Below are 144179 nucleotides of genomic sequence, written 5' to 3' on the forward strand. Positions count from 1 at the left end.
TGAAATTCATGGAAAGCTTATACTGACTTCTGTAATGGCGGACTGAAGTGTTTTGTGGATAACAAGTGACCTGTATGATTATCAGGTTCAAATGATCTCTGGAATAAAACTATCAGCAGTTGTGCTGCAGACTTATAATGCCAATAACAGTCCTTGGATGAGCTCAGCAGTAGTACCAGACTTTGGCAGACTTCTTTGGTAGTCTTATATATTTACAATCCCAGCTTCACAAACCAAACAAAGACACTCAAGAAAGTATCAGTACAAACAAAATAGTAATATAATTTGTGTGTGTGTGTGTGTGTGTGTGTGTGTGTGTGTGTGTGTAGATAAATTTCATTTTACTGACTGAATGTAATAGGTAGCTCGATACTATTCAGTAGTTTAGGACAAGCTAGGCAGGTATACAGAAATGCTCCAATTTCCTCTGAATCCTAAAAGATGACATTCTCAACATGTGTTGAATAAGGAAAGGCAATATATGCAATGGGGTTCCAAGGGAAGCGCCCCATTGCTGACGGTTGTTTTTTGGTGTTTGAATAAAGGGGTACATTCAACAGAAATCCCCATTAGGAAATTTCTGGAATGATATTTTGAACAGAGAATACATGTACAATAAAATTAAGTTACTCCTCCAGCGCCGCCTCCCCCGCCCCACAATTTTTCTGAATGTTTTTTATGAGCAAGGCTCAGTTAGGTTCTAATCATTATAGAACTTATTTGACAAATTCATATGTATGTTCAATTGAGATGTATTTTTCATTCCCACAAGATGGCTTTACTGCAGTCTGGGAGGGAGGCAGTTAATAGTACGTATCATTCTTTTTAATTTTATATTGCAACACACATGCATATATATATATATATATATATATATATATATATATATATATATATATATATATATATATATATATATATATATATATATATATATATATATATATATATATATATATATATATATATATATATATATATATATATATATATATATATATATATATATATATATATATATATATATATATATATATATATATACATTTCTTATAAAATGGTCCCAAGGAATTATAAAAAAAAATCAGAACAAAAGATGAAGTCAGATGAAATCCAAGATCTCACTGCAATGCTCTGTTGCTGTTTGATAGTTTTTAGTTTCTTACCTCTTTGTTGGTAAATTATAAAACTTGAAAGCTGAATGAATATTCAACATATTTTAGGGAAGGGGAGAGGTCTAGAAATAGATTACATAGCTAAATAAGAAATGGGATTTTGTTTTTAATCAAAGGATCCCAGGATATGTCTACTGTACCCCAAATTTCCAGACATTTATGGCAGAAGAATCTATGTGTATGTTCTGTGTTGATCTGGCAAGGAGCATACAGACCGTTCTGCAAGCATGACTATTAAATCGGAAAGAAAAAAAACACCTAACAGAAAGTGCAAGACATTATTTGCTTGATTTTCCCTTTAAACAAGATAATATTCTTTCCTTCCAATTGCTCTTCTCCGAGTGGCCTCAGGCTACAAGCGCTGATAGTTCCTGTTATGGCATCACACTCACTTATCAGGCAGTTCAGCTTGATTTATCATCATACCGCTTAACTGTGGATGAACCCTCAGCATTCTTGATTGGTGCAAAGTGGAACCCCAGGCTGAGGTTCTGCTGATGAGAGCATCGACATCTTTTCTACAGACTGTTTTTTTAAAGAGATGTAACTGACTGCAGTCAAATGGCAGAAAACCCACGGGTGAAGAGACCATTTTTACAAAGAAGAATCCAGTAATGCCCAGCATAGCAGCTGTTTTAGGAAATGAGGGGAAGATAGTTTCTCCCTCCTGTATTTGCTAAATTCAATAAAATGTCCACAGGTGATCAGCTGAAAAGGTGCTAGATATAAAATTGATGGAAAGCTAATTCGTCCATAAAAGGCTGCACCAAGTTATCTGTGGCAAAATAGAAAACTAGCCCAAAAGTGATAGAAATTGGAAGAGCTGGTAAGGCCTTTTTAAAAATGGCAAGTAGCAAGAGGGTAAGGCACAGGCCCTAGGGATAAAAAGAGAGAGAGAGAAAAAAAACCACATAAGTTAATTGGAAGAGCTCTTATCTCAAACTATTAGATAGTTGCCTGCTTCCAGGGGCAGCAATCAACTCTCGATGTCCTTCAGAGATAAACTAACTGCCAACAAGGATTGTTCATAAACTTGGTGGGAAAATCAAGATGGATAAATTGCCATTGAGGCACATTTTTTAACCACATTCCCATTCTGTCACCTCTGTCACTGTGCTGAATAGCAGAGCCTATTTTACAAGGGATATGGAGAGAGACAGGACTCTTTTGTGGGTAGAAATTTTTTTTTTTCAACCAACAAGACAGAGATGCCTAAATTGATAAGCGGAAAAAAAGACTCTGTGCTTTAAATATCAGGAGCAACCCACCAAACCTTTTATAAAAATGGATGGTTAGTTTCTATCATATATAAGCCAGGCATCAGCTACATGTATGTCAAGATGGCAGGCACAGTTATGGGTGTGATGTATACAACTCATACTGAAAAGACAGAGGGTTTAAATCATAGTTACCATTGTGACTTCTTTTACCACCCCTTATGTAGACATTTCTGTTGTAAGCAGGCAACTAATAACCACATTTTCCTTAAGAGTAGAATAGCCTATCACGGAAGCAACAGTTTTAGTAATTTTGGACAGTATTGTAATGAAAGCCTAGTCCATGCAGAATATTGGGCTCCTTCTATGAAATTCTATTTTTATTGACAATAATTTGGAATTCCAAGTGCATAGCATTTAGCTATGTATCCATCCTCTCAAGCGAATGGTGTCTGCAAACGGAACTCTTGTGCTTTTCCCTTGGAACCTACACATCCTATACCACTGATGTGTCTAGTTTTTTATGGCTTCCTTTATTAGGAAAATACCATTATCTCAAGCCAGAATATTAAGAAAGACACACATACAAAAAAAATCTGTTCAAACTTGTTATTCCCAAACGTCTTTCAAGAAACTCCTGACAGAAGCAACTGACAATATTTAAAAGCTTATGACCAACTCTGAGCATCAGGTACATTTGTTCCAGGTTCCACAATTCTTCCTCACTGGGAGGTCTTGCACGGTGAAAAGCCTGAAGGATTGCACTTACAGTAGGTGTGTTCCGGTGACTTTGCTTTTTAAAAGAGTGAGAAAGGAAAGCTTCCTTTCTCTCATCCCTCCTTCTCTGAGTTAAGAGTTCTGATTTTCACTTTCAAGTCTGGGCATCATTCCAATCCAGCTACTAGCAATCTCTCTAGTCTAGATGGATGCTTCTCTGAGAGGCTGAACTTTTTCTACAACCTCTTATTAGAGAATGGTATTTTTCTAGTCAGACCTGACAAAGATTTTACTTCCCTTTTTCTTGTGAAAGTGGAGATAAAATGCAAAAACTACGATCCATCTATGAAGTTTCGGAGGGAATGGGAGGAATTATTGGATATCCATGCTGGAAATACTGTATAATAATAAAAAAAACCAGAAAGAAAAACCTGTAAGAAAAAAAAAACCCTGAAGTTGTCCAGTTGACACGTTTAAAACAATTCCTAAGGAAGAGCATTATTACACAATTTAACTAGTCATGGCATCAACAAGAAAGGGAAGGGGAAATAGACTCACAATTAAAATGGCTACAAAACAGGCTAAAGTTGTGTTCCAGTCTCCACTGGCTGTTGCTGAAGCTTTGCCAACTAGAACACTGTAGAAAATGAAATCTCCTAAGCCGAGCTTAACTCCTCCTGCAAAAGACAAAAAACAAACAAACACCTCGGTCAGTTAGAAATTAAAACCATTCTATGTAGCAATTTAGGTTCTGTCACAGTGCATTGAGTAAGACCGTGAAGAAATGGAAAACATAAAAGTCTACTATTATTTTTTTTTGCTGTCAGCTCAATTAGAGGGTCCGGAGTACCTTGGGTCCAGAGTACCTTAGGGAGCACCTGCTGCCGGCGTCAACTTCCCTCCGCCCTGTGCGTTCCCACAGAGAGGGCCTCCTCAGGGTGCCACCGATCAGAGAATGTCGATTGGTGGCCCCCAGGGGGAGGTCCTTCTCTGTGGGCGCCCCGGAGCTATGGAATCGGTTGCCAGTTGAGAATGTCGATTGGTGGCCCCCAGGGGGAGGTCCTTCTCTGTGGGCGCCCCGGAGCTATGGAATCGGTTGCCGGTTGAGCTCCGGATGGCGCCCGACCTCCGCTCCTTCCGACGCGATCTGAAAACGCATTTGTTTGAACAAGCCGGCTTGGCCTGATGGGGGGTGGGTTGGGTTTTTTATTGTTCTTAATATTTGTATTTATTGTTTTTTACCTCGGGCATTATGTTTAATTCCTTTTAACTTTTGTATTTTTGTATTTTATACATCTGCCCTGTTCACCGCCCTGAGTCCTTCGGGAGAAGGGCGGTATATAAATAAAATTATTATTATTATTATTATTATTATTATTATTATTATTATTATTATTATTATTATTAATATTAATATTATTATTATTAATAGATATGTTCTGATATTTGGCAACGTGCCAAATATCTGCATGTTTGTATCTAACCAAGGAGCCTGAACAAACCTCAAAGAATATTTTTAGCTTCCAAATTTCAAACGGATTAATGAAGAAAAAATAAGCTGGAAAGTAAATTAAGATATAAATAAAGCTTTTGGCTATGAAACCCCTTTGCTGTCTCTCCATAGCACAAACGAAACAGAAAGCTTCTAGTTCAGCACGTAGTTTTGTTTTGTCCGGAAAACAAAGATAAATTGAATTCAAGCTATGGTTAAGTTTCAGTCTGAATTAGTTAAAGGTCCGTAGTTAAACAGAAGCTTTCTGATTTATTTGGTCATTCTGTGAAGGAAGAAGCAAATGAATGCACACTGTTGGCAAAAAGCTTATTTTCATATGTTACCGTAAGGAACTGAGATTCAACTGTCAGTCGAGGACAACTGACTGGGAATCATATTTTAAAATATGGTGCTAATCAGTTGTGTGCCAGTAAGTGTTTAAGAACTCTGCCAGCAAAAGTGCCACCTCCATATCGCTAGTCACAGAACGGCTGATCTGCACAACGGGCATCACAGCTCACCTTTGTTTCAACCAGCAACCAAAATTCCTGAAAATTTAACAATTGGTTCTCACCACCCACTATGAGCTGGCTCCGGCACACTGTTGGTGATTATTGAACCCAAATGAAAGACAGTCCAGGGACTGCAACCTATCCCCCTCCCTGATGTTGCTCAAAAGCAGAGAATGCAACTATATTGGACAAATCCTGCTATTATTGCTTTCCCTCCTTATTACACAAGATACCCAATACGCTTCTAAATACTGCCTACAAGATTAATCTTTTTGGCCTTTAGATGCTGTTATCATGGAGGTTAGTCTTTGTTAAAGCCAATGAAATGGCATACAAAACCATTTCAGTGTTTTTTTTATTTATTACAACTTTATAGTGAAAAACAACTTCTGTTTTTCTGGAGAGAGAGAGAGAGAGAGAGAGAGAGAGAGAGAGAGAGAGAGAGAGAGAGAGAGAGAAATGGGTAAATTGCACTTTGTGCTCAAAATGATAGCTTGTCATATTTAACACCATATACCTGCCTCAATGTCTCCTACTAAATTCTTATTATGTTTTAAGGTATATGCACTTACAGTGCATTTTTATAATGCACTTACAGTGCATTTTTATAATTAAACCTATGTTTACAGGTTACCAACTGATCTTATTGCCTTTATTTGTATGATAATGAACAGCTTGGCAGCACTTAGAAGTAAATACTCAATTAATTAACATAAAGCAGAAGGGATCTTGACTCTCATCCTAAATTCTTAAGCACTATTTTAATGTTTGGAATTCTAAGGCACATCCTTCTTTGATTATGAAAATTTACTGATGCATAATAATAATAACCTCCCAAAGATGGAAGGAAAAACTGTACATGGTGGCTGAAATAAAAAGCAATCAGCCTAAGTGTGTGATAATCAAAATAATGCCAAACATGGTCTCTGTCCCTCCTGTGAAAGCAAGAGGTCACTAGTATCCTTGGAATTGCACAGACAGAATCAGAAAAGACTGTCCAGAGCAAAAGTACTATAGCCATTGCCTCTGACAGAACTAAACTATACAAGAAAGATTGCAGAAAAGGAATGCCATAGTTCTAAAGATGAAATCTTGAGTAAACTAGGCAATATAGACCAAGACCTGTATTACACTATCAACTTTAGCTATCTTTACATGGAAAAAATAATCACCTTCTTAATTAATTTTGAAAAGTGAAGCCATGCACAACAACAAAAAGCTACCAGATCTACTGCAATCCTAGGATAGTTGTCTGATATTTACTAGAACTGAACTGAACCATCTCTTCTCAAAATTGATACTCTTGAATATATTCCATACTGAGAAGTTATTAGTTGTCTGATATTTACTAGAACTGAACTGAACCATCTCTTCTCAAAATTGATACTCTTGAATATATTCCATACTGAGAAGTTATTAGTGCCCTTAGACACCTGATACAAAACAGGTTTCCTGAGAGCTGGAGCACTGGGGAACTACCAGAGGACTGGAAGAGAGCTGATGTAGTTCCCATCTTCAAAAAAGGGGAAAAAAAGATCCAGGAAACTACAGACCTATCAGCCTGACCTCAATACCTGGGAAGATTCTGGAAAAGATAATCAAACAACAAATCAGCGAACACCTTGATGCGAATAAAGTTATCACTAAAAGCCAACATGGGATTGTCAAAAACAGATCATGCCAGACAAATCTTATTGCATTCTTTGACCAAGTGGCAAAACTAGTGGACCAGAGGAATGCTGTAGATATAATTTACTTGGACTTCAGTAAGGCATTTGATAAAGTAGATCACAACCTACTACTTGATAAGATAGAAAAATGTGGGTTAGATAGCATCACCAGATGGATTCGTAGCTGGCTGACAGGCCGTACTCAACGTGTGGTCCTCAATGGAACTGCATCTACATGTAAGGAAGTATGTAGTGGGGTACCACAGGGCTCTGTTCTGGGCCCAGTGCTCTTCAATATCTTCATCAATGATGAGAGGTCAGATGGGGAACTCATCAAGTTTGCAGATGACACCAAACTGGCAGGAATAGCCAATACTCCAGAAGTTAGGCTTAAGATACAGGAGGATCTGGACAGACTCAAACACTGGGCACTATCTAACAAAATGAAATTCAATTGTGAAAAAAGTAAGGTTCTACATTTAGGCAGGAAAAATCAAACGCACAGGTATAGTATAGGTGGTACCTTGCTCAATAGTAGTAACTGTGAGAGGGATCTCGGAGTCCTAGTGGACAATCACTTAAATATGAGCCAGCAGTGTGCTGCAGCTGCCAAAAAAGCCAACACAGTGCTAGGCTGCATTAACAGAGGGATAGAATCAAGATCACGTGAAGTACTAATACCACTTTACAATGCCTTGGTAAGGCCACACCTGGAATACTGCATCCAGTTTTGGTCACCACGATGTAAAAAAGATGTCGAGACTCTAGAAAGAGTACAGAGAAGAGCAACAAAGACGATTGGGGGACTGGAGGCTAAAACATATAGGGAACAGTTGCTGGAATTGGGTATGTGTAGTTTAATGAAGAGAAGGGTGAGGGGTGACATGATAGCAGTGTTCCAATATCTCAGGGGCTGCCACAAAAAAGAGGGAATCAAGCTATTCTCCAAAGCACCTGAAAGCAGGACAAGAAGCAACGGATGGAAACTAGTCAAGGAGAGAAGCAACCTAGAACTAAGGAGAAACTTCCTGACAGTTAGAACAATTAACCAGTGGAACAACCTGCCTCCAGAAGTGGTGAATGCTCCAACACTGGAAGTTTTTAAAGAGAGACTGGCCAGCCACTTGTCTGAAATGGTATAGGGTTTCCTGCCTGGGCAGGGGGTTGGACTAGATGACCTCCAAGGTCCCTTCCAATAACAACTTCTTCTTCTTCTTCTTCTTCTTCTTCTTCTTCTTCTTCTTCTTCTTCTTCTTCTTCTTCTTCTTCTTATTATTATTATTATTATTATTATTATTATTATTATTATTATTATTATTATCTTCCTGACCTCTAACCAGAAAGCTGAAATTAAGATTTACATATCTAATAAGAAAATATATATATACATAGGAATGCTATAGCTGTTTGAGAATCTCAGTCTAGACTTCACAGAGACAGTTTATTGCCACATTTTTTTGGGTAGCATATAGTAATGCAGTTAATCCCGGAATGAATACTGGAGCAAAAGTCTCTGATGGCAATTGCTTGGGAGACAAGATCACTGTCAGCCAAAATAGGATACCTGCCTTCTACATTGGTACCTAGCATCTGTTCTATGTAAAACCTATTTGCTATAGACCTTAATGTCTTCCAAAGATGAAACTCTCAATTTAAGACTGACAACAGATTTCATCTGACCAAGTAGTAAGGGACACATTCAATATTGAATCTCCCTTGATCTGTTACCATTTCCAAATGTACTGGTTTGTGTCCTTTGTTCCTCACCCCAAAGGTCTAATCAATAAGGACATGATTGCAGCATGGAGGATTTCATCCACCCACTTACTCAGGTGTTCCCAGCCCTCCTCCCACTGCTGGTATCCCAATGCAGCATATTTCACCAGCCTGTCTGTCACCTAATTTCCCTAAGGTTTTTCTTTCCATTGCTCCATTCCCTGCTACTGCCTATGTCTGCATATGTTGTGAAAAAGGGAAATGTTCAATCTTGGATCTTTATTATGGTTTGGGCATAGAATAATTTGCACATTTTTTGTACAAAGAGTATCCTTCTGAAAACGGAAGTTGAAGATTGCATGGAACACATTTCTCAACAACATTTTCAAGGTCATAAGCATCTTTGGCAGAACAAAGATGCGAACAAATGAACCAAAAATAGATATAATTATGACGCAGGAATTTATGAATTGGCAATCAGTTCTTTTTCAGAAGACCATGAATTTCATGAAATCAAAACCTAGCATAAGCCTTACGAAAAGGACAGGAAAAAAATATCTAAATAGCTGATCCTGATTTAACAGTGATTAAAAGGAACTGAGGTAAAGTAACAGCAGTCCTCTTGGGAACATGATGGCAGAGATCTGTTTGGGCTTGCCAAAATGCAACTTATGTTACTTCTAACAAAATACCTCATTATTAAGAGGAATTCTGGCTATAAAGTTGCAAGGGATCATTAAAATTAACATATTTTCTGTCAGTCTGGAAATAATTACACAGATCATTCTGCATTCACAACAATTTTTGATTAACAAATAAACTCTCACTTTCTATTAGACTATAGATTGTTAAAACAGCATTATAGAGGTCAGTTTTTATATCAATGGGAAGAAGGACAATATTTGTTCCAAGATTTGATATGGTTTCCAGGAACAACTAATGCAGGTGGATACTCACATGTGGTACTAAAGAGTACTCTCTTTTTGTGGCTGTATGAGTAAATGAAGCATTTTTGCTTTATTCTCATTCCTTGAGCAGGACATTTAAGTAGTTAGGTTTGCTTTTCTTGGTTTCTTTAAACCAGCAGAATAGAAAGCCCAAGACAAATAAAATTCTTATTTCCCTGAAATCTTCAGGCATCCAAACAAACCTGTTCAAACAAGTTCCCCAAAAAATCACTCATGTATAACGCTGGCTGAATTCCATAAAGCAAATTCCTCACAAGACATGTTGCTATCCTATCATTCATCAAGAGAAGTTTACGGTTCATTTTAAGAATGACAACGATAAGAAATTTCGGGAACATAACAAGAATGCTTATACCAAAAGTTAAAAATAACAGTTGCTGCTTCCATAATGATCAGAATTTGGCCAGAAAATTGCATTTTAAAGATGAGATAGGTAACCTGTGGCCCAAGTTTCCTTTCTAAATCCCTTGAGTTTCTCTCTGACTGTGATTACTGAAAATATAGCTCAGTCCCATTTAGAGATGAGAATCATGAAAATTATAGCTTAAATCCAAAGACGGGCGTTTTCAAAACAACAACAACAATCTCTTCAAAATTATCTAAAAAACATCCAACTTCTGCCTACATGTGGGACATGGCCTCATGCACTTTGCAACCCATGTAACCCTAGAAGTATTAAGTAATGCATTTTAGCAACTAAAAGGTTGTCATCCCCAGTTCTAAATCAACAGTAAGTTTCTGTGCTGATTTAGATTTATTTACCGGTATGTGTGTGTGTGTGTATGTATATATGTATGTGTGTGTGTGTGTGTGTGTGTATATATATATATATATATATATATATATATATATATATATATATATATATATATATATATATATATATATATATATATATATATATATATATATATATATATATATATATATATATATATATATATATATATATATATATATATATATATATATATATATATATATATATATATAACAGAGTGTTACTCGTCCCAGCTTCTGCCAACCTAGCAGTTGGAAAGCACGTAAAAATGCAAGTAGAAAAATAGGGACCACTACGGTGGGAAGGTAACAGCGTTCCGTGTGCCTTTGGCGTCCAGTCATGCCGGCCACATGACCACGGAGACGTCCTCGGACAAGTTCTTCGGCTTTGAAACAGAGATGAGCACCGGCCCCTAGAGTCGGAAACGACTAGCACGCATGTGCAGGGGAACCTTTACCTTTACTTATTCATGTTACTTACTCTCTTCTGGGTCCTCGCTTGCTGGGGAATTACTGGGAAGAGCCTGAACCACTGCTCGTGTTTCACGGGTTGAATGTATTGGGCCAATCCTGTTGTCTCGTTGCTGCTCCCATTCTGGGTTGAAACCTCCATCATCTACCTCAGGACCTGCATTCTGATTTTGATTCACTGTAACTGAAATACACAGGCATTTTTACTACACTCTGGGATCATTTGATCATCACCCAAATACATGATTAGATTATGAGTTGATAGATGAAAAAAAATTGTTGCCACTGAGCTAACAAAAACCAAGTACTACACAAATGTTAGGGTGCATTCAAATCCTAATTTTTGTATATACAGGCAATCCTTGACGTATAACCACAAATAAACCCAAAATTTTCTGCTGTTAAGTGAGACATTTGTTGAGTGAATTTTGCCCCATTTTACGATCTTTCTTGCTACATTTGTTAAGTGAATCACTGCAATTGTTAAGTTAGTAACAGGGTTGTTAAATGAATCTGGCTATTGATTTTGCTTGTCAGAAGGTTGCAAAAGGTGATCACATGACCCTAGGACACCGCAAACGTCATAAATATGAGTCAGTTGCCAGACATCTGAATTTTGATCATGTGACTACAGGGATGCCGCAACAGTCTTAAGTGTGAAAAATAGTCACAAGTCACATTTTCCAGTGCCCTTCTAACTTTGAACGGTCAACTGAACAAACTGTTACAAGTCAAGGACTACCTATACTTAATTTTTGACAGATATAGAGTGTAAGAGTGATCTTCAGTGAAAGTAGAATTGAAAAAAAATGGTTGCAAATCAGTTTTAGCAAACCAAGTAAAACTGGACAGTGACATACATTATAAGCATCTATCACCATCCGAAGGCATTCTGTTGCCTCAGCTGGAAAAGCAAATACTATTCCCCACATCCCTGCAAGTTAAGCTATGCAGCAGCAGATTGCTCATGGTGCTCCAGTTGTATTATTATAATTCCTTATAATTTCCATTGCCTCCAACCAACATGTATGCTAAGAATGCAATGACGGCATATTTATTGAAAATGTTACAAGTACATTGTTTTCTTGCCTGGCAGTGAAAATATCATAATCAATTAAATAAACAGCTATCAAACTGCTAGCCTTTTTAGAGTGGATGCCTGAGGATAGTCTACCCATTCGCCTGATATTTGATCCTATTCTGATACTGAAGAGCAATCTGATAGATCTCAAGTGAGCTATTTGCTTAACAAGGAAATAATGAGAACTAGATTATTGTTTTATGTGAATGGAGCAGTAAAACAGACTGATGGTATGTATTTAGGATCTCTTGTTTTGGAGGCAAATATAGAATATTATTATTCCCACCAGTCCCTATTATTTCTAGAGAAGTCCATATGGTTTTCTAAATTACAAATAGTTCTATATGCTGAGAAACTTGCAAGAGCAATAAAAGAGCTCTCAGGACAAAACAAGTATATCTAAGGAACTAATTATTTTGCTTTCTTAAAAAAAAGATGCTCTTTAAATTTGTACTTCAATTTCATGCACAATTCTGTGGAAATAAAAGTATCCTTTAATATAATAGAACAGTACTTTTCAATGTACATGCACAGATTAGAACAGGGCTTTTCAACCTTTTCACTCATTGTACCACTTTTAGGATATGGCAACATCCAAGTACCACCAGTCACCTAGCAAGGTGTCAAAAACTTGATGACCAAAAAAAAAAAAGGGAAAAAAGTGATGAAGTACAGGTAGTCCTCGACTTACAACAGCTTGCTTAGTGACTGTTCTAAATTACAATGGCACTGAAAAAAGTGCCCCCCCAAGCCACAGCCGAGCGAAACACCTGCCTGCCTGCCCGGCGGCGCTCTTCCTCCTGTCTGAGGTTTTCATTGTTGTGAGCATTTCTGTTGAGGATTGGCAGCGGGGGTGGGGTAGGGTGGTGTTTGGTTTTTATTCCCCTCCCTCTGCTGGGTGGTTGCAGCAAGTTTTGGTCACTTCACATGACCCTGGGACACTGTGACTGTCATAAATATGAATCAGTTGCCAAGCATCTGAATGTAAATCACAAGACCCTGGAGATGCTGCAACATTGGTCGTTCTTCTGGGTTCAGCAAAAGCGCCAGGATCACTGCTGCTTTCCAGCTGACTGGTGCTTCTTCAGGGCTCAGCAGAAGCCCCAAGATCAGCGCCGAGCTCCAGCTGGAGCCCTGACAGCCCTGAAGAACCACCGATCAGCTGGAAAGCGGCACTGATCCTGGCGCTTCCGCTGAGCCCTGACAGCCCTGCAGCTCCAGCCATCTCTCGCTCAGGCTTGTGCGGTGCTGCCACCAGTTCAGCTCATTCCCCTCCCCCGCTACCACTTTTCTAGGATAGTCGTGTACCACTTGCCAGGTGCCAATGTACCGCAGGTGGTACCCGTACCACTGGTTGAAAAGCCCTGGATTAGAAAATCTAGAAAAAATGATCGTAAAATATACCATTTTCAATTTACCACGGAATAAATTTAAAAACCTTATTTGAAAGCCAACTTGGTATATTGATTTAAGGCACCAGCCCAACACACTAGTTACAAGTGTTGTTTATTATACTCAGTTAAACATATTTCATAATGTATAGTAGAGAAGTATTTTTCTCCCTATTCTTCAGATCTGTAAAAGATTGATTTTTCTAAATTTTATTTATATGATTTATTTATTATTATTAAATGGAAGCCGCCTCTGCTGGTTTTTTTTAAAAGGAGTTGAGGTGTAAAAGTAGAAGCTGTGTTGTTAAAACAGCATTCTAAGGTTGGAAGAAACAAAAAGACCCAAGCCAATACTTGTAGAATTCCCTCCCTTCAGTTGTCACAAGGATTTCTGGAGGTGAAGTAAAATTTCTGAAGTAAAACTATCACGGGACAAATGGTAAGGAAACATTTTTCTGGCAGACGGCTTCAAATCAGTGTGCACTGTTATTGTTCATTGATGGACACGAATTCAGCATTTGAATAGCAAAGCCTTTCTGTAAATGTAAGACAGTTAACATGAAACTGCTTGACAATTCTCGTTCTGCATTTCTCACACGACTTCACAAAGATTAAAAAAAATCTCACCTTGCTGACTGTAAGTGGCATTTTTAGATGCTCCCTTCTGGGCTTCAGTATCTTGTTCAGCCATATTTACTAGCCATATCATTGTTGCTAATGGAAAAAAGAAGACATCTGATTTATTGCTGCTATATGCTATTTAACCTATACATTTTAAGTATTTTAGCAACACTGTGCTGTGTTGAACACACAGAAAACTGCAGTGACCCTTGTAATGAATTCATCTAAGACGTTGCTAAAATGGAAGGCAACAGCAAAACCTCTTTTTTCTATTTGTGTTTTGTGCCCATTTTAATTAAATTGAAAAGACAATCTTAATACAATGGTACCTTGGTACTCAACTGCTTTGAAGCTCATCAAATTTGGTACTCAACACATTTGGATGTGAAAATTTTGTCCTGGGACCTAATTGTTTCTTTGGTATTCAGTGCACAAGCTAGAAGTCAGAGTTGGCTGCCCTGTGACTCACTACATTATTGCTTATGGGAATTTTTTTTGGTACTCATTGATTTTGATACTCATCATGCCTCCTGGAACCAATTAATGATGAGCACCGAGGTACCATTAAAACAATTGAATACATATTGCCTGATAAATAAGCTTTGCATTATATCTTTGTAAAACAGGTTTTTTATTTTATAAATGCGTACGTAAATGACAGCAGACCCAACAGATATTCTAGAAAAGGATCGTCTTTAAAACGGGCAGCTGCCAAACAGGTACTCTTCTTTAAACTTGTAGTTCTATCATGGCCCAATTTCAGTACAAAACTGTACTAAAGGATCAGTTGTTACACTGTACCATAAAACCAATCAAAATCCCTGAAGTAGTCAAACTATTTTGAATCACATAGGATGATTTTTTTTTCTTTTTTAATAATAAATATTTAAAAGTACAGTATATATTGGGGAATTACTGCTCAATTGCAAAGTCACCACAATGGGAAAATGTGTCATTAGTTTGGTATACTTAAACATTAGATGTTTGCTGTATCTCATTTTTGCTTCTGTAGTCAAAGGAAATCTACTAACTGGAGCATCTTGTCCAGCCCAGGTTTATGAAAGGGAACTGTGACTCATGGAAAATTAGATAAATTATTTCCCCCTAATTCAAAGCAAGCATCAGATAATCTGTTCTTACATGAGTAAATGAGCGCTGGGAACAAAGTTTCATTTCTTTCTTGAGCTGTTTCTACTAGCATTCGAAGAGGCCCTTTGGGAGACAATACTGCAATCAGATCTGAAAGATAGATATTGAGATATTTTTTTAAAAAAAGTGCAAAAATGGCTCCTTTGTGGTCAGAAAGAAATAATTAGTAATATGAATGTAATAAATTAGACTGCGTAATGGAACTTTCATACAGTATTTTGTAACCTTATGAAAGACTGTAACAAAAAATGTTGTTTGGTTCATTCTGTTCAATGGCCCAGCCTATTTTTTTTTATTTTAATCCCATTTATATCCCGCCCTTCTCCGAAGACTCAGGGCGGCTTACAAGCTTAGCAGTAGCCTTCATTCTATGTATATGCCTGCTTATTAGGGCTTTTGGGGCCCCCCCCAAGCGGCATTATTACAAAGTCAGCTTATTGCCCCCAACAATCTGGGTCCTCATTTTACCTACCTCGGAAGGATGGAAGGCTGAGTCAACCTTGAGCCTGGTGGGATGCGAACCTGCACTAATTGCAGGCAGCTGGTGTTACTTAAGGAGGCATTAGCCCACTGCTCCACCAAGGCTCCACATTTTTAGAATAGTTAATAATTAAAAAAACATGAAGATACGTGCTACAATAAATCTCTTGATTCAGAAATGTGGTCATTATTACTTTTAATCCTGAATTCGTTTCTACTGTAGTACAGGATAAGGATCGAAACCAAATCAGTGAAACCACTAGCAATTAAATATCATAAGACATTTCAAAAATTGGAAGGAAACTTAGCACAATGACATTCAGAGAAGAAAATAAAGGATATAGAAGAAAAAACAGCCTGAATTCCATATTTCCTTTTATAATTAAAGCATGATATCTAATTGATACCCTTCTCATGGCATACGTTTTTTAGTCTACCAGAGGCTTCTATCAATGGAAGAAAGAGGGAAGCAGTTTCTGATTATACACCATCCCCTTAAATGACTTCTGGATCAAAATTCATACAGCCATGTAATATTTTGGGATGCCTTAAGTATGACTTTATGAAACAGGCCACCTACTCTAATCTGAATGAAATTATTCTCAATCTCTATATCTCATCTATGTACATATACACATACCAACTTACTTGTAACCTTATATGCTACTTGTTGTCATTCAAGGGCATACATAAACATCAGGCATACTTCCATAATCCTTTTTTGGGAAGGACAATTTTTCCTATACAAGAGCTTTTTTTTTTAACTTAAATATGTGCAGGGATCAGTCCTCTTCCAGATTTTAAGCCAAAATGTAGCAATCACATAGCTCCCATTATAACAAGGACAAGCTTTCCTTGTCAGAAAAAAATAGCAGAATTACTTATTCGTTAAAGCAATTTTCCAATTCCACCATTGTCGACCAAACTCTGTGGATAGAAGGTACTCAGATATCCCTGACATTTAATGGCAAGGATCCATAAGGAAGTTAGTAAGTCATGGCAATTCTCCATTTCAGTGGGGCCTCTGAGATTGAGTCCATTCCTGCCTTGCCTCACCCAATGCTGCAGCAGGGTTTTTTTTCAGACTTGAAACCTCACGCAAGCACTTGGGCAGGCCTTAGGTTTAGCTCAAATACTAGCAATTAAAACAGCATTTTTATGTTATCTCAAAGAAACAGCACTCACCCACAGAGCCACATCATGTTATGAGGCATAGACACCTATTAAATGTCATTACTTCATTTTCATACTCAGGAAAAATGCAACAGTTTGAAATTCCTGAGTTTCTCCAGTTTGGAAAAACACCTCTCTTGCCAAACACAATTTCTTTTCTTTAAGGTTTGGCAATTGTTCTAACAGTCAGTAAATTTACTAAACTTACACTACATTAAGAACTACACGTATAATGGTAAGGAATTTTAAGAAAGTATAGTATTTAAAATCACTTTAATTTGATAGCATGTATTTTTGCGGCTATTCTTTGTTTCTGAACTTATACGGAAGAAGAAGAATGTTGTACAAGTTCATTTGATTCCTTAGAACTTGGTAAGGATATGGTATTTCAAACTTGTTTGTCTGCATATCTTAAAATACTGCCAAACTGCCTGTTCCCACTTGAAAATCAAAGTGTGTGTGTTTGTGTGTGTGTGTGTGTGTGTGTGTGTAAGAAAATGAATACTTCAAAAACTAAAGCTGTTTTACACTGTGAAAAGTTTTTGGTAGGTACTTAAAAAAAACATAAAAGCGTATAAGCAATACTTTCCTTTATTTTTTAAAACTTTAACTATGATCATGCTGGTAGGAAAACAACAAACATACACATTAAAAGGATCTCTGAGGAGTTTAGACAGCTGAAGATGTTAGCTAGCCTGGTAACGAAAACTTTCAGAAACCAACCCTCAAGCTCGGAGAACGAACCTTCACCCTCATCCTACACCCAAGCTACAGATATTCGCCACTATTGCAAAACGATTTTTGTTTTATCTAACAAATTGGGATGCAAGATTTAATTCTAAATGCACACCTTATTTTGCTTATTTGACTATTTTGATGCTATAAATGTTTCCTTTTACAATTCAGTATTGCAGCAGTTGCCTCAATTCCCATCAAGATCAAAGATGAGCGGACTTTTTTCCCCAGAATAAGAGCAACTTAACACTTAGCTAACTAATTATCTACACTGTTCAGCCAAATGCATAAGGGAACCCCAAAAGCTTCCAAGTAACAGTATGTAGCATTCTAACTATATGCACTGAATCAGGGTATCAACTCTCAGCCCAGATCAACATTCATTCATCTCTAACATGGAATCTACAGTTGCTTAAGGGGGAATCGAATGCCCTGGATCAAATGCAAAGACCAATTAACCAAATCTGTCCCTGGAGTCAGCATTTTAACTTGAAAAGACTGTGTAGGGAATACTCTGGGAGAAAAGGAGCAAGAAACTGCGTGCCCAGGGGGGAGGCTGAAACTTGCAGGAGAGAAGGAGAGAGGAATTTTCAGATAATAATAACCAAATCTATGAAGGACAGACTAGATAATTCTCATCTTTTAATACTAGATACTTTTCATACTACATAGAACAGGGGTAGGCAACCTCGGCTCTTTTATGACTCATGGACTTCAAGTCCCAGAATTCCCGAGTCAGCTATGTTGACTCAGGAATTCTAGGAGTTGAAGTCCATGAGTCATAAAAGAGCCAAGGTTGCCTACCCCTGACATAGAACAAATGAGTGTTTATTAAAATAATAATAAGGAAACCAGGATTCTGCTGTAGTTAATAAATTCTTTCTATAAAGAATAACATTAGCACATATGTGGTAAAAGGGAGCAGGTGCTCAAAGACATGGTATATACCATAAAGCACAATTTGTTTACACACCTCTATAAAATTGCAAGAGACATAACAAGTCCCATCTCTAATGATAGTAATTCAGTCAGCAGAGTCTCTTTCCCAGATACATTTTGCATTTGTACTGAAAACTGATCAGAAACTTCTACAATTGAGGGAAGTTGGGCAGAAAGTACACTTTGACAAAAGATGTTCCTAGATGATACAACATTTGTGACAGATTTCTAAACTTGACAATGCATGGGTTCATTCTGCATAACTCAACTGACACAGCCTTTTGTTAGAAAAGATCTCAGTCCTATTCCTCAAAGAATAACTAAACCTGCTTCAGTATAAATACAGGTCAGGTTCTACTCTCACATATAGCCATCCCAAAGAGCAGTGGGGGAAATGCACACGATACTAGATCACTGATAGTTAAGTCGTAGCCAGTGGCAAAAGTGTATAAAAGTTGAAGTCAAAAAACTGAAAGGCAATCCTATCTTCAATGGTTAGGAATTATGTGTATCTCCTGGAGTAATTTCTGCTTTATTTCACATAGACTCCTTCTCCTACAGCAAAAGCTTTTATGTAAGATTGAGAGAAACCAAGCACCCATACTATGAAAGCCCCCCCCCACTGCAAAGCTTATTTAAAGTGTGACCCAGATTTATGACTCACCAATCATTAAAATAACCAGATATCCCAAATATAAAAAGAATAACAGCTAATTTTTTGAAATGGTTTTCAAGGGCTTTTACTCAAAACTGAAAATGGGGATAGAGGAATCTTACCATACACTGAAATTACTGCCAAGATGAGCCAAGCAGTCCATTCGGGAAGATACTTTATAAACACCAAAGCCATTAGGGCACTTATCATAATGAGGTAGGCTTGTTGAAGACGGAGGGGGCCTTTCCAATGAACGCAGATCATTCCGACCACACCAAAGTTCCAAATCATGAGCGCCACGGTAATGTAATCCATGGCAACGTTATAGGTCTTAAAAACTTCCCTAAAACACAAAATATTAAAAGAGATATTTGTGATTTTGACAATGATATATATAATATAAAATTGTGTTATTCAAATAAAGCGTCTTGCTCCTTTCCTTGCCAACTTTCTTAATTGTAAAGTCAATTTTAGTGTTAATATTTATTGCTTTAGTGTTCCAATGTTTTATCTTGTTGCTTTTATTGGTTGTAAGCTACCTAGAGCCGACTCTAGGTGAGATGGGTGGCACGGAAATTTAATAAATAAAAAAATAAAGAAGTGAACAACAATTTCGATGCCAAATAGAGGTCCAAAATCCAAATGATTCAACAGAAAATAAAATGACTGCATAGCATTGTAGAAAAAGAAATCAACATGGGACATAAAGTTTGTAAACATAAACACTGTTTTGGTAATATATAGCCTAACAGTTGCTGAAGATATTTTTCCCCAATTTATTAGAGAGCAATTTCAAAATAACCTTTTGTGTACAGAGTTTAAAGTGTATCCCAAAATGGCCAGCTTACAGCTTATTCAGCTATGCTGATAGTACCAGCAAATCATTTTAGCATTACAATTGTTGTGGTAACCTGTATTAGTTCTCTCAGCCAGCCAAGAAACTACAAATATAGATTTCTAAAAACTCCGAAGAGCTAATCAATAGATGTACTGCAGCAGAGTTAACGAAGCCCTTACAAAAGTTTTTTGGCAAATCCTGCATATGAAATGCATGTCTTTATTTAGAGTGAAATCAAGATTCAAACTTTTCTTGTTCCTGCCTGTAAAGGGTTAAAGGCTCAGAGGGTCCTTTGGGGAGGGAGAAATGTTTTACACATTTATCATTTGGGCAACAACTAATCTGTTTGTTTGTTTCACCTGCCCATTTGCACTGAAAGGTGGGGAGAAAATTCTGTTGCTAATCACTGTATTAGAGGAACGAGCTATGAACTAACTATGCAGACTTTAGCATGGCGTACAAGTATCCCATGTGGATAGGATCTCTCTCTCTTCTAAAGATAGCCATAAATTTTGATCTTTCTATGCAAGCACATATGTACTAATATTAGAGTATAGAAATTAAAACCAGCCGCATGAGAACCATCATTACAGCATTATTTTGCTTTCATTGTACAAATGAAACCTCAATTTAGTAGACCTTGATATAATGGACTTCATAAACATACCTCTGCTCATGTCATTATTTGATTGGACAAATGACAAATTATTTTGTTTGCATCAACCTGTATTATTTGCATAACAAAATTATTACACAAATGATGCAAATTATTATATTTAAATGACTTTCACAAATAATAGACATCTCTGTCCCCAAAGAAATGAGGTTTCATTGTATTGATAGAAGTATGTATGTATGTATGTATGTGTGAGTATATCTATATTTTTTAACAGAATGGGAGATCTTTACGTGGCTTTGTTTCTTTGAAATCCAATGGTATTTTTAAAAATGATACAAAACTTTGAATCATAAACATTTGTTATTGTTAAATGTAATCCCTATATGTAAATCTTAATATAGCAGCTAGGATTTAAGGATACTTAATCTGAACCCGTTTTCTCCATTTTGACAAATCTAAATAGCAAAATATTTCTATACTTACCCTAAGTAAATAAATGAGAAAAAGAAAAGCAAAAAGAGAGAAGAAACAATGAGCCAACCATGGATCACCTGAAACACAAATAAAAGATGGGTTTAATTTTCAGACTTGATGTTAGAATGCTCATTTCAAAAATGGTTATTTGAAAATTTAGAACATCTTCATATAACATTTTATGAAATACTGAGGGCTGTATGCAAAGCCTCATTTAGATACCAAGGATTTCTGACAATCTCTTTCTGTTGTAAACTCCTTTTTAAAGACTTTTAAAATCCTAAAGCCCCTTTTAAAGGACTGTGGGATGCAATTATATAGTGTGCATTTGGAATGTGTAGATAACGCTTGCTATTCATCTATTATCTGATCATACAGGAAAATCTAAGATCCTGGCAACTACTGCGTAACTGTTTAATTTCATGCTTTAAGAATTAAAGATGCGACTTCCGGTTAGGCATTGCGGCATTCCGGGCACAGGAAGATGGGGCTCTGTCTTCCATGTTCAATTTTGCCCCGTGGGGGACCCTAAAAAGGGTTGAAGGTCGCCCTGGAGAGGCAACAAAGGAGGGGACCCTTGTCGATCGCAGTGGGGTGGCGGCCCTTCTTCTGGATTTGAGGAAGCCCTCCAAATGGGCAAGGGAAAGACTGGCTACATTCATGTGGCTAGTCAGAAGCTGCTGACAACCGAAGATAAGCACTAACTAGCAATTTTTGAACAACATGGATGGAACTGGGTGAGATTTTATCCTCTTTTTATGATCTTAATTCTACTCTCTTGGAAAAAATAATGCCCAAATCAAAGAATCCTCCCCAATGAGAGAGGGAAGGGACGTTTTTGCTCCGCTCCCCAAGGAAAAGAAGAACGGTGAATTAATTGCTTTGGGGGGGGGGGAAAGAGAAAATTAAAAGATCAATTTGGAATTAATACAGATATATTGTTTTGAAATTTGGGGACTAAAAGTACCTTTGAGACTTTTTTTAGAAAAGATATTTGAACTTCTGTAAAATAGGCCTGGATTTGGAAAGCTGGAAGATGGTATCAATGACATCTAGTGGTGAATCACGGCACTACAATTATTATTATTATTATTATTGTTGTTATTGTTGTTGTTGTTGTTGTTGTTGTTGTTGTTGTTGTTGTTGTTATTATTATTATTATTATTATTATTATTATTATTATTATTATTATTATTATTATTATACACCTGGCTTGATGCCTGGATTTAGATAAGACTCTTTGTTGTTCCTAGAAACTTTCACTTTTGCAGACTGCAGCTGGGAAAAGGGAAAAAAAAGTCTTGGGCTGCTTATTTGTGTTGGGGACCCTATTGGACTATAAAGACTACATACAAAAACAAAATGGATGTTTCATACTTAGCCTCAAACGGTAAAAACCCATCTTTAACACTTGTCTCCGAAGCCCCCAGCTTGATATACCAACAAGAAAATGTTCTATGTTGAAATCAATCCAAGAGACAATTGTTTTATTTCATGAGAGTAAAAATAATGCAAATGAGATAAAAGAACAATTTTCTAACCTAAACTTACAAATCCAGACAATGACTACAAAGAAGGAACTAGTAACCCAGAAAACAGAAGGGAAATTAGAAGAAACAGATCTAAAGACGGGGGATCTAAAGGAAGGAATTAACAGATACAGACAAATGAAAAATTATAAGATGTAGTGATAACACCGGAAATGGAAAAGATACCTTACTTGTCAAGATCTCGGAACACATATGAAGATAAGGAAGAAGAGCTGATCGAATGGATGATAAAACTGTTAGGAGAAATGCTGAATATTGACGAACAAGAAATGAAAAGAAAAACTGAAGAAGGATGGAGGCTGTTTAATGAATGTAAAAGTATATAAACAATATAAAAATACTTCAATCAAATTTTCTTCCTCATTCCAAACAATATATGCAAAAACAGAGGAAGAATTACCTGATGATTCAAATGCACTGACCTGGAAAGGTATTTAGCAAAGGAAGAAAGCTAGAGTAAGACTGAAGAAAATAGAGGTTTTGACCTACTGTATTGGGTGAGATATTATACTATTAAACGTTTGAATATAGTTAAGCAAATAGATAACTCTTAGAAATAAAAGTATTATTATAATTAGGATAGGATTTGTAACTAGAATATTATACTTTTTTATGAGATGGGAAATATGAAAATTCTAAAAGGGTTTGAATAAGGGAAGCTTTTAGTTACCCAAATATAATTTATTATGAGAAAATTATAAGCGATAGATATTTTGAACATTGATGGGAAATTAATTTTTTTAAAAAGGTATCATTTAATAGTATATAAAGGCAGGTCTTCAGAATTTGGTTTACCATGCTTCATTTGACAATTCTGTCCACATTAACTGATTCCATTCATCCATTAAAATATAATTTAAAAACTTGCTTGCATCAATATGTAGATCATGTAACAGAATAAAGGGTTTTTTTGAACAAAACAAAAAAGGAACAAATCTCTGGTTAAATTAATATTTAGTTATTTGAACACATTTTAATATCAGGATAATTAAATCATTTGAATTTATTTCATGGTCTTTTCCTTTTCAAAATCATTTTTAAATAAGATTTAAAATATCTAACTGCCAATTTCTGATGGTCATTATTACAAATTTCTTTTGTAAAATACAAAAGTATATTATTATTATTTTTGTCCCACTGCTGTTTCATAGTTAATCCTCAGATGAAGTATAGATTTAACAATTGTTTCGGTCCTTTACAAACTGGAATAGAGTAAGTTCTAGAATAGCATTATAAATAAATGGAAATGGAAGTTTGAATGAAAATATAAATAATTTTGATCTCACCTTATAGCACCTATATTTATAAAGCACAACCAGGAGTACAGTCATGACAACAATGACACTAATCATGATGGCAGCATTGAGAACAGAATTCAGAGCTCTTTGTCCAACAGTTTCTGTATCTTCTGTAAATGGAGTATAGATTCTACAACGCAATGCAGAGCAAAATAAAATATGTCACATGCTTTTAAATCAGGATACATTTTCTGATTAAATTCATCTGAAAAGAATTCAACAAATATAGAACACTTTATAAAGTTTTTTCAATGCACCATCTAGTGGCTATGAGATGAATTACATGCACATCACTACTCCATTTTAAGCTTTCAACAAAGTCAAAAGCACAGCAGCAGAATATGAATCTGCTTAATATGTACAACAACCCTTGTCCCATAAAATACAAGACAGGTTATGCTGATCAAGACAAACCTGACCCAACACAATAAAATTCCCCAGGTAATGATATGTCATATTATTAAAGGAGTCGTACATCTGTCTACATTCCATATTACATGGAAGGCATGGGTGCCATGTCTTTCTCAATCTCAGGTCCTCTACTCCAGGTCCTCTACTGTGCAGGTTTCTGCACAGTATCTTGGCTGTTCCTAGAACTGCATTTTTCTGGATAGAGAGGTCTGATGTTTTTCCTGGGATCTGTTGGAGCCATTCTCCCATCTTAAGGGCGACAGCCCCAAATGCTCTTACTACTACTGGTACCACTTTGACCTTTACTTTCCATATTCCCTTTAGTTCCTCCTTCGAGTCCTGATACTTCTCCAGTTCCTCATACTCCTTCCTGATGTTGCTGTCACCTGGCACTGCTACATCAATCACCACTGCTGTCTTCTGGTCCTTATCTACTACAATGTCTGATTGACTGGCCAGTACCTGCTTATCCATCTGGATCTGAAAATCCTAGAGGATCTTAACTCTGTTATTCTTCATAACGTTTTGTGGAATCTCCCATCTTGATTTGGAAGGCCCATACACTGTGCATAGGTTCCTTTACATAACACCAACTACTCAGTTGTGCCTTTCAGGGTACACAGTTCCTGCCTGCATCACACATCTTGCCACTATGCGTTGGGACTGTTTCTGAGGCCTCGCTGCATGGTCTGAACCTTGGGTCCTGTCTACTGTAGTAGACTCCTGCTTCTAAGGATCTGGTGCTTAGTTCCTGTATCTGTGCTGCTATGATTAACGTTTTTTTTAATGCAGTCCTTTCCAGCCACTCTCAGGATTTCCCAACATCAGCCAACTCAGCTATCTATCAATGGTACATGCCATGCAGGGTCTTATCTTGCTCTGGCATTTCCTCTATTTGATCATCCTTTTTCAGGTCCCTTTTTAATGAATCCAAAACACGACTTCTATGGTTTCTGCAATATGTATGCAATGGGTTATCATGAGCTATAAATCCTGACTCCAAGAACCCTTTCCCAATCAGATATTTGAGTTAACATTCCATTAGTGTACACGGAAAAGAAATTTTGTGGTGCCATACACCAGGTAGCATTTGCCATTTTGAGGTCCATTAATCCACACCTAAACTCTAAAACAATGCAAGTTGGATGATGGGGTGTATTTTAATTTAGTTCAAGGACTTCCCATGATATTAAAACGTTAAAAAGATAAACAATAAAGGTAATAACCATTTAATTTTTAAAAGGCATTTAATTCTTAAAGAAGATGCAAACTGATTTTACGTGAAAACACAACAGACGAAATCAAAGAACTGTGCTTGCACTGATAGGAGGCTTCTGTCAGCAAAATGAGAGAAAGGGGCATTAACAAAACCCCATCTGTTAGCAAGGATTAAGGAAGCCCTCTAGAATAGATATGAAAAGTACAAGAGAAAGAGGATCTGCTATTTCTATGGGTTTCTTAGAAGGATTCACCCAATATCCTATTTATGAATGAAACTATCCAATGCTATTCCATAACTACATGTATTTGTTCAAAGAAACATAAAGAAGCAGAAGAGTTATTTAAAATTGGAGAAATGGGAAGGAAGGAAGGAAGGAAGGAAGGAAGGAAGGAAGGAAGGAAGGAGAATATTTCTTGTCTAAAACTGTATCTTTTGGGGAACTAGAGGAAAAGGGATTTAGCAAAACCAAATGAATGGCAAAGGCTATTTTTTAAAAAAATAGCAAATGTACTGACAAGAACTAGATTTTGAAACATTGGTTAAAGAATAAATACAGAGGAGAAAAAAATAAAAGAGTATCACAGCAGGAAAAAAAAAGCAATTATGGAAAAAGTTAGTTACGTACAGCTGCCCATCCTTGCGCGTATAGAAACTGACAGACTTGATGGTTGCAACCACAACTACCATGCATAATGTGACAGGCACGAAGAGCATGATCACATGCTTGGCCCCATATTTCAGTGTCAGCTCTTCCTCCTCCTCCTCCTCTTGCTCCACCACTTGTCGAGGCCTTTGCTGTGGCTGTCCATTAGATGCTGGAGTAGGATTGTTCGCTCTCCGGTCACCACTCTCCTGTTGTCGACTTTCATTGTTGACATTCTGAAATTAAGAATTCCACATCCACAAATATTTGCATGTTTTGTATGTATCTTGCGTTGTAAATTATAAAAGTCAACAATCTGGGAGCACCAAAGGCTGCTACACTGCTGCAGCTATGCAGATGATGGCCTAGAAGGGGAATGACAATCAAAACCAGGAGACGTGGGCTACTTATGTTCCTGTGAATCAGTGTCTTTGTTGTGGAGTTGTCAGCATAGCATTCAGTCTTTCAGTAACTACTTAAACCAGAGGTCCCCAACCTTTTGTGCACCAAGGAACACTGGAAGTTTTTAAGAACAGACTGGACAGCCATTTGTCTGAAATGGTATATGGTTTCCTGCCTGAGCAAGGTGTTGGAGTAGATGACCTCCAAGGTCCCTTCCAACTTTACTATTATGATTATGATTAAGGACCGGGTCCGTGGAGAAAGCTTTTTCCATGGACCAGAGTGTGCATGGTTTTGTGTGCTGCCTGCATCCCACAGATGGCGCTTTGCTTGTTTGTGCAGACCCATTGCTGGCATGCTGCAGCCCGGTACTGGTCCACGGACCGGGGGTTTGGGGACCCCTGACTTAAACAGCATACAGCATTTTAAAATGCAAAGCAGATAAATCAGAGATGAAACTCAATTTCTTTACTCCCATAAAAAACAGATTTAATTCTATCTTCTTACAGTTCCACAGGGCTTCTACGGCTCTTCTTCGGCCTGCTGCATGTACTTTACCCTTTGCATTCTCCTTACAAGGGTCAGGCATGCAGGTAGTTTAAACCAACATGTGTTCTTACAGGAAGTTAAGTAGAGAGGCAGTAATACGTTTATGATATTTTGAAGAGTCCCCAAAATATGATGCCTGGGTTTGTATATCAACATGTTTACAAACTTTCATATTATTATGCCCCAGTAAGTAAAACCATAGGTTAAGAACAAATATAGATCAGACAAACAAGAAAAGCTGTCAAAACGGTGACTCTTATGTTTCCATCTCTGACGAACAATATAAGTGTGTAATTTAAGAAAACTTTTATCAAACTTGTTTATCACAAGCAGAATAAATAGGAAACAAAGAACATTTATATCAAACATTGTAAGAACATTTATATCAAACCCTTAAAACTATGTTCTGGGCTATAGTTTGAAACTGCTCAAACAAGATTACTCACTGATGCCTAGAATATAAAGTCTGTGCAAAGGTGCATTTTAAATGGCAAGGAATCATGTTACACTTTTTGCACTTTGCCTTAGTATATAGAAAATACAGGACCCTACCTGATTAGCATTAAATAGAACTGAAAACCTACCTTTAGAAGAAGCAAAGGAATGGATTCCTCAATTTCATTAGCCATTAAGGAACTAAAGTTTTGAAAAAGGTTTGAACTAATCCCATTTATATTCTGTGTGTGCAAGAACACACTATATATCTTCAAGGTGAATGAGTAATACCAAAGATAAACAGCAGCCTTGGCAATTATCAAAGTTATAGTTAATATGAAATCCAAAGCAATCGCTTTAAAGGTGCAGAACATCGAAAGTACCGTAGTTTCCGGCATATAAGACTACTTTTTAACCCATGAAAATCTTCTCAAAAGTCAGGGGTCATCTGTCAGGTGCTGAAAATTTAGGGACAGGGCTGGCTGGAAAACCTGGAGCGGATCTCCCATTTAGTCTGCACAGGGAAAGCGGGACCAATTGGAGAAGAAGCTGCAGTCTGTGATTTTTTACAGGCTGGGGTCTGGGCGTCTTTCCTTCTAAAGTTGAAGAGCAGCTGTAGTATATCCCAACTTGAAAGGCAGGTGGGGAAGGCAGCAGCCAGAGCAGCGGCTTAGCTCTAAGGACACATTTGACTCAGGAACTGGGCGGGCTGGCTGGAAAACCTGGAGCGGATCTCCCATTTGGTCTTTTTTTAAAAAAAATCCCATTTATATCCTGCCCTTCTCCGAAGACTCAGGGTGGCTTACAATTTAAAGCACAAATCAAAGTGCTTAGCAATAGCCTTCATTCTGTGTATATGCCTGTTTATTAGGGCTTTCACACACCCCCAAGCAGCATTATTACAAAGTCAGCTTATTGCCCCCAACAATCTGGGTCCTCATTTTACCTACCTTGGAAGGATGGAAAGCTGAGTCAACCTTGAGCCTGGTGGGATGCGAACCTGCACTAATTGCAGGCAGCTGGTGTTATTTAACGCTCTGCGCAGGGAAAGCTTTAGAGTGAATTAGGAAAAGTGAAAAAGTGAATTAGGAAAATAGGGAACGGTTGCTGGAATTGGGTATGTGTAGCTTAACGAAGAGAAGGGTGAGGGGTGACATGATAGCAGTGTTCCAATATCTCAGGGGCTGCCACAAAAAAGAGGGAATCAAGCTATTCTCCAAAGCACCTGAAAGCAGGACAAGAAGCAATGGATGGAAACTAGTCAAGGAGAGAAGCAACCTAGAACTAAGGAGAAACTTCCTGACAGTTAGAACAATTAACCAGTGGAACAACCTGCCTCCAGAAGTGGTGAATGCTCCAACACTGGAAGTTTTTAAGAAGAGTCTGGACAGCCATTTGTCTGAAATGGTATAGGGTTTCCTGCCTTAGCAGGGGGTTGGACTAGATGACCTCCAAGGTCCCCTCCAACTACTACTACTACTTCTTCTTCTTCTTCTTCTTCTTATTATTATTATTATTATTATTATTATTATTATTATTATTATTATTATTATTATTATTAGTTTAATCCACTTGCACTGTTTTATGTTTACATGTTTGATGACAAACAGACTTATGTTTATAAGTGAGTTTTCCTACTAAGCACCTGCATGTCATAAGCATTTGAATTAAAATTACCATATTAAAATCAAATCTGATGTTTTTTAATTTTTATTTGGTGTGCGTTGGAAGAGGGGTAGTCTTATACGGCGAGTATAGCCCAAACCCTATAATTTAACAGGAAATGTAGGGGGTCGTCTTATACGCCGGAAAATACGGTAGTACTTCTTACATAATGTGTCTGTACCTTTTCAATCAACTGGAAGTAAAGGAGGCAGCACCAGCAGCACATTACAAGGCATTGCATATGGCTTCAAAATGGTAATATATTGACTTTAATATTACCACTGGTCTCTTGGTTCCTTATGACTCAAGAAATATGTTGGCTGAGGAATTCTGGGAGTTGAAGTCCACAAGTCATAAAAGGGCCATGTTTGAAGACCCCTGATCTAGGCAGATTTTTAAGAACTAAGCTTTGGGATGACACAAACTATCTGCTACGCAGAGTTACTCTGAGCCTCTCTCAAGCAAGACCGTGCCATAAAACAAAATACCGTGCAGAACGTATCAGAGCTACAATTTCCCCCCTGCTGCCCCCTGAAGTTTGAAACTCTAATGGCAGCACATCTAACAAGCAGCAGATTGTAGAGACTCATACTGTTTTGATATAGCATGACTTCATTTATTAAAGGAATCACAAATCCAGAATCTGTGTCATAATTGTATTACGTAGAAAACGAGACTTCCTAGGAAATAACTTTAAAAAGATCAAGTTAAAACCTGGTGTTCCAGGGGTGAGGGGGAGAAGTTGAGTCCTAAACTTTTCTGTGGCGTACCTAAAGCTCAGCAATCTCTACTCTCTTGCTTAACATCCACACGAGACTGTTGGGGGAGGTGATCCTTTATAGGGTCAGGTAACATCTATCGGTTTAGCCATCCAAACAAGGCTTTTGAGGTTTCTTTCCCGAAAGCTGTTGGGATATGGAGGAAGGGGCTCTGGATATGAAGGACAGGCTCAGACGAAACCCTAGTAAGGCCGAGTGGTTTTGTGTGCTTAGTCCTACTAGTTCTACATGAAAGTTGAACGGGTCTTTCTGAATTTAGAACTCCTCCTCAAAGAGCAAGTTAATGGTTGTGAAATGGAAAGTTTTTGTATAGGTTCAGCTAGTGGACCGGTTGGGCCCATTCCTGGCAGGACCTTCCTTATGGTCACTCGCGCCTTACCTTGCAGTTGGACTACTGCAACATGCTCTGCATGAAGCTGACCAGAAAGGCCATCCCCAAATTACAGCCGATCCAAAGTGCAGCTCAATGAGCGGTCATGGGCATGCTTCATTATTCCCATGTAGTACTCTTGCTACTGAGATGAACTGGAATCCAGGTGTATTTCAACATCCTGGATAGCACCTATAAAGCCCTATAAGGCAGGGGTCCCCAACCCCCGGTCTGTGGACTGGCACTGGGCTGCATGCCAGAAACTGGTCCTCTCAAACAAGCAAAGCCCCATCCGTAGGATGCAGGCAGTACATGAAGCCAAGCCCCCCTCCTCCCCCCCCCGCAGAAAAACCTCTCTCCACAGAACTGCTCCCTGGTGCTCAAAAGGTTGGGGACCTCTACTACAAGGCATGCAGCCTAGGTATTTCAGGAACTACCTATCTGCTGCCCTTGTTAGAATGCAGTATTGCAGGCTAACTTTGCTGACTGCCAGCAGTTTGGCAGTTCGAATCTCACTGCCTCAGCCTTCCAAGGTCAGTAAAATGAGGACCCAGATTGTTGGGGGTAATATGCTGACTCTGTAAACCGCTTAGAGAGGGCTGTAAAGCACAGTGAAGCGGTAGTCTAAGTGCTATTGCTGTAGTGACTGCCTATTCTATTTATTCTGACAGGGCTGGTGTTCTCTGTATCCTGTCAATTAAATCATGCCATCTAATGGGACCCTGGAGGTAGGCCTCCCCTGTTGCTGCACCTGCCCTATGGAACAGTCCCCTGCCCCTGAGCTCTGCATAGCTTCCAACCTTACACATTAGGCAATCTTTAAAAAAATATTTTGAATTTAGATTGTTTAGGAGGTCCATTTTAGTGGTTGGTGAAGGGAAGATCTGAAGCGTCTTTCATGATTTTTCTCCACATATTGTTTCACTTTGTCATATATTGTCTCTTTTTGTGTTGTATTATATTGTATTCCATTATTTTGGTTTTAGTTTGTGAAGCTGCCCACAGGCATTTGGGAGTTAAGTGGCCAAAAGAAATGTGAAAATCAAATTAAATAATCCTGTTTTCTCACATACATTTCCGTTATTACTATTATTGTTCTATTTCTACTGTCCAGCACATGCTCACAATAATCCTGTAAAAAGGGTTAGGCTAAAAGATGATGACTGGTCTAAGATCTCCCAGTGAACTTCATGGTTGAATGGATATTTATGCCTAGATCTCCTCAACAGTACTAGGCCTACAATCTAAGCTTACCATGTCACAAAGGGACCAGAGGAAAATCCACCTTCATTTAAAGTTTACACAGCAAAAAATACAAATAAATAAGGAGTAAATCCTGTTAAGGAACAAGGGACAGTCTGTACAGTGACATACTAAAACAGGTCATTTTTTTTAACATCCTCTTCCTCTTGCTGCTGTGGTGCTGACCACCAACAGCTGATTGGTGCACCAATAGCAATTACCTGGCTCCATACCTGCGGCCAACACTCTAGACCCATGATGGCGAACCTATGGCATGCGTGTGGGCACATGCACTGTCGCCTCAGTCCTAGGCCTTCAGCTGGGTTTTATAAAACCTTTTTGCTTTAGGCCTCTATCGCCATGTGCAAAAAAAAAAAAGGTTCAATCACTCAATCAATTTTAACTTCTCGCGGAAAAAAAAAGATCTCGCAAAGTTAGAATTGATTGATTAAACTTTTTAGTCCCACCCAGTCTGCCATTACCACTGCAGCCACGCCCACCCAATGGGCCACGCCCACCCAGCACCCAACAATACATAAATGGGTTTTGGGTTGCAGTTTGGGCACTCAGTCTCTAAAAGGTTCGCCATCACTGCTCTAGACAGCGTTCTCTTTGTCACCATACAATGCACCCATTATTACCTGCATCAGGGGCAGATTGCTCTCACACCTACCCTTGGTATCCCACTGATTCTGCAGGTCTACCATGTGTAATCTAGTTTCTATTTGGCATGTAATAAAATCATCTCTTACATATAGTTTCTATTTGGCATGTAATAAAATCATCTCTTACGTAGAGTTTCTATTTTGGCATGTAATAAAATCATCTCTTACGTACAGTATTGGTCAGCTGATTGTCAGAAGCGTTCTCTCTTAGTTGCCCACGTGGGACCTGGGAAAAGTGGGCTGATAGTTCTGCCATTGGGACTTTCTTCTTGAGTTACCGGAGCTGTAAAAAATTTTTTAAAAAGAAAGTTCTAAAAACCTACAATTTATTTGAACGAATTCAAGTGGAAAACTATCTTAGCAGCTCTTTCTAAATCAGTGTGAAGAAAAAGGAGTTTGGTACAGAGATTAAAGACACTTAAGTAAGTATGGTTGAGTGGTTTCACACTTAGCATGGATTTGTGATTGGCAAATCTGTTTCAGAACAAAGTTTGTCTAAACGTGAACTTTAACATCACTTACAAAATATCAGAACTAGCTGCAGAACTATAGAGCAGGGGTCTTCAACCATAAGACTTGTGGACTTCAACTCCCAGAATTCCTTTGCTGGCTGAGGAATTCTGGGACTTGAAAACCACAAGTCTTAAAGTTGCCAAGGTTGAGGACCCCTGCTATAGATGGATACTTATGTGAGATGAATTTAAAGTTAATAAAACACTCCTGACTATAAATCACAATTAGGCAGCAAAATGTTATGCATCAAATCAATATGATGCCAAAAACTGAATAGCATTGTAGCTCAGAATATGCATTCTTAAATAAACTTGTTGTCTACCCTTTGAAGGTTTCTCCTTTCACTCATTTCAACCAGAATAAAAAATTTATTTTCCACATTGGAAAGAAATTTCTCAGGCAGGCTAATCATAAATTCTGGCACCAGAAAGAAATTAAATATGATTGATACATATTAGAATATAAACATGTATATATACATGTATAATATTGTATCTACCTACTGCCACTGTATACTTTCTGCTGTATGGAAAGAAGACTGCAGTTTTACAAGTAATTTTGAAGAGGGATGGGATGACAATAAAGAGAACACAAATAAACAATTCCTGTAACGAATATTTGGAAGGCGATGAAAGAATAATCTAAAAGTAAAAGATGAAAATAATGTGAGTCAAGTTGGGTGAAGATGGACTGCTTAAGTTCTGGTTTTGAAGACTAAACTTAAAGGATATAATGAAGTGACACAATGATCTAGAGAGGAAAAAAGATTATCTGTAGCCAAGAGGTGTGGGCAATTGTTTTCAAGCCATGAGCAAAATATCTGCCCCTTATTCGGGGGTTATATACAGTAAGTCCAATAACACATTAAAGGAATAGGTAGTAAAATTGAAAATTCCATTTCCCCCCCTTGGGTTGGTACTAAGGAATATTAAAGACTAAATTGTTACCAGGAAATGCCCCACTACTTCCAGTTTATTATATATTTATTATGAACATATCACTATTGTTAAAAGTCAGGTATCCTGGTTTGTATCAATGGGGCTGTCTGGGGGCACACTGACGCTCTAGGCTGATATCCTCAATCGCAGCAGTTTACAAAGCAGAAACAGAAATCAAAACGATTTCAAAAATGCCATGACAAAGATGAGTGGAAAGTAGATCTGGAGGTCCTGCTAAATCTTAGTAATGTCTTCTGACTCACTATCTAACAACAGGAGCAACAATGTGATTTCTGAATCACGCTAAACAATTACTGAAATGATAAAGTGATAAGTAAAAATATACTGGTCAAAAAAATAAAGGGAACACTTAAACAACACAATGTACTGTATTTAATAGTAGGATGTCTTATCTTGTGTTCCCTTTATTTTTTTGAGCAGTATAAATTATTGCTGGGGAAAAAATCACCCCAGAGGGCACTGGCATAAATACTTTGTTATTCTTATAAGATGATGTTTTGACACTGTTTTAGCAACAGCAATAGCACTTACTTATATACCACTTCACAGTGCTTTGCAGCATATTGACCCCAACAAATTGGGTCATTTTACCGACCTCGGAAGGCTGAGTCAACCTTGAGCCAGTGAGATTTCGAACTGCCAAACTGCTGGCAGTCAGCAGAGTTAGCCTGCAATACTGCATTTTAATCCCTGCGCCACCACAGCTCAGTAATACAGTGATACAATCAGGAAAGTCAGTTGCTACAGTTTCTGATCTGATGACTACTTTGGTAAGTATAGCCAAAGTCTTTTATTCACAAAAATAAGCCAAGCTCCACCGAGAATACAATTCCAATAAAAAAATGTACAGGACTTATTGAATTGATTGCTATTTTGCATTTCAGTAAAAACAACTGAGACATTCAACAGTCTCTCTGTTTTCCTTCGACTCTGTATGGTCTGAACACAAGCGGAGCATATTTACTCAGATAGCGTTGCAAAACTCACAGAGGAATGAAAACATATAATTTCTATTTTAAGTTTTCCATATTTTGTCCATTAAGTTCCAAGAAAAAATTATCGAAAAACCAGAGGAATGCAACAGTGATAAATGGACAATGATTAAAAAAGTGTGTATTTGAGATGCCCCTATATGAGTTTTTTTGATGGTTTTTGGTATATTTATCAGATCTTCCTATCTAATCTACAGTTCTGATAAAGAAGTACAGGTAGTTCTCAACTTACGACTGCTCAAAGTTACAATGGCACTGAAAAAAGTGATTTGTGATTGTTTTTTCACATTTATGACCATTGCAGCAACCCTGTGGTCATATGATCAAAATTCAGGAGCTTGCCAACTGACTCATATTTATAATGGTTGTAATATCCTGGGGTCATGTGATCTTGTAACTTGACAAGTAAAATCAATGGGGAAGCTAAATTTACTTATTAACCGTGCCACTAATTTAATAACCGCAGTGATTCACTTAAGAACTTTGGCAAGAAAGGTCATAAAATGGGGAAAAATTCACTTAACAAATTTCTCACTTACCAACATAAATTTGGGGCTTAATTGTGGTTGTAAGTGGAGGACTATCTGTATGTCTGTCTCCATGTAGGTAGACAAGAACTAGAAACAGTAAAAAGACTGCATTACAAGGAAAAGACTGTTGAATCTTAAACAAAATAAGGATAGCTGCACTTTTTTTAAAAAAAACAAGAGGCTGGTGAATATTAGTAACTGATATCCCACCTAACTGCTTCCCTCTGTCCTTTTGCCATGCTTCTAGACCATATGAAGCCAGTTAATTGAGAAACTAGCATGCTATTCAAATTAAGATCTTGAGTAAAAATATGGTCGATTGCAGTAACTTCCTTTCCAAGCATCTTTCAGCCGTAATTTGGTTTTCCAGGGCTGATAAACACTTACCTTCCACAGAATGCTTTTGACCAGGGGTCTTCAAACTTGGCCCTTTTATGACTTGTGGACTTCAACTGCCAGAATTCCTCAGCCAGGCACACTGGCTGAGGAATTCTGGCAGTTGAAGTCCACAAGTCATAAAAGGGCCAAGTTTGAAGACCCCTGCTTTTGACCATGTAGTGCAATCACAGCATTTTTCTGTTTTATAAAGTAAGAAAAGGCACTCTGTGTTAAAGATATAAACAGCTGTTGCATTCGCACCCCTGGGGTTTCTGAAGCATCTTTACATGGAATCAAATCCAAAGCATCACACAGCTCCATTATTTCTTCCCCTTTTTCATATCTGTGCCAAGAGTTGAAATGAGAAAAAGGCTAAACCTTTCCACATCATCCACAGTGGCTCTAATCCTCATAATGTCATCAGCTTTTTCCTCCTAAAAAGCAGGACACGATAATCACAAGAAATCTGTTTTCAATATAAATGAAGCTAGCCGGTTTGGGGGGTTGTTTATCCATTAATTTATCTACCCATGGATATGGTATTGCTTAGCCACGCTATGTGAGTATGTCGTGTGCATTCTTATATTGCTTCCATCTCCACATTGTACTTGCCCATGTTTTATTAAATAAACTTCAATAAGCTGGTTATACAGAACACACTGAATCTAAACTAGTGGGACTGATATTATAGGAGATCTGATGCAATCTTTTTCAACAGGTGTACCTGTTTCAGAGTCGCGTTTAGAACCTTTGTTTTCATTGTTACAATAAATCCTCCTTTTATTTATTTATTTTATTTTATTACATTTATATACCGCCCTTTCCCGAAGGACTCAGGGCGGTTTACAGGGTAATTAAAAACCAAAATACAAAAGTTAAAAACAAGTTTAAAAAAAATTATTAATTTTCCAAATTTCGCGGTATTGTTTTCATTGTTCAATACTGTACACCTACTCTCTTCTTGTGTTCATCTTTAGGGGAGGTGTATATATTAAGATTACACCAACAGGAGACGTGAAGGCAAAAAAAGTTCAGGAACCCCTGCTTTAAATAAAGGATGAGAACTTACTCCGATCTAAGTAAGAGAAACAGAGCCAAGATCCTTATGAATGGGCCTCGGATCTTGGCTTGGAGCCAAAGGAACTGTATCCTTTTCACTTCCACGACGTGGGGACCACAGGCTTCTCACAAAACAAAGCAAACCCACCGGCTACAGCCCCCCCCACACCCCCCCACGAGATCGGCTCCAGCCAATGGGCTTCCGCTTTTAACGCAGGAAGATTTCGGTTAAGACCAGGGAGGCAATTTCAGTCCAAAGGCTCGCGCCTTTCTTCCCGCACGGCCCGATCTGGAGTCAAGCTCAGGCAACCCAGCCAGCCCCGCTCTCTCGCAGGCACTCCGATTCCTATCCAGAGTGGGGAAACGGAATCGCTACTCCAGGTTTACAAAGGTGTGCAAAAAGGGAGGCCACGGCTGCTTGTAAGGAAGTTTCGATAAGACCGAAGCTACTCTGCTTCTTGTAGTCAGGGGGCGGGTAGGGAAGAGACCTAAGGAAAGAGTCCCGAGGGACAAGACCTTCATCCCGCACAAGGTCCCTCGCCCTCTTCAAGATTTTCGCCCTCCCCGAAAGCCACCGTTTACCTTTCCGCCTCGGCGCCCAAATTGTCTTTCCTTCGGCCCGAACCACGGCAAATCCCCCCCCCTTCCCGTTTTCGCCCGCCGCTTCCGGCCCAGGCCTCGCCCCGCCTCCTCTGACTCCCGTAGGCGGGGCTTCTCGCACTCCCTTGTTTTCTTTGGCGAATCGAGCTTGTCCGTCAAAAGGACCGCCTCGCTCCTCGCGGCTGTGGACAACAGCAGCGGCAGCCGAGGAAGAAAGGGAGTTAGCGCGCATGCGTCGGAGGAGTTGCAGCTGCTGCTGCTTCTGTACAAGCGCGTCAACCCCCAGGCGTGCCGAGGAAGCCGGAAGGAGGCAGCTGGAGGTTAATTTTTATTTGACGCGAGTCCAGGTCGTTGAACCTAATTTGGTTGAGAACATGTGGATTTTTTTTTGCCAAGGAATTGCTTTTTCTTTGTTTTCCCAGGGAATGAAAGTATTGGATGGATGTGCCCACCAGGGTAAACTTTAACGTGATTTGTGTGCTGGTATGCCTTTGTAATTGAAGTTTGCAGACAGTAATTTGGTGCAGAAGTCTAATCATTCGGTTTTTTTAAAGGCTGCTTTATTTATAGACATTTCTCGAGGGTGATCATTGGTTGCTTCACGCTTTCATTGAGGTTCAAGCTATTTTAGGATTGCTTAGCTGAAAAAGGGGTAGTAGCCACCAAGAGTGCCCTCAACCGAGAAGAAATGAGCGCTCTTCATGCTCTTCAGTTTTGGACTACAGAATCCATCATTAAAGATCCTTTTCAATTGTAGGGTAAACTTCTGAGAGTATCAGGTGAATTATACTCTGTATCAACTTAAGATCTACTTACTTAACCGAGAGATGGGTTTAGATCTGAGCCTTCATTTGCTAGTTTGTATGGTTGTTTTGAAGTAGGGTGTAATATAAAACCATGCCGTGGATTCGGACTGTAGTAACGGCAGCTCCTCCCTCTCAGGAATTACACTAATAGAATTGATGACTGATGATTTTTTGTTTTGGAATAAACTCAGTCCTGAAACCATAACATCTCAGACAAATCTTGTTATAGTTAAAAAATTACACAGATATTTTCATTTAGACTAGGAAATGAAGAAAATAGGAACTAATCCCTTAAATCTAATTTTGGACATTACTTTGCCAAGTTCTCAGTGGCTGGGTTTGCACATTGCCCTACTAAGCCATCATAGTTTGGTTTAAATAAAAACCAAATTTTTGCTCAGCTTGTAATTATTTATACATCAGAATGGTTATTTTGATATATTGCATTAAATACAAGCATGTCATGTCTTAATGGAAAGTGTGAATCTACCGCTAGCCATTGAATTGGAATAAATCCCTATTTTCCTTGTGCTGTTAATCTGTACTTCAATATTTTGTCTAGATTTGTCACTCTTCCAAATAGCAATTGTCATGGGTTAAGTTACCATCCCTGTGAATTTTTGAGCCTAGGAAGATAGATTACTCCTTCAGCTTCGCCATCTATTTTCATTGGCAAGTAGGCACTGGTATTGTCCAGTAACTTTACCTTTTAAAATAAGTGTACCGTTATGTATATATGGGAGGGGGGAAGAAGCATGAGCTTATTTCCTAATTATCATCTATGGGGTTATGAAGAGTTACACACAATTTTATGAAAAAACAATTTTTAAAAAGGGGGGGGGAAGACTGCCATACTTTGTGATCAGACTTTAAGTTTCATTAATCAATGCAAGTATCAGTTACAACTAGTAACAACCAACCACTATAAGAAAATGCCTCCTCATAAGTTTGATTATAGCATTATATACTTAATTTTAATCATAAATTGAACCTTATCAGGAGTGATGTTGGTGAACCATTTAGAATCAACTTTAATCCTGTAGCATTACAACTTGCAATGTCTGAGCTTGATTTTTACCTACCGGTATTATTAAAAAAATGTATTGTGTCTTTATTGAATCAGTGAGTCAACATTCAATCCTTGTTGGGTTTTTTTTAAAGCTTTAGATGTAGTAATGGCACAATTTAGCAGCAGTGACTTCAAACTTTTTTTTACATCTGTAGATCAATCTTGCACATCAGGTTAGGGTTATTTTGATCTAGTTCTCTTTATAGAACTGCTTGAATTCAATGACACTTTTGTGCTGTCTTGTATAAACTGCTTAGTTCAGATTGTACATCATGTTCCATGCCATACATTTGTTTTGGGTTCCACTCATGAACTGGTACTCTGACTTCCTGTCGCAATTGCGCAAGACAGCAGTCCTTTTTCTCTCAGATTGCAAGTTGTCTGGGTCTTGAAGCTGCAAAGCAGTGTGCCATATTTCTCCCCATCATGCTTCATAGATGGGATGAGGTACTTTTCTTGGCAATATTTTGTTTTTGTATTTCAAATGAAAACATTTCTTGTCAATGCCAAATGATGTCCACTGTTGCTTTGTTGGTCCACAAGACATTGTTCTGATAGCTTGACATGGATGGAAATGTGTTTTTCAAAAATCATGTTTTCCTTCTTGTTATCCTCTGAAACATGAAGTTATCCTGTTATGCAGTATTTCCCTTCTGGTCGGATCATGAACACTGGTGTCAGGTAAAGCAATGTTAGAATTATTATGACTTTAAATACTGGAAAAAATAACAAGGGTATTCCATTTTCTCCATTTACTGTGGATTGCTGGAGGCCAAAACATTTAGCAACAGTTTTATAACTCTTTCCAGACCCCAACTTTTTCTGAGGTCCAGAAAGCTCTCTAGTTTGGGGCATAAGGTTACGTTGTGAATAGCAGACTCCGATGATGGCAAGATACGTAGTTTAAAACAAACTTTGGAGGACCCCTCAAACCTGTACTATAGTGCCATCTCATTGATTCCAACATTTAATTCAACACACTATCTTAAGAAAGCTCATATCCTAAGGCTTCATGAATTTTTTTTAGCCAACAAAGATAATGAATGTTGACTCAATAAAGACCTATTTATTCAAAGTTTGTTACAGATTTAGATGAAATTTTGATCAGATTGCATGTGATGGTACTGCGAAATTATGTTCTAAAAATTAATTCTAAAGAATTCACAAACCTTGTTTAATACCAGTATGTTGGGTACATGACTGAGTTTGAGTTTAGCAGCTAACTAGGGTCAAAGCCGATTAACTTAGATAAAAAAACCACAAAATAATAGGGGCATAAACTAGTGGGAAAAGGTAAAAAAACTTTCCAGATGGCATTACTTTTGGAGTGCTCCCATGACTGTGTCCAGTAGATATAGATCTTTTAAAAGATTAAAATTCATCTCAGTAGGATCAGTTTGCAGCTAACTTAGCTTGATCCAATACAGTGTTGGGGCTTGACAAATGGGCAAAATCTGAGATTATACTGCAACATGAGCATATCAACTAACCAGTTATATTATCTTCTTCCCATACTGAAATAGAAGCATTGGTATTATCTGAAAACCTGAGTAATCAAAATCCAGATCAAATATATACATTTTTAATATCTGAAATATTTACACGATGAAATCTTTATAGGATCCCATTAAGAACACATTTTCAGATGCAAGAGTTCAGTAACATGGGATCACAGTTATACTTTCTGAGTAAGTGATCTATATTTCTTCAGATAAAGAGATATCAGAAGAGTGATTTTTTTTTAAAAAAAAAAAAAGACAAGTTGTTGCTTCCTGGAAAGTGTTTGTCCTGCAATCAAGAAGCCTAGGGCATACAGTCTTTTTTACTTGTGAGATTTTTAAAAATGCAGTTTACAGTACATTATTTATACCACATCAGCATGTATAAAACCCATAGAATAAGACGGCAGGAAATGGTGCCCTCTACAAATCTGACAGACATTTTACAGTACAAAAAAGAATAAAGTCACAACTGACTTGATGGCTTACGTAACAGTTTTTCATCTTTGAATATGTTATGATCTAATATTGTAAATTGTTCTGCTCAAATTACACCCTTATACCATTGCTTTCCACAAATATTTCCACCTGGCCTATTTCCAGTTTCTTTTTAAATAATAAAAAATAAGATGTCAGGTTTCTATTAGAAGGGCTAAAAGTAAATATAACTGTGTGGTATTTGTCCTAATTAAAACAACGATGACAACAGCAAAACTAAATATGAGAGGTTCTGATATAGTTAAAATGAAAGTCCTGAGTTTATGCAAGTCCACCATTTGTTTTTTTACAGGACAGGCCATCTAAAAATATTACAAAGCCCAACAAGTGAACAAGTTCACATCCATGCAGGTGAAAACTGTCTTCCAGCAAAATGACTCCCATCCATTTTTGGAATTTTAAAGTTTATTCTATTTTAAAAATGGAGGGAAAGAGACTGGTGCATTTACATAAAGTTCAATTATTTCCATATGTAATAAGTGGAGATGTCTTCTAAAACATGGGTGTCTTTAATATTTACAAGAAGCAGTCTAGAAGATGAAGGTCAGAGACTGTATACAGCAGCTGTAGTTTATAAATCATACCTGTTACTTTATCTGGTGCGTTGAGAACCACCAATGTAGGATTTGGAGAATTACAATCAAGGAAGCAGAGAAATGGAACAAAGATAGCCTCAATGAAACAGAGGATGAAAAAAAATTCACATTTTCTACATTTAAAAAATACAGGTCTCACAAATGTCTCTGAGCACAGAGAAACTTCAAAGTTCTTCAGTGATGTGAAACAAAAATTGAAATGGAACCATAAAAAGAAGTCTTTATTTTACCAGACCAATCTTTTTGGCTTCTGTTTCATATATTAATAACCTCCACATTTTGACTATAAAAACTTCTGCTTCTTCATCTAGCACCTGTAGGAGAAATAGAAAATTTCCAATTTAGGGCATGATCATTGCTATTATTACTCTGGATTCATTTTGTAAAAACAGCAATTTTGTTTTCTGATAAAGTATTACAAGTTTACACTGGTAAATTCTTGCTTTTACTCACCATAGCAACATCATCCAGGATGCTTTGTGGTGAACTATGAGCCATAACCTGAAAGAGAGATACACAGAAATTGTCTTAGTATTTTAAACAGTTTGAAAAATGGAAGCACATGAGATTTGGAAATGATATCAATATAACAGAAAAACTCAAATCATCTTAAAACTATCAAGAGCAAGTCTCACTTCTGATTTCCAATAAAATGGTTTTCCAGGTGCACTCTAGTCTAGCAGATATGGCACTTATAAGTCTCCACACTTAATAGGACAGACAGACAAAATGCCAATTGTTAAATGTAATGTTAACTGGCATTTCAATGTTTATTAAGAAGGCATTATAGTATCTGGGACAGATGTTACAAGTGGACAGCATGTCACAAGCAATAAAGAGCCTTGGTGGAGCAGTGGGCTAATGCCTCCTTAAGTAACACCAGCTGCCTGCAATTAGTGCAGGTTCGCATCCCACCAGGCTCAAGGTTGACTCAGCCTTCCATCCTTCCGAGGTAGGTAAAATGAGGACCCAGATTGTTGGGGGCAATAAGCTGACTTTGTAATAATGCCGCTTGGGGGGGCGGGCGAAAGCCCTAATATAAGCAGGCATATACATAGAATGAAGGCTATTGCTAAGCACATTGATTTGTGCTTTAGATTGTAAGCCGCCCTGACTCTTCGGAGAAGGGCGGGATATAAATGGGAATAAAAAAAAATCTCAGTAGGAGCATACCATAGTTCTCAAAAAACATGATCAATACAAAAATGCTATACAGGTCCATCAACAGATTTCTGATCTAAAGCCACCAATTAAAACACCAAAAGATGACTGATTGATTTTCCCCAGCAAGTCTTCTATTAGTAAATTTTATAACAGTGAATAGTGGAGATGTGAAAAATGGAGCACCCAAACATTAAGTCAGCCATTACACAATGGTTCTTAAGTTTGTGAATCCATTTGAATTTTCAAAATTTCTGCATAAATATGACCTAAAATGTGATCAGTTATCTGAACAGGCCCTAAAATTAGAAAATCCAGTTAAATGAGTCAAGAACATTATCTGGTTTATTTATTGAAGAAATTGATTCAAAGCTATCAATCTGTGTGTGGCAAAACTATACAAATCTTTAGAATTATTAGGATGATCAATTCATTTAAAGTGGCACTTAAGAGTCAGATATTTCAATCAAAGGGATGATATCAGGTATAAATATAAAAGGCTCTGCCTTATTTGAAAAAGAGAATTCTGGATATTAGCTATAAAAGTCTGATTTTCACAACATAGGTATGTGGAAGTGGAAGTAAGCTGGAAAAGGTTGCAAAACTATTTCCAAAACATTTGGATTCCACCAGCCTACTCTCAGGCAGAAAATGGATGCAATTCTGAATCTTTGTTCACCAACCAGGAGCAAGGCATGTAATACTCAGAAAGATTTCAAAGAACCCCAACGTTACATCTAAAGAACTAAAGGCCTCTTTTGCATTGCTGAATGTCAGTGTTTATGAGACCACTATTGGGAAAACAGTGAACAACAATGGTGTGTATGGCAGGATTGCAAGAGAAAGCCACTAAAAGACCATGTGGATAAGCCAGAAAGGTATTAGAAGAATGTTCCATGGACAGGTGAGATAAAAATACAACCATTTGGCTTGAATGAAAAGTGTTCAGAACACAGTTAATGTTTTAGAATGACCAAGTCAAAGTCCTGACCATCATCCTATAGAAACTGTGTGTAAGGATCTGAAGTGGGCAGTTCATGCCAAAAAGCTGACCAATATCCCTGGATTGAAGAAGCTGTTCTGTTAAGTACAGGATAGATTAACAGTTATCAAAATATTTAGTTGCAGTTATTGCTGCCCAAAAGGGCACACCAATTACTGAAAGCAAAGATTCGTATAATTTTGCCACACATAAATATGTAGCTTTGGATCATTTTCCTCAATAAATAAATGAACATACTGCATTTTGACTCATTTATTTAACTAGCTTCTCTTTTAGGATTTATGTGAACAGGTCACAGTTTAGATTACATTATTTTAGAAATACTGAAAATTCAAATGGATCCACAAAGTTTTAAACACCATTATACATACTAGACGTATGCACAAAATAAAGATACTGCTTTGTTTCTAATCAGAACATGTTCTGCTGAACCATTTTGTATTGCTTCAGTTTTCAGGTAAAACAAAATCCAAACACGACGAATTGAATAAAAATTAGTGTACCTCTCTCTCTCACACTCACACACACACACACACACACACACACACACATTTCTCTTTTGAGAAGTTGCTACTGCAGCATAAAACACTAGATCACCAATCTCTGATCTTGCCAGAGCCTTTCTTTCCTCCTTTTACAAAGGTGCATGTTGGCCATATTCCAGAATATACTCTCCATTTACTTTAAAACAATAAAACGTAACAGACTTGGTGCATATGCCAAGCTGAAATCATACTCTAGAACAACCATTCAAAATCTGATGCCTTCCCAAATGTACTCTCGTCATCTCCAGTCTGTCTAGCCATATTTTCAGATTTGACCTCAAACATATCCAGAAGATTCCAAGTTGACAACTACTGCTACAAAGAAATATTTTTTTAGTGCACAGCTATTCTCAATAAAGATAAACCACCATGATGGAGCCAAAGATACTCCTGAATTTTACTTCCCAGATTGGAACAATCAGGTTCAGTGGATCTATAATTTAAATTCTTGCTATAATATTTATTATTTGTAAAAGGTAAAGGTTCCCCAGCACTTGCGTGCTAGTCGTTTCCGACTCTAGGGGCCGGTGCTCATCTCCGTTTCAAAGCTGAAGAGCCAGCGCTTGTCCAAGGACGTCTCCGTGGTCATGTGGCCGGCATGACTAGATGCCAAAGGGGCACGGAATGCTGTTACCTTCCCACCGTAGTGGTCCCTATTTTTCTACTTGCATTTTTATTACGTGCTTTCGAACTGCTAGGTTGGCAGAAGCTGGGACGAGTAACAGGCGCTCACTCTGTTATTATTAGTACTCTTGTGCATAACCTTAGTAGCATTTGATATCACTAGCAACTAATTTTACATATGCATTACAAACATACCTAAAACAACTAGGCTGAGCATTTACATGTTTGCATACTAATATTTTTCTATCTTTTTTTTATTTTGCACTGAACTTTTCAACTGCGGATGATATACTTACCTGTATTCACAGAACTCTGGTTTCCTTTTTCTTTTTTGCACTGAACTTTTCAACTGCTATCAAGATTCTACTTTTTGCAAACAATAAATGCAAACATGTAGGCTTTGAGTTGCAGAGTCCATTCCTTGCTCTCAATGCAGGAATCCAAATTAAAGTATCCTCAATAGAAAGACTATCCAGCATCTATTTGACCAACCTCTGTGGAGGGAAGCTCACAGTTCTTTTGGATAATTTGTTTTGTCAAGCTATTTTTACCATTCAATATGGTATTTGCATTATTTTAAGTATTATTACTGATAAATACTTGGAGATTTCATTCCAATATCAGCTTTCAGATGTACAGTGCAGCCAACATTGGAGAATACATTCTGAAACACACCCTGTGCTAGGCAAGCTGGCCACTGAAACGGGCTATCCTGGAAGCTGCGGAGGAGAGGCTGTAATCAGTACCAGTCTTGCCCTTCCCTCTGATTTATTTATTTATTTATTTGGTTTATATACCGCCCTATTCCCAAAGGACTCAGGGCGGTTTACAAGGCAAAATCTAAAAACAATCCAATATAAAACAATCCACTCCTGCCATCACCGTTGTTTTTGGTTTTGTCCCTTTCCTCTCTTCTGCCTGCAGAGCTCCATTTTGGACCATACCCAAAGTAGTTCAGGCAAAGACTGAGAACAGCCATTCTGCACAAAGAAGATTCATACACGGAAACACACAACTTTACGGTGTCTAGAAAAATAAGCTTACCTTTGAGCAAACAAAATCAACTAACGTAGCTTCTTCTTCACCAATATATTCTATTATTTTCTTATTAATCCATGGTCTAATTCGCCTTTCCATTAATGTCTACAATAAAGACAGGTGGTTTTTTTAAAATATATTTTTCTATACCCACTATGAGTTACTTTTATCCTTTGGAGAGTCACGCATACACTAACAGAACTTTTAAATGGAGTTAAGATCTTCAAATAGGAATGCAATCTTTAATTTAAACTTTAAATTAAAACGTTCTTTTTTTTCCCTGTCAAGGTGTCTGCCCTCTGGAATGGTCCCCCCCGAGATCTGAATGGCCCTCACTCTGAGAATGTTCAGGAAATCACTTAAAACCTGACTATTCTCCCAGGCTTTGGGAAAGGAGGAGGACGGAGTCCATGTTGGATGGATTTTTTTTTGTTTATATGTCTATCTTCAAGCCACTTCGTATTTTCCTTTTTTTTTACATTGTTCTACTTTTAAATGTCATTCAGTAAGCATATTATGTACCACTACAATAAAAAATGAGTCAGTGACTAACATAGAAACACCCCCCCACCCCAATATTTAACAGACTCACACAACTATATCAAGTCATCAGGAGTTATCCAAATGTTGACAGTGCTTCCCTGTTTGTATATGGTGAAACCCTGATTTACTTATCTTGGTGAAACAGATCAAGATCCTTAAGATTACATTGATTATAATTAATATCATTTCTAGATAACATCATGTGCACTAGGAAACATCACATAATGAAATGTCTGCAAAACAGCCAAGCCCAGAGAGCACCAAGGACCCCTCAATTTTATACCCTGCACCCTGGAAACGGAGGATGGCCCTCCCTTGGGGTGCTCAGGTATTTCCCTTGAGGTAGCCCCAATGAGACATGACAAACTGTCGCAATGAGCATTTTGAATATTATATTAATGGGGAGGGGGATGGTGGGCAAAATACTCACTGAATCCACAATAGACCAGTCAAGAGGATAAGCAAATAGCTCTGGTTTGGCTGTAGGAATTTTCTCAATTAAACTCTTAATGTGTTTGCGCTTCTCTTCAGTGTTTACGCTGCCTTTGGAGGAACTTTTGTCTTCATCGCCATAATCTAGAGGTACCAGTTTTCTTTTTCGGGGCATGTCATCGCTGTCTTCGTCTTCAAATTTATTGAAGACACTGTCAACAGTGAGTTTTTTTCTTTTCACAGCATTAGGCTGGTTGGGACTATTGCAGGCACCTGTAATAATATAAAAGAAAATATCTATCTTTCAGGTAATACAAATTCCTCTCAGGATTTTGTCAGAATCAAGGTAAAGATGGCGTAATTAACAGCGAAAAGGCATGAATATTTTTTTTTTACGAAGGAGAGGGGGAAGCAGGATTCACGAAGAAGCCAGTTATGGCAATACTTAAAGAGAAGCTTTATATTTTTCTGGTCCGTCCCCCCCCCATTTTTAGGAGGCTGCCAAGCTGCAAAAACAAAAATCTTACCCAATTTGAGGCTCAGTCCTATTTTAGGCCTGTATTCCTCTGGCTGCTGCTGATCAGGAGAGTTTTCGTGTGGGATGATGATGCCACAGGGAGATTCGTCCCCAGGAGTATTGGGAGTTGCGTTGCCACTTGCTGATGAAACAGACGGAGCTGAACTGATGGGTCGCAGTGTTGGTTTAAGGCAGGGCTTTTGCTCTGGCTCCTCCTCCTCCTCCTCGGGTTCTTCCCGCTTCTCCTCCTTTTCTTGCTTTTCTTCCTCCTCTTCCTCAGATTCTGGTTCCTGTTTGGTCTGTGGCTGCCGACGTCTTTCAGCTTCTTGTTCCATCTGTGGAAGGAATATCAATGGAAGAGAGTGATTAAAAAAGCAATAGGAAGACTGCCGAAAGGGCCTTTTCCTTTCCCAGTTATAGTGGAAAAGCTGATCTTTTAACATCAGAGCCATGTTTCTCTATTCTTTCTCGGTCTCCCTTATTGTGTTACACTTTAGTGCGGTTGAGTAGCCACTCTTGCTATTAACAAAAGGGTGAAAGCCAGTGTTCGTTGCCCCCCCCCAAGAAAATTATCTCAAACCAAGGCAGGTAATCAGTACAGTGGTGATTCAACTATGTGCTCCCACCACAGATGCAGAGAACACAGGCTATACTTGCAAGTCCTTTGCTAAGGCAACTTCTCCATCCAAAAGGACATCAAATTAATTCCTGCACTTTGAAAGACTAAAGCTAGAGATAATAACAAGGATTGGAATGATGTAAAGCCTCAATGTGTGAAATGAAACAGAAATCAAAGTTATGATAAGAAATCTCAATATTACACTATTACAATGTTGTTGTTTTTTGTTTTGTTTCTTATCTCTAAACCAGGGCTTTTCAACCGGTGGTACGCAAGCACCTGGCTGGTGGTACGCACAGGACAGGTTGAACAGCACTGTAAAAAAATGTAAAAAAAAAAAGTTAAAAAATTGTTTTTTACTAACCTGCTTTCAGCTGCATTCCGTTTCTCCATTCGCTTCTCAGCCTTCGCCGAGTGTTTGTGGGACAAAAAAAAAAGTTCCATTAGACTTTCTAATTTCTCGCAAGATCTCATGGGACTTTTTTTTCTTTTTTACCGATAGTCCCACAAACACGTGGCGAAGGCTGAGAAGGGAACGGAGAAACAGAATGCAGCTGAAAGGTTAGTAAAAAAATGCTTGGGGGAAGCGAGGGCATCTGGATGGGGGCTGCCACCTTACCCTGCATAGTGGCAGGAGGGTTAACGGCGGGTGCAGGGGGCCCAGGAGGAGCTGCATAAAGCAGGCGGAGGGGAGTCCACGTAGATTGTGGGCGCTGCTTAGGGCCGGAGGGCGATTGCACAGTAGTGGCGCTGCTTGGGGCCGGAGGGTGATCGCACGCGTGAACAGGACAGCCACACACGGCAGAGGCGCTGCTTGAGGCCGGAGGGGAGGACAGGCAGATTGCGGGCACTGGTGGCGGCACCGGTGCGGAGGGCGAACGCACAGATGAGCAGGTCAGATGCGCATGGCAGAGGCGCTGCTCGGGGCCGGAGGGTGAGCACCCTCTGCGCCGGCACCACCACCAGTGCCTGCAATCTGCCCGGCCTCCCCTCCGGCCCCAAGTAGTGCCTCTTCCGTGTGTGGCTGTCCTGTTTGCAAGGCCTTCTCTGGCCTACTGGATATCAGCAGCCCAGATTTGGTAGCTCCACTTAAGACCTGCTGAGGTGCTTTCTCTTTGCCAAGCAGGAAGTGTGACCCAGTGCCTGCCGCTGCGGCTTGCTGCTGTTACCTGTGTTTTTCAATTGACAACCCGTAGCTGCCCTCGAAAGTGGCTGGCTGAAACGGGCAATCTAAAAGCCTGATTGGCCGAGACATCTCCAAGCCGGGGACCTGGCTGTGGTGTCGCTCCTCCGTCCTCCTTCGCCCGCCCGGTCGCCTGACTGGGACCTAGCCCTTCCACCTGGTTGCAACGCGGAGGCTCCCGTGCAGTGGTGCTTCCAGCCGGCAGAGCCTGCTGTGGCGGCGGGCGGGCAGGTGAAGGAGGCGTGGCGTCCTCCTCTCCTCCCCGTGGTGTCCTTGTCTCGGCATAGATAAGGCTGAGTGAGCAGGCGGGAGGCAGCATCCTCCGGGCGCGCGCTGGGAGCCACGGGGAGGAGCAACTGGCCCTGGGCGGAGCTGCCCTGTTGCGGCGCACAAGGATCTGGAACAAGCTCAGCTTCCTTCTTCTCAGCTCCGGGAAACTGAAGCTCTCCATGCCTGATGTGGCTGTCACCTGGCCTGCCAGCTCCTCCTGGGGAAGGAAGCCATTCCACCCTGTCCCCGTGGTGTCTTCTCCCGCAGCCATGGGAAGTGGCCTGACTACGCTTGCCTTTGCTCGCCAGCTTTCCTCTTTCACTTGGGCTGTCTGATTGCAGCAGCCAGAGCAGCCCCTTAGCCCTAAGGACGCAACTCACTTGGGAACCGGGAGGGCGGGCAGGCTGGCAAGCGAAGGCGCCCCGCTCAAAAACCTTGAGTGGATCTCCCATTTGGTCTGCACAGGGAAAGCGGGACCAATTGGAGGAGAAGCTGCAGCCAGAGGCAGAGTCCGGTGGATTCTCTCCACTCTCTCCTCACTGCCCGCCCCCCAAGCCTTAGACTTAGCGAGGGAGGGAAGGAAGGAAGGAAGGAAAGAAGAAAGGTAGGGATATTTGCCCTTCAGAGTATAAACAGTAACATGCCTATTGAAAAGTTTGGTTTCCCTCCTGTCCACTCACAATAGTAATCCATGGATTCTTCCCCCCCCCCACACACACACAGGCACCCAGCAACCTGAGAGAAGGAGGAAGGGACAAAGGAGGAGGAAAGAAGGAAGGAAGGGACAATGGGAGAGAGGGAGGAAGGACACCCACCCCAGTCCCACCCCCCTCCACCAAAGACCCATGGATTCCCCCCACACAGGCACCCTGCAACCTGAGTGATGAGCTGACCCCCCTCCGGCCATTGACTTTGCTTGTCAAAAAGTTGCAAAAGGTGATCACGTGAACCTGGGACACTGTGACCGTCATAAGTCACTGTGACCGTCATAAGCATCCAAATGTAAATCACATGACCCTGGGGATGCTGCAACAGTCATAAGTGTGAAAAATGGTCATAAGTCACTTTTTTCAGTACCATCCTAACTTTGAACAGTCACTAAGCGAATTGTTGTAAGTCAAGGACTACCTGTACTTTATCATTCCACCACCCCTTTCCTTTTTTTTTGGGTCAAGTTTTTGACACCTTGCTGGGCGACTGGTGGAACTTGGACATTGCCTTATCCTAAAAGTGGTACAATGGGTGAAAAGGTTGAAAAGCCCTGCTCTAAACCACATATCTCCCCTGAGAGAAGGACACTGTAATATTACTATTACTGCATTACACAATATTCAATATGCACTGATGATATTACCTAGTTTGGGTAATGAAACATCCACAAGAAAACAACCAAGCTCAGAGAGGCCAAGGACCCCTCATCTCAACCCTGAGCTACAAATATTCTCTTCTATCGGGTTCAACATTAACAACAAATATCTTATTCAACATTGTAAAAGACAACTCTTAAGCACAGAGCTACACGTGAACTGCACAGACAACATCAAAGTCAGATTAACCACATAAATCACGACGACGATGGAAAAGTTCCATTCAGTCAGCAAAAGGAAAATCTGGTGCTGAGTAGAGGTGCTCATATCGTGAACTCCTCGAAAAATAGTAACTTACAACAATTAAATGAAAAGGCTAAGACTGCCCGCCTCCCCCCCCCCCCCGGGAAAGATACGCAGACTGGACAGAAATATATGGAGAATAGGTTCAGAAAGGTTTCAAAATTGCTGAGACAGGTAGTCCTCACTTAACAATCTTAACTGGCACTGGCAACTCTACTGCTAAGAAGTCGCTAAGTAGGAAAGGACATGGGTGGAAAGAGACTACTCGGTTTCACGCCTTCAGCTTGTTTGCCTCCTAACTGTCTGCAAAGATGCTCAGTCATCCAGGTCACAGTTGTCTCAAAGGTGCTTTTTCAAAAGGCAATTAGACTGTTTTTTTTCCCTTGAGGAAGAACAACAAAACATTTTGTTTCTCATCCGAAAGCTTCATCAGTTGTGACGGTGGGGGGGATGGCAGGATAGGTATCGACAGTTAAGACTGGATGGTGGGGGAACGGCAGGATAGGTTCTGACCGGATTGGGGGAAGGGGGATGCAAGTTTGCCTCCTAACGTTTCCCCTTTAGTGTTGTGATTCAGGGTCAGCCTGTGGGTTCGGCAGTTGGGTCGGACGACTCAGAGGAGGAGGAGTGGGGTGTTGAAGAGCTTGCTGATGATGGCCTTGAGGCTCCGCAGAGCCCTCAGCCAGGCCCCTCCCACCTGGTCACGACGGAGACCCAGCTGTGTGAGCCTGACAGCGTGGATGAAGATGACCCACAGCTGGCCCTGTTCAAGGACGCCCGACGCAGGAGGCAGTCAATCAGGACTAACAGGGGAAGGCAATGGGGCACCTCGGAAGGAGGCAGAGAGAGGCCACGCCCTGAACTGTATTTAAGGGGGAATGCGTGGGAGGGTTGGTTTGCTGAAGGCAACCGCTTGCATAGTTCCTGTTTCATAGCTCCTGTTTCATGGTTGGTGTCTTGTCTTACTCTGTTTTATGTTAATAAATTTGGCAGGCTTTATTCCAGCCTCTTGCCGTTTGTAAAGGGGTTGTCCCTGCTTTTGCTGCAGGGCCGGTAGCAGGCTGGTACAGAACATTTAGAACGCTCCAGAGCCTGCGTAGTCTCTTGTGCACATCAAAAGCAGGATGATCTTGCTGGCAGCCTGAGGGAGGGGGAGGGGAGAGAAAAATGAGCTATTTCTATAGACAGTCTCTCCTTTGTCTCACCCTTTCCTGTAGCCAGTGCAATCGCATTGCTATTGATGTGTACAAGAGCAAACAGCTTACTCTTTTGAAGTCCCTTCCCCTACAACCTCTCTGCTCTGCTGAGGGGGTGGGGAGGAGGGTGAACTTGAATGGTCTAATCTATAGACCACTTTGAAAACCAACATACCATTTTCTGCATCCTACCAAGCAGGAGGTATATATGTAGTGTAAAAAGGTAAAGGTTCCCCCGCACATGCGTGCTAGTCGTTTCCGACTCTAGGGGCCCGTGCTCATCTCCGTTTCCAAGCCAAAGAGCCTGAGGATGTCTGAGGATGTCTCCGTGGTCATGTGGCCGGCATGACTAGACGCCAAAGGCGCACGAAACGCTGTTACCTTCCCACCGTAGTGGTCCCTATTTTTCTACTTGCATTTTTTACGTGCTTTCCAACTGCTAGGTTGGCAGAAGCTGGGACGAGTAACAGGTGCTCACTCTGTTACGCGGCACTCGGGATTCGACCCGCCAAACTGCCGACCTTCTGATCGACAAGCTTAGCATCCTAACCCACTGAGCCACCGCGTCTTCTATATGTAGTGTACTGACATACTATTGTTTACAAATATATGGAATCCAATGTGTATTATTAATTCAAAAAAAATTTCTTACCCTTTGTAACTCTGCATCAGGATCTGGATGCCCTTCTGCAAGAAGACGTTGTCTAATTTCTTCTAATTCTTCCTTTTCTCTCTTTCGATCCCGTTCATCCGCTTCCATTTCCTTTTCCCTGTCTCGCAATCGCTTCTGCAGAGCACTTCCCCTGAAACATACAGCACATTCACTTTGATTTACAAATTCATGCAATCCCAAACACCTCCATTAATATTTGTCGAAAGATGAATGAATCGAACTCCTCTATTCAGAATCTGAATTAAGAGTGGTCTGTTTGATCAGCCCCAAAAGTCTACTTCTTCAAGCATTCTGTGCCCTGCTTTATATGGTTTATGGCAGTGTAGCAGTCAATTGTATTTTATTCCACATAATGTAGCCAAATGTTGGCTTAGTGCAAAATATGAATCTGATGACTGGCATACAGTGCTGAAGCTGAACATTTCCAAAGTTTGGGGGGGAGAGCAAATTTAACCATCTCTGATTTTGAAGGCAATATATAGCTGTGAAGACAACAATGCCAAATCTTTCATTATGAATTTTCATCTTTAATCTTTACAGGTAGTGCTCGAGTTATGAGGACAACTGGGATTGGAATTTGTGTTGCTGCCCAATGATCACTGGCCCTGCCATCCTCACCACCCTGTGCTCTTGCCTTTAGCTGACTTTCACTCTCTTCTTCCTGCTGAGGCTGAGGCAGAAGCCTTTCAAAAAGAGAAGGGACAAATGAATCCTCAGGAAGAAGACCTGGCATGGCCAGCTGCTGCCTAGCAGAGGGCTAGTCTGGGTGCGCCATAGCAGCAGTGACAGAAAGGTGACTGTGAAGGTTTACTGGGAGTGGCAAGGCCAGCTGGGTCAGTGATTGCAGGGCGGCAGGGTCAGCCAAAAAGACATAAATGCATTTCCATTTGTTCAATACTGCTGTAACTTCAAATGGTTGCTAAATGAATGGTCATTAACTTGAGGACTACAAGTAACAGTTGGGACTGGAATTTCCATCACAAAGCAAGGTGATTGGTTTTTGTTATTAACTGGACCCAATAGCCATTAGGCAACTTTCTGCCAGCTTCCCACATCAGCCAGCAGGAGGTTGCAAGTGTCCTGTGGCTTGTAAGCAGGCTGGCAGGCAGATACGTAGCTACTACTGGGTGACAGAAGACACGAGGAGGTGCATGAAGGATATCTGGCAAAGGTGCATTAGGGTGCACAAGGGTGGTGCAGTGAGGATTGGGGAGGGTACGGGAAACGTGTAAGGGTGGCAAGGCTCAGGTAGGATGCATAGGGGTGGTGCAGCAAAGCCCAGGGGAGGTGCACAAGGGAGGTGCAGTGAGACCCAGAGGTGTATGGGATGCCTGACGACAGTGTAGCAGGAGCTGGGGGAGCCTGTACAGTTGGGGAAAACTTACCTCAATAACTTGCAACCTTCCCTTTAGGCATCCCCTTGACTTTCTGGGAAGCCAGCAGGGAAGGTGGCAAATGGCAATCACATGACTGGGGTGTGCAACTGGTTTTATGTCTGAGCTAGTGGCCAAGTAACCATAACCCAATCACATGACCATAGGAGTGCTAGAATGTATAGAACTCCTAGGACTAATCAACCACGATTTATTCAGCTCCATCGTAACTTTGAAGAGTCTTTGAATGAATGATGATAAGTCAAGATCTACTTTTACCTGTAATTTTGAAGGAATTATTTCTTACAGGTAATCCTCGACTTATGGCCAGTTAAAATTACAATGAATTTAACAAACATCCTCAAAGTTACGATTGCCCCAGCCACTGTGGTCATATTAATATTAATGACCGCAGTGACTCACTTTATGATCATTGTAAAAACTCATAAAATCAAACTTTGTCACATGGTGCCTTAACTTACAACTGCAACAATTACAACTAAAATTCCAGCTTCAATTGATTACACTAAAATCGGTTAAGTTTATACTGACAGCAAATTAAATTATACTTTTTAAAAAGGTTGAACGGCAGCAAGAGAAACAAATACATTTAAAGTTTATGTTATAAATTTAAATATTAAATAATGTATCCATTTTCAGAAAGAACAGGAAAACCTACATTATTTCAGAAACAGTTCACTATTCGGTCCCTTGCTTTACCAATAAAAATTAATGAGGATAATAGTCCTCATTAACTTACCTATAATATTTGGGATCATCTCTGTCATCATCATAATCTTCTAGAAATTCTTTCAAACGTTTAGCTTCTTTTGCCTATGAGAAGTGAATACATTATTTCGTTAGTACCTGATTATTTCTAGTTATTGATGCATATACTATGAAATCACCTTTTGAGGGACAAATTCAAAGGCAGGAAAGGAGAGTTCATCATGGAGGAAAGGCTACTGAGTTGGAAAGTAGGGCATTGTGGAGATTTACACATTTGGATAATATCATTATGTATGTAATGATGTAAATTTAATGTATGGAAAAGTCCTTTGCATTAAATTCTGGTAGATCAAGGTTTCATCATACCATTGAGTTTTAGAACCCTGTTTTTAAAATCTGCCCATTTGGGGGGGAAAAGAATCTAAGAGATTATTGAATATAAAAGCAGGTACTTTACGCCATCTAAGTAATCTACATTTGCTGCTATACAAAATATCTAGGAGCACACCTATGTTTACTTCCATATTTCTTTAACCATCCAAATCTTAATCTTGAAAGATCAAGACAAAAATATTTCTATGGCTAGCTATATTTCCTGAAGAACTTTCACTTAAAAAAGAAGATAGGTAGATTTCTCCAAAATTATGGGAGAAACAAAACTGATTAATACAATAGCAATTGCAATCTGGGGACGCGGTGGCTCAGTGGGTTAGGACGCTGAGCCTGTCGATCAGAAGGTCGGCAGTCTGGCGGGTTGAATCCCGAGTGCCGCGTAACAGGGTGAGCGCCTGTTACTCGTCCCAGCTTCTGCCAATCTAGCAGTTCGAAAGCACGTAAAAATGCAAGTAGAAAAATAGGGACCACTACGGTGGGAAGGTAACAGCGTTCCGTGCGCCTTTGGCGTCTAGTCATGCCGGCCACATGACCACGGAGACGTCCTTGGACAAGCGCTGGCTCTTCGGCTTTGAAACGGAGATGAGCACCGGCCCCTAAAGTCGGAAACTACTAGCACGCATGTGCGGGGGAACCTTTAACCTTAACTTCTATTTCTCCATTTTGATTAAGTAAAGGCTTGTTCATTTTAATCCTTAATAATCATGTCTCCTTTCTGCCGTTTCCTTTTTTTCTCCTGTTTTGCCTAAAAATTAATCTACCTGTGCAGCTAAGAGGAGAGCTTTTAAATTTTAAAGTGCAATGCTAGGCATGCTTATTTAGAAAAAATCACAGAATTCAAATGTGACTTTCTTTCTATGAAGTATGCTTAGAATTCATTTGTATCCTGATACAAGAAATAATTTGTTACCAGATTTATAACATAAATTATTTTCATAGGTATAGGCCATCAGAAAAATTTAAGGCTTTCATCTTTAACACATTATTTAGAAATATAGATTATTTTAGATCCCTACCAAAAATAAAAAGAGGAGATATTATACATTTTTCTTAGAATAAAGTCAAAGATACAATACAGTAAGAAGAAGAACACCCTCTAAAGTTTTAAATTAACCATAAGGGACAGCAAGAACAAGAAAAATATGCAAGTGAAAGCTATCTAAGTCAGCACCCCACAAACTTTTGGGCACCATGAACCAGAGGGGGCGAGGTTTTGCGTGCTGCCTGCATGCTTGTTTGCGTAGCCCAGATGCTGGCATGCTGCAGACTGGTGCCGGTCCACGGACCGGGGATTGGAACCCCTGACCTAGGCAATATTTTCAATCTTAAACTGATCATATAAAAAAAACTTTTTTGGACTAATCAGATTACATGCAGTCACTGCAAAAGATGACAAAGGGATAAAGCTGCCTTCCTCAGCCTGGCATTCTTCATATGTGTAAGACAATAGCTGGATTATAACCAGCCACTGTAGGCAATGATTATCCTGGCTGCAGTTAATGGATATTCTTATACAGCATATCTAGAGAGCATTAAGTTAGGAAAGGATAGGTTAAAGCAATACTCAAGTGCAAACCAAAGTGATCCACATTCTTTTGTTCTCTAGAAAGTTGTTCCCTGGAAATTTAAGTGTACCAGGGAAGATTTGTTTGTTTCCTATGAAGCAATGGGAAATACTCTAGATCAGAGCTTTTCAACCAGTGGTACGGGTACCACCTGTGGTACATTGGCACCTGGCAGGTGGTACCTGACCATCCTAGAAAAGTGGTAACGGGGGAGGGGAATGAGCTGAATCAGTGGCAGCATTGCACAAGCCTGAGCGAGAGATGGCTGGAGCTGCAGGGCTCAGCGGAAGCGCCAGGATCAGTGCTTCTTCGGGGCTGTCAGGGCTCAGTGGAAGCGCCAGGATCAGCGCCAGGCTCCAGCTGGAGCTCGGCGCTGATCCTGGCACTTTTGCTGAGCCCAGAAGAAGCACCGATCAGCTGGAATTTTGCAGCATACCCAGGGTCTTGTGATTTACATTCGGATGCTTAGCAACTGATTCATATTTATGATGGTCACAGTGTCCCAGGGTCATGTGAAGAGACCAAAACCTGCTACAACCACCCAGCAGAGAGGGGGAAAATAAAAATCAAATCCCCACCCCCGCTGCCAATCCTCAACAGAAATGCTCACAACAATGAAAACCTCCGACAGGAGGAAGAACGCAGCCGGGCGGGCAGGTGTCTTGCTCGGCTGTGGCTTGGGGGGGGCACTTTTTTCAGTGCCATTGTAACTTCGAACAGTCACTAAGCGAACTGTTGTAAGTCAAGGACTACCTGTACTTCATCACTTTTTTTCCTTTTTTGGGGGGGGGGGGTCACCAAGTTTTTGACACCTTCCTAGGCAACTGGTGGTACTGGGATGTTGCCATATCCTAAAAGTGGTACAATAGGTGAAAAGGTTGAAAAGCCCTGCTCTAGATGTCCTAAAGCAGGGGTATCACACTCGCAACATCACGTGATGTCGCGACATATCACGACTTTTTTTTGCCATTGTCAGCAATGGGGTGGGCGTGGTTTCACTATGAGGCAGGCAGTTTGACAAGCCTGTCCTAAAGTATTAAGGGTCCTCAAATTACCCACAATTTTGAATAGACTGATGTTTGTGAGCCTTTTCCAAAGCTCATATCGTAAAGCCTAAATAAATATATGCACAAGCTTTCAATACCGTGTATACTTAAAAACTCCTAATTTATGATATTACTGCCTTAGACAAATAAAACATTCACTATAATATTTTCATACCCAGCAGAGAAATTTAATATCTAATAAGAACCATGGTAATGTAATAAATCCCTTACCATTTCCCGTCTTCTTTCTTCTTCCCTCTCAGCTTCTTTTTCATATTCTCTAGCTTTCTTCCGTTCTCTGATTTCCCAGTTTTTAAGACGCTGAAACACACAACTTTTCCATTATTTCTCCGTTCACCCAGGAATTGAATAGTTCCGTATTTCATTTTGGAAACAGCAAAATCAACCGTATTTAATTTAAATCAAATAATTGTATCAGCCTCAACTTTGTATTCCAGCAGAAAAAAAAGAACGTACAAATTATTAGAAGAACATTGATAGCATATGCAGGAAATACGCAAAAATTCATTCAAGGAAAATATTATTTAATGATATCTAATATATAGGTCTGAATGTAAATAATATCTAACATTTATGTTAGACCTCATTCATAAGTGGAGTTTCCCGTTGAAAAGGAACATTATCCTGGAAAACAGGTAACATGGGACACGGTATTATATTCTACCATCCCTCCTTCCATTTGAATTAGGAACTTTTCAGCAACTCCCGTAGATACCTCTTGATAAGCTGCTTCCTTTTCCCGTAGTTTCCTTTCTAGTTTCCGCCGTTCATAGGCATCTTCTTCATCTTCTTCTCTATCTCTTTTCTTGTCCTTTTCTCGTTCCCGTTCCCGTTCTCTTTCCCTCTCCCGCTCTCTCTCCCGTTCCCTCTCCCGTTCTCTTTCCCGTTCTCTCTCTCTGTCTCTGCTTTTCTCTCTGTAGAAACACAGCAACAAAGGAATGCTTGGGTCTGATTAAATCGTTTTACACAAAAAGCCCCCAAAGTAGCACTAAATGTCATATTTAACAATTTAGAGCGCCCTGTAACTAATAAGAAACTCAAACTTCTATTAAACCCATCTATACATACCACAGGATCACTCCGATTGTAGCAATTTCACCTTTTAGAGTTGGCATTTGCATGGAAATATTTAGGTCATTAGAGAGGTTCAAGTGTCAATTCACAGAAACAAAACTGTTGAGGGGAGACATACTAGCTGAACAGTTTTACATTCTCTCTTGATACAGGTTTGGAGGTTTCAGTCAATGAATATCCCAGTTAACGAGCACACTGAGCATTTGTCTCTGTGTGAGCTTAGGGATGACTGATATGGCCAAGCTAAAAGCCAATTAAGAGGAAGTTCCCAAATTGTATCCCCAATAAACTGTGAATTGGAAAGAAAACTGAATCAAAGGGGACACAGATGAGAGACATGTCAGACTATTAGGAACAGATCATCAGAAGAATTGGGCGAAAGAAGATTTAAGGAAGAAAAAGTTAAATTTAGGGGGAAATAGCTGTGAACTGTCAACATAAACAGATCATAGGAAGCAGTGCAGTTTGGAAAAGCTAAAGCTATAAGTCAATTTAGAATCTAAAGAAACTCTAGAGTGGAACTATGTGAACCCAACTCCCAGTGTGTAAACCATGCTTTATAACAAAGATCCAGAACCTAAAGCTGCAAGTGAAGCCTATAAGAGCTGCTACTGTAATTTTTAACATGACAGGAATAAATACATAACAGACAATAACTCAATTAGCTCTGTTTTAATTAAGTGTAAGATGTAACTTAACTAAATCAAATTAAGGTTTTGTACACCCGCACTATTTTTGGAATATAACTGCAGGATATCTTTGCAGGCCTAGTTCAGGTCTTGACCTGGGAAAAAGTTGTGCATACCTGATTGAGCTGGGAAGAACATCTAGTCCATATCTGAAACATAGATTTGTACATTTCTGGCTATTTTGATTCTGTCTTGCATATCCATTTTATGTTTAACTATATGTTATGGAAAGCTGGAAAACCTGGAAAGGGAGATACTAGCAGATCCTCAATTTCATGGGAAAGAAAAGTATAGAAGATGAGAAATTGCAACCCTATACCTCATGCAAAATCTCTCTTTTAAAGTGAATGTTTTCTACAGTAATTTCACCCCTTTAATTTGTATTCTTTTTGGTAACAAAATATAGATACTTATCTTTCTGAGTCTTAAATTCTGCCCCATTCCCGTGCTAGTACCCAGGGTAAAAAGAGTAAAATCATGATAAAGAATATTTATTTAAAAAGAGGGGATTTTTTTTCCCCTGTGTCAGGAACAGGGGAGGACATTTCCCTCCACAAAGTGGTAGGATTCCCCATCCACTCCCCTCTTTAAAGAAATCAGGGATTGACCAGCATCTCCATTATTTCTTTTCCATTTTTCCACAAAAAAGGTAGACGTTGGGCAAATAACCTCAGAACAATAGAAGTGAATAGAAATCTGCTGAAATTGCATTCCCACAGAAAAATCAACAGTTCTTCCTTGTATGGCTTTATCAATTAATTCTGTGATGATACCAAAGAGATAAGGTGTCAAAGTGGGGCTCAAGTTATAATACTTTAGACATCATCTGCTATTATTTATTTATTAAATTTGTTTTCCGCCCATTTCATCACGAGGTGACTCTGGGTAGCTTACAGTGTTAAAAACAATAAACGATGCCATTTACTGTATACATTTAGAATAGTTGCCTTTAAAAAAACATTACCAAGTTATTAAGTATTTATTGTATTGCAATATTTACCTAGACCTGCTCCGATCTTTATTCCGGTCTGAGCTTCTTTCACGGTCTCTGTCTCGATCTCTTTCCCTGTCTCGGTCTCTGTCTTTAGTGCGATCCCGATCTCTATCCCGTTCCCGCTCTTTCTCCTTCTCTCGTTCACGCTCCCTCTCCCTCTCTCTTTCACGTTCCCTTCTTTCTCTTTCGCGTTCCCGTTCCCTCTCTCTTTCGCGCCGTTCTTTTTCAATTTCTTGTCTTTCTTTCTCCTTTTTGCCTTTTTCCTCCTCCAATTTCTAGAAACCAAGAGGATTTTCCAAGTTAGTTTGTAACTAGATTCGGAAACCCCACCCCACAATACTAAAATCCGCTAACAAGAATATCAACATCACTGATAATTCAACATATAGTTTGCTTTCAATTCATAGCGATGAAAACAAAGTTTTGCATTCATAAGATAGATTTCGTGCAAGTTATTTACCTAGCAGGCCAGCAATCTCCAACCTTGAATAGAAAAGCAATGCTTGTCCCCTCCGTACTGATTACTACATGAATACATTGCCTATAATAGTTCAGAGAATGAAAAATACTTTGACCCTAAACAAGATTACATTTTTATGCAGCAAAATTCATCCAATTCACATAGACAATTTAGTGATATTAACAGAAGCTTAATAGCGGATTATGTCACATTTAGTCAAATTAAGTTTTATTCTCTCTAAACTTGGAGAATAAAGCAATTTCTAATTTTAGAGTGGAGAATATGACTGTATAGTTTCGAACATGTTTACAATCACAATACTTCTGTGTTGTTTTTTAAAAAAAATCACTGATTTGATTCTCATTCAAAGGGTCTGCAGGAAGGAAAAGGTTGGAAATCACAAAGAGATTATAAAAAGATTATATGTTACTGAATTTCTATAAAAGTACATTTCTTTATTGAAAAAGTCGCTACTACTACTACTAAAACTCCCATGAAGATAACAGAAAATTTTAATCTCATTAATAGACAAATCCATCCTTGGAAGCAATTGGTGTGTGTTAACTTACAGATGCTGTGCTAGGACATGGACCGCCAACACTGGATTAACCTTGCCTACAAGCTATATTTCTGGGAGGAAGAGCAAGTACATGGTTCACAAGTAAACCAAAAAACCCCCCCAACCCGTAAGCCAATAATCAGCCTGATGGATGCCAGAACTTTTAGGGGCATGATTCTTCCTTGTACAAGTGTTGTGCCTAGAGGGATGCCACAGAGAGCACCACAGTATCCCTTTTCACACTCATTCTCTCCTTGGTACACACATTTAATGTACAAGCTATTTTCAGAATGGAAGGCTTATATATGGCTCTCATATTTCCATCCAGTCTGCCCTCAACACTTGGTAAAGGAAATATTCAATTTGTACTCTCTGAACAACTGAAGAATATGGATGGGAAGATAAGAGGAATATATACATTTCCCATTTTGAGGAATGGCCTGCTCAATTCCTTGTGTGTGCCAAGGAAAGAGTAATTGAGCTTTTCTATTCTTTCCGGAGAGCCCTCTGTACAGGGACCCAGCACTGGTATAAGGAAGGATCAAACCCTATGTGTAACTGATGCACTTTAAATAACGGAAAGAGCAAATTCATTCCTTTTGGCATCAACTTTACCATCAGCAAAATACCATATAAATCAGGACAACAAAATGTGCATATATTTCTCTCTTTCAACAAATAATTTAAGACAATTTGAAAAACAATCTTACCTGTCAGATAGTGTTCTGGGGCACACCCATGGACCAGAGAACCCAAACAAGATCATAGTAATAAAACTAAGAAACAAGAGATCAATATATCTAACCATGATGCTAAATAGTACTAAACATAAAATGCTGGCAAAATGGTGTTAGATACATTGAACTCACAAATGAAAGGATATTTAAGAATGATAGAAAACAGCCATTATAAGGAGGGAAAAAGATGAAAGTGCACATGTGGGAACATTGCAAGTCTAATTTCTAAATGAAGTGCTCTCGTATAATTTCATCAATTAAGGCATATTTATATATGCTGTATCAAATTTCCAAAGTAGAACTTACCTCAAATTTTATATACTTTTTACAGAAAAGTTTAGATACTCGAATGGGCAATACTTACTTTATTTTTAGCTGTTCCAATATTTTAGATTATTTTAGTTGTTCCAATAAAATGCTATTGGTTATGCTGCTGGTTGCAATAAAAATCATCATCAAATTTTATCTGTACTTAAAAAGCTCTTAAGAAAAAGAGCAACTTTAAATGAAGGCCTTTAAGATGTCAGATAGTAAATCAACAGTTATTTCATACAAATTTGAATAGGCTGCTTCCATGTAAACAAAAAATAAGGGGGTAAAAATGAAATGGAGAAAGAATTAAGGATATGCTGAAGTAGTGAGCAAAGAGTATAGACAGAACAATAATAAAATCTTACCTGAAGTTCTCTTCAGACTCATCTGTGCTGTAAATGGACGCCCCCTGCAATGCTGACACCCTAACAGTCTGATTATTCTTTTGTAAACTCTAACCAAAAAACATGCAAAGGTTCACTGTGCTCGCTAGCCAGCCCCTTTTTAATCATCCCACCCAATATATAAAATGGCCACTTTATATTAGCATTAATTTCATGTATTTCAAAAAGTAAATTAAAATGTTTTCCAATAAGATAGATCACAGGCAATAAATATGCCCAATTGCTTCTGAAACAGGAAGCATATTTTGCTTTTGTTTTTTGAACCACATCATTTAATTGCATTTTAGTTACTTGTTGGGGCTTGGAAATCAGACCATATTTCACTATGACCAGTTTCACACATCTTCGGAATACTTATCCTCAGGTTCTCATTCCCAAATAATATTGGAATATTGTGCACTGCCAGCAACATATAACTATTTTTTACTTAAAAGTTAGAAATGCAAATAAGCGTGACCTGTAACCAGAATGTACATTACCATTTTGTACCTTAATACCATTCAAATGCTATTAGCAAACAGAATTCCCATGTCAGGAGTGAATGTATTTGCTGGCATGGAGTAATCCAGCTTTTATGCACAGTTATTATTCCAGGAAAGCTAAACATCAAGATATACACTGCATGCATAGCTTGCACTTCTCCACCCTTGCACCACCCTCCCCAACCAGAACACATTAATAAATTCACATTACAGAAACTTCTCTAGGTGGGAATCCTGAGGTAGAATTTGCTGTGCAAACACATTTCCAAGCCAGTTACCCCTTTGCATATTTTTCTGAGGGGGCATCCATACATAATAAAAAAAGCAGAAGCTCATACTTACATCCTATTCCATGTTACTTTCCAAGCTGTGTTTTTCATCTTGCATTAGTCACCATATGATCTCTATCATAATGGTGGGGGTCAATGAATAGATTAGCTTTATGGGAATTTACAGTTCTTCCATGCATCTATATTTTGGTAAAGTCTGATAAATAATACCTAGTTTATTTCACCCCCATTCTCAATTCAGCTAATAAATTTAATCTTAAATTTAAACTAAGCAATAGGGCTTAGTAATACAGTATGAATTATGTTTTACAATTACCTGAGTATTATGGGAATCAAAGTGTGTTTCAAAGGGCAGCCCAATTTAGTTATTTGGTCGTATGTGTTATTTTAGCCACTTTGGGTTAATTTTAAAACAAGCAGAGTAGAAGGGTATTTTTTTAAAAATGTATTTGTGTTAAAGAGAGAAGATTGCAATGCAATAATATGAAAATGTTAACTAAAATATCAGACCATTCAGTGAGAATTTTTAGATACATATTATTCCTGCTATAAAGATGAGCAAATTTTCTAAAGGGTGAAGGAATTGAAACTGGGTTTTATAATAACCTAATTTTGTGTAAGCTGCAAAAAGAAGTATATTACCTTGTGTGTATCTCTGAATTTACTAATCTCTCGGGATATCAGGTCCCTTTTATCTTCTTCCATTTCTATAGCATTTATATCCTCCTGTAAAGGAAAAAAGAGGTGGGGGACAGAACAAGAAATAAAATATTAAAATCCATGCACAAAGGAATGGGAGAACCAAAAGAAAAAACTGAAGGTTAGATGTTTTGTACCAGTCTTCTAAGAGATAAATAAAGGGCTTCTGCAGTACCAAACCTCACAGTCTGATGTTAAATGAATGAAAAAAAATTAGATGGACACGAGTCACAAATCTGGTAACTAGCAGTAAACATAGTCATTGTCAAAGCCTACAATGTAAACGAACCTTGGTGATGAGTGGATAAGGTATCAGTGGGGCCACTGGAAATCTGCGGAAAATCTGCGGAAAAATCCACGGAGATTTTTTTTTTAAAGAATAGATTGCACACTACTCTGGAAAAAAAACAATGTTCTGTATGTTGGTAGAACAAGCAATATTGTATTGCTGTGAATTTTGGTCTGACTCAGCAAAATTACGAAGAACCTCGCTAATTCTCCTTTTACTGATCTCCTTTTCAACAAAGGTTTATTGGGTGCCACCTCACCCAGTATGTCTCCATTTAAAATTGTAGGATACAATTTTAGTATTATCATACTAAAGAAATCTTGCAAGCTAACTATGCTTGTTTACAAGTGGCCAGTGCCTTTTGCAATATTTTAAGCTTGATTTTGTACTTTACTCGCTAATTCGCAAAATTTAATGATCTCAAGGGGGTTCCCAAGTTACTGCAAATTAGCGAGGTTCCCCACATCTGAAATCAAGAGTCAGATCTGATTTGCCATTTGTTTCCCCACACTCACATTATTCTCCCACATTATCCCTCATCTCATCTTTTCAACCACAGAATGGGCAAGGGAACCAAATGTGATCATAAGCATTCAATAAAGGAGACAAAAGTGCCTCCAACCCAGTGTTACATGGCACACACCTCAATTTATTTCCCACCACCACCATATACAGAGCTTTTCTTCCATTGGTTAGGGGGAGAAGGATGCACTCCCATCTTCTCAACAGTTGAAAAGAACAAGAGTACACTTATTTAAAGTTCAGCTATGTAAGCAATGTGTAGTTTGAAATAATCCTAATCTAAACATTAGGAAATTCAATATTCAATTAATGTAAAGTGGGCTAACAAGAAGTGATTTTTTTAACACTTATCTTTCTCAGTACCATTATAAGAGTTGCTGTATATTCAGAAGATAATCCATCATCTGGATAAATTTTAGGGGAATGAGCATCTTTAAGAAACTAAGATAAACAAAAACTTCAGCACAAGGCTTAGATTAACTGGAGGCTAAACATGAAAGCAAGAGGAAATGTGTAACAACTCTGATTGTTTTTTGGTACTGATTTTCAAACACAATAGTGGTAAAAGAAAATTAAACTTAGCAGGAGGGCTGCAAACTCAAGCCAAACCCCACCAGTTAACTCTAATTGTGACTGAGTTACAGTCAAGCATGCAACTATTTGCAAAGTACTTTCTCCCAGAGTGAATTTTATTTTTAGCCCAATTATGACTAGTTTTTTCCACAGAAGGTGGAAAATGGATATGGCATTCTTTGCCATAAGTTACACTTAAAAAATCTGGACGTCAGATGGCTTAATAGCCAAATAATAACAAACCATTTTATAACAGCATAGCTTTTCCCCCAAGAATAACAAACAGCTTCTCACTTATGTGAACAAACACAATCAAAACAGGACAGCAAAGAAGGTACGTTGTGGTTATGACATCAGTGTGAACCCCTATGGCCCAGAGCTTTTGGCCTTTTAAAATAACAAATATTAATAGGCAGGACTTTTACTTTTAAGATGTCAAAACACCTCTCCATCACAAAGAACAATCTTCAATGATTGCAATAAATGAATTTTGAAGGGATGAAAGGTTGAATCAAACCTGCAGCTCCAAGTCTGGGAATTCAACCCTTGTGTATACAGACCTACATCATCCACAGGGTTTGGCATTTAGAACTGATTTAATTTCAGTATGGAACATGTAAGTGCTGCTAACATCAAGGCTTGTTGGTTTGTGGTTTCATCAGATGCTTTGAGCTAATGTTTGGCACAAGATTTGGCCCTTATTATAAGGAGAGATGAAGTAAATCTGTTTGTGTCCAAAATCAAAACACATACGTCCTCCTTCTTTTCCTTTTTCTTCTTCCTGGGATGAGAATCAGACTCTTGAGAGGGGGCATTGAGCTCGCTGGAATATTCCCGAATTAACACTTCAATTGCCCCTTTAATTAGCTGGTCTCTTCTCTTTGCTTCTTCATCAAGGGCTTCATCGTCATCGGCTGCAGATTCTGGCCTGGAGTTCTAAGAAACAATATAAACAACAATGTCATAATGGAAAGGGCAAACAAACAAAACTTTTATATTTTCACCCTCTTACTTCCCCTACACAGCTAAGGCGACATAATCATTGCCATTATTGCATCAAAACCATCAAGCAATGAACATGAAATGAAACAGTATCTATACTACAAGTTTAGAATAGAAAACACTGATATATTATAAACGGGGGGGTGGGTGGGGTGGGTGGGTTTGTTGACAATATTTTGCTGGAATTTCTAAAAACATAGTTAAAAGGTAAAGGTAAAGGTTCCCCCGCACATGTGTGCTAGTCGTTTCCGACTCTAGGGGCCGGTGCTCATCTCCGTTTCAAAGCCGAAGAGCCAGCGCTTGTCCGAGGACGTCTCCGTGGTCATGTGGCCGGCATGACTAGACGCCAAAGGCACACGGAACACTGTTACCTTCCCACCGTAGTGGTCCCTATTTTTCTACTTGCATTTTTACGTGCTTTCGAACTGCTAGGTTGGCAGAAGCTGGGACGCATAACAGGCACTCACTCTGTTACGCGGCACTCGGGATTCGACCCGCCAAACTGCCGACCTTCCGATCGACAAGCTCAGCGTCCTAACCCACTGAGCCACCGCGTCCCTTCAAAAACATAGTTACCATACCCCTATCTATCAATCTCATGTGCTGGCTTTTCCTTTACGAAAAGTCAGATTTAGGCTTCTTTATGGGATGGATGTTTTCCTGTGGAAAGGTAAGTGTGTCATGTACCCTTAGATGCCACTGCCAAAAACTGCACCAGTGATCTTCGGTAAGTGAGGCAGCAAAGGCCAAAGGAGGAGCTGTTCACAACTGGGTATGAAAACCTAAGGTCCTTCAGTTGCTTTGCCACACAGCTGCAAAACAAGCCCTAGATTCCTCACAATATCAAATCTGAGAAATTAATAGCAGTGCTGCACAACTACTCAGATGATCTTTATTAACTTTGCAGCTTGAGTACTGTGAGGGAGATGCCGTTTTTTCATCCTCCTTCCTCACAGAAGACACACATACTGAAACTTTGCAAAAACTCTTTTAAAGAGAGAAACTCATTTCATATAAAGTATACACTCTGAAGACAAGATTAAGTGGTGCGCATTTGCTTAATTTTTCCATGTGGCAAATAATATAATAATTCTAAGCTTCTCTGTATATGGATAATCAAGTCAGTATAGGTAATCCTCGACTTACAACCAATGATTTAGTGAACGGTTACATTTGAAGTTACAACGGCACTGAAAAAAGTGACTTGTGGGTATTTTTCACATTTATAACCCCTGCAGTATCGCCATGCTCACATGATCAAAATTCAGACTCTTGGCAACTGGCTCATATTTATGAGGGTTACAGTGTCCTGGGGTCACATGATTACCTTTTGTGACTTTCTGACAAGCAAAGTCAATGAGGAAGCCAGATTCACTTAACAACCTTACTACTAACTTAACAAATACAGTGGTTCACTTAACAGCTGTGCAAGGTCATAAAATGGGGCAAAACTCACTTAACTGTCTCGATTAGCAACAGAAACTTTGGGCTCAACTGTGGTCTTAACTTGAGGACTACCTATATAGTCAAACATTATTTTCAATAAAGCAGAAATTAGAGACACGGTTTCATATGAACCTTGTCACGTGGCTTGCATGATAAAATTGTCTTAAAGCTTTAATTTTAAATTTATAAAACCTGATTTCTGAACATATAATAATGTGTAATCATATACATATTAATAAATTTGCTATTGTACATGCAGTTATTTGCATTCTACTGTATATTGTGCTCTAAACACTGCTAAAATATAATTTCCAGGTAAGTTATATAACACCTGGAACAAGCCTCCCCAGTTCTTCCTTCAACTTACATTTTAGTTTCTAATACATTTAAAACATTCTAACATTTTCAGTGAATGAGACTGCTTATAACAATTACAAATATAAAAACTGAATTAATCAATTTAACTTTTTCCCCATAATTCCTCATAAAACAACTAGCACATGTTCGTATTCCTAAAGACAACAATGCAACCCTAACTGCAATCTCAGTTACCCACAACCTAATAGCAAACAAAACCCGATTATGAAGATAAATGTATATATTAATTTTAAAGAAATATTTTGCCCCATTTGGTATTGTTTAAATGCTATCTCAAATTCTTTAAAATAAACGGCAACAAAGGATTGGTGAGCTTAAAAAAGCTTGCTACAACTTTTCTTTAGAGAGGAAATCAAAGGGACTCTCACCTTAAATTCCAAGACAGTTTATCCAGTCAAATGCCAGGTGAAGAAACAAAGAATAGAAAAAGGAAAGTCTCACTAAGCAGCAGTAGCTAAGAAGCAAGGAAAGGAGGAGGGAAGGGATTGTAGCTGACAGAGAAGCTGCCATACAGAGAAGCTGTCATATTAAGAACAGCTTGGGAAGAGCTAACAGAGTGTGTTGGATAAGTGACATTAAAATAACTTTGCAAAGTGAAAGTGCTATTCAGAACTAATTTGATTAAGGCTACTATATCTTTCAAAATAAATACATGCTATAAATCATAAAAACAAAAAGCTTAAAATCTTACCGAAATATCAATTATTTTCCTTTTATTCAGGATTACCTGAAATGCATGAGTTTTTAAAGGTGGTCCTCATTTAGCAACTGCAATTGGTTCTGGCAACATGATTGCTAAGCAACCCATTTGACAAAGAGAGGGAGAGATATGTTGCGAAGATCTTTGGTTGCTGCTACCCTTTTAGATACAAGTTCTCTCGTGGATCTCTGCCAGCATTACTCTTAATAGTTTATTATCAGGCACAAAACCTTGGGTGTAAATATATATATATATATATATATATATATATATATATATATATATATATATATATATATATATATATATATATATATATATATATATATATATATATATATATATATATATATATATATATATATATATATATATATATATATATATATATATATATATATATATATATATATATATATTGCTCAGAAAATGATTTTTAAACTATCATTTATTACATAATTTGTGGATGGTCACTTAGCAAGGCAGTTGCTAAACAAGGATTTGCTGTATGAGCTTTCTCTGTTCTACAGCTCGCAAGTTCCGAACAGAAAATTTATTAACTTCTTTGTCACAATGGCACAAGCTCAAAATTATGACTATTATTCAGATTATCATTTTGATTGTGACTGGCTGATTGTGCCAAAGTAGTAGTGTGGAGCTAATCTACAAAAGAACCATAAATTCAACACAGCAGACTGAATAGAAACAATGCAACAAAAGAGGTATGGGGAAAGTATGCCTATCAATTATTTTCTATTTTGTATATTTCTTAATTGTATACATACCCCATTGGATGCCCTCTTTTTTGCTTTCCATTCATCCAGCTGAGCCTTTGTTTTGGCATCAACTTTAACAAGTAGCTTCTTTTCTCCAATCTGGAGATCATGTAGCAATCTCAGTGCACGTAGTGTGGATTCAGGTTCTTTATATTCACAAAATCCAAAAGCTAGAAATAATTGAGAATTTAGAATATAAATTTAAAAAGTCATATAGGCAAATGATGTATCAACAATCACGAGACTGCTTTTCAATATAAATTGTGTCTTATCAAGACCTCTATAAACTACATTTTTAAATATTTAGAAAAAATGGTCAACGCTATACATTCAAGTGTTTTAAATTAGGAGCATATATTCTATGTTGCTGTTTCTTAAGTAAACCCCCAGAATAGCCAATCAACTGCAATAATAATTTCAAAAATGATGTGGTAATTTATGTTGTTACATAAGATAGGAAATGGACCAGCTGGAATATGGTCACCAATCTGATGGTACTAAGGCAAACCACTGAAGACCACCGCATTGTGCAACAACAGTTCAGTAAACCAACTACAATTATCAAGTAAGACCTCCTATTATCACGTTTCTCTTCTCACTACTATTGACAATGCGGACTGAAAGCCCTCCCCTCCCCCTTTTAATCAATTTTTAACATTCCCTGCTTCTTTCAAATTTTGCACACTGATTTCTATGCTTTTAATATTTTACTGTACACTGCCCAGGGGTCCCTCTGTGAGAGATGGGCACTTCCTAAATATGACAAATAAATTAAATAAATAAATATGGGATGATTTATTAACAAAGCTTGTATGTTCATACACACACACACACACACACACGTGTGTATGTATATGTATGTATATAGATATATATATCTGTGTGTGTATGTGTATACAAAGACAAGAAAATACACATACCTTGGAGTTTTCCAGAAGCTCCTTGAACTCTCTTCCAACTCAAAACCAACCCACATTTCTGAAAAACATTGATTAAAAAGGCATAAATGTTAGTGGACAATGGCAGAATATGCATCACAAAGAAATACCTTTCCTGAGTAGTTTTTATTAAAAGAATGCCTTTTAGATTAATTCCTGTTAATGAATAATACATTTAATTATTGTACAAAGAAGATAAGAGTGCCTTGAATTATCTCGGGTAGAAGATATAGTATAGCCAGCCGTACCAACAGGCTGAAGAACAGCTTTTATCCATGGGCTGTTAGGCTTTTGAACGGGAAATAATTTTATAAACTTTATGCATGATTGACTTGCGAGGCCGGTGCGTTTGCAATTAGCTCACATGGTGTAATAAGATGGAGGGTTTGTGTCACTGTAAGTTGGGGGTGGGGGCATGAAGGGAGGCTCAGCCAATCTCAATGTATACATGGTTGTACTTTGACAATAAAGGTTCATCCATTCATTCAATTATGGATTTGGACAGTTACTAAGAGTACCATGAACTGCAAGAATTAGTCAATCCTGGTCCAAGTAAAAACTAATGCTCTTTCCAAATGATCAGCATGCAAAAACTCACATATTTGAGGAATATAGTACACAGGCTGATGTAGGAAAAATGAGTATAATTGGCAAGATAGAAAGAAAAAAGACAACAAAAGATAAGGTGGATTGCAGGACTATCCTTGGAATAGCCAAATCTTATTGCTAAAACATTTATACATGCAGTCACCAGGAAACAATTCTGTCTTGACAGCATGTAACAATTATCCACTCTATTGCAAAATTATACAAGGTCTGATTTCATAGACTGTGGCTGAGCAATATTTCTAGCTCCACTGAAGGATGCTTTATTGGATTCAGGGCCAGGCATGATGGCAATAGTAGTGGAATGGAAATTCAATTGGCTAAATGCATCAAGAGATAATTTTGGGTATTCTATATACTTTGGACTGCAATTACTACTATCATTTTTCAATGGCTAAGTCAGTTGAGGTTCATTCTTTGTGTGAGTATAGAAAATGAGAGGTATTTTTCACTACCATATGAAAATACCGACAAACAGCCAAGATTAAATTTCCTCTGCGGCAAATTGCAAGTGCCATTAATTTGCAAGTTTAAAACTTGGCCAACAGAACATTTTAAATCAGTACACAAGTATAACAAAACAGATAATGTCAACATATCCAAATTAAGATCTGCTGGACTAAGTTCCAATACTGTTATGTTACTTACAGCAAGAAGCTGTCGTATAAGCATGTCAGACGCCTTTTCAGATATGTTGCCTACAAAGACAGTGGTGGTGGGTCCACTGTTTTCATCATTTTCTTTATTCTTTAGACCTGGATGTTCCTTTCTAACACCCATGTGTTTTCCAACCATTGACACTGTAGTTGGAACCAATACCTGAAAATAAAAAGATTCCTATTGTTAATTTTCAAAGAGGAAAAACCCTTATCGGATCTTCATTAGAAGAAAAAGTCCAGAAATACAGGACCACATTATTTATTATTAAAAATGGTAAAATTATTTTATGCAATTTTTTTTGAGGTGGTTTTGTAAGAATCAAACTGCACATAAAGTAATCCAAACAGGAAATTATACAGAAATTCAAAATATTTCTTTTTAATTTATATTTTTTAAAATAATCTACATATCGTATTTCTTCATATTTAAAATGCTACTCTGAGAGGAATAGCTTTCCTTAAACTTGGAAAGTATTAATTAAAATAGAGATGGACATTTTTTGAAATTTGGCAGCAACTTTATTAAAAACAATTATTTGGCTCCCTAGACTGCTCTGAAACATGTAATAGGTTCAGTATTTGCTTTTCCCCTCCATTTTGGGGATTTGAAATATTTAAAGTACCAAGTAGTGTATTTTAAAGTTAGTGCCTCTATTATGCACTTTTTGATACAAAGTTTTGCCACCGAATTTGGGTACAGGATTGGGGAGTGCTCCAACAGTCATAAAATTCCCCATCCCTGTATTATAACAACTGAATGATCTTTTGGAAATGGAGATCAGTGCAAGTACAATTTTGATTCTTTACAAGAGATTTTTCTTTTATATTTGGAGCATGCCAATTAAGAAACTCCATTTTTTTCTCTTTATTGTAAAACACTTTCCTTCTTGGCTTCAGCCATGGTTATTGGGGCAATGGTAATGATAGTTCTAATTTAGCAATGATTTCAAGACATTTTGCAAACAATAATTAAAGTTAGATTTAGGTTTAACCTAGTTTCAAATATAAGACAAAGGATAGAAGCTGTTTATCAAAGAAAGGGGAGTCCTATGTTCCTGAATATGACTCTAATTTTGCAAAATATAGGCGACTACTATTATACTGATCAATCTTTGATGATCACTTTAATTTTTTTGGGGGGGTGTATGTCCATACATAGCCATAGATCTCTACAATGCTTTTTACCATAGAATAGTTCTGGCAGCCTAAGTTTGCTAGTTCATTCTGTTTACACATCCAAGGTATACTGCAGTGGGTGAACTAGCTTTGCAACAGCTGGCTAGCAGTGTTCAATATTTTTGTAATTACTATTAATTGCTATTATTTCTGTCAGACACTAATGTCATTTTGGAAGATGACATAAAACTAATCAAATCTTGCAATTATTTCTATTAATAAATTTTACACAAGTTGTATTTTATATTATGCTTACCGTTGGTGCAGGAGCCATAATACCCATTGGCACAGGAATCATTGGTGTCCCTGTGAAAAGAGTTTATATTAAGTTTTTGTTCAAGAATCAACCACAATTTTAAAACATCAACTAAATAGAAATGCAAGAAAACTATATTTATAAAGAAGAATATTTTCCTTATTAACTTACCTTAAAAAAAGATTTATTGATTAGTGATGGGAAAATGAGGCTAATTTGAAGAGTTTCTGATGTAACTTACCAGGAGGTACAGGTGGAGGAAAACCTGGAAACTGTGGAGGTGGAATTCCAGGTGGAAGTGTTGGGATTCCCATTGGAGGACGGTTTAAGTGAGGTGGAAAAGACATTTTAACAATAACCTAAAAACAAAAAAAAAAAGCACAGAACAATCAGATTCAGAACTGAATCTTTTAAAACATCCATTACTAAGTACTTACAGAGAATCTCCTCTCAAAGTTGCCTCTATATTCCTCCCCTGAGGTTACTAATGTTTGAAGAAATATTAATTTAGATAAGATAAACAGAAATAACAGCTCTTCTAGACTTATTCACTAAAAATAAATCAAGAGAATCCTAAAAAATTAAACTCAGGGCTTTGCTATTTTACATGAATGATAACATTCATAATATATCTATATATATAAAAATAGTATATTGGATCAAAATATGTATTGCCTCAAATATTTATACTTTCATAAAGTTCATAATATGGTGCATAGATGGGCCATCTGGAGCACAAATTATACCTCCATATGCTCTCTATGAGGCCTGCTGAGTCTCCAGTTTCTAGAAAGTTTTTCTTCACTCAATCTAGTACTATAAAGCAGGGATGGAGTCACACAACTAACCCATCTCACTTGCAGAATACTGACAGAGGCCTGTCAAACTGACATCAAAGAAAAACATTTACGCTCTAATGTTCATTTCTGATTTCTGTCAAACAAGCCATGATGGTAGCAAAGGAATCTGATCTAATCTGAAACTCCACAATTTAGCTAGAGTTTAGTATGTTACAGAATAAAATAACAGAACTGAAATGTATCCTTAAAAACACCTTCCCAATGTGCCAAAGATTAAATATAAAAAGTTTATATTTATATTTTTATATAATAAAAGTAGGATCACTTGAACAGACAACCAAGTATTTTGGAAATATAAAACTTAAGGAATTTAAAGCAACATATAACTTATATAAAATTTACAAAGCTTCAGCCATCTAAAACTTCTTCTAATGTTCTTTATCGTTATAATAAAATATCCAGAGTAATTCCAACAGTTTAGTGGAAGATGCATTTGATATAAGTTCATAGAGATTGTTATTTTGAGCTCTCTCTTTAGAGTCTACTTCAGCAGTAGCTCACTGGACATAACCAGATACTTCTTCACACAATTGAAAAATAATCTCTCTTTAAGCATTCTTATCAACTAATGTAGCTTTTTGAGTTCTGTAAAAATGATTTATTCTAAACTATTTAGGGCCAGTAACCAATAATGTTATGTTTAATTCTATCAAACCTAATTGTATTTGGTCTCAAACAAAAAAGAACTTCATTAAGATCCTTAACATGCTTCCCCTTTTAGGATGACATTATTCTATTACTGGGTTAAAACAATAGTTCCAGGCAGTTACACAGATGGCATTACAATTGTTTAAATAGGAAGGCACTGTGCTGCCACAATTTCTATTAAATTCAAATCGGGTTACACCATTTTCATTAAAATTGTATTTCTGATTGAACAGCACCATTTTAGAAATGTATTTAATTCGGTACTCACAAAAGCTGATTATGTAAAAAAAAACTATATTAAGCAATATAGAACATTATTTAATGTATCATTATCTTTATTAGACTTATATACCGCCCTTCTCCCGTAGGACTCAGGGCGGTTCACAAGGTGGTCTTATTAAAGAGCAAAATACTTCTGAAATAATTCAACTGATTCAGCTATATTCATCAGTTGTTCCTCTCAGAATCTGTTCCCAATTAATTTTTGTAACTATCTGAGGAAATAACAGAAGTTAGTGTCAGGTGGCATTTTCTAGTACAGGTAGTACAATTGTTCTAGTTTGTTTACTTTGGTATATTGATAAAATCTATGGAACATTTCTGCAATTTCTAAAATTAACTTTCCTTAAAAGCCTGGTAACAAAGCCAGGTCTTGAGGGACCTCTTGAACATCAACAGGGATGGAGCCTCGCCTCACTTTTTGGAACAGGGAGAATACCTGCCTCCTGGTACCCATCAAGTGTAAATCCCTAGAGGATGGAACCCACAGCCTGCATTCTCTACCGTACTCAGAGGGACAGGCAGATGCAATAGGGGGGAGGCGGTCTCTCAGATAACTGGTCACACACCACAAAGGGCTTTAAAAGATAATACCAGCACCTTGAATTGGACCCAAAAGCAAAGCGGCAACATATGCAGCTTGCCGAACAGAGGTGCAGAATATTATGTTCTGGAAACATATTCTGCACCTGAACTTCCAGGTACTCTTCAAGGGTACCTTGTAGAGTGTGTTACTCTACAGCAGTCCGATAGGGAGGCATGAGTGATTGTGGACAGTCTCTCCTCATCTAGGAACTGGCGCACAAGACTGTGCAAAGGCCCTCCTAGCCACAACTGACATCCTCTCTTCTTTTAACTGATGGCATTTTGACTGAAGCAAGGAGAGAAAAGCTAGGGAAACTACATCCAGCACCTAAAACTTGAAGTACATTAAAGCGGCTAACAGGCTATGTATGGATAACCACATTTTTAAGCTAAACTCCCAAGGTGCCCTTAAAGTCAACTTACCACCTTGTCTTTCTGAGATTACCTTCTCACAGCTTCTCATTACCTTACCATCTGTTTTTTCTGAGATCAGCTTCTCTTTTCTGGATTACAAACTTATTTCATTTAGATTTCATTTCAGGTAAATATTTTGGGGCTTAAGAGTACCTTTTTAATATCATTTACAGGGCAATCCCCCTTTTTAAAAAAAAGACAGTTTGGCTTTAATTTCAGATAAGCGGATATAAGATTAAAGGTAAAGGTTCCCCCGCACATGCGTGCTAGTCGTTTCCAACTCTAGGGGCCGGTGCTCATCTCCGTTTCAAAGCCGAAGAGCCAGCGCTTGTCCGAGGACATCTCCGTGGTCATGTGGCCAGCATGACTAGACGCCAAAGGCGCACGGAACGCTGTTACCTTCCCACTGGAGCGGTCCCTATTTTTCTACTTGCATTTTTACATGCTTTCGAACTGCTAGGTTGGCAGAAGCTGGGACGAGTAACAGGCGCTCACTCTGCTACGCGGCACTCGGGATTCGACCCACCAAACTGCCGACCTTCCAATCGACAAGCTCAGCGTCCTAACCCACTGAGCCACCGCGTCCCTGGATATAAGATTACAAGCTCTATTTAAAAACGTCCACAGAAGATGGCAGATCCATAAAAAATAAATAAATGCACGGATGGCCCTGCGCGCTTTTCAGGAATGGATTAATTGCTATTTAAAACGGTCGTGACGAATCCTATACACCAGGGGTCTTCAAACTTGGCCCTTTTATGACTTGTGGACTTCAACTCCCAGAATTCCTCAGCCAGCAAAGCTGGCTGAGGAATTCTGGGAGTTGAAGTCCACAAGTCATAAAAGGGCCAAGTTTGAAGACCCCTGCTATACACCGTGAGACGATCCCGTACCACTTGTACAGTTCTACGAAACCTTCCATTTCAAGAAACGCTGAAGGTGATTAAAAAAAAACAACACACGAGCCCTCAGACCGCCTAAACGACCTGCTTTCAGAAAAAGAAAAAAGAAAAACTATTGCCAGGCGTAAAAAAGCCTCCTCCAAGGATTCTTCTGGATCTCTTGAGATTTCAACGATCTTTTTTTTTTTTTTGCCCGCCGAGGGTTGCTTCGCAATGGCCCTCCCCTCCCTCACACAGGCAATTCACCTCTCGATGGATGCTGCGCTCATCAAGCGCTGAGGTGAACTGCCTATGCAAAGCCAACGAGGATGGGCTCGGGCGAGGACGTCTAGTCTGAATGGGCCCGGCTCTCAGGCCCTCTTCGAGGGCTTTCGGTATCGCCCTCTATCCCTTTCGGAGCATGATGCTTTTGAAAGAAAGAGGGAAGCATCCACACCCTTGTCTTCTCGCGCCCGCCCGCGTCGTAACCCTCCCTTGAAAAGCTCCAAAAGGGCCACCTTCAGCCCGCCCCGTTCCTGAAGGGCCCCCGACACAGGTGCCCCAAGTCGTCAACCCCCCCCCCCCATCCCTCCTCGGTCCCTGCTCTTTATCCAGAGGATAAGCTTGCACGGGCATTGCCCCGCTCTCACCGAAAGCAGCGGCCCCAGACAACAGGCCCGACACCCTCCACTCTCCTCGACCCGGCAAAGGAAACTAGGCCGCAAACGCGCCACTCGGAGCCACAGGCGCCGTCGCGTTACGCGGCTGGTCACGTGCACAACCTCCCCTGCTCGGCTTCCCCCCCCCCGCCCAAAGACCGCCCAGCTCCGCGTTCGTTTTGATCACGGAGAGGAGGCAAATGAATAGTCCTAGAGATATTTCGAGAAACGGGCACCTCTAGGAATTGCCTTGGGGTCTGCGCATGTCTACGGTTCGCCGACTTCCATCCTCTCTCCCGGCCTTTAGTTGTTCCGCTGGAAGAAGCGGTCGTGGGCAAAACTCTTGATTCTTTTTGGCTTAGGAAATTTCTCGGGGGGGGTTCAGCTTTGAAAAGAATCTGTAATGTTAACAAATCTGAACTGGAAAAATCTGGACCAGCAATAAATACTGGCAAAGAGATACAGAAAATTCTTAAGTCTGTCTGGTGGTGGTGGTTTTTCCAGACTAGATCTTACACTCTAGACAAGAAGAGAAACAAAAATTATCGGGAATGGAGGCTAAAACATATAAAGAACGGTTGCTGGCATTGGGTGTGTCTCGTTTAATGAAAAGAAGGGGTGACATGATAGCAGTGTTCCAATATCTCAGGGATTGCCACAAAGAAGAGGGAGTCAAGCTATTCTCCAAAGCACTGGAGGGCAGAACAAGAAGCAATGGATGAATACTGATAAGGACAGAAGCAACCTAGAACTAAAGAAATTTCCTGACAGTTAGAACAATTAATCAGTGGAACAATTTGCCTCCAGAAGTTGTGAATGCTCCAACACTGGAAGTTTTTACTTTTTCACTGTCTCACAGTTGTTACTTTTCCTCCCTCTGTGTTCTACTCTTGAATCAGCAATTAGGACAAATGGTGGCAAAAGATTGAAGAACAGTAAAATGATAACTGCATTCCTGTGTTATTGTATAGATAGTCCTCAACTTACAACAGTTCATTTAGTGATCATTCAAAGTTAACAGCAATGCATGATCATTGATCAAAATTTGGATGCTTAGCAACTAGTTCACATGATGATTGCAGGTCATGCAATCCCCTTTTTGTGACTTTCTGTCAAGCAAAGTCAGTGGGAAAGTCAGATCCACTTAACTATTATTAACAATTGCAGTAGTTCACTTAATAACTAGCAAAAAGGTCATAAAATGAGGCAAAACTTATTTAACAAATCTCTCACTTAGCAACAGAAATTTTGGGCTCAATTGTGGTTGTAAGTACTACATAAAGTTTGGAGAGTGCAAAAGAATGGTGCAAGAATTTTGTCTCCTGCACATGTTGAAGCATCAATATTCCTTAAGAGTAATTAGTATGGAATCCTATCTTGAGATTGGCTTAATTGCTACCATAACAAGTGCTACGTTGCTGTATATTTCATGACTCTTCTGGCTCCTTTACTGTTGATACCTAATCACCATTTTAATATCTTCACTGTAGATTCTGATAGCTATCCCTATTATGATCAATTGGTATTCTTGATATTTAATTGCAATCCTTTTTCCCACTGTGATCTTTGATATTTATTCCTAGATACTGATATTTGCATTTCAGGTAGTGGAGGAGTGTCATCTGCAGGGTGTTGATATTTTTTTCTCCAATTTTAAAACCATGCTTATCTTCCAATCCAGCCTCCCTCAGTATATATTCAGTCTGTATGTTAAACAAATAAGAAGCCTTGCCTCACCATGCTGAACCTAATTTGTGTTACCATATTCTGTCCAGGCTTCATGTGACTTGATTTTCACAATAGGAAAATGAGATATGAGAGATTCCCTATTCCCTAAGGAGATTGCCTTGTTTGACATGGTTGACTTACTGTAATACGGTGCCTTTCTATAGTTAATAAAGCTCAAATTGACTTTTGGGAGATATTTATTGGCTTTCTCAGTTATGCCATGTGGATTAGCTATAATGTCTCTTATGCCTTAGCATTTTCTGAAAACAGTTTGAACATCTCTAGTAAACACTAAGGCTCATAATTCTTCGAATATAACGCACAGTGTATATTCTATTTGGGCGACGTACTTCCTTACTTCTACCACCGTTTTTCCATAATTATGAGCCTTAGTTGGACTTCGGAAACTACGTCTCTCTATAAGCTGTGCGATTCTGTTTTACTGCTTCTGAGGCGCTGTCTCCTTTCCAACGCAGCAAAGCTGCACACAAAAATACTGCAATTCCCACAATGCACCTGTCCGCCCTTTCTCCTTCCCATTTGACCACTTACTTTCCTGCCTAAAAAAAAATAACCCTGAAGTTCCCTGAGATCAGCTGATCAACATTGACAACAAGGGGGAAAACAGACGATCTTGGGACTGGCCCTTATACCTACCGGGGCGCCAGGTTCACACGCTGGGACCCAGATAGTTAAATCCTTCTATTGGGGAAGAAAGGGATCCCTCCCTGTCCACCGCCGGGTTTAGTAGTTAAAAAGAGGAGCTGGAGGAGGAGACAACCGTTTGATTACTTAGTCACTGAGACTTGCAAGGAGGAAAAGGAGGAGGAGGAAGAAGATGCCTATTGTTTAATAAACAATAGATCGGGCTGCGTTGTTCTGTACGGTTTGTTTTTGTCGTCTTATTTTACTTCGCTTCCTCTCGCTTGTTCTTGTTTACACGGGGAGATTTAGCGCCTCACGAGAAATTAATTCATTAATCCAGAGATTATCTGTCTGGATGTGGTGCTTTCAAGTAACTCAATCAAACCGTGAGTTATATATTATGTTTTTTAGATTATCGGACAGGGTTAACTCAAGATCTTCTCGTGGTAGCGAGTGAGTCACGACTCACAAGTGAACACTGAACCAATGTGTTTTTGTAACCATTCTTTTCCCCTCCCCCTCCCCGCTTTCTTGGCCTGTTTAAAAGCAGTTTAAAGTTAATTTTTTAATGCTTTACTTTAAGTAACTAATTCATCACTATATGACATATTGTCTGTTTGTGGGGCTTAACAATAGGGCTAACTGATGTGGTTTACTTGGTGTGTGTTTATGAAAGATGTTATCCTTGCTTGGAAGAGTACAGTCCAAAGCATTTTTACTTAAGATTAGGTGCCACACGGTTTGAATGGAAAGTGACTTGTTTAAAACAACCTACGTGGTCCTCTCAGTTGAATGGTGTTAAGTCCTATACTTTTTTTTTAAAATAAAATCGTCCTTGCCAATCTATTATGAGAATCCCCAGGTTGTTTTTAATCACATTTGAAGCTCGAATGGAGATTTTGTATATGAGTAATTTAATCAGATATATCTTTTGTTATGCAAAAGTTTTAAACTATATCCATGAGTGTTTTTCATTTTGAAGGAGAAATAAATCATGTAAAGAAAATAACAGGCTTTTTAATATTATCTGAAACATTTATTGCACTTATGTTTATGTGTATGTTTTTATATGTATACATTAAATCAATATTTTCCCTTATGTTTTAGACATTGCAAAGAAAAAACTTAGCTTACACTTTGGAGACAGATTGTTTTTCTTACATGTATCCAAGTTTATTGTGACTTTAAGTGTGGAATTTTACAGTCCCCTCAATCATTATGCAAACTTGTGTTTACAATTCTTAAGCCAAGTGGGACTTTTTTTATACATTTCATGAAAGCATCATAGAGGTGAAGAATCAAAACTGATACATATATCCCAACATTTATAGTTTCCTCTCTCTTAAAATAAGTACTAATTTTAGTTCTTTGGCAAACCAATGTATGTATCTGATAAAAAAAACCCAGTTTTATAAAGTAATAATTTGTGGAAGATGAGTGCCCAACCTCCATCTGTAGATAAAGGACTGAATACCACACTTTTGTGTCAGGAAAGCTATGCCTGCAGTGGCACAGATGAAGCAGTCTTTGAATGTGACGAATGTGGAAGTTTGCAGTGTCAGCGTTGCGAAGAAGAACTGCATAGACAAGAAAGACTTCGAAATCACGAACGGACTCGAATCAAACCTGGCCATGTCCCCTACTGTGACACCTGCAAAGTCACAAGTGGCAGCATCCTGCAGAACAATATCATAAGCTCTAGACAAAGGGCAACTGTAAGGTGCCAAGCGTGCAAAATAAACTTATGTTTAGAGTGTCAGAAGAGAACTCATGCTGGAGGAAATAAGAGGAAACATCCCATTACCGTATACCATAGTGGCAGACATCATGAGCAGCAAGAGGAGGAAGGAATGGATGAGGAGACCAAGAGGAAGAAGATGACAGAACATGTGGTAAGCTTCCTGCTGGTGGATGAAACGGAGGAAATTCAGGTAAGAATTGTTTTAAGCTTTGAAAATGAATAGAGATCAATAAGAATGTCTTATTTGGTTCAGGGTGGTGCTATTTTGGAAAAAAAATAAATTCAGTTATCACTCTGAGGGTTTCCCTTCATATTTGTATCAGTTCATATTCAAGTGATGCTCTCCTTATGATTTGACAAGATACATAAGTCAGACCTGGGCATTTGATGGCCGCTGGGTCACATCTGGCCCTTTGAAAGTCCCTGTCTGGCCTGCGTGGATTGCTTTATTTTGAAGGTGACTGCTATTTTTTTTTTCCAATTTACATGTGTGCATGCCTGCCTGCCTGCGTACGCACTTTCACATCCCTATTGGTTTGATCCTCCACAACAGTCTCAGTTTCTCATTTGGCCCCTTGGAAAAATTTGTTGCCCACCCCCGTGATAAGTAGTTTATACCATTATCCTACTGTCTGCAAGCATCACACTAAGTCATAATAGAGTTGATTTGGTTTTAGCATAGCTTGATGAAAATTCAAGTAGTATGGTTTATAATTTATGGCTTAGTACAGCATGTCTATCTAGACAATTGTGGCTTATTCAGTAAACTGTGGTTAGGCCAACCATTTCTTAATAATATAACATGAGTACCCTGTCAATGTGCTAAACCAAAATTAAAGAAGTCAAATTATAGTTTAGCACAATTTATCAATTATGTTAATGTTTGGACACTTACCAAAATGATCTTTTTTCATGGGTTCCTATCCCATTTGCCTTAACAGGGCTTTTCTGCAGTGTTTCCATATACATAAAAGATCAGGATAAATTGTATATAGGAACCAAGCAGTTGATTTATCTTGATGCTGTAGGAGGCAGAGACATCACTATTTATATTGCTGTTACTCTTTTGAGGTTATGGAGAAAAACCTTGGGCCTGACTTCTGGGAAACTAGCATTTTAATTCCAAAGTCCATAAGCAACTTTTGCAATACTGTACTGTGTAATCATTTGTACCCAATGAGTACAGATTGAATGAGTCATCGTGAAAGTTTTCAGTGGCATAAGCTATTTATTGGAAGCCCAGTTTAAACCTTTGACCAATATCTTTAATAAGAACAATAATTTTGTTTTTCTCCCTTTAATTTGTAGTCTTCCTTAAAAAAATGGTAACAAGCACCACAACCAATTAATTGTAATTTAATTGATCACCATGGCCAATTGACTATAATTTCAACACATCTATAGGGTACCAGATTGGGGAAAATGTAAATCTAATTAGACATTATTGTTTTCTGAACGTAAAGATCATGACAAATAATTATCCTTAATCATATTATTCATCTTCCACCTATAGTACCGTATTTTCCGGCGTATAAGACGACTGGGCGTATAAGACGACCCCCCAACTTTTGAGATGATTTTCAAGATTTTTCGTCTTATACGCCGGAAAATCAGCGAGCCCGGGAAGGCACGCCCTCCCCTCTCACTGTGGAGGAAGCAGGGCAGGCTGGCATCTGGCGGGAGCCGGCAGGGCAGTCCTGCACACGCGCGCGCTCCCCGGCTCCTAAGGAGTCCTCGGGGAGCCATGGCAGGCGCCTCACGCTCTTCCCTATTGAGGCAGCATCGGCGGAGCCATCCGGCATCGGGCGGGAGCCGGCAGGGCAGTCCTGCGCACGTGCGCGCTCCCCGGCTATTAAGGAGCACTCCTTAGCAGCCGGGGAGTGTGCGCGTGTGCAGGACTGCCCTGCCGGCTCCCGCCTGACGCCGGGCGGCTCCGCCGATGCTGCTTCAAGAGGGAAGAGCATGAGGCGCCTGCCATGGCTCCCCGAGGATTCCTTAGGAGCCGGGGAGCGCGCGCGTGCGCAGGACTGCCCTGCCGGCTCCCGCCAGACTCCAGCCTGCCCTGCTTCCTCCACAGTGAGAGGGGAGGGCGTGCCTTCCCGGGCTCGCTGACTTGCAGCCAAGCCGGAGCCGAAAGGGGCTTTTCCTTCCACCCACCCTTTGGAATAGACGCAAGAGCTCCCGGGGTCTGGCATTTGCAAGGGGGAGGGGAAGGGGCTGAGAGGCTCTTGGGGGTGGGAAGGGAGAGTCACGTTGGAGGGGGGACTGGACTAAGGAGGCTTGAAGTTGCTTTGCAAGAACGGGGGCGCTCGATTGATTTATGTACTATTTTCCGGCGTATAAGACGACTGGGCGTATAAGACGACCCCCCAACTTTTGAGATGATTTCCATAGGTTAAAAAGTTGTCTTATACGCCGGAAAATACGGTAGGAATTTTTTGAACTGAGATGATGAATAAAGTAAGACAATACTGTGTAAGCATTTAGCAAATATGCAATTTTAACTTTACTATTGTTAACGCCTTTTTAAACTATTTAAACAATGCATAAAAAAGATTAAGTTAGAAAAAGATCCTAAATTAAGAAACATGATTAATTTGTTTGCCTGTTTTTCTCTCTCTTCGTTTCTGATTGGGCTGTACAGTATTTCAGGTTCAAGGGAAAATAGTGCTTCAAATATAATGAGACTGTGCCTATCTGCAACTTCTTAAGCAGCTATAAATTGAAATGGTCCATTCTCTGTCCGACTTTTTTGACTAGCCACACTTTCCATGGCTGCCATTTGAGGAATAATTAAGCCCTGCCTGCAGCCATTTTGTGCTAGTATTCACAAAATTTGATGTATCTGTTTGCATGAAAGGTTGTTCTGGCACAACATTTTTTACTTTTAATAAGTGTTTCATATGAAGGAACACTAAAATTGGCTCTGTCACACACAGTATGAAGTCATAAATTTAATTCTATCTCTGTAGGACTTTACTTCATTTCATTCCACATGTAGACCTAGGATCCCTTTTCTATACATTGCAAATTTTGCTTAGAAATGAATATGATGAAAAATATAAATTTAAGGGTTTGAGGCAAGGACTAAAATTGATCCTTTATATGTCTATTCAATTTAATAAGAGTTGAACAAATACACACTTTTTGTTCTCCCAGAAATAAATTTCATAGTTAAATTTGGTAATCCAGGATCCTATTATTTAAGTGCTGGCTGACACTATTGGAAAATACCATAAGAGAAAATGATAGATCCTAAGAGCCAGTTTGGTCTAATGCAGGGGTAGGCAACCTCGGCTCTTTTATGACTCATGGACTTCAACTCCCAGAATTCCTGAGTCAGCTACCCTTGGTCTAGTGGTTAAGGCACTAAGCTAGAAACTGGGAGACTATGATCTGTAGTCCAGCCTTAGGCACAAGCCAGCCATTCACTCTCTCTCAGTCCTAGGAAGAAGGCAATGGCAAACCACTTCTGAAAAAACTTTGCCAAGAAATTTGCAGGGAAACTTCCAGGTACTCTCTAGGACAGAGGTCCCCAACCTTTTGGGCACCAGGGACTGGTTACGTGGAGAGAGGTTTTTCTGCAGACCGGAGGGGGCTGGTTTTGTATGCCGCCTGCATCCTGCGGATGGGGTTTTTGCTTCTTTGTGGGGACCGGTTGCTGTCATACTGCAGCCCGATACCAGTCCACGGACCGGGGGTTGGGCAGCCCTGTTTTAGGACTCAATACTGACCTGAAGGCATAAGAAAAAGAAATACCCATTTAAAAAACATTATTTGTTGAACAAAAATTTTCTCTTCAAGATGTATCAGTTTTTCGATTCATTTCTTTTCTAATTTTATCCTTATAACAACAACATAAATTTAATCCGGTTGAGTAGGTGACTGATTTAAGTTTGCACATTGGACCTAATTCTGTGTAGTCCTAGGCTGATATACTAAGTATTGCAGAATTATTATGAGATGTGAACCACTCTTTTATAGATTTTGTGTGTGTTTTGTTTTGAATGCCAAGGTTTTTGTATTTGTAATTTAATCATTGTTATGTTGCTTTGACTGTTTATAATCCTATTCTAAGAGACGCTATAAGGTTTTTAAAGTCCTTTTAAGATTAGAATGGCATACCAAATTCAGTTGGCTTAGCCTTTTGAAATTGATAGATATCCCCACCTATTTGGGGACTGGTAGTATAAAGATATATAAATAGTAACATTCTTGGAAGAGGTTATTAAAATATGGGGGTCCCTTTGAAGCAAGTCTGATCAACTCTGAGCATTGCAGATTTAACATGATAGTTGGCAGCTTGATTACATGTTAGGTTTAAGTAGTAGCATTGTTCAGAAGCTTTAATGATCTCATAAAATCTTAATTTTTTTTTTCTTGTGTTGGAAGGTGGAGAATGAAGAAGAATTTATCAGGAAACTGAACTGCAAGGCTGACCAACATGTAAAGGTGGTGTCTATTTTTGGGAATACAGGGGATGGGAAATCTCATACCCTTAACCACACCTTCTTTTATGGCCGTGAAGTCTTTAAAACATCTCCAGCACAGGAGTCTTGTACAGTAGGTGTTTGGGCTGCCTATGACCCTGTTCATAAAATGGTAGTGATTGACACAGAGGGTCTTCTTGGTGCCATGGAGAATCTAAGTCAGAGGACCCGGCTGCTTCTGAAGGTCTTGGCTATTTCAGATCTGATCATCTACCGCACACATGCTGACAGACTCCACAATGATCTCTTCAAATTTCTTGGAGATGCTTCGGAAGCATACCTAAAACACTTCACCAAAGAACTGAAAGCAACCACAGCCCGTTGTGGACTGGATGTTCCATTGTCCACTTTGGGTCCTGGAGTCATTATCTTTCATGAAACTGTGTACACACAGTTATTGGGTGCTGGTGAGTAGAATCCAGTGGAAATATATTGTGCATTAGGGCTGCATGAAACTTTGGTAGGATGCACTGATGTGGAATATCTTCAGGTGAAGCACTCTTTTTCAACGAAGTGCTGAATCAAAGTATTCAATCCCCCTTGGATTGCATTGATCATCAAAATGACTACTGTAAATATTACACACACACACACACACACACACACACACACACACACACACTTATATATCTGCCCATCTTTCAGGCAACCTTGGGTGGCTCCCTATAAAATTATTTTGAAAACTGTAAAAAACATTCGAAACATAAAATAATAAAAACGATAAAAGGAAAAAGCTGACGTCAATCCATGCAAATAGATCACCATCTAATCTCCCAATGTTTGGGAGAGGGGAAAAAAGCAGATCTTTAAAGCTTTACAGAAGGGTAAAAGGATGGAGGTCTGAACTTCAGCGGGCAAAATGTTCCATAGGGCAGGAACTGCCGTGGAAAAGGTGTGCTTCCTAACTCCCATTAGATGACAAAATCAGGAGGGTGCCCACCCTATCTGACATAGTAGGACAGGTAGATGTCTTTAGGGAAAGGCTGTCTCATAGATAGCCTCACATAGAGCTTTGAAGGTGATGAACATCACTTTGAATTGTACCCAGAAAAACAATGGAAGTAAGTGCATCTCACACAACAGAGATGTTAGCATGGGCAAACCTAGCTTCCCCCACCATTCCTGTGTTGTGGATCAGTTGAACTTTCTGGGAAGTCTTCAAGAGTAGCCTCATGTAGAACACACTGCAGTAATACAAATGGGAGGTGACCAAGGCATGGGTGACCATGAGCAAGGCCACCCGGTCCAGGAAATTGGCACACCAGATGAATCTCTGCAAAGCCCTCCCCACCAGCCACGGCTGCCACCTGTTCTCCAAGCAGGAGCAGTGAGTCCACGAAGACTCCCAATTTTTTCTGGGAGACTGTGGGCTTCCTTGTACAATAGGTTGGCTGCTGTGAAAACCGACTGCTGGACTACATGGGCCAGGGGTCCATTGTAGCTGGATACTGTTTATGCTCTTAGAGCTTATTTCCTAGTGAGAATAAGATGATTTTAACCCTTGGAAGCTTAAATAATTTTTATCCCGTTTTAATTTTTTATGATTTGATAATGGCCCATGTTTAGGTGTATGAGTCTGTATTGCTTCTGATTATTTGAAGATGTGGTTTAGACAGAAATGTGATTACACCAGATGTCCATCTGGACATGGCAAAGATGCATTGCACAGATATTTTCTTTCTTCAGTGTTTCCACAAATATAACAAGTGCAGAAATCCTTAAAGGTCTAGATAACCCATTTGTTGTGTAATTTTGGCTATCCAATCGCTGTTATTTTACCCTGCTCTCCAGAAATATATGACACTCAGGATATATTTAAGGATTGCCAGAAATATTCAGAATTATGTGGTTCACCAGCTTACTAACAATTACATGTTAAATCCATTCAGATAATCCTTCTGAGGTGCCTGAGAAACTAATTCAGGATCGATTCCGCAAACTTGGTCTCTTCCCCGAATCCTTCAGCTCAATCCATTACAAAGGAATAAGGACACAAAACCCACCAACAGATTTTTGTAGCCTCAGGCATGCTGTGGAGCAGCAGCTAGAAAATAATACCACCCGTTCTCCACGTCCTCCTGGAGTTATCTACAAAGCACTCAAAGTAAGTAAGGACGCTGAGCTTGTCGATCAGAAGGTTGGCAGTTTGGCGGGTCGAATCCCGAGTGCCACGTAACAGAGTGAGCGCCTGTTACTCGTCCCAGCTTCTGCCAACCTAGCAGTTCGAAAGCCCATAAAAATGCAAGTAGAAAAATAGGGACCACTACGGTGGGAAGGTAACAGCGTTCCGTGCGCCTTTGGCGTCTAGTCATGCCGGCCACATGACCACGGAGACGTCCTCGGACAAGCGCTGGCTCTTCGGCTTTGAAACGGAGATGAGCACCGGCCCCTAGAGTTGGAAACGACTAGCACGCAAGTGCGGGGGAACCTTTACCTTTACCTTTAATAAGTCCAGATTTCTAATTGGAACAGTAATTCTAATGTTTTCCAGTTTATATTCTGTAGCAGGAGCCTATCTTCCAAAACTTATAGTTGTCCTGTTTTAATTCATGGTATAATTTGGTACAATTCTTTTCAAATGATATGCCTAGCTTCTCATCCCGTTGATAAGGCCCTGAATTCAAAAAGTAATCTACAGCAATCGCTTCTCAAGAATGGGCAAGGCCAAAATGGTACAGCAAATGAGTCAAGCCTCAGGAGTAAAGAGAATCTCAACTTCCTCAACTGTCTAGGAAAAATGGGCCAGAACCTTTGCAAATCAACAACTAGTTCAGAACTCTTCTTCCTGACAGTTGAATTTGCCCTCTTTTGTTAGTTAAATAAATAAATGCTTGATTGTAACATTTTATGTGGTAACTTAGATCAGAAGTCCCCAACCTTTTGGGCACCAGGGACAGGTTACGTGGAGAGAGGTTTTTCCACAGACCAGAGGGAGTGTGGTTTGTATATGTATGTGTGTGTGTGTATGTATGTGTGTGTGTGTATGTATGTATGTAAAAAGGATGACATATTGATCTCTGGGACAGAAAGTATATTTTGCACTGAGCTTTCGTTAGCCGCTGCTAACATTATCAAAGAGTAAGCCAACATTAGTGAGACATTGTTTTTATAGCCCTTTAACTATCAATAATTTAGCCATTGAACGCGTGATAGGTCCGTCGGTTCGCTCTCCCTATTACAGTCTGGTGTGTTATTGCCACCTCGTGCAGTTGACCTGGTTGGTGGGAGAGCAATGGCGGGATAATGCCTGACAGTTTGACATCACGGGACAAGTGCACACAGCCTAGGAAGCAGGTGACAAGAAGCAGGGCGAGGAGGGCTATGCATATATCAACCAATACAGATGAGCTGGATGTGACGCATCCGATTACATGCGGGCGGCGAACGGACGGACCTATCACGTGTTCGATGGCTAAATTATTGATAGTTAAAGGGCTATAAAAACAATGTCTCTTGTTGTTGTTAGTTGCGAAGTCGTGTCCGACCCATCCCGACCCTATGGACAATGTTCCTCCAGCCCTTCCTGTCCTCTATCATCTTCTGTAGTCCATCTAAGCTCACGCCTATGTCTCTCTAGTGTTGGCTTACTCTTTGATAATGTTAGCAGTGGCTAACGAAAGCTCAGTGAGAAATATACTTTCCGTCCCAGAGATCAATATATCCTCTTTTTTTATAAATAAATACACCTGGGACTCGGATTTTTAAAACGGTTATTGATATATACTGTATATGTATACGTTTCACTAAATAGACTGGGCTAGAATAAACTTTGGTCTCTATGTGGAGAAAGTGAAGAGCCCATGCAGATTCAATTCTTTGGCAAATCTAGTTTTGATAAAGACTGTAATCTAAACATTCAGAGTCTCAGGCTGGGTGTCAGAGCACTATACATTCATAAGCTATCAGAACTGAGCTATTGTAGTGCAACGGAAAGGTCCATATTGTTACCAGGGTAACTGACAGGACATGGTCTCTAGGCAACAAATCATTCGTTGGTTTGCCTTGACTTTCCTGAATTTTCTTAAGCGAGAAACTAGATTTTCACTGATAGATACCAAAGATGTGGCACCTAGAACAAACAGAGGCTAGAACCCAGGCTCTTCAAGGAGCAATGTAAGATGCTGAGTAGCAGCAGGGAAATGTAGCGATACAAATCCTTCTGAACTTTACCATCTGGATGAGTTTTGGACTGCAGACTCACTGAAATATTCCTTCACTAAAACTTTCTGCTCACCTTTCCCATGGAGTGGGTTTTTCTTTTGTCCTTTCCTGCGGAAATGAAATGTAGGTGATATCGTGAGTGATTATTGTTACCTCCCCTACAACTATTTGATGAACATGCATTAAGACACATTAAGAAACGTTATCTATTTATTCCATGGAAAACATAATATTAAACGACTTAGTATTATTTTACCACCCAAATCTTTTCTAGTTTTGTAACATTAAACATGATTCAGGATAATGGCTACGTATGTTTACTCAGCCATTAGCTTTAAGATTTATTTATTTAGGGGTTTATTTCCAGATTAAAATGTATGAAAAAGAAGTGACATTGGATAGATAAATAAATAAAAATAACACTACCTCAGGGAAACTTTCTCCTGAAAAAAAAAGTCCATCCTGGCTAAAAATTTCCAAGAGGTTAAGAAATTAGTGGTTTCTTTATGCTTGCTTAGGGCTAGCATCTACAAATTTCACATACTTTCAAAACTTTTGATTTTGCTATTAATACATTTCTTTTGGGGAACTAGGTTTTATTTTTTTACCCTTTTTTATGCTAATATCTCAGTTGATGGTTAACTTCTTCATTCATAACTATTGATAGGGCTCGCAACTTAGGCGTCCTCCTGGACTCACGGCTCAATTTTGAAGATCATATACGAACCGTGACCAGGGGAGCTTTTGCCCAGGTTCGCCTGGTGCGCCAGTTGCGACCCTACCTGGACCGAGATGCCCTACGCACAGTCACTCATGCGCTCGTGACCTCCTGTTTAGACTATTGCAATGCTCTCTACATGGGGCTGCCCTTGAGGACCATTCGGAGACTACAACTGGTGCAAAATGCGGCCGCGCGAGTTGTGATGGGGGACTCCCGATACTCCCATGTAACACCTCTACTCCGTGAGCTGCATTGGCTTCCAGTTGCTCTCCGGGTGAGATTCAAAGTGCTGGTGATGACCTATAAAGCCCTAAATGGCTTGGGTCCGGGATATTTGAGGGAACACCTGCTGCCAACATCAAGTTCCCTTCGTCCTGTGCGCTCGCAGACGGAGGGTCTTCTCAGGGTGCCGCCGGTAAAAGATTGCCGGCAGATGACACCCAGGGAGAGGGTCTTTTCTGTGGGTGCGCCTGCCCTCTGGAACCAGCTACCCGTGGAGCTCAGGACTGCCCCTGATCTACGCTCATTCCGCCGGGACCTGAAGACTTGGCTCTTTGAGCTCTCTGACCCAGGCTGAGAATTTTAACTGGGGTTTTATTTTCAGGGATAATTTAATCTTTTAATTCTCTTTTAACTTTGTATTTTATATTGATGTGATTTTAAAATGCCCTGTAAACCACCCTGAGTCCTTCGGGAAAGGGCGGTATATAAATCTAATAAAATCTAAATCTAAAATCTATTGGGATGATCCCTAAACTGTTGTTTTTAATGCTCTGGGCTAAAAATTTATAATGGAAAATGGAGAAGGAATAACAGATTATTCTGCATGTGATGTTAAAAGACAACTAACAAAACAATAATGGAGAAACTAATAGGTTCTACACTAAGGCACAAAGTAGTTTGTTTGATTTTTGCATAATGTGTTGTTTGAATTGAACCAACGATGGTTCATTCATAAACCATTGTTAAACAAACAGGGATTTGTATGAGGGAGTGGATCCAATCCTAAATTCCCAAGTGCTATTTTTCCCCCACCTCTTTCACCAAGAGTACACCTGAAATTCAGTTGTGCATTCAGAGGCATTGATGAATAATAGAATAGAATAGAATAGAATAGAATAGAATAGAATAGAATAGAATAGAATAGAATAGAATAGAATAGAATAGAATAGAATAGAATAGAATAGAATAGAATAGAATAGAATAGAATAGAATAGAATAGAATAGAATAGAATAGGAAGGGACAGCCCCCTGCTCAAGCAGGAGAACCTATACCATTTCAGACAAGTGACTGTCTAGGTGGCACATAGAGCCCTCTCTGTGGGCACGCACGCCATCACCCCAGTCCTAGGCCTTCAGCTGGATTCTATAAAACCTTTTCGCTTTACACCTCTGCTGCAGTGTGCAAAAAAAAAAAAAGTTCAATCAATCAATTTCAACTTCTCGCGGGGCGAAAAAAGATCTCGCAAAGTTGGAATTGATTGATTGAACTTTTTAGTCCCACCCAGTCTGCTGTTACCACTGCAGCCATGGGCCACACCCACCCAGTGGGCCACACTCACCCGGCACCTGACGATACATAAGTGGGTTTTGGGTTGCAGTTTGGGCATTCGATCTCTAAAAGGTTCGCCATCACTGGTCTAGTCTCTTCTTAAAAACCTCCAGTGATGGAGTGCTCATGATTTCTGAAGGCAAACTGTTCCACTGGTTAGTTGTCCTCACTGTTAGGAAGTTTCTCCTTAATTCCAGGTTGCTTTTCTCTTTGGTTAGTTTCCAACCATTGTTTCTTGTTTTGCCCTCTGGTGCTTTGGAGAATAGTTTGATGCCATCTTCTTTGTGACAGCCCCTCAAATACTGGAATACTGCTATCATGTTGCCCCTGTTTCTTTTTTTCTTTAGTCTCAACATCTTTTTTGTAGTATGGTGACCAAAATTGGTTGCAGTATTCCAGGTGTGGTCTTCTATGCCTGTTTATACAACCCAGGATTGTGTTCGCTTTTTTGGCTGCTTCTGCACACTGCTGGCTCACTACAAAAGGAAAACAAAAGGGGGGACAGTTTTGAGGGTCACAGGCTCTTGATCCCTTGACCTATACCAGAGGTAGGGAACCTTGGCTCTTTTATGACTTGTGGACTTCAATACCCAAAATTCCTGAACCAGCCATGCTGGCTCAGGAATTCTGGGAGTTGAAGTCCACAAGTCACAAAAGAGCCAAGGTTCCCTACCCCTGACCTATACCTTTCCATAAACTTGCTGTGTATTCAACATGCCTACCATTCTATGCTTATTAATGATTTTTCTCTCTCTCTTGTCATCCAGGCATTAAGTGATCGGTTCTGTGGTGAAATTCCAGATGATCAAATGGCTCATAGCTCCTTCTTTCCAGATGAGTATTTTACCTGCTCCTCTGTATGTCTTAGCTGCGGGTAAGTAGATATAAAGGCCCATATTTGAATAAAGTTTATCCAGTCCTACATTATGTTGTAATGTTGGAGTGTTTCTGAGAATAGCAAGGCATCATTTAGTTTTGTTGAAGAGATGCCTACTATAGTTTCTTCCGGTATACATTGCAGATCATGTCTGCTACTAAAACACTGAAGTGTGGCTCATACACTTACTTATAGTTACAGTATACTTTCAAATTGGATTTTTTTATTTGCTTTGTTTGTTAAGATGTTGTAGATCACCTGACACATTTGTTTTTAATGGCCTTGGTGCTATTTTAGATAGTCATTAAGATTTCTACATTAAGAAGATAGGATTTGGGCTATCGTAAAAACTAACAAATCTAAAGTGACTATATTTGCTTCTGGATAACACTTAATAGATCAGAAATGGAGTTCCATTTGTTGCAATTTCATATTTCCAATTTGAGTTCAATAAATAATTCTCTGGTATTAGAATGACATATTGACCCTCATCAAATGGAACTAGAGACTGGCTAAAATCCCCATCTTTAATCATGCTCTATTAGTTCTAAAATTGTAGTATTTATTGTAAGAGTGGTTTGCTATTGATGGATATGTATTTCTTTGTGTAATATTTTTGTTGTCCTTTTCCCTTTTCTTTCATTTTGTTGTTGTATAGATGAATAATTTCTCTGTGTACTGTTATGACTGTTTCAAGGTAATCAAGTAAGCATTAGGTTTTGATGGTTATAAAATTACTAGGGGAAAACAAGCTGTGTATAAATATAAGACAGTAGGACCCCAAATACATCAAATATTCAATTTTAACAATTGTCAGTACAGACAAAAGTGCAGAAAGGTAAGTAAATGTCTCCTTCCTTCTTTTGCTGTCTTTGAATAACTATTGCAATGCTATTTTCCCCCTTCAAATGGGGCTACTTTTTTCCTGTGAAGATCTGCCAGCAATATATTACTGCAAGGTGATATTATCAAATCATGTTGTTATATTACAATATCATAAGTCTAATATAAAAAGAACACAGGGAGCCCCTTACCTTTAGGTGAAGGAACACAATTTAGTTTTGTCTCTTTTTCCAGTTCTTCCTCCCCTCCCCCCCATTCCAATTTTTTTTTGGGGGGGGGAGGAAACTTACTTTTTCTGAGATGAAATAGGTAAAAAGAGTTTGATTCTAATGTTAGGACGAGCTTGTAAAATTGAATTATTATTTTACTGTACTGAGATATGTCATGCCAGCTGTTTGACTCCGATCCTTTTTTTTCTTCTTTTTTACAATTTTAGAAGTGGGTGTAAAAACAGCATGAACCATGCAAAAGAAGGAATCCCCCATGAAGCTAAGAATCGCTGTAGATATACTCATCAGTACGATAATCGAGTATTCACCTGCAAGGTGAGTGGAGCAAGGAAAGTGGCATTTCTGGTACTGAAGACCGTAAGCTGCTAAGGTGAAGGTGATCCAAAATTCATTTGCAGTAGAAATAGAATAGAATAGAATAGAACAGAACAGAACAGAAAATAGAATAGAAGCTGGAAGGGACCTTGGAGGTCTTCTAGTCCAGCCCCCTGCTCAAGTAGGAGGACCTATATCATCTCAGACAAGTGACTGTCCTCTAGTCTCTTCTTAAAAACCTCCAGTGATGGAGCACCCACGACTTCTGAGGTCAAGCTGTTCCACTGGTTAATTGTCCTCACTGTCAGGAAGTTTCTCCTTTATTGCAGGTTGCTTCTCGTCCTGCCCTCTGGTGCTTTGGAGAATAGTTTGATGCCTTCTTCTTTGTGGCAACCCCTCAAATACTGGAATACTGCTATCATGTTGCCTCTGTTCCTTTTTTTCTTTAGACTTTCTCAACCACAATCCAATTTACATTAGTCACGTTTTCAGATTTCCTATTTTAAAATTGAAGTTCTTTTTAAAAAAAAAATTTTAAAAACCCCTCTCTGGGTATTTCTGGCAATGTACAGAATTAAAACATTTTTTTACCTTTTAAAAAGTATTTTAATTTATATGAATAGCAATAAGGTGGGAGTAAAGATTGTCCCTGTAAGCCCTCCTTTCCTTCTTTCTGTGTATATTATAGGATGTAGCTAATTCTAGCAGTCCTAAATAATAGAAACAACATGAACTAGGAACTGGGAATTCATTTTGGTAGATCCCAGATAGTAGTTTTCAGCTGGAAATGATGATGGTTTCCCTAATTTTGTGGTTTCTATGCTCTGCTTGAAATCATGATAGGTGTTATATTTATACTTACGTTGTCATAAAAATGTTCAGCTCATGCCATTTCTTACTACTACTTTTCTGAAAAGAAAAATTTGTGTGCAGAGCTGGCCTGAACATTGATATTTGAAGAGAAAAGCTTTTTAACTGATATCCTGCTTTTCAGGGCTGTTATGAACATGGTCAAGAGGTTAGGGTAGTGCCCAAAACATCTGCTTCTACCGATTCCCCTTGGATGGGCCTTGCTAAGTATGCCTGGTCAGGGTAAGTGAAAAGTCCATCCCCTCCCTCTCTGCTCTCTTAGTCTTATCACTTCAAGAGGCTGAAGTGAGCAGCTCTTTTCATCCCTACTTGCAGATATGTAATTGAGTGCCCCAATTGTGGAGTTGTGTACCGTAGCCGGCAATATTGGTTTGGGAACCAAGACCCTGTGGATACTGTGCTGAGGACGGAGATTGTACACGTCTGGCCAGGAGTAAGTCTGTTGGCGATGATTGGCTTCCAGTTTCTTTTTTTAGGACCGTAAGGATTGGAAAGGGCCACTTAGATAAAGTATGGGCAAACTTTGAATGGTGTGTGTGTGTGTGTGTGTGTGTGTGTGTGTGTGTGTGTGTGTAACAGGAAGCTATCCAATGATGTCCAGTGCTCCAGGCCTGCACAAAGTGCAAGGTTGACTCAGCCTTCCATCCTTCCGAGGTAGGTAAAATGAGGACCCAGATTGTTGGGGGCAATTAAGCTGACTTTGTAATAATGCCGCTTGGGGTGTGTGTGAAAGCCCTAATAAGCAGGCATATACATAGAATGAAGGCTACTGCTAAGCTTGTAAGCCGCCCTGAGTCTTCGGAGAAGGGCGGGATATAAATGGAATTAAAATAAAAATAAATAAATAAAATAAAGTGATTTGGCCTGTTTTTTAACTTTTGGGGAGGATTTTGAAGGTGCAGATGGAACAAAGGAGTAAGCCATTCCCATTCACACCCTTAAATACTTCCCCCAAGATTTTGACTGGTGCTAAGGAGGCACATTCAAGCTATTGGTACTCACCCAATTTAGGACACTGAGTTCAATTAAACCAATCTCAATATGATTATAATTGATGATAGCTGTTGTTTATTCTGTGATGCTAACTCTTTCCCTGGATTTGACATGTGGAAAAGAATTTTCAGTGACTGGATGTTTTAAATTCTTCCTAAGGCAAGTGTATAGAGCTTGTGCCATTTCTGATGTTCTGCCCTTTGAATTTAGCAGCTCTTGACAGCATGTTCCAAAGCCCCTGCAATCTACTCAAATGTGTCACGGTCAGGACTGATCATTCCCTCAATTATTTTGGTGGTATTAATATTTTTTGCTATTCTTCTCATAAAGGGGAACATCCGGATGCGTTTGATGAAAACAGCTTGGCAGCAGCAGTCAAACAAAATAAGATGTGCACTTTACTGTTTTATTTCAGACTGATTGCAGCCTGAAGGACAACAACAATGCTGCTCAACGCCTGATTGATGGAATGAATTTCATGGCACAGTCAATGTCTGAACTGAGTTTGGGACCTACCAAAGCTGTAACCTCGTGGTTGACAGATCAAATTGCTCCGGCTTACTGGAAACCCAATTCCCAGATTCTGGTACCCAGCACCAGCATAATTATTTGCAAATATTTCTTGTTTTTCTTCACTTTGCTTTTTCCGAAGAGCTGAACGAATGCTTCACAATTTGTTTAAATGCATTTATTACAATGTACAAAACTATAGACTTAACAGTTGTTCTTTTTTTTTCTTTTCAAAATTGCAAATAGCTACTCCCCTTGGAATGAGTATAAATTAGGGGTCCTTGGTGCTCTCTGAGCTTGCTTGTTTTCTTGCAGATGTTTCATTAAGTAGGCAACATCATCAGTGCTAGTAAGGAGTGCTGTTTGCTGTCTGAGAGCAAACAGCACTCCTTACTAGCCCTGATGATGTTACCTAGTTAGGGTAATGAAACATCTGCAAAAAAACCAAGCACACTCAGAGAGCACCAAGGACCCCTCATTTCAACCCTGAGATACAAATATTCTCCTTCATGAGTATTAATTGTTCCTAGGAGACGTAAAATGAGTATTAATTGTTCCTAGGAGTTGTAAAAAAACCCCAAAAACCTAGGGGTTGTGGTGGGCAGACTGTCTGAAGCAGGGGTCTTCAAACTTGGCCCTTTTATGACTTGTGGACTTCAACTCCCAGAATTCCTCAGCCAGCATGCATCAGCTAGATTTTCTGTTTTCTCTCCTCTTGAAATGTAGAAGAGCAATGCACTATTTTCATCTCCAGGATGTAGTTTACATTTCAACAAGATTTGTCTCTACATATTATGTGCTAATTGACCAACCCTATCTTTTTTTCTTTTTTTTTTTGCTCCTTTATAGTCAGAATGACACACAATTCCTGACACTAACCAGTGGCTAGTAATTTTGAGTTTCTCCTCTCTCTTCAGGGCTAAAAGCTAGCCCACAAGCTCCTTGGATAAGACACCGATACTGTGTCTAATAATCCCTATGCAGCTAACAAGATTCTCCCAGGAAGCCAGCTTAGTGAAGACATCCATATTAATGAGGGATGTAGCAATATTGCTTTAATCTATTCTTCCCTGATCTGTGGTTGAAATATATTTAATTACAATTTTCACCAAGAGCCACTGTCCAATGGCAGAGCGTATATTTTGCTTGGAAAGGACCTACGTATTTCTAAATAAAACTGGAAAAGCTCCTATCTAAAAAAGTCAGCACAGATGCTAAGCTAGATAGGTCAATAGATGATACAAGTTGACAATATTGTTTCTGTGAGAATGAGAGTTGAATTTGAGTGTTTTTGGAGGACATTAAGTTGAGGAAAGCTAATTTAGCCAAAGTGAGTGGAGTGGCTTAAATACCTCTTCGTATACCGTTTTTCCTTCATTTTCATTAAACGGGAAAAAAATCCTGCAATGTTTTGACTTTGCTCATCCTTTCTTGTTCAGAATTGTAGGAAATGTGGCATATCTTTTAAAGATAATGATACCAAGCACCATTGTCGGGCTTGTGGAGAAGGTTTCTGTGATGGTTGTTCATCCAAGACTCGCCCTGTCCCGGAACGTGGTTGGGGACCCACACCTGTGCGAGTATGCGACAACTGTTATGACAACAGGGGCTTTCAGTTAGGTAATCTTGTCTTGATCATACTACTAAGTGAGGAATTAACAGTGGTTTTTTTTTAGTAATACTGTATTGTGATAGTGTAAATCTTGTGATGTCTGAAAATGAAAGCAAACTAAACCATACCTGTGATCAGCTACTTGTAACTAACATAGTCTTGTTAATTTCACTGGGTCTTCTCCAAGGCTGACTTTGCACAAGATATATATTAATGGTTTGCTTAACTGTGATTCAATGAATAAAGCACCCTAAATACAAATGATAGTAAAGTTAATGTGTTATATAAATTCAGTTGACATATGACTTGGACATAAAACCCTTAACCTTTGGAATCTCTTTCCATTATATGCAGCTCATTTCAGTCACTTTTGAAGCTAATGCTATTATATACAATGTCTAAGATGTTGGACTTCGCCCAAAGAACCCCGGGTTTCAATCCCACCTCATGTGGAGCTCATTAGATGATTCTAGGCTACTCACTCCTTCTCGGGTTATTGCTGTGGAGATAAAATTAAGGGAGATGCCAATACATGCCGTCTTAAGGTTCCTGAGAAAAAGTGAGGACTAGACTAGACTAGACTAGACTAGACTAGACTAGACTAGACTAGAATAGAATAGAATAGAATAGAATAGAATAGAATAGAATAGAATAGAATAGAATAGAATTCTTTATTAGCCAAGTGTGGTTGGACACACAAGGAATTTGTCTCCGGTGCATAAGCTGTCAGTGTACATACAAGTAATAGTGATAATCATGATCATATACAACATGAAAATATTTTAATCATAAATCGTGAAATACAATAATTCATCATAAATCATAAGATGCAATACTTAGTGATAGTCATAGAGTACTAGCTAAGCAAACAACATAAATCATACTAGGATATTTTAAAAACCCAATATAAATTGTAAGATACAAGCAGCAAAGTTATAGTCATAAGAAGACAAAGATAGGTGATAGGAAAGAGCAGGGGTATCATAGTAATATAGCTTTACTAAGTGTTTTGATGGTGTTGCGTTAAGGAAAGTATAAGCAGTTATTACCTCAGGACAAGTAATCACATAAGCAACCTGCATATTGTTCAGTTTACTGTTCATGCATATTCTGTTCATATTCATAATAAATTGTTAAAACATGAGAGATTTTTTTCAGTAATTTATCTTATTTAGTTGGTGTCCTTGCCAGCTGCATCCCTTGGCTTAAAAACCAAACCATTTTAGGTTATTTATATATTTAAATGTATTGGCTGCCGAACTCCAATGGACTCTGAGCAGTGTACAAAACTAGGAAAACTAAAGAAATGGCTAAAAACTTTGAATCCCACAGGCAGTTGAGGCAAAAACAACAAAAGAACAGGGACCATTGAACACATAATAAAAATCAACCCCAGGCCAAAGCTTTTTTTTTTTGAAGTTTTCTGGAACCTCAGGAGAAAGACTGCTGTCCTTATCTTGGGGGGGCGGGGCGGAGAGGGCTGTTCCAGTGAGTGTGAGCAGCAAAAGAGAAGCCATACTTCTTAGATCCCACAAACTGGCAAAGCTGAATGGAAAGGACCTGGAGCGCATCTTTTCAGCTGGATTATATTGGGAAAGCAGAAACAGTTGGAGATAAGCGAGATAATCACAGTATGACACACAATACTGCTAGCTTAATATGCTGCTGTGAGGATGTCGCTCCAAAGTGTCACTTGTTCATTTGATAGCATCTGGAAGTCATGAATATTTCATGACTTTCCAACAAAAAGATGAGAAATAATCCTGGAGTTTACCTATGAACGCATTCATCCAGAAAAGTCACACAAATTTGGTTGAAGCTCTTAATATTTAACCCTGAATGGATTTTGGCCTCCACTGTAGACTGGCTAGCTCAGGATAACTGTGGGAGCTTTATAAAATCATGATTAGAAGAAACCATTTATCCTACTGAATCCAAATTAAAGAATCTCTGACAGGTGCCTGACCAATCTCTGTTGAAACATATCTTTCAGTGGGAAGTTTATCACCTTGATAAGATATAGTCTTGTGAGCATTCAATCAGAATCTGCTTTGGCTAACATAAGAGAAATATTCTTATGTTGTGATGTTTTTAAAATAGGGTTAGGGGATTCCTTTGGGATGGAGCTTTTGGTTTTTGAACCCTAAAATTTGTTTTGCAGAAGTGGCTGAGGTATCAACAGATGAGGAAGGAGGAACAGTGATTGCCAGGAAAGTTGGTGAAGCTGTGCAGAATACCCTCGGGGCTGTGGTAACCGCCATTGACATCCCACTGGGTAAGTGTTACAAAAATGGGGAGGGGGGAGGTTGGGACAGGGGGAAAGCAACATGGGGAATGAACAGAACTTACCTCTGAGGCAGCTGAATTTTTTTTAATTGATGGGTTTATAAATTTAAGTATTCTGAGTTACCCTCACTTTGTGATTATGGCCAGGTAGTTTCAAATCTCAGTTGGAGGCAGAGACAATTCCCAGGAGTGTTTCCTTTCCTGGATGTACTCTTATGTGTCAATAGGCAGAGGCAACATAGAGAGGGACTAACAGACAGAGCTTAACATAATTAAAGTATAAAGGTAAAGGTTCCCCCTCACATGCGTGCTAGTCGTTTCCGACTCTAGGGGCCGGTGCTCATCTCCGTTTCAAAGCCGAAGAGCCAGCGCTTGTCCGAGGACATCTCCGTGGTCATGTGGACGGCATGACTAGACGCCAAAGGCGCATGGAACGCTGTTACCTTCCCACCGTAGTGGTCCCTATTTTTCTACTTGCATTTTTACATGCTTTCAAACTGCTAGGTTGGCAGAAGCTGGGATGAGTAACAGGCGCTCACTCTGTTACGCGGCACTCGGGATTCGACCCGCCAAACTGCCGACCTTCTGATCAACAAGCTCAGCGTCCTAACCCACTGAGCCACCGTGTCCCTTTTTAATTAAAGTATATGCATACATAAACTTTAAATTGTTTTTTTTATAAACAAACAGAAGAGACTACGTAACCTTTGCCCTACTTCGCTGATATCAAACTAGCTTTGTGGGATTTTTTTTATCGTTTACAGGTCTCATGAAGGATGCCGCTAGGCCTGCCTACTGGGTACCTGACCACGAAATCTTACACTGCCACAATTGCCGGAAGGAATTCAACATCAAATTGTCAAAGCATCACTGTCGTGCTTGCGGCCAGGGCTTCTGTGATGAATGTTCCCATGAGCGCAGAGCTGTCCCTTCCCGTGGTTGGGATCATCCAGTTAGAGTCTGTTTTAATTGCAATAAAAAGCCTGGTGATCTTTAACCCTAACTTTCCTTCTGGGTACGCAGTAACACCATAGCTTCTCAGGGTTAGATAAAAAGAAAAGAAAAAGAAAAACTAGGCAGAATGCATGTTGCTCATGTCTAGCCTTCTTTACATGTGTAGATTTCAGTAACGTGAAATAATCAATAGCCCGGATAAGGCTTGATTGCCAGTTGTGATCATGGAAGTTGGGGACTGGAGTATGTGGAGAAGCTTGCAATAAGTCGAGGAATCCCAAATCCAGTATATACCAGTCAACTGTATGTATTTCTATATCCTTATAATGTAGTATGCTAAATGCAGCTGGCTGATAAAGCATTGGTAATTTACTGTTAACATTGAAACGTAAATAGAAATTGGATTTTTTTAAAAGTGTAATGGATCAAGCACAACCTCTTGAGTGCCTTGGGATTCATTTGCTTGAAGGATTCTGCTACTTACAGCCTCATGAATTTCAATTACTGAGATTCTACAAGTTGGTCACTTGAAATAACCACCATCCATGAGCCTTGGTTTTGGATACAGAGTACCAGGCCTTTGGTCTGGCCATTGCAACCCTTATCACCTCTATTTATTTTAGCCCATTCTGGTTTCCTTTTGCTGATAGGGTCTTCCCAGTCAAAGCTAGAGGGATGCTGTTTATTACTATGTGCAAGGTCTCATGTGCAAAATTGGAAGCCCTTGTTCAAGCAAGCAAACAGTTCAAATTTGGAGAGAAGCTAAGTTTGTGGCACAAACCTAAAACTTACCTACTAAAGCCATTCCAGGTTAATTCTGAGGTGATGAATCCTTTCTCTTATCCACAAATTTGTGAGGTTGTGGATTTCTGTGTGATTCTCATTTCTTCATCAGACATGTCCAGACTGAAAGCAATGGTAAGTACGAAGGAAACTTCCAATAGTGTAGTATTTGTTTAGCTTCATAAGCTTTAGTTCTTTGTAAGTTGGCAAATGTCCGAAAGGACCCTCAAAGCACTCAGATAAACAAAATTGAAAATGGGCAATCTTCTGAGTGTACGAGCAAATGAGACAATGGCATTATTTTTTTTACAACAGCTCTGTACTGAACCACTCTGAGGCATTGATCTAGTCACTGAATAAAGTGATAGGATTAGGCTTTTCTGTGGATCTTGTTACAATGATAAACAAGATACCATCAGAAGCTTAATGAACAAATCCCTTATCATTTTGCCTCTTCTGAGTCAAATGGCAAATTCCTGTGGTGGAGACTATCTAGATTAATAATGGCTGGACTTTGGCATGATATCTAACACTCTTTTCCAATTTATTAAGTATACCCTTGTATATCTTGATGCCTGAAATTCTGTTGTAGGACTGTATTAAATTAAGTGCTATAAAGGACTTAACCCTTCTGAACAAGTGTGCTGATTTTTTCTGAATGCCTGCCTAGTCGTACTCTGTTACTAGAGGGAAAATATAGTGTTGACTTTGTATATCTAACAGAATTGGATTATATAGTAATACATTTCTGAATTACACATGATTTAATATGTATTTTGTAATTGGAAGCTGAATAGCCTTTCTATCCCCTCCCAAGGGAAAAGTCTTAGTGGAAGATTTTGTTTTCTCCCAATATTATTTTTAGTATTGACTTGTGGTGGAACGTAAAAATGGAATTTGTTTGTAAACTCTGTGTTCTTCGTGCCTGTAGCTCTTCCACCATGTTACTGCACATACAGAAATACTGAACATTCCTCATATAAAATTTTCACTTATAAGCTTCTGCTTTATGTAGTTTTCTTTTTTTAATCAAACTTCATTCTAAGGAGCTCAACGTTTGCCAGTGCTGTCTTCACCATCCTGGTGTCTTTAAGCTATTTTAACTTCAAGTTGCTTTGTTCCAAGTGACTAGGCATTCTACAGTGCAAGCCACGGTAAACTCAACATACTACTGATGCTGCCAAAGGACTGAAGTTGCATGGTCTTCACTGTCACTAATTAAGTGGGCTTAAAAGGTCATCCTTAGAACAGAACCAAATATACCCTAGAATTAAGAGTTTTCTGCTAAAGTAAAAACTACGGCTCCGTTTGCAATCACAAATAATATTAAATATCAGTATGAAAATTGGAGAGAGGACAATGCTAATGAGAACATCTTATTGGTTGAAAGATAGTTACGCAAACACTTATATCACTCCTTAAATAGTTTAGGTTGACTTAACACATATCAGCATATGAAACTTACAAGAATTCAAGGTATCAGGCTGTACTTGGTCTTCATAGATTTAAAATCAAACAACAAATCAGTGAACACCTTGATGCAAACAAAGTCATCACTAAAAGTCAACATGGGTTTATCAAAAACAGATCATGCCAGACAAATCTTATTACATTCTTTGACCAAGTGACAAAATTAGTGGACCAAAGGAATGCTGTAGATATAATTTACTTGGACTTCAGTAAGGCATTTGATAAAGTAGATCACAACCTACTACTTGATAAGATAGAAAAATGTGGGTTAGATAGCATCATCACCAGATGGATTTGTAGCTGGCTGACAGGCCGTACTCAGCGTGTGGTCCTCAATGGAACTGCATCTACATGGAAGGAAATGTGTAGTGGGGTGCCCCAGGGCTCTGTTCTGAGCCCAGTGCTCTTCAACATCTTCATTAACAATTTGGATGAGGGGATAGATGGGGAACTCATCAAATTTGCAGACGACACCAAGCTGGCAGGAATAGCCAATACTCCAGAAGATAGACTTAAAATACAGGAGGATCTGGACAGACTCGAACACTGTGCGCTATCTAACAAAATGAAATTCAATGGTGAAAAAAGTAAGGTTCTACATTTAGGCAGGAAAAATCAAATGCACAGGTATAGTATAGGTGGTACCTTGCTCAATAGTAGTAACTGTGAGAGGGATCTCGGAGTCCTAGTAGACAATCACTTCAATATGAGCCAGCAGTGTGCTGCAGCTGCCAAAAAAGCCAACACAGTGCTAGGCTGCATTAACAGAGGGATAGAATCAAGATCAAGTGAAGTACTAATACCACTTTACAATGCCTTGGTAAGGCCACACCTGGAATACTGCATCCAGTTTTGGTCACCACGATGTAAAAAAGATGTCAAGACTCTAGAATGGGTACAGAGAAGAGCAACAAAGATGATTGGGGGACTGGAGGCTAAAACATATAGGGAACGGTTGCTGGAATTGGCTATGTGTAGTTTAACGAAGAGAAGGGTGAGGGGTGACATGATAGCAGTGTTCCAATATCTCAGGGGCTGAGAAGAGGGAGCCAAACTATTCTCCAAAGCACCTGAAAGCAGGACAAGAAGCAACGGATGGAAACTAGTCAAGGAGAGAAGCAACCTAGAACTAAGGAGAAACTTCCTGACAGAACAATTAACTAGTGGAACAACCTGCCTCCAGAAGTGGTGAATGCTCCAACACTGGAAGTTTTTAAGAGACTGGACAGCCATTTGCCTGAAATGGTTATAGGGTTTCTTGCCTGAGCAGGGGGTTGGACTAGATGACCTCCAAGGTCCCTTCCAACTTCTTCTTCTTCTTCTTCTTCTTCTTCTTCTTCTTCTTCTTCTTCTTCTTCTTCTTCTTCTTCTTCTTCTTCATTATTATTATTATTATTATTATTATTATTATTATTATTATTATTATTATTATTTATTATTATTATTTATTATTATTATTAAATTCAGGATAACATCATACATAAGAGTATAGGAAGCCAAACATAATGCTATAGTAATGTTTGAGCTTTTACCTGTTCATTGCAAGACAGGTACTGCAATACGGTTGCAGAAAATTATCCAGATAAAATTGCTTTTGTATAAATGGATCATAATAAACTTTTGAGAGGAGTTGGACAAATATTCTATTTTAAAAAGTGATGCTTTGTCAGAAGCCCATTGCATCTCTATAAATGTGGACAAATAATGGATGCAGTTCAATGCACTACAAAATGAATGTGGAAGAGCATATTTCCATGGAAACATTTATTTTGTAGATGAATCCCATTTATCTATCTCCCCTTCCTTGTCTCTATGTTAGGGCTTGAATCTAGAGTTTCTACCAATGCCCTGCAGAATCCAAAATAGGCTTATATCAGTTACAGAATGATTTCTGCAGCATATACATTGAATAATTGGAGTAATTAAAATACATTAATATAATTGTTCTACACTTTCATCGTATTGGGAAAAAAAATTGGAACAAATTTCTCTCTTCTGTAAGAACCAAATTGCTTAACTCATACATAATAGTCCTTTCCTCATATACAAATTCTAAAGTTCTGTCTGATGTCAGCATATGACTTTAAATATGATAGTAATCTTTCCTCCAGTGATGCACTCAACTAGTGTAAAATGGTTTCGGATGGGCAAATACAAAGGGCAGTTGCTGTATTCTAACAGACTCACTGGCAAATTGCTTTTCATACAAGATAGCTAAAAACACAAAATAGCTAAACCGTCAAACTTAACCCAACAACTGTCTAAATTAGAGATGTCAAACTGCTATCTAGTTTTGCTAAGTGTTTTATGTGATCAAACTGAAGCATAGCTTTAGATTTTGTACCAATTACAGGACAAATTTTGCTAAGGTTAGCTAGTATAAAACCAAATCCAATAAAATGTAAATCAATAATTTACATATATAGAGCATGTTTATATATGTCAATAATTGACATATACAAAGCAAGATTTAATCAATTTATCAGAAAAAATGTTCATTTTCTTCCCCTGTTTAAAATATGAGCTTGTTCTTAAACATAATACAGTATAGAATCTCGCCTGCAGGCTTTACATTCTTAAAGGGCCATTGGGATTTTTTTCTTTGCTTGTTTTTATTATATAATGTATTAAATCTATTTCAGTGGATATGTGACTGAAGGCCTATTGAAACATATTGAAATATTCAAATTAAGGAGGCTTGTCTAAAATAAGCATGTTGGATAGATTTCTGGTGCTGTGTGTGTAATGCTACTCAAATAATGGGACTTTCCTCCTAAAAACCGCTCTATCTTAACCTGCATTCTCAAACTTTGTTTTAAATCAAAACATTTTTAATGTTACATAAAAGATTCTGAAGGAGATAGTAACAGGCAGAGGATAGTTATCCCTTCTATTCTTTGAACAGAAACTGCCTCTTCTGGAAATGTACATTTCTTTATAACTAATAATCAATATTGGTAATGAATAGAGAACAGAGAACTGTAGTGTATGAAAACCAGTGCAATTCCTCATCTACCTGGGGTTAACCAGGACAGGGTTTTTGGAAGGAGGAGCAGACTACGTAGGATGAAACAGAGAATACTAGGGAAAATTGAGGACAGTACAAACAGAAATATGTTTACACCTATTGTTAAAAAGAACAGTGACAAAACAGGCAATGATAGCTTTGGAGGAAATATCTCTCAAGTTATCCTACATTAGGCTGACAACCAGAAGCTTCCCATCTCAGTTAATACTATTTCAAAAGTAACATTACACAAATAATATGCTTTGGTACAATTATCTGCTTTACTTAATCTTCAAATAATGATGGGCTTTGGAAGTCTCAGAAAATCAAGTTCATTAATGTAGCAAAGATCACTCTGGACCAGGGGTGTCAAACTGCCAGCCTGTGGGCCAGTTTCATCATACCGAAGCCACACATACCCTATTGCCGGCAATGCAAAAAGAGTCGTCACGTGCTCTGGACTCTGTTAAGATGTTCAGATCTATTTGTGGAACATTCAAACATTCTGCCTCCTTTGTAATTGTGAAACATATCAGCTTTCACCATAGTTGTAAGCTTTAGCAACTGTATTAGAAGTCAAAGAAATACCAGCAATTTGAGTTTCAGTTTGTAATTACTATGAAAAGAAAAAACAAACAAGAAAACGCACACTATCCATAATCTGTTTTATTTTAACTGAAAAATATTGATAATTGTAAAAATCCCGAACATTAACTATGAGAACTACAGCACAACTATACCCATCATTCTTATTTTCAGTCACTATGCAAGGTAGAACAGTCCACGTTTTTAATATCCAGGCAATATGGGTCATCTGTCTTATAGGAGAAATAGTAGAGATCTTGTCTGACTGCCATAAGCAAGCCAGGAACACCTCGGACACCTCCAAGCTGTGACGAGAACACCACACTTGGGATAGAATCTCTGGAGGATGGAGATGGAGATGGGATAGTTCGTAGCAAATGAGCATCCTGGAGACTCCAAATTCGCGTATAGCAGTCTTGACCCACTAGGAAGAAAAAAGCAATTAAAATATGAACATAAAACTATTGAGACATTTCAATAAAACTAAGTTCTTCATCCACTGCCTTTCCCAAATTAGACTGCTTGCTATAGATTTTGGTAAAGGTGGCTGATTGTAATTAAAATGGATGAAATGGCCACACAATCTGACAAACCTAGGGGGAGGAGATCATATGTGGTACCAAGATGGAGAACAGAATGGTCTGTCTTCTGCCATTGAGCTAGTAGCTAAATTTGGGTAATAAAAACTCCAATCACCTGAGCAAAGTGAACATGTATGTGAAAAGAGACATGCCAGTTTGTCAGAGAAAAACTAACCTATTTTAGAGAATAGCAGTTTTCCTGAAATCTGGATCAATATCTCAAGCATATTATTAAAGCCAGTTAGGTGCTATTTTCATTTTGTATTAGGCTTAAAAGTTTGAAAACAATAAATACTGCTTCCAGAGTCTTTGGTTTGTTCTCAGGCCAACTTCATTTTGTATACACTAACAGTATGTGCCCTACCTTCCAGAGAAAAAAGGAGGAACCTGCCCCACTTTACATCGGGGAGGACTGTGTGGAGAGAGTTTCCTCCTTTAAATTTCTGGGAGTCTACCTCTGTGAAGATCTGACCTGGAAAGTTAACACAACCCAGGTGGCTACAAAGGCCCAACAGAGGCTTCACTTTCTTAGGGTCTTGCGGAAGAACAGGGTAGAACAACAGCTAATGACCCTCTTTTACCGGTCTACTATAGAGAGCGTCCTCTCGTACGGTATTGTGGTTTGGTATGCTGGTCTGACAGCCGCGGACAGGAAAGTATTACAGAGGGTAGTGAGCACAGCACAAGACATTGTGGGCTGTCCCCTGACACCACTGGATGACATCGCCAGGGCTCGTTGCCTTGGAAGAGTGAGGAAGATTCTCAGGGATGACTCACACCCTGGACGGTATCTCTTTACTCTCCTACCATCCGGTAGGAGATATAGGAATATAGCCAACCGTACTAACAGGCTGAAAAATAGCTTTTATCCGTGGGCTGTTAGGCTTTTAAATGGGGCATAATCTTATGCAGAATTGACTTGGGAGGCCGGTGTGTGGTGTAGTTGGTTCACATGGTGTGGTAGGATGGTTTGTTGTCACTGTGTGTTGGGGGGAGAGAGCACGGGGGGGGGGGGAGGCTCAGCTAATCTCAATGTACACATGTTGTACTTTGACAATAAAGGTTTATTATTATTCAGACCTGTTTATTATTTAATAATAAATACAGTCTAAGACCAACAATGCCATACCTGCTGAAAGAAGCCCTTCCTCCTCATTGATGTGCAAAGGAAGAATAGTATGCTCATTTTTATGACCGCTATATTCTTTTACACATTTTAGTTGTCTCATGTCCCAGAGCTTTATCTGCAAGTGATCAAAGCAACAGAAGTAATATAACTCTGTTTTAAGTAGAAGGATGTTATTGTCAGGAAAATTTTATTTTAAAAAACCCTACCTGTCCTAACATATCTGCAGCCAGGAGATACTGCTCACTTTTCAGGAGATTAACAGATGTGACTGCTGAGTCATGGAAGAATTGCCCTGCTTTCCAACTTTGCCCTTTATGGTTGCATTGACGGACATCTATACTGAAAATCTCTCCTGAACGACAACCATTATATAAAACTGGAGACTAGAAAAGCCAAGGAAGAAATTAAAACATTTTCAACTAAATCTGCCCTCAAAAACAGCCTTCATTCTTTAATAACACTTTATATTGGATTTTTTTTAGGCTACAGAAACACATAAGGGGCTGTTAATTCTAATAATATATAAATCATAATATAAAAATGGGCTCAGTAATTCTGTTTTATCCAAATGACAGTGATGATGCAAGCAGCTGAAGAAAGAGGGCAAGGTTTAAGTTTAACTGTATCATATATCTTTTATTACATGTCCCAAACTGGTTGTCTGGCAAAAAGTGGTTTACATTAGCAGCAGATTTTCTAGTGACCAAATATTCAGCATTAGTGACATTATATCATGTGATTATCTGAATAATAGGCTGCAATTTCTTTCTCCTAGAATGCCATGCCAACAAATTTAAACAGCCATTATCTTATAGCAGTTCATCTGCTTTCTGTCCTCTCATGCCCTTATTATATCCTGCCAGCATTAAGTTCTGGTGAATAAATGTATATCAAGCTGATAGCCTCTCCTACCTGGGTGGCAAATTGCTGTGCTAGAACATCACTGTTGGTATTAAATGTTTGATGATGACCAGTCGCTGCATTAGTAACAATGATTCGTTGACTTAAACCTAAGACAAACAAAAATGTTAAGTGATAAGTGTATAATAAGAAGACACCATAATAGAAATTTGAATTACTAACCTGTGCTAAAGCAGTTATTCGCCTGAGGGTTATGACACCAGGCACAAGACCAGGCTGTGGAGATGTTGAACCTCCATGATATTCCACATTGATCTCCTAAAATGAATAGGAAGATATTGAATGCTGCATTTTTTTTGTCCCATATCTTCGTTAATTCTTGTTTGCTTAATGTGTTTTATGATTTTTACTAATATTGGGCTTCACAAGTTTCTATATCCCTAACCTGAGATAGAAATCCAAGTTCTTACAATAATGTATATTATGTAGCAAAAAATGTTCACTCCTCCTGGACCAATATTGTTGTATTTTATCACACATCAACAGAAATAGTTCAAATGCATTTTCCAGGGAAAATACGTCTATTTTATAATATCTATAGATAAGACTTGTTTTCAAATTTCAGTTCCCTGTTAATATTCTCATGGATCAAAAATATATGTACCTATATGGGTAGGAATTAATGGAGTAGCAGGAGACACAACATTCTCTTCAGAGATATGTAAACATTTATTGATCTATTTAAAACATTTATATAGCCGCCTACATAATAACAAACTTTCTTTTTGTCCCATCCTCAAACAAATATGAAATACCTGTGTTAGAGGTGCTGAAGAAGGAAGCTGGGAGCAGGCTGGCACACCCTAAGTTTTCTGCAGCACCCATGAGGCAAAACTTGAAAAATGCAGTTAAGGATATTAAAGATGCAAAGAGTGTGCATAAAAGCAAACTGTGTCACACTGATAAAATCTTTCACTAGAAAACAGTAGCGTTCAGATTATATTAAACTATACAGTAAAATATTCATTCACTGAAACTAATGCTTCCATTCTGATTTTACTGATCCATTGCAATGATTTTACACTGTTCATTTGAAAGATACTGGGCAATTTTTGACCATTAAAATTCCATCCCTCTCTTTTTAACAAAATGAAAAAAGAAATATTCTTCCTCTTCCGTCCATAAAGGAGGGTGAGGGCAACAAAGGCTAAAATCAGCATTTCTTAATCTGGTTTACAAAATAGCAAAAATATGTTTTTGTTTTTAGTACAGGATTTTCCAGAAGTGCTACACTTTGTGGCAGATGTGACCCTGACTTCAAATTAGTCTGCAGCTTCAAGCCTTCTTATCAAATGGTAACTTTAAATCACTTTTTAACTTTCAAATCAAGAATGTAGTTGCATATGATTCTCATCAAATATTTTCCCATTCCCTTTGCTACAGCCTCAGTCCAGAAGGATTTAATATCATCAAGAAACCTTACAGAGTTGGTTTTTAGTTTTTTTAAAAACAAAGTTACTCTGGGCAATAGTTTTGTAATGAATATAAACTTAAGACGTCCATTATTTAATTATAAGGATATAAAACATGAGAATCCAGATGACTCAGAGAGGCCCAGCACACAGAATTCACCTTGGAAAATAAAAGGCAGATAAGCCTATTACAGCAAACAGTAGGAAAAAATTAAATGAGAAGACTGGAGCAACTGCTAAAAAAGATGCAAAAAATTCAATAGGCAATACTACTTTGGAATGAAAGTAACTATACAGAAAAACAGGAATATGTCACTAAGGTGTATGTAGGCCTCAGTAAATATTTTATTAAATCTTGTACATGCTTCAAACTAAACAAAGAGCAACCAACAAAAATAAAATGAAACCATATTAAAACAGATTGCAATGAGGACTATTCAGACAACCAGAAAAAGAATTCAAAATGGGCTCACAAAACCTATCTGGCGGAAAAGCTTGATTTTTATAGGCAGGGGTAGAACTGCTATAAACATAGCAGCAACTCTACGGCATTTCAGAATATATTAATTAGTTGAAAGTATGAATCATTAATATTCTGCTAAGCTTGTAAGCCGCCCTGAGTCTTCGGAGAAGGGCGGGATATAAATGGAATTAAAATAAATAAATAAAATAAATAAAAAATAAATAAATTCATTTTAATTGCTTACTAGACAACCTGAAACCTGTTGGGTCATTGCTTTGGAGAAATGTCCTTACCTAAACAGAGAAGCATAATGACTGCAGGCAGGCAGGAGAGGAAAAAAAATCATTGGGAGTGGAAGCAACTTCCAATATCCTGGTGGCTGCCCGCTTAGGTTTCCTTGTGGGAAGCCGCCAATGAGCCCTGGAAATCTTCCCTTCCCAGTAGGCAAGTGAGTGATTGCTGCCAGGTGGGGGAGGGAGCAAGGGAGTGTGTACGTGGCCAGCAATATAGCGTGACTGGACCATTTCTCCATTGACCTTCTCCCTGCAAGCTTCCCACAAGAAAAGACTTTGCTAGCAAGAAAGGTGGCAAGGAGCACAAAAGCATCAGCAATCATTATCGGTCCTTTCTGGATTTCCCATTAACTTGAGGAACCGTCAGAAAGCGCTGAAAATAAGGACCAAGTGACTGCAGATAAACACGGCAGGGGCACTGAATAGCAGCAGCGCCGTAGTGTTGAAGCAGCAAACAAACAAAGAACAAAAACCACATTTCAATCCCTGGGAAGTAATGGATTCCAGCAGTTGATGACAAAGTTTTGCCCTACAGATGCAGTGTTTTGCCCAACTGAAGGTTACAAAGTATCAAACAGGCATGGAAGTTTTAGTAATATATAGATCAGGGGTCTTCAAACTCGGCCCTTTTATGACTCATGGACTTCAACTCCCAGAATTCCTCAGCCAGGTACGCTGGCTGAGGAATTCTGGGAGTTGAAGTCCATGAGTCATAAAAGGGCCGAGTTTGAAGACCCCTGATATAGATGGACATGAACAGAACTTCCTTTTTAAAGGCCAGGTTGCAATGTAAAAAAGAAATGTATAGGACACATCCATTGCATCCAGCCTAAGTTATGATAAGCAAAATACTACAACTGATCAAGTGGGAAAAAACACATTCTAACAAGTTCTCAGGTTAATTACTCAGCAGAACTCAGATTATTCTATTCATACAAGAACCAACACACTGACAATTTGTAATACTTTTTCATTCTTACCCAGTATTTTAAATTAAACTGCATAAAAAGACATTTATATCCCATCTTTTAAAAACAGTCCAGGGCTAGAAATATAATAAAATAATTAAAACCCCAAAGAGAAGCATTAATGCCTAAAATAACAGAACTATTATTTACATAGCAACAAAATGTCAGCAAAAAGGATGCCTTTATGAGATGTATTTTGGAAAGCCCTTTCACTTTACATACAAGTGGGAGCATCTAGAGGATCTACACTGACCTCAATAGGGTCAAATGAAGAAAAGAAACCCATGCGATATCTCAGCTCTGCATTGTGAAGCCATAAAACCCCTGGAGTTTAAATAGGGGTTGGAAAAACGATCAGGAGCTACTACAGTTACTTAGAAAGAAAAGAAATGAGTTCTCAGCATCTAGAACACAGCAACATGTTCTAAACTACACATTCTGAAGCAATCCATACATAATGAATAGCCTAGACCGGGGGATAGGCAACCCCCAGTCCATGGACCAGTGCCCAGCTGTGGCATGCAAGCAACCGGTCTGCACAAACAAGCAAAGCCCCATCCGCGGGATACAGGCAGCACACAAAACCATGCACCCTCCGGTCCGTGGAAAAACATCTCTCCATGGAACCAGTCCCTGGTGCCCAAAAAGTTGGGGACCTCTGGCCTAGAGTAGGATAACTGATGTGCATCAGCTCAAACTGGTGGAAAACACTCTGGAGTATAAGCCAAGAAAACACCCAAATTCTTTTTTTACAAAGAATTTATCCAACTCAGGAGTTGTACTGAATTCTACAAAAACTTCTATCACAAAAGTTGAATTGAGTTCCACTTGGGTGCTATATTTACCATTTTTCAACCCTTGAATATTCTGCGTTGTTCCTTTTTAAAACTCATTTAACATTTCATTTTGTAAAATCAACCAAATATAACTTAACTAAAACCATCAACCATAATGTTTACCAAATAAAACCTTAACCACAAGTTTATAATTTATGTCATCAAAAGATATGAGTGACTGCAGGACAGAATACCTTCCGATTTGTGAAACATGGGTTATCATACATCTCTACGGTAAGAGAATTCTTTCCCAAACCACTGAGGTCGACAATTCCATATTTACATCCTCCTCGTTCTGCATCGTTCACAGTGATTATTCTCTCAGAGGCAGTGTCTGCCTGCAAAAAAAGATGTGAATTACTCTACAGTTTTTCTCTGAAGGCACATCCACTGATATTCAATGATGGAGAATATTTTTTATTCCTTTTAAACTGTTAATGTCCCCAAATGTCATAGTTTAACACATGTCAATTTTTAATTTTCTTGGTTGATATTTCCTAATAAACACAACCAGTTGCATAATGTTTCACAATATAACATCAAACATGTCAAACGTTTCTCTCATCTCACAGTCCCATTCTAGCTAACTGTTGCATTCTTCCAAATGTTTCTTAAAAAGAATTTGTAAAAATACTTAAGAGAATATCTGCAAGAAAAAAAAATCCTTAATGTAAAATCATATTATAACCTTAATGTAAATATTATTTATTGGGCTTATAAGTTGCTCTGCTCAACTGACTCTAAGCGGCATACCATTCCATAAATCTGTAATCTGAGTTAAATATATAATAAAAATTAAAACCCAACAAATCTGCCACCATACCACAATTAGTTTAAAACTGTTGCTTCCAGAAACTGAAGAATTGAGGTTCTCAATTTCTAATTTCCTTCTCTGCATGCAATTCACCTTTAATTCATGAATCAGTCTACATAAGAAAGCAAAACAGGGACAATTAAGTAAACTGAAACTGAATGTCAATAGAGACTATTACTTAGCTAAAAGGCAGTTTTCAATTGCTCAAAAATCTCCAGCCCTGTTTATTCCAGTGTTTTAACCAGGCTATTTGGTTAAAGTTATTTTTTAAATATTAGATGTATATGGGATACACGTATATATTAAAATAACATTAGCTGATCAAAGGTAAACAAAACCCTAATAATTACAAAGATAAATAATATCCTAAAATAGAACGTATCCATCCAGGAAGAGCCTCTTGAAGGTCCCCCAACTTCACACAGTGTTTGGGGCCACAGATCAAGTGATAAGATCTTGTTGATGGTAGACCCTACTGCAGACATGTCAAACACAAGGCCCGGGGGCCGGATCCGGCCCGCAAAGTGGTTTCATGCGGCCCGCGAAGCCATCCTGGAAACAGGGAGGGAACGGCCCCCACTGCCTTGGCCCTGGCCCAGAGACCCTCCTTCTGCCAGAGACCCTCAGATCTGTCCCACTCCTGCCCAGGCCCCCAAAGGCACCCTTCATGCGAACGATGTAGAGCTGGCCACGCCCGCCCATTAGGCCATACGCACTCTAGCCACGCCCACCCAGTAGGCCACACCCACCCTGGCCATACCCACCCGGCCCCCAGAGGGCAACCGCAATGCTGATGCGGCCCTCAATGAAATTGAGTTTGACACCCCTGCCCTACTGCATCAAACATTTTATGCCTATCTTTACATGTGGCCCCAATTCATCCTGACTTCAGGAAGCAAGTTAAAGGGTACCATTATAGTGTACTTTTGACTTACAGTTTTGTTTGCATGATCTTATGAATGTTAGTATTTTGATTTTTTTTAAAAAAAAATGTATTATATTTAAAATATTGTATACTGCTGAGAGTCTATGTGGAATGGGCAATTTAATAAAACTGTCACATAGGTAAATCAGGATAAACCCATAAAAATACAATGTCTCCAGAAACAGTCACCCCTGGTATTAGGTTTTAGTCTAGCAAACAGATTCTCTTTTCTGCGGGACTATTAAGGTCAACACTATAGTGTAAAAGCTCTGCAACATAAACAGGTCTTAAAATATCTCACCTGCAATAAGTGATAGAACTATAGAAACCTAATTGCTTCTTGCGTAAGATAATTGAAGAGTTCAGCCCAGATCTGGGTGTTTTCTATTGAAAACAATAAAAAACAAAATAATGTTTCTTGTTCAGATTAAATTATGTGTGGTTACCATTTTAATATCCAAAAATCGAATGGATTTCATACAATAGTAGACCCCCCCTTACTATGGTCAAACCAACAGTTTAGGATTGCAACTAATTGTTATTAGCACAAAGATTTATAATGAAACTCAGATGAAAATAAAGAGAAGGCTACTCTCTATCACAAAACTAATTTTAATGAGTCAAAAGGGTTTAAAAGCAGGTACGAAATGTTAGCACTATGTGACAGTAATTCAACCCTACCTTTACCATTTTCTCATCCTCTTTTAAAAGTTTTAACCTTTGCCTTTCCATCTCTTTCTGATGAATACCCTCCTTGGTGAGAGGATTACAGTTGTTATGCCCAGGAAGTAAACGAAAATAGCGATTCTTTTCAGGATCATAATAAAATCCTGGTAATTCTTAAAAAAAAGAGAACGACAGATCCTATTATTAGAAGGCTCTTTCAACTTCTTCAAAACTTACACAGTATTGCAGTTTTAGGATCGGGAATAGGAAACTTCATACTTCCAGTTCAATCCAAAGAAGTTCCTTTTGTTTGTTATACTACAAATAAGCATGGCTACTAAAATAGTAATAAAAATCCAGTCTGAACATCTGACTCACTGTGTGACAAACCATGATAAAAGATAAGAATCATTTATACTAGTAAGATTAAAATAACTCAAAATAAAATTCAGCAAGTAGAACAGCAATGTTTATTCTAAAAATTTTTAAATGAATTTTATGTAAAAGTTATCTAACACACTGTCCTCACCAAAAAGCAACTATACCGTGCTTATACTGTACATTTTTCTCAAAATATTCAGACTTTAGATGCACTTTAGATACCAGTTATGGTAGTTATAAAATAGCCAATCACACACATTTGCTGCAATTAGCAAAATATTTGCATCTGAGCAATTACATAAAATTGTCTAACAATCACAGTCTGAGAGATTAGGAAAGAGTGTAAACTGTATAAATTACGTGAAAAAAAATATGTCTTCCTATGTTAATACTTGGGGAAAAAGCGATTGTTACTAAAAACAGTCATTTTCTATTTGTCCATAAAATTTGTCATTTTGAAAATTGATTTATTTTTAACCATGAAGGAAAATCATGTTTTGAAAAGTTTAATGACTTTTTTGGCTCAAACCTATAAAAGTAATAGAAACCTACCTGGAACAGACGAACTTTGGCATGAATGGGAAGATGCAGAGGGTGATTCAGTTTGGCTTCTACCTGAGTCCTGCAAGCTTTGCAATTCTCTTTGTTCAGGCCTATGAATATGTGAAAAAGAAAGAAATAAGAAGATAGTAGACAAGCTAAATAATGAAGCAAACACAGAAATACTCAAGGGCTAAAAGTTTACAAAGAGCAGAAAATGATGTCAAAAATTCCACTGCTGCATATATAGCACAATATCGCATCTGAACTATATCTTTAAATTCGTTTCTCAGGCCTTTCATTAATTTACTGAAGCAGCTGACAAGGCATGGAGGGTACTGAGAAATGGCCTCCATTAAACTAGAGAATCTTGGAACTGCAGGAGAAATCTGCAGTTAATAGAATTCTTGGTGTCTGCCAAACATGTTTATGACAGCAACTAGCATTTAGAAGAGGCTTTACCATAGTGCCAATAAAAGCCCTCTCTGCCATGTCCTCTTAAATCACAGAAGAGTAGTGATAGCACAGCAATTCCTTTCGGGTGCTACATTGAAAAAACCTTAATATGCAGCTGAGCTTCACAAGCGGAATGTATCAGCATTTCTTAAGGATTACCCCAATTAGTAATAATAAACCAAAACATAAAATGTTCCAAGTACTACAGTATAAGGATGGGTTACATGACCTTAAAAGTAGCAAAGCATTTATAGTAGATAGAAAAAAGCAAACCCATACAGTATAAATTTCTGGCACATAACTTTTAAATAATCTACTCTCTTTGAAATGCATTTTTAAAAGGCCAAAAATAAACACTTGCCTTTCAGTAGAATGCTGATGGTGGAATACCATGTAAGGTTGGGTATTACGCATTTGTCTCTGATTACGCTGTTCATGGTTTCTTCTACCTCGCCACCTATTTCTCTTCATCTCTGTAATGAATAAAAGTACTTTAAAATATAACTTAAGCTTTTTGAGTAATGTTGATAGCTTTGGAATTCAATAATCTACCAGAAAAATTAATAACAAGCATGTCCACTTAAATATTTCAAAAAAAAAAAAAAATGGTGGCCACCATCATGATCTGCAAATCTAACACAGACAGGAGAACTTGTTCCACTGTGCATACAAGAGTCATAATTAGGCACAAACTGTCCACCAGTTTGTAAACAAGTTCATCAAATTGACCCTTTCTTTGTACAAATTTAATAATAAACCGTTATTGTCAAAGTACAACATGTGTACATTGAGATTAGCTGAGCCTCCCCCCCCCCCCCGTGCTCTCTCCCCCCAACACACAGTGACAACAAACCCTCCATCCTACTGTGAACCAACTACACCACACACCGGCCTCCCAAGTCAATTCTGCATAAGTTCACAGAGATTATATCCCATTTAAAAGCCTAACAGCCCACGGATAAAAGCTATTTTTCAGCCTGTTGGTATGGCTGGCTATACTCCTATATCTCCTACCGGATGGTAGGATGGTAATCCAAGTATGCAACGTATTCCAAAATTATGCATAAATGGTCCATCTTAGGAACACTTCATTTTTAATAAATATCATTTACAGGAAAAAGTACAGGAAGAAAGAAAAGTCAAACTTAACTCACTGTCACTATATGGACATAAACCTTTTTTTCCCACGTCAGTAAATAAATTGTTGCTGTGTTTTTGACTTTTTAGTCAAGCCTACAATCTGATATGACCATACTGCACGGGTAGGCAACCTTGGCTCTTTTATGACTTTGGACTTCAACTCCCAGAATTCCTGAACCAGTCGGCTCAGGAATTCTGGGTGTTGAAGTCCACAAGTCATAAAAGAGCCAAGGTTGCCTACCCCTGCCCTATTGCCTCCAATCCAAGAACTATTGTAACTAGAACTGACTCTGTTTTAAACCCAGGTAAGCTCAATATAGGGGCTACAGGTAAGCGAAACATAGTGATTTGCGTTTTTTGAATTTATTAAATTTGAACTTCTGCAAGTACTAGCTTTAGGGGACGATTAAGCTGGTGTAAAACATCAAGATATGTTTAGTATGGCAGTTTTTATCTGCAGTGACTTAGGCTACTCTCTTCACATTATTACTCTGCCCCAGTCGCATGTTGCCTCCAAGGATTTCTCCCTGTCTTCATTTTGTCTTTACAACAATCTGCTTAGTTAGCTCACGCAGAAAGGGATTACCATACAATCATCCACAGACTTTAGGGCTTAAAGATTTTTTTGATTCTGAGTTTCCTCCACATCTAGTCTCTTATCCCAAAGTGCTTCAAAGTTCAAGGAAGATGGTACCAAAAACATAAGCAAAAATTCTCACATAACAAGCTCAATACTTGGAAATCCTGCAGATGCATCCATCCATTTCTCTTGGGGAAAAAGCAATAAACATTTGTTGTTGTGGGATCCTTGGTACCCTCTGAGCTTGTTTTCTTCCAGACATTTCATTACCACATAACAAAGCTCAGAGAGCATCAAGGGACGCACAGTTCAACCTTGAGCTACAAATATTCTCTCCTATCAGAGCTGAGGAAGCTTCTTGGATGAGAAGCGAAACATCTTCAAAGAAAAACAAGAAAATCCAGTTGCCTTGTGAAGAAAGCTCCTTTGGGTCTCGTAATGGAAGTTTGCCATTGCTTTCTGCTGGGACTTTTTTTTAAAAAAAAAACATTGTTTGACTTTGACAGCCTTCCATCCAAGTCAGACTCTGCCTAGTTTCTCGAAACCAACTAAGATCAACTAGGTGACTCCCACGATCGTGCAGTTACGCAGTTCGCCTTTTAGATCGTCTGCCCCGTGCAGGGATCCAATCCAAAGCCTCCGGGAGAAATGGTGGCTGCCCTCTGCTTCAGCCTAGCCACCTCTGAAGAGCTTGCCTGGTTCCTGGGTAACCACACCATCTGAACTCTCCATCTCCAAAGCACCCGAGAGCAGGACAAGAAGCAAGGGATGGAAACTAATCAAGGAGAGAAGCAGCCTAGGACTAAGGAGAAACTTCCTGACCAGTTAGAACAATTAATCAGCGGAACAACCTACCTCCAGAAGTGGTGAACGCTCCAATAATGGAAGTTTTTAAGAAGAGATTAGACCAGGGGTCTTCAAACTCAGCCCTTTTATGACTCATGGACTTCAACTCCCAGAATTCCTCAGCCAGCATGCCTGGCTGAGGAATTCTGGGAGTTGAAGTCCATGAGTCATAAAAGGGCCGAGTTTGAAGACCCCTGGATTAGACAGTCACTTGTCTGAAATGGTATAGGGCAGGGGTAGGCAACCTCGGCTCTTTTATGACTCATGGACTTCAACTCCCAGAATTCCTGAGTCAGCTTGGCTGGCTCAGGAATTCTGGGAGTTGAAGTCCACGAGTCATAAAAGAGCCGAGGTTGCCTACCCCTGGTATAGGGTTTCCTGGCTTTCCTGCCTGAGCAGGGGGTTGGACTAGAAGACCTCCAAGGTAAGGTCTGTCCTGTCCTATCCTATCCTTAAATGCCTGCCTTTTTATAGGGACTTCTCTACGTTCGCAGAGGAGCCCTCCCGCTCTCCTTCAATCTGCTACCACCGGCCACGAGCAGAGGAAGGAGATTTTACGCCCCGTCCTGCCTCTTTCTCCCGTCGTGAAAGCCACGGATCTCACCCTCGCCACGAACCCGCCTAACCCGCAGAGGAAGACTTCGTTTTCGCTTGCATCAACCTCTCGGCCACCCGGAGATTTCAATTGGCCAACAGCGGGCGCCTATCCCGTCGCGCGTTCTTTCCTCGACGCGGAAACAGAAGGTTCCGAGGCATTCCCTCTGTCACGTGGCCTCGTTCCCTTGCCCCTTAAACAGGGGTAGGCAACCTTGGCTCTTTTATGACTCGTGGACTTCAACTCGCAGCTGGCTCAGGAATTCTGGGAGTTGAAGTCCACGAGTCATAAAAGAGCCAAGGTAAAAGAATCGGGTCACGCGATTGTCCGGCCTTGGAGGAGGAGGAGGGAACTTACTAAATACATGCAGAAGTAGGCGGTGCGCTGCGGAGAAATGAGGTTTTAACTGGAGAATGTGCGAATGCGACTCTTGACAACAGAGAGATACGAAATAGGTTTACTGTGTGACGGTATTTCTCGATCTTGACCGCGGGAGGATGGATGGATTTCAACTCCCGCTTGGTTGGGGAATTCTGGGAATTGAAGTCCACACGTCTTCGAGTTGCCAAGGTTGAGAAACACCGGGTTAGAGGCACGAACCTGTCAGTATTGTAGAAGTGAAACATACATTTTCTTTAAAAAAAAATCACTTGAGAAGAGCAGTTTGCAAGCTGTAGATATTGCTGAACGGCTTCTCTTTTATGACTTCTGTTTTAAGGCCATGAATGAAAATCCTACCAAATGAATAAGGAAAACTGCAGAATGAACATATGGTCATCCATATGTCACTGGCCTTCGTTTGATGAAGGGGTACTAGGAGATTTTTTTTTTAAAGGATAGACAGGACAGTCACTTGTCTGAAATAGTATACGGCTTTCTGCCTGAGCAGGGGGTTGGACTAGTAGACCTTCAATGTCCCTTCCAACTCTGTTATTCTGCATTCTGTATTTATTTTTGGGCACTTAAAACATTTTGGATTTATGAAATAGCTTGGTGGCAGAGTTTTTATAAAGTCTGTTTCCTTGCAAGAAATAGCCTTGCTATTTCTGTGATGTACGTTTACTTATAAAACACCTGGGAACAAGCCAGATAAATTGAACTAATTGTGTCACATTAATAGACCCATAGATCTATTAATGTGACCCAGCTATGCCCAATCAGATTGCTTCCTGCTGGTTTCATGTTAGTATGTAGTATGCAGTAATTTTCAGTATGTTATCTTATTTTACATGTTTAGTCTTTCAAAATTTGTTGGATGGTGTAGATTGGTTTCCTCAACCCCAGCAATTTGAAATGTGTGGACTTCAACTCCCAGAATTCTGCTAGCATGGTTGGCTGGCGAATTCTGAGAGTTGAACTTCACACATTTTAAAATTGCTGAGGTTGAGAAACAATGGTTTAGATCACAGGTGTCAAACTTGTCGCATCACGTGATGTGTCGCGATGTGTCGTGACTTTTTTTGCATTGTAGCTGGGATGGGCGTGGCCTCCGTGTGATGCAACCAGCCCACAGGCCGGCAGTTTAACACCCCTGGTTTAGATCAGGGGTGTCAAACTCACAATGTCACTTGACGTGTTGTGACTTATTGTGACTTTTTCTCCATTGCCGGCAATGTGGTGGGCACGGTTTCAGCATGACGCATCTGGCCCAGGGGCTGGCAGTTTGACACCCCTGGTTTAGATGGTCACAATGCTGGGGAACTCCTGTTTGCTTTATGAAAAGCTTCTTTGAATTTCCATCTTTAAAATCTGGGATATCTGCCTCATAAGTTGGGAAACCTTGGAAAGTTGAGAAAGGACCAGCTGGATATTAAGCCATCCTTATCCTCCTTCATACCTTAAACATTGTAAATGCTTAGACCATATTGACATACTTTATTCTTTGTAAGAAGAAAAAGAAAGGAAGAAAACAGAAAAAAATCAAATTTCTCCTGGCCTGCCTTGATAGTCTGCTATTTGCAAAATATTGGATTTTTTTTCAGAAATGTTTAACATTGCAGTCTGCTGTGACAGGACATAAAGTTTTGTATTTTTGCAGGTAATACCTTAATGATAAACTATTATTCGTAGAGATGATTTTGATTTGATTATTTTGTGTAGGCAATGGTTAGTGAGACTAGTTCTCATTTAACAGAATAACAGAGTTGGAAAAGACTTAGTCTAGTCCAGGGGTAGGCAGCCTCGGCTCTTTTATGACTCGTGGACTTCAACTCCCAGAATTCCTGAGTCAGCATAGCTGGCTCAGGAATTCTGGGAGTTGAAGTCCACGAGTCATAAAAGAGCCAAGCAGGAGACCTATACCATTTCAGATAAGTGGCTGCTCAATCTCTTGTTAAAAACCCTCAGTGATAGAGCACCCACAACTTCTGGAGGCTGGTTAATTGTTCCCAATGATGGGAAATTTCTCCTTAATTCTAGATTAGATCTCTCCTTGATAGGTTTCCATGCATTACTTCTTGTCCTGTCCTCAGATGCTTTGGAGAATAGGTTGATTCCAATTCTCTCTGTGACAGTCCCTCAAATATTGGAAGACCGCTATCATGTCAGCCCTAGTCCATCTCTTTGTTAGACAGTCACTAGACATACCCAGTTCCTGCAACCATTCATTATATGTTTTAGCCTCCAGCTCCCAATCATCTTGTTGTTCTCTGCACTCTTTCTAGGGTCTCATCATCTTTTTTGTATTGTGATTAAAACTGGACAAAATATTCTCGTAGCCTTACCAAAGTAGTATACAGTAGTAGCTAACACTTTTTGTGATTTTGATACTTGTTGATGCAGCCTAAGACTGCATTAGTTTTTTTGGCAGTTGCAGAATACTGCTGGCTAATATTTAAGTCCACCAGGACTCCTAGATCCCTCTCACAGTTATTGCTCTTGAGCCCCAGGTACTGCTTATTCTATCTATCTATCTATCTATCTATCTATCTATCTATCTATCTATCTATCTATCTATCTATCTATCTATCTATCTATCTATCAATTAATTATTGGGACTTATATGCCGCCCTATCTCCCGAAGGACTCAGGGCGGCCAACAACAATAAAATACAATAATACAAAAGTTAAAAAGAAATTAAATTAATAGCCTCAGTAGAATAAATTAAAATTAAAATTAAGTTAAAAATTAAAAACATAATTAAAATCCCTGTCAGTACAGGCCAGCCTGATGGAAAAGGAGTGTTTTGAGGCCGCGGCGAAAGGACTGGAGATCCGGGGCCATCCGAAGCTCAAGGGGGAGTTGGTTCCATAGGGCTGGCGCTCCCACAGAGAAGGCCCTCCCCCTGGGGTTCGCCAGCCGACATTGTCTAGCCGACGGTACCCTGAGGAGGCCCTCTCTGTGTGAGCGCACTGGGCGATGGGAAGTCGTTCCCGGCAGCAGATGGTCCTGCAAGTATCCCGGGCCTAAGCCATATAGGGCTTTAAAGGTAAGTACCAGCACCTTAAATCTCACCCGGTGTTGTGACTCAGGGCCAGCCTGTGGGTCCGACAGCCGGCTCCGATGTATCGGATGACTCAGATGTGGGGGAGGAGGGAAACGAACCGGCTGATGATGATTTGGAGGCTTTGCAGAGTCCTCAGCCGGGGACCTCTTCTCAGCTGCGTGAGCCCGAGAGTGCGGAGGAAGATGACCCACAGCTGGCCCTGTTCAAGGACGCCCGACGCAGGAGGCAGTCGAGCAGGAACAAACAAAGAAAGGCTGTGAGACTCCTCGGGAGGAGGCACAGGGAGACCACGCCCTGAGCTCTCTATAAAAGGAGTGTTTGGGGAGGGGCTGGTTGCTGAAAGCAACTTTTCCGCTTGAGAAGACAAGCTCTTGTGTTTTTGTTAACTGCGTAATTAAATCTTGGCAGATGCCTTTTAGCCTTGGAAGCTCTCCAGTCTCTTCTTCTTAAATAGGGGTTTGCCTTTACAAGGCCAGAAGAGGGCTGGTTCAGAACACCCGGAAGACAACCGGTAACCAATGTAGCTCACGCAGGAGGGGTGTAATGTGGTGCAGTATGCTCCCATCACTACCCGCACGGCAGCATTCTGCACCAGTTGAAGCCTCTGGGTGGTCTTCAAGGGCTTATTCTATACCTTGTGCATTTGGTTTTTCTTGCCTAAATATAAAATCTTCCTTTTCTCACTGCTGAATTGCATTTTGTTGGATAGGGTCCAGTGTTCAAGTGTGTCAGGTGATATGGTGCCTATCTTGTCAATGTTGGCTCTTCCCTCTGGCTTGGTGTTGACTGCAAATTTTATGAGTTCCCCTTCTATCTCCTAACCTGAATCACTTATAAAGATTTGCACTTTTGACATGCAATACATCAAAGTTTAAACATTCTTCATTATGCCATATTTGTTGGACTGCATGCTTTTTAGAATAGAATAGAATGACAGAGTTGGAAGGGGCCTTGGAGGTCATCAAACCCCTGCTCAGGCAGGAAACCCTATACCATTTCAGACAAATGGTTGTCCAATCTCTTCTTAAACATTCCCAGTGTTGGACATTCACAACTTCTGGAGACAAGTTGCTCCACTGATTAATTGTTCTAACTGTCAGGAAATTTCTCCTTAGTTCTAGGTTGCTTCTCTCCTTGATTAGTTTCCATCATTGCTTCTTGTCCTGCCTTCAGGTGCTTTGGAGAATAGCTGGATTCCCTCTTCTTTGTGGCAACCCCTGAGATATTGGAACACTGCTATCATCTTTGTTGCTCCTCTCTGTACTCTTTTCAGAGTCGCAACATCTTTTTTACATCACGGTTACCAAAACTGGATGCAGTATTCCATGTTTGGCCTTACCAAGGCATTATAAAGTGGTATTAACACCTTAAAGTGATCTTGATTCTATCCCTCTAATGCAGCCTAGCATTGTGTTGGCTTTTTAGGCAGCTGCAGCACACTGCTGGCTCATATTTAAGTGATTGTCCACTAGGACTCCAAGATCCCTCTCACAGTTACTACTATTGAGCCAGGTTTGTACATTTCTTTTTTCTTGCCTAAATATAGAACCTTACTTTTTTCACCAGTGAATTTCATTTTGTTAGATAGCGCCTAATGTTCAAAGCTGTCAAGATCCTCCTGTATCTTAAGCCTATATTCTGGAATGTTGGCTATTCTTGCCAGCTTGGTGTCATCTGCAAATTTGATGAGTTCCCCATCTATCCCCTCATCCAAATCATTGATGAAGATGTTGAAGAGCACTGGGCCTAAAACAGAGCCCTGGGACACCCCACTGCATACTTTTTTTAAATTCCATTTATATCCCGCCCTTCTCCGAAGACTCAGGGCGGCTTACAAGCTTAGCAGTAGCCTTCATTCTATGTATATGCCTGCTTATTAGGGCTTTCACACACACACCCAAGCGACATTATTACAAAGTCAGCTTAATTGCCCCCAACAATCTGGGTCCTCATTTTACCTACCTCGGAAGGATAGAAGGCTGAGTCAACCTTGAGCCTGGTGGGATGCGAACCTGCACTAATTGCAGGCAGCTGGTGTTACTTAAGGAGGCATTAGCCCACTGCTCCATCTACTTCCCTCCATGTAGATGCAATTCCATTGAGGACTATACACTGAGTGCAGTTGGTCAGCCAGTTACGAATCCCTCTAGTGGTGATGCTGTCTAACCCACATTTTTCTATCTTATCAAGTAGTACAGTAGGTTGTGGTCTACTTTATCAAATGCTTTACTGAAGTCCAACTATATCCTGTATACATACACATTATTTTGCTGGTCCACTAATTCTGTCACTTTGTCAAAGAATGTAATAAGACTTGTCTGGCATGATCTGTTTTTGAAAACCATGTTGGCTTTTGGTTATGATTTGTTTGCCTCTAGTTGTTCACAGATTCATTGCTTGATTATCTTTTCTAGACTCTTCCCAGGTATTGAGATCAGGCTGATAGGTCTATAGTTTCCTGGATCTATTTTTCCCCCCTTTTTTGAATATGGGAACTGCATTAGTTATTTTCCAGTCCCCTGGTACTCCAGTATCTTTGAAATATATAGTTCAGTGGTTCTGAGAGCACATCTGCCAGTTCCTTCAGAACCTTGGTGTATAAGCCATCTGGTCTTGGTGATTTGAACTCATCTAGGATGGACAGGTGCTCACTTACCATTTTCTTGCCTATTTTAACTTGTATTCCTAATCTGTTTTTTATGGTACTGGTTTTGATAGGTTGGACTGTTTTTTCCTTTTCTGTAAAGAATTTTAATTTTACCTTTTCTCTCTTGGCCAGAGGAACACATATTGAATGTATTGTATATTTAGAATGAAATCCTATATACATATTTAGTAGATCACACCAACTATACATACAAAGGGAAATTTACCCCATTCTACAACTTTTCTTGCCACAGTTGTTAAGTTAATAATTGCATATAAGTTAGTAACATGGTTGTTAAGTGAATCTTGCTTCCCTATTGACATTATTTGTCAGAAGGTGACAAAAACTGATTACATGACCCCATGACACTGCAACCGTTATAAATGTGAACCAGTTGCTAAGCATCTGAATTTTGATCATGTGACCATGGGGATGCTGCTATGGTTGTTAGTGTGAAAAACATCATAACTCGCTGTAAAACTCCATACTCTGCACATATTCTTATAAATGATGTGCCTCCGTTTTCCCCAACTTTGCAATGAATGTCTGTTTTGAAGCAGGTAAATATGAGTTTATAAGAGAATTTTTGTTTGTTGTTTAAATCAAATACTTGTGCTCCTCAGACACCTTTGCCTTGCCTTCAAAATCTTGAATTGCCTAACACTTACTGGGATCGCTTACTTCTGTTCTATCTGCTCTTGCAGGCATCAGTCATAATTCTATGAGTATCTTTGAACTAAAATCATACTGTAGACCTAATTTGGTATTGGTATTGTTGGAATTGGTATTCTTTTCTATAAATATTCAGTGTGGAGTACCTTGATTACACCAGTGAATCATGACTTCAATAATTTTAATCTGAAATGCATATTCACCCTAATTATAAGTGTCAAAAATTATGATTCTAGACTGTCAGCTGTTTTTAAAATGTTGATTTTGGTCTAATGAATTATTGACAATTGATGTAGCAGCTCTCTTTTCTCCCCTTGGAATATTTTTTAATATTGGAGCTAAGTTGTCAAATGTTTACACACAAAATAAATAGCATAATGTTTAATATCCAATATATGTCTTCTAAGACTTTTCTGATAAAAGTGTCATTTTCCATTGTGGTCGGTAGAGAGCAGCATTAACATAAAGATTGCCAAATGTGCTGTCCATATCTTTTTTTTTCCTTTTTAACAGATGTCATGAATTGACACATTCCTTTACAAATTAAAGCATAAGAAAAAAAAGTGCTGGGCAATTCAAAGATATGTTTGAAAAATAGATTCAGTTGTATTGGTTGCGTTTCTGACTGCAGTCAGGAAAGGACTACTAGCTGCTCTTTGTATAAGTGTGTGTGTGGATCTTGGAGTTGAACTTGATTCCTGCTGCTTACATGGACAAATCTGTGCAGTTTGCTTGGCATTTTTTTAGAATGGTTTCCTTTTGTTTTCTTCCTACTAACTGGGAGAGAGTGACTGGCCCAAAGTCATTCAGTTGGCTTTCCGCCAAAGACAGAACTAGAATTCATGGGTCTCCAGTTTCTGTCCATATTGTCAGCCTCTGAAATGTTTTTTTTTCTTTAAACCCAGGATGACAAAACTGGATGGTCTAGAAAAGAACGTTCTGTTTTTCTTCCAGAATGTTCTGCTTTTCTCCTGGAACACACCAGTATCATTGTTCCAAGAGCGCTCTGTATTATTCCAAAAAGTATGCTGACATGTTCTGCTTCCTAACATATCTTTAAACCATGAACACAGTGGATGATGTTCACTTGTTTTGCATAATCCCTACCCTTAAATTAACAATGTAGGATGTTTTTAGCATCTTGCAATTAATTTGGTAGACATAACGTCTACCAAATACATAGCGTGAGCAAATACGTTTTCTGTACTTTAGTTAAGGCAATCTGTAATATCAAAAGTAAATCCCCCCCCCCCGCCAGCCCTGGTGCCCTGATTCTAGTCAGACCTTTCATTTTCTCCAATCAGCATGTTATCAGGTAAACATTTTGAGAATTGGAGTCTATTTCAAAAGGCAGTAGCCGAATATTCTCCCCCACAACCACAGAGCCTGATCTTGTTACCAAATCCTACTTCTCCAGAGGACAGATTTGGCTCGAGTCTGCATCTGTACATTTGTCTGCATCTGGATGCAATTCTTCTAAAGCAGATGTCATCTCTGGAGAGTTTCCCTTCCAAAAGAGGAATCCCATGTAAGTCCACAGCAGGAAAAAAGCCAGCTAAACGATATCTAGTAAAGCCCTTGGATACACATGCTGGTGAACTTAATGCTGTTTTTATGGGTGATCATAAATCATTCTGAAGAAACCCCCTCAGGATGTATTCTGAATGTGTTCCATTCAACCTCTGCCGTTTTCATTATTTTGGATTTGTGAAAAAACAGTCTACTCCGCTAGTATAAATAAACACTGTCAAAAACAAAGTACTATTTTACTGAGTTTTGAGATTTGCATTCAGTTTAAGTTACTTTATATATTGGCTTCAATGTATTGGTATTACATCATGACACAGCACTTTATCCGAAGCCTTTTTTTCTATTTAACCAATTACTAGAATTCCTCAGTTGTCTCCCCATTCCACATGTTTAAAGACATCAGTAATAATAACCTTTCTATTTGAATTTGCAGGACAAAATCTCCAGTTTATAGATTTTTGGCTTTTTGTCACTGAATAGTACTTTAAGGAAGCATAAACTGGTTGAAACACATAAGCTTTCACTTTTTTTGAGAAGGAAATTTGATGAGACAAGAAGGGACAATTAACTTCATCGGTACCTTTGACTTCCTTCTGTCTCTAGCTCCTAAGTTTAATTGTCATTAAGACTTAATGCCTGATTTTAAAAAGGAATGCACACTAACATTCAATGACTTGTAGTATGAGGGGGAAAAATATTGCCTCGCAAAAATATTGTGTCATATAAAAATTTCCCTAAAAGTCAGTCTAAGAAGGATGGGGGTGGATGGGAAGAATGACTAGTTTCAGGTTGGTTATAATTAATTATATCTCCAATAAAAACAATGTATGTCCCCTGTAGAATATTCCTGTGTCCAATAAGTAATTGTGTCTTATGAGCTGTGAGTGTAAGCTATAAACTTGCTTGGGTTCAACTACACTTTATGATTAGCCTAGCACATCCGATCCTTCTTCAGTGTAAAATCCAATAAGACCACTTTTCTTTGATCCTAATCTTGGAATATCTTCAATTGGTGGATTCCTACACTGCACAATGTATTCTCATTTCTGTTAAGCACACATTCTGTGTAATTAACACTTTTTTTTCCACTGAATGCTGTGCCATTTACAAGGTTTCCGTCTCCTCACATTATTTTTATACACATGCACACACACCCGTAGATAACTGTCAATTTTATTTATTTGTAAATTTATTGGCCGCCCATCTTATCACAGGGCAGCTCTTTTTATACTTTATAATATTTATATTTTGTGTTTTGTAATATTCTATAATACAAAAAGCTATTTTAATGACTAAGCATTATAGTAAAAACAAACTTCTCTTACAAGGAGTGTTGTCTAAAGAAGAACAATGTATCATAAGCTGTAGAGTTGGTTTCTAATGAAGGTACTGCTATATAGTCAATTATTATAGTGTAATAATTTCTTGTGTTTTGTTTCCTTTGCTCTTCACCTTGTCTGTGACACATACATTTCATATACATACCCACCCATTCAGTTGTTGGTTGCTACCTTTTCACAGTAACTGCACACCTTCATCTATATTTAGGACTTGTTTACTGAACAGGAATTAAATATCAAAATAGTTAAAATGTAAATAAACATTATATTGCCTCAGCAATTCAGCTAGGGCAGGGGTGTCAAACAACATCACGTGATGTGTCACGACGTATCGTGACTTTTTTTGCCATTGCCGGCAATGGGATAGGCATAGTTTTGCTATGATGCATCCGGCCTGCGGGCTGGCAGTTTGACACACATGAGGTAGGGTGCTTTCTTTTGGTTTTGATTCTTTAAGTCATTTTTGGATTCCTTGTATAGGCAAGTCCCTGTACTTTTTCTTGGCAAGGTTTTTCAGAAATGATTTGCCATTGTCTTATTTCTAGGGCTGAGAGAAAGTGAATGGCCTGAGATCACCCAGCTGCCATTTTGTTTAAAGTGGGACTACAATTTATGATCTGGTTGATAACCTGATGCCTTAACCACTACACCTACAGCAAATAATGGAAGGTTTTCAAAGTTACAATATATAAAATCACAGTGCTGTCCCCACCAGGTAAGGCAATGATGCTGTATAAGAAATCTACATGATTTGTCTTTTAGTTTGATCTTTTATAGTCTATATATTGCCACAATAAGTGTTTTAAACTACATGACAGTAAGTGTCACATAGTAAAATCTGGAGATGTGGTTTGGAATCAAAGATCTCTTAACGATTACCTTCCTATTCTGTAATTCTTGAGTGCTAAAACATTTTTGTGAGTACAGCTAGCAATGTGAATGACCTAAAGCTTTGTATTTTCTTACAAAGGGCTGTGATTGTATTTCAAAGGCCTCAAGAATATATATGTGATTTAATCATATCTTGCCCAGGCATGTACTGAATTACCTGAATGTAAGGTTTCATTCCCCCCCCCATACTCAGGAGAGAGGGCCTTGTTGCTAGTTGTTTCAGGTCTCTGCTAGTAAAAGACAAAATAAGAGAGAGCTGGCTTTGTTTCTTACAAGAAATCTTATGGTCTTATTACTTATTCTAGAAATCAGATAGGGATTTCATGTTTGTGTAGAGACTGAATATGTGTAAGTAAAGACAATTCAATAATTGAGTACAGCAATCACACATGAGCTTTTCCATCTATTTTTTGAAAGTCCTAATTAAAATGTGATTGTAACAACATAGCCAGTAATAGCTAAATAGTTAAAATATCCATGGATTCTTCATTGGGTAAGTTTTTCAGGTAACAGAACCATTTTTTTGGGTTTTTTATTAAGTTTTATTCATTTATAACATAACGTGAAAATACAAAAGCAAATAGTAGGGGACAAGAGTAGAAAAAGGGAAAACAAAAAAGGTGTGAAGAAAGGGGGGGAAGAAACAAAAGGCATTGACTTCTGACTCTCTCTGTTGCAGTAAAAACAGACATTAAAATCAAATCTCAACTTTGTACATTTCTATAGTAGTATGCCCTACCCATTTCTGTATCGGTAAATCAGTCGGTAAAAACCAAAATCATGATATCATTTTTTTTCCGTCTCAAGCACAAAGTCCAGAAGCGGTTTCCAAGTAGAAACAAATGTATTTACCGGTATATTCTTTTCTTTTATCAGCACAGTCACTTTGGCCATCTCTGCTAATTCCATCAGCTTTTGTAACCATTCGTCCATGGTAGGAATTGAAGCATCCTTCCACTTTTGTGCATACAGCAATCTTGCTGCTCTATATGAAATCAGAGTTCCATTTTTTTCCCAGTTCTCTTTCCATTAGGCCCAGAAGGAAAGTTTCTGGTTTAATCTTTATGTTCACTTTAAGAATTTTCTCCATTAATATATGAATCCTACTCCAATATTTCTTTGCCAGCTAATAAAATCATTCATAGCAATCATAGTTTATTTGTATGATCAAATACAAATGATTCTATTAGCTGAAAATCTTACAGTACTGTGTGTAGCACTTTCTTCATTGGCTGGAGAAAGTCACAAGCAGGGATATTATTGTATATGCAGTAGAACTACTCTTAACTATGTATGGTTTAACATTTAAATGATAAGCATATAGTAGCATACAGTGGGATAGTCTATTTGAATTTTTTTTTTGCAGGAGAGATTCTTGGCAAGTGCAAAGTGAGGTAAATATTATCCTATATATCTTTCATTAGCTTCCATTATTTCTTGTTTAGTCTATCTTTTTGCTTTCCATCCCACAGAAAGCAAAAAGATGGGATAAACAACACTTCTTTGTGAGAATGTTAAGAGCTGCTTTTAAAAGTTGCCAGTACTTAATTAACAAACCACTGTAGTTTGCTGTCTTCATATATTGGTATGGAAAAATGATATAATTTTATTTATGACACTTGCTGGCATATGATCAAATTTTACTAAACAGCTTAAAATAGTAATAGAAAAATCAAGGACAGATGTAAAATAAAAAACAATAGAATTCCAAAGTTCTACAAAACCCTGAAAACCCTTTATGCTATTAGTAGTACTAAATTTTTTTTATTTATACGTAAATTTCAAGTTGTTTATTAAATTTATTTTTAACTTTTAAATAAAATTAATTTGTATTAATTATTTTTAAATTAACTTAATTTTTAAAAGCAGAGAAAATTATCCCCCTCTCCCTCCCAAGTAACCCCTTCAAAGTGTATATTGGACAAGAGGACTTCTATAAATGGAATGTAATCTGTCAAGAATCTCTATAGTCACTTGCTGCTTCTCTTTTGGAAAAGATAAAGACTTTAAATCTATTTAAATTGTTAAACCCATGCTTTCAACTGAGCTTGAAAATGGGCTGGAATCTGGTGCATATTTTAACTTACTTTTTACAACGACACAAATTTCTTTTGGTGGGGGAGGACTGCAGGATCCATGTGGAATATTAAGAATCTGCAATGGGTGCCTGGCGGGTGGAGGGTGAGAGCAATCTTTGAGAAAAGATGGCTCCATCCTGATGAGAAATCAGAGAGGCATCAGAGAGAATTTCAAAATTATCCTGCCTTGATTTTGTTTAGTAGAAGATGCGACAGAGAGAAAATTGGACATGTTTCCAAGGCCCTGTTAATAACCTCACAATAGTACCTTACAGTAATAAACAGCATTCTTGAAATCCCTGCTGTGCCTGTTTCTCCAGCTGGCCTACCTCACAGGGGTGACAGCTACCGTAGTCATAAAACACATGCCAGGAGTTTTCTGGGTCTCTATATCCTTGCTATAAATAGAGATAGGAGAGTGTTAATTGATAGCACTTGGCTTTGCTGCATATTAGATTCCTATTTATTTTTTAATTCAATTTCTATAGCCGCTCATCTCAGTCAATGATTCAGGGCAGCTTACAATTTAATTTAATTTGCTTTCAAAATTTAATTTATTTTCAAAAGTCAGGTGGGATAGAGAGTATATCCCCATGTGGGTATCTTGGGAAAGGGGAGATGTGTCTATGTCATCGACCTCTGGTGTAACAAAATGAAATTATTTGGCTCTAGGAGTCATCTTTTAAGTTTGGCAGTATAAAATATGGTTAGCAAATAAATAAATAAATCATGCCATCCTTTGCAGGAGTCACTGACGTCCCCAAGACCACTTTTAAAGGCAGCCTACATGAGATAGCTGAACAAACATCCATTTATCTTGCAAAGGAAGGACATTTGACATGAAAAATGATGGCAATATCATATGTCTACAGCTGGAAAACTGGGACACTGGTAAAGCAGTGTACATTAGATATCACTATCGGTGAATAATTAAGGATCCAAAGGCTAGCCAAGACTTGCTTACCCTTCCAAATTTCCGTTGCCTTCCTTTTGAACACTTACAAAGCCTTTGTCAAGTGGGTGTAGAGTGTGCAAGATAAGGCATTTAATCAGAAAAAAGGGGAAGGGGCCCAATGTTAATTTCTTAACCTTAATGTAACAATGCTATTTCTGTTTTCATATTTTGCTAAAACACCACCAGACGGGATTTAACAACTCTATGAGCAAGGACAAAATTTTCCCAGTGGAAGGAGTTTATTTATTTATTTTTTTGCCATATTCTCAGTTGCTAGACCTTCCATTTTCTCATTTTGAAATAGTTAATTTTATCTAGAAAATTTTGTGGTATTTGCCAAGTGTAATCAGCTTAAGACAATATTCCCAAGTAAAGAACAAGAAATTAAGTCTATACATGTGACATTAAAGAATGGATTGTTCTGTATTAACCTTGTTAATAACTAATATTACCACAACTGTACTATATGTTATACAGAACAATGGCTGTTAAGAAATAACTCAGCAATCAGTCCAAATGACACCAAAGTGTTAGATATGATTGTTCCAGGATATCTTGATTTAATAAATACCATTTATTGCTAGTCTAATGATATGTAGAGCTGTATATTTCATAGTTCCCTCATCCTTCTGGCTCTGGAAAATCTAATTCCGTCTTAATAAAAAAGAACTCTCCGTTAAAATATAAAATGTAAAGTATAAAATATAAAATTCTCCATTGCTATTACTCAACATTTAGAGAGTTTATTTGTGCAATGTAAGGTATCAGGTTTAAAGATCCAGGTTTAGGGCACCAAGTGACCCCAAATATAATGGGTGGCTTTTGACTACGGATTTTCAATAACTCAACCCAACTGGCAAGGTTATTGTAGGGATAAAATGAGGGATGACCCATATGTATTTGAGCTCTCAGAAGAAAGGTGATATATCAATGCTGCTATTACTGTGGATTGATCAGGATGCTCATAAGGTGTCAATCTAATTGGACAAGTCCTTGTTTTCAAAATGTCCATTGTTACTCTTAATCTAGATAGTCACAATTCATCAGATATCTTTGTAGGCAGTTATTCCAGATACATTTTGCAATACCTTTTGTTATAGTCTTTCTGCTTTGGGTACAAGCTGTCCCACTGTTACCTTATGTAAATTAGTCCCATCACATTTGTGAGAAAGCTGTTATCAAAGTGCTGTTGTAGGATAATGGCTATCTATCTCAGGAGCTTCTCTTTCACTGTCTACAATCAATATCTTAGCATATAATAAGGTATAGAAATATTTTAGGCTTCTCTGGCTAACATGACAGAACAAACATTCCCATTACAGGGAAAAAAATCAAACCTAAGTCAAAGTTAAATTTAATTCCAATAATTGTGTAAAATTTTGTCAGGGGAATCCCTCTAGAGGAAGTTAGAGATGCTGTTCAGGTATACACACCAAAACTGACAAAAGGTTGTATATGCTATTTGCTAGTTTTTGCTGCTGCCACCTGTTTTCCAGGGAATGCCTCACCTGATTCCCACTTAGTATCCCTGGTGTGTGGAAAAATAGGGCTATTGTAATCTGTTTTCCTTTAATCATTTTTGGAACACAAATGATTAAAATGCCAAACCCCAAAATGATTTCAATAATGCATTGTCTTGAACTGTAGCATAGTGGCATGTGGCTAGATAATTTAGCCTGTCCTTCCATCCTTGGGTGATAAATTAACCTCACCTAGTATTAACAAAATCAAACTTTATTTAAAAAGAAGAAAAAATAAATGTATAATAACTGATGCCTGAGAGATGGAGAGTATTGGGGTTTTGTTAATGCAGACTAAGGTCCTTGTGGAGCTCCTGAACAAAAGATGGTGGTAAATGGATTTACATTAATCTGAGTCAGAAAAAGAATATCCTATGATTCTGATTCTTTCTGGTTAGGACTAATGGGTGCTGCACATTGACTCTCCTTGGGCACAAATTTCTAGTAAAACCCAGCTAGCTCCAGGAATGACTGCATCTATCTTTTGTTTATAGGGAAGTGTCACTTATGGACAGTCTATATACCTTGTTTTCCACAGGTGATATAGTCCCATGGCCCAGTAGATACAAACTGAATAAATCCACTTTAAGTGAGATGTGTCTCATGATGATGGTATATGGATTTAGTGAAAAATTACTGTGAATTGGGTGAACATATTACAATAAATATTTTTTAAAAGAAAGTGGCAACATTCTGCACAGCCACTTAGAAAGGTTTCTATTTAAAAGTTGGGCTCCAAATATCTGTTGTCAACTTTTAACGTTGGTAATATAGATGTAATCACTGTTTTAATGTCTCCTTATTTCAGCACATAATTTTTGTAAGCTGAATACCTTTGTCTGATAAATAAGATCTTAAATAAATGAGAGGGAGTTACATCAAAATAATGTATTGCAATCATTTTCATATATAGTCACCCCCAACGGGAGTGTTTTATTCATGATAAAAAATACCATTCTGTTTCAACACAAAATGTCAGAGATTTTGGGCTATAAAACCCACAATTGTCAACCATAATGATCTAAGTCTAAGAGACTCAATCAGACAAAATAAAACCTCCCTTAGTTTTTTATTTTGTGGAGTTCCCCTATCCACAATTTATTGTTAAACCTTACTTCTGAGGGATTCACCATTTGTTGCAGTGAAATGCTTTTCTTTTCTTTTTAAGCAAGTTTTATTAGTTTTTCAATTTACAACCTATATATTTAGAAAGCATCATGATACCTGGGTAGTGTTCAATTGAGTAACAGAGTTTTCAATACATAGCTCGGGTTACATTATCATAACATCCTTCTCTATTTCCCTCAACATTCAATACTTCATATTTAAACTAACAAATTTCTAGGAATAGCATGGTCAATTAAAGAAGATTTTGTCAATCCAATTTCAATAAAGTATATCTATATCCTTCCGGCTCCGGATCTCAGCATGGCCAGACGTGCAAGGGAATTGCTCCTCACATCGCCTGGATTTCTTTACAGGGGGCCCCTGTAAAGGGGTCGAAAGTTGCCCTGGAGGGGTGACGAGCGGGGGAGAGGTCTCTCCAGTTGGCGGTAGAAGGGCAGCGGCCCTCCCGTCGGTTTGGAGCTACTCTCCGAACTGAAGAATAAAGTATCGGCCACTCCCATGGCCCATTGTTTAGCCATTTCCTGCCAAAGCCAAAAGCACTACAAAGCACTTGAAAGCACCTGAAAACTGGATGAGAATTGCCTTCTTCTTTTCCTAATCGTCTACTTTTCCTGTCAAAAGTTTTCCGAATTTGTTTCCCCTTGCGAGGAGAGAGGGAAGGGATTTTTTTTTTCTTTTCCCCACCCTCCTTAATAGCGGCTTTGTTTACATTGGGAGAGAAAAACCTTCTATTAAATGATACTGATTAATTGGACTTACTGCCTTTCTACTTTTGGCCCAAAGTTCCTATATTTACAGAAATGGACTACTCTACCTATTAGTCAAAAAAGGGGACAAAAAAAATAAAAATAAAAAAATAAAAAGACTGTCTGAAAAGGATTTGAAGTACTCTGGGGACATCTAGTGGCCAGGTCTGTTATAGCAAGTGAATACTACTGGCAAACAAGATTGCTTACATTTTGGACTGACCTTGGCATTAAGATAACCTGAAACAACTGGAGATGAATTTGGCTTAGACCTGTGGAGGTAGACATTTACTGATTTTTGTTTGAAAAATAGCCTCCACTAAGGAATATTTATAATTACTGCAAAATGGAGAAGGATCAGCCACAAACCTTGCTTGATTACAACCATATACTTGAAACAATCTATAGAGTTACTGAGATGTCTATCTCCAGATTAAATAATTTACATGCCAACTTTAATTTACAAACTGAAACCCAGACTGCAACTAAAGAATTTACACTTCAGAATATAACAAAATTGGAAGATACTACTATTGAGACAGAGGAATATAAGCAACAGCAACGAAGTACTGAAAAAACTAATATCCAAAACCTGATTTTACTCAAAGAACCAACAATTTTTAAAGTACAAGGAACTGCTGCTATGACAGACAATTCTGAAATGCTTTTCATATATACCACATTAAGGAATCCTATGGGGACTTTGGGTCTGGATAAGAGTGATGTATACTGCTCAAAAAAATAAAGGGAACACAAGATAAGACATCCTACTATTAAATACAGCACATTGTGTTGTTTAAGTGTTCCCTTTATTTTTTTGAGCAGTATATAAAATCAGCCACCGTGTTGTAAAATTTTGGTCATGTCTTAATGTGTGAACCAGCTTTTAATCTTGTCAGGGATTCTTGTGGCATTGGTAAGGATTAACATAATGATTGTGGCATGTGTTCTTGTGGATTACCCACATATTAACTTGTACACAGGAATGTGGTGATGAGAAATAGTAAAAAGTGAGCTGAAAATGAAATACAGGTATTCTGTATCTTCTGCAAGCCACCGAGTGTGCTCGATTATCAACCTGTTGATTGCTTGATTTTGAGTGAATGGTTCACCTCTTTTGGGTTGTTAAATAGGTTTGATGTTTTTCATATAGCCAATTCTCCTAAGCATTCTGATCTCTCTCTCTTTCTCTTTCTCTCCCTCCCTCCCTCTGGTTCAAAAGTCTCCTCCTCCCATCCTTCCTGTCAGCTTTCAACTACCTGAGATCACTATTTAGATCAGCAGTCTTTAACCATTCTGGCTTTCCAGATGGGGTGGGGGGGGAGAGGAGATGCTTCTGCACTAGCGGCAGGCAAGTATGTGTGTGTGTGTTCGCATGCCTGCTGCAAGTGCAAGTGGAGTTGCATGCACGCATATTTGCACACTTCTTCCATGGCCTGGTTCTGAACAGGTTGCAGTTCGGTAGTGAGCTGTGTCCCAGGGTTGGGGATCTCTGATTTAGATCATATAATTTGTAGGCTTCTTGCAGTATACTTTACCAATGGACATGCCTCATATCAGACATGCCTCTTCACAGACAAACAAGCAAAAAGTTCCACACTAGGTTTTGGTTTTGATATCACAATTTAAATATGCACACTGCAATTGTATGTAATAAGCTGATTAGGCTGCTCTTATTCTGCAAATTTTCAAAAGGGAAAAGATTAGAGGGGAGGGGGGAGGAGAATGGACTGCTTAAACACTTTCTTCCATTCAATTGTTCCCTAAAACCTTTCTCTTCAAAGCTGTTGTACCTCTGTTAAGTATTCCAGGCTGCGCTCACCTGACAAATAGTTTTGAGAGCTGCATAAGTAGAAACAGCTGGGAGGAGTGTTGGGGAAAATGATTGGGGGAAAAAGAGTTAAACATGCTCTGCATGGAAAAGATGGATGTTTTTTCTAGGACCCATGCTGCTGGGCCATGTAGGGCAACTGGGCTATTGCCAGGGATCTTTTGAATATAATATGCTTACTTTGGGATTTGGAGTACAAGCAAAATTCCCATGTTCCATAAATGCAGGCTGTGACTGAGTGAGAGAAACAGCTGCACAGCTTTGGCATCAGGCTTTCCAAGCTGACCCTTAGTGTGTAACCTCGTTCCTCTGGAAAAATGGCATCCATTTCAGGCACTGTGGGCATTTATTTACCAGGGAAAGCATTAGGTGGTGAATTGTTCCAAATGTATAAATAGCGTGGGGCGTCTCCAGCATGTTCAGGGCAGACATGACTTGCAAGTACCTTTCACTTTAAAGGATGAGGCACACTCCTATCATAGATTTAAAAAGCCAGGATCTGGACTAACAAATATGTTAATCCATAGACTAGATACATTAAATATGTGATCCGCACAGGATTTGGTTTCAAGTAGCAGTGGATAAAATGAATGAATGCACCTCCATGAAATATAGGTCAGGAGTGGGAAATGATTCTAGGACACTCTTTTCTAATCTTGTGGCTTCCAGAGGGATAATGACCACAGCAGCTGGGAATTCTCCACATATAGAGGACATCCAGTTGGACAAAGCTACCTTAAAGCAGCTTCCATTTAGAACTTCAGTGAGCAAAATGGAGCCCTAAAGCTGATTCTGCTCTGAGGTGGAGTAAGTCAGCTGCTTGTAGATGTCATGAAATGGCTTTCATTTCTTTGGGGATTGAGTTATCATGACTGTGCTTTACAGCTGGGAGGGGAGGCACTCGTGAACATTTCTACCTTAGGGACTACGAGTTTAGCTGATCTTGGTCTTAATGCACTTTGACTTAGTCTACTGCAGGGGTGTCAAACACAATTTCATTGAGGGCCGCATCAGCATTGCGGTTGCCCTCAGGGGGCTGGGTGGGCGTGGCCTACTGGGTGGGCGTGGCCTACTGGGTGGGCGTGGCTAGAGTGCGTATGGCCTACTGGGTGGGCGTGGCCAGCTCTACATCGTTCGCATCAAGGGTGCCTATGGGGGCCTGGGCAGGAGTGGGACAGATCTGAGGGTCTCTGGCAGAAGGAGGGTCTCTGGGCCAGGGCCAAGGCAGTGGGGGCCGTTCCCTCACTGTTTCCAGGATGGCTTCGCGGGCCACATGAAACCACTTCACGGGCCGGATCTGGCCCCCGGGCCTTGTGTTTGACATTTCTGGTCTACTGGCAACATTTGTTTCTCTCTACTTAGGCAACAAAATGTTTAGACTAAGGAGGTGCTCAAGTTTCCTTTCTCTAAACTGTATGATTGAACCATAGCCCTAGCGAACAGTGGTTTATTTGTTCCTGGTCAAACATTCAATGGAGCAGAAGCAGAGGGATTTGTGTCTTCTACTGAAAGACATGGTAGCCACCTTGTCTCCTGCCAGCCTCTTTTTATTTGTTTTGCCTTTGACTTTCCAAACACTGGAATCTTCACCAATGACATTTGCCACCACAGTATGTACCCAGAATGTCTAAACTTCAGTTTCATTAGTAGTGCTTCCAGAGATTAGTATGGCTTTACTTCATCTAGTATGGAATGATACTCTAGTATGTTGTTCTTGCACTCCAAGGTATTATCAACAATTTTCTCCAGTACTATAATTCAAAGGCATCCTTTGTTTTTTTTCATTCAGCCTTTCTGATAGTCAGTTATCTCAGCTCAACATATGTATATGTTACAACCTAGAAAACCACGGCTTTGACTTAGTTTCTGTTATTCTCACTGTGATGTCTCTGCTGGTTTATATTTTGTCTAGATGTGGCATATCTTTGTCCCAAGTAGCTTTTATTCCATAGCATTAGTCATGATCCCTGTAAATTTGGGAGGGTAAGAAGATAAAGGCTTGCAAGTATTTCAAATACTTCTTTGCCTGTTTGCATTGGGTTGACTTGGCTTGTTATTGTAACCCCAAGGAGGAGGGGGAGTTAGTATTGAACTGCAGGCTGGCCTTTGCCCTTTCTTCTTTCACCTTCAGCAAGAGGTTCCTTACGTTTCTTTGCTTCCAGCGTATCTGAGGTTGTTGATAATTCTCCCAGAAAGTTTCATTCCAATATGCATTTCTTCTACTTCAGTAATTCATACTCTGCATATGAATTAAACAAAGTGATACAGCCTTGGTGTGCTCCTTTCTATATTCTGAGCCATTTAGTTGCTTCATATTCCATTTGAACTCTTGCTTTCTGAGTATTATACAAATTCTTAAATAAGCACATGGGGTAGCCTCTATAGCTTTGGTTTTTTTATCCATTTGTTGTGATCTCTGTAAACAAAAAGGCCTGATGTAATTAATAAAGCAAAAATAAATATTTGGGGGGATCGCTTTATCTTTTTCATTATTATCTATAGAAATAATGATGTCTCTGCTTCTTCTGAATTTTAACTTGTGCATCTGGTAGTTTTTATTTTATGTATTAATTCCTTTCTGTAGGTCACATCGGTGGCTTTTTTATGCACAGCGTATGATTCATTGTCATTATGTGGAATACTTATCGATATAGGTCTGATCCTGCCATGTATTTTGTTTAAGAAGTAGGTCTTTCTGAGTTCATTGGACTTAAACTTTAGCAGAATAACAGACTAACAGAATTGGGAGGGATCTTGGAGGTCTTCTAGTCCAACCCCTGCTCAAGCAGGAGACCTTATACCATTTTAGACAAAGGGATGTCCAGTCTCTTCTTGAGAACCTCTAGTGATGGAGCACGCACTTCTGAAGGCAAGCCATTCTACTGGTCAATTGTTCTCACTGTTAGGAAATTGCTCCTTAGTTCTAGGTTGCTTCTTTCCTTAATTAGTTCCCATCCATTGTCTCTTGTCTTGCTTTCTGGTGCT

At 38.9% G+C, this 144179-nt stretch overlaps 4 protein-coding genes across 16 annotated transcripts; 1 reads left to right on the plus strand and 3 right to left on the minus strand.

Annotated features, from left to right (window-relative positions):
* Positions 1-1006: 1006 nt before the first annotated feature.
* PSEN1 (presenilin 1) lies at positions 1007-37179 on the minus strand. The gene is made up of 11 exons (XM_081315901.1): positions 37118-37179; positions 32277-32387; positions 25980-26233; positions 23710-23851; positions 20883-20950; positions 19065-19285; positions 14952-15050; positions 13818-13904; positions 10729-10902; positions 3668-3786; positions 1007-2050 (listed from the first exon to the last, which is right to left on the minus strand). The coding sequence occupies exons 2-11, from the start codon at positions 32358-32360 to the stop codon at positions 1895-1897; spliced, it is 1404 nt and encodes a 467-aa protein (XP_081172027.1). The 5' UTR covers positions 32361-32387; positions 37118-37179; the 3' UTR covers positions 1007-1894.
* A 3391-nt stretch (positions 37180-40570) lies between these two features.
* Positions 40571-78622, minus strand: RBM25 (RNA binding motif protein 25). The gene is made up of 20 exons (XM_081315824.1): positions 78483-78622; positions 74407-74524; positions 74166-74215; positions 72723-72893; positions 71451-71508; positions 70540-70700; positions 66982-67164; positions 65134-65187; positions 64788-64871; positions 60908-61176; positions 60024-60056; positions 58860-59058; positions 58355-58444; positions 55151-55224; positions 52997-53147; positions 47477-47801; positions 46948-47222; positions 45981-46079; positions 42057-42104; positions 40571-41917 (listed from the first exon to the last, which is right to left on the minus strand). Exons 2-20 carry the CDS (start codon positions 74510-74512, stop codon positions 41825-41827), a joined length of 2523 nt encoding a protein of 840 aa, XP_081171950.1. The 5' UTR covers positions 74513-74524; positions 78483-78622; the 3' UTR covers positions 40571-41824.
* Positions 78623-80819: 2197 nt separating this feature from the next.
* ZFYVE1 (zinc finger FYVE-type containing 1) lies at positions 80820-104441 on the plus strand. Of its 3 annotated transcripts, XM_081315412.1 has the most exons (13): positions 80820-81100; positions 81276-81317; positions 81972-82795; positions 86998-87502; positions 88985-89199; positions 94297-94403; positions 95686-95794; positions 96789-96886; positions 96980-97097; positions 98073-98243; positions 99607-99787; positions 101941-102054; positions 102830-104441. In XM_081315412.1, exons 3-13 carry the CDS (start codon positions 82298-82300, stop codon positions 103060-103062), a joined length of 2349 nt encoding a protein of 782 aa, XP_081171538.1. In that variant the 5' UTR covers positions 80820-81100; positions 81276-81317; positions 81972-82297; the 3' UTR covers positions 103063-104441. The 3 variants fall into 3 exon arrangements, with proteins under 3 accessions (XP_081171538.1, XP_081171537.1, XP_081171539.1); XM_081315411.1 differs by lacking the exon at positions 81276-81317; XM_081315413.1 differs by lacking the exons at positions 80820-81100; positions 81276-81317; positions 81972-82795 and having other exon boundaries at positions 87002-87057.
* Positions 104442-108925: 4484 nt separating this feature from the next.
* Positions 108926-122525, minus strand: DCAF4 (DDB1 and CUL4 associated factor 4). 11 transcript variants are annotated; one of them, XM_081315453.1, is made up of 14 exons: positions 122420-122525; positions 119611-119722; positions 118806-118906; positions 117894-118045; positions 117508-117590; positions 116291-116393; positions 115662-115805; positions 113018-113067; positions 112251-112330; positions 111658-111753; positions 111487-111584; positions 110781-110957; positions 110575-110689; positions 108926-109288 (listed from the first exon to the last, which is right to left on the minus strand). In XM_081315453.1, the coding sequence occupies exons 2-14, from the start codon at positions 119718-119720 to the stop codon at positions 109035-109037; spliced, it is 1563 nt and encodes a 520-aa protein (XP_081171579.1). In that variant the 5' UTR covers positions 119721-119722; positions 122420-122525; the 3' UTR covers positions 108926-109034. The 11 variants fall into 11 exon arrangements, with proteins under 11 accessions (XP_081171579.1, XP_081171581.1, XP_081171573.1 ...); XM_081315455.1 differs by having other exon boundaries at positions 116375-116393; positions 117888-118045; XM_081315447.1 differs by having other exon boundaries at positions 117888-118045.
* Between the last annotated feature and the right edge of the window lie 21654 nt (positions 122526-144179).

Source organism: Vipera berus, assembly GCF_964194415.1.
Source record: "Vipera berus genome assembly, chromosome: 1".
Classification (NCBI taxonomy): domain Eukaryota; kingdom Metazoa; phylum Chordata; class Lepidosauria; order Squamata; family Viperidae; genus Vipera; species Vipera berus.

What these genes read in the sequence shown, in the direction of transcription:
- PSEN1 (XM_081315901.1), bottom strand. Translation starts at nt 32,360, where the DNA reads ATGGCAGAACTATCAGCCCACTTTTCCCAGGTCCCACGTGGGCAACTA. An exon ending in ACAATCAGCTGACCAATACT is followed by an intron (nt 26,234 to 32,276) that starts GTACGTAAGAGA and finishes TCTTAATTTCAG; the next exon opens with AATGTCAACAATGAAAGTCG. An exon ending in CCCAGCGCTCATTTACTCAT is followed by an intron (nt 13,905 to 14,951) that starts GTAAGAACAGAT and finishes TTTTTCCATTAG; the next exon opens with CAACAATGATATGGCTAGTA.
- RBM25 (XM_081315824.1), bottom strand. Translation starts at nt 74,512, where the DNA reads ATGTCTTTTCCACCTCACTTAAACCGTCCTCCAATGGGAATCCCAACA. An exon ending in AAAGATCGGAGCAGGTCTAG is followed by an intron (nt 60,057 to 60,907) that starts GTAAATATTGCA and finishes TCTATGTTTCAG; the next exon opens with ATATGGACTAGATGTTCTTC. An exon ending in TCCTGGATGATGTTGCTATG is followed by an intron (nt 41,918 to 42,056) that starts GTGAGTAAAAGC and finishes TTTCTCCTACAG; the next exon opens with GTGCTAGATGAAGAAGCAGA.
- ZFYVE1 (XM_081315412.1), top strand. Translation starts at nt 82,298, where the DNA reads ATGAGTGCCCAACCTCCATCTGTAGATAAAGGACTGAATACCACACTT. An exon ending in GCTAAGTATGCCTGGTCAGG is followed by an intron (nt 96,887 to 96,979) that starts GTAAGTGAAAAG and finishes CCCTACTTGCAG; the next exon opens with ATATGTAATTGAGTGCCCCA. An exon ending in AACCCAATTCCCAGATTCTG is followed by an intron (nt 98,244 to 99,606) that starts GTACCCAGCACC and finishes TTTCTTGTTCAG; the next exon opens with AATTGTAGGAAATGTGGCAT.
- DCAF4 (XM_081315447.1), bottom strand. Translation starts at nt 119,720, where the DNA reads ATGAAGAGAAATAGGTGGCGAGGTAGAAGAAACCATGAACAGCGTAAT. An exon ending in CCAAAGTTCGTCTGTTCCAG is followed by an intron (nt 118,046 to 118,805) that starts GTAGGTTTCTAT and finishes CTTTTTTTTAAG; the next exon opens with AATTACCAGGATTTTATTAT. An exon ending in CTTCAGCACCTCTAACACAG is followed by an intron (nt 111,754 to 112,250) that starts GTATTTCATATT and finishes TATTCATTTTAG; the next exon opens with GAGATCAATGTGGAATATCA.